General features: G+C 37.4%; 14 protein-coding genes and 1 pseudogene across 40 annotated transcripts; 9 read left to right on the top strand and 6 right to left on the bottom strand.

The window, feature by feature from the left end:
* Positions 1–1,095: 1,095 nt before the first annotated feature.
* Positions 1,096–3,212, bottom strand: LOC103927327 (protein NONRESPONDING TO OXYLIPINS 2, mitochondrial). 16 transcript variants are annotated; one of them, XR_664182.3, is made up of 5 exons: positions 3,040–3,212; positions 2,763–2,935; positions 2,233–2,290; positions 1,692–1,733; positions 1,096–1,338 (listed from the first exon to the last, which is right to left on the bottom strand). XR_664182.3 is itself a non-coding variant. In XM_009336239.3 (4 exons), the coding sequence occupies exons 1-3, from the start codon at positions 3,195–3,197 to the stop codon at positions 1,714–1,716; spliced, it is 297 nt and encodes a 98-aa protein (XP_009334514.1). In that variant the 5' UTR covers positions 3,198–3,212; the 3' UTR covers positions 1,096–1,338; positions 1,692–1,713. The 16 variants fall into 16 exon arrangements, 6 of the variants coding, with proteins under 6 accessions (XP_009334514.1, XP_048435902.1, XP_009334511.1 ...); XR_007256681.1 differs by having other exon boundaries at positions 1,096–1,323; XR_664185.3 differs by having other exon boundaries at positions 2,817–2,935.
* A 2,362-nt stretch (positions 3,213–5,574) lies between these two features.
* On the top strand, positions 5,575–5,973 carry LOC125475319 (loricrin-like). The gene is made up of 2 exons (XM_048580037.1): positions 5,575–5,599; positions 5,687–5,973. Exons 1-2 carry the CDS (start codon positions 5,575–5,577, stop codon positions 5,971–5,973), a joined length of 312 nt encoding a protein of 103 aa, XP_048435994.1.
* Positions 5,974–7,099: 1,126 nt separating this feature from the next.
* Positions 7,100–8,970, bottom strand: LOC103927354 (metalloendoproteinase 1-MMP). The gene is given in 2 exon segments (XM_009336273.3): positions 7,100–8,314; positions 8,317–8,970. Coding segments are annotated over 2 exon segments (1,089 nt in total). The 5' UTR covers positions 8,339–8,970; the 3' UTR covers positions 7,100–7,247.
* Positions 8,971–20,525: 11,555 nt separating this feature from the next.
* LOC125475272 (O-fucosyltransferase 29) lies at positions 20,526–25,564 on the top strand. Its single transcript, XM_048579944.1, is given in 10 exon segments — positions 20,526–21,224; positions 21,343–21,433; positions 21,527–21,603; positions 21,683–21,771; positions 21,919–22,108; positions 22,249–22,430; positions 23,011–23,113; positions 23,347–23,675; positions 24,743–24,947; positions 24,949–25,564. Coding segments are annotated over 10 exon segments (1,800 nt in total). The 5' UTR covers positions 20,526–20,867; the 3' UTR covers positions 25,126–25,564.
* A 1,011-nt stretch (positions 25,565–26,575) lies between these two features.
* Positions 26,576–39,868, bottom strand: LOC103927328. Its single transcript, XM_048580036.1, has 17 exons — positions 39,706–39,868; positions 39,527–39,593; positions 35,479–37,562; positions 34,877–35,398; positions 34,428–34,577; positions 33,540–33,925; positions 32,784–33,193; positions 32,541–32,593; positions 32,350–32,457; positions 30,493–32,267; positions 30,178–30,286; positions 29,788–29,962; positions 29,051–29,118; positions 28,799–28,911; positions 27,839–28,696; positions 27,058–27,154; positions 26,576–26,951 (listed from the first exon to the last, which is right to left on the bottom strand). The coding sequence occupies exons 3-17, from the start codon at positions 37,550–37,552 to the stop codon at positions 26,935–26,937; spliced, it is 6,915 nt and encodes a 2,304-aa protein (XP_048435993.1). The 5' UTR covers positions 37,553–37,562; positions 39,527–39,593; positions 39,706–39,868; the 3' UTR covers positions 26,576–26,934.
* An 8,375-nt stretch (positions 39,869–48,243) lies between these two features.
* LOC103927352 (methyltransferase-like protein 2) lies at positions 48,244–51,807 on the bottom strand. Of its 3 annotated transcripts, none has more exons than XM_048579943.1 (9): positions 51,195–51,807; positions 50,830–51,043; positions 50,208–50,347; positions 50,072–50,105; positions 49,677–49,752; positions 49,075–49,252; positions 48,884–48,973; positions 48,686–48,779; positions 48,244–48,465 (listed from the first exon to the last, which is right to left on the bottom strand). In XM_048579943.1, the coding sequence occupies exons 1-9, from the start codon at positions 51,468–51,470 to the stop codon at positions 48,440–48,442; spliced, it is 1,128 nt and encodes a 375-aa protein (XP_048435900.1). In that variant the 5' UTR covers positions 51,471–51,807; the 3' UTR covers positions 48,244–48,439. The 3 variants fall into 3 exon arrangements, with proteins under 3 accessions (XP_048435900.1, XP_048435899.1, XP_009334546.2); XM_048579942.1 differs by having other exon boundaries at positions 48,244–48,476; positions 51,195–51,799; XM_009336271.3 differs by having other exon boundaries at positions 48,244–48,476; positions 49,677–49,749; positions 51,195–51,795.
* Positions 51,808–52,966: 1,159 nt separating this feature from the next.
* On the top strand, positions 52,967–57,608 carry LOC103927351 (UMP-CMP kinase 3-like). Of its 2 annotated transcripts, none has more exons than XM_009336270.3 (10): positions 52,967–53,071; positions 54,258–54,319; positions 54,570–54,621; positions 55,062–55,179; positions 55,731–55,887; positions 56,008–56,088; positions 56,214–56,321; positions 56,402–56,473; positions 56,797–56,849; positions 57,427–57,608. In XM_009336270.3, exons 2-9 carry the CDS (start codon positions 54,290–54,292, stop codon positions 56,803–56,805), a joined length of 627 nt encoding a protein of 208 aa, XP_009334545.2. In that variant the 5' UTR covers positions 52,967–53,071; positions 54,258–54,289; the 3' UTR covers positions 56,806–56,849; positions 57,427–57,608. The 2 variants fall into 2 exon arrangements, with proteins under 2 accessions (XP_009334545.2, XP_018498104.2); XM_018642588.2 differs by having other exon boundaries at positions 52,974–53,071; positions 54,262–54,319.
* A 13,251-nt stretch (positions 57,609–70,859) lies between these two features.
* Positions 70,860–71,707, top strand: LOC103927332. Of its 2 annotated transcripts, none has more exons than XM_048579941.1 (3): positions 70,860–71,093; positions 71,197–71,349; positions 71,500–71,707. In XM_048579941.1, exons 1-2 carry the CDS (start codon positions 71,088–71,090, stop codon positions 71,347–71,349), a joined length of 159 nt encoding a protein of 52 aa, XP_048435898.1. In that variant the 5' UTR covers positions 70,860–71,087; the 3' UTR covers positions 71,500–71,707. The 2 variants fall into 2 exon arrangements, with proteins under 2 accessions (XP_048435898.1, XP_048435897.1); XM_048579940.1 differs by having other exon boundaries at positions 70,861–71,093; positions 71,197–71,345.
* Positions 71,708–76,232: 4,525 nt separating this feature from the next.
* On the top strand, positions 76,233–81,202 carry LOC103927349 (inositol 2-dehydrogenase 2). Its single transcript, XM_009336267.3, has 7 exons — positions 76,233–76,491; positions 76,911–77,081; positions 77,794–77,958; positions 78,054–78,218; positions 78,636–78,770; positions 80,623–80,720; positions 80,856–81,202. The coding sequence occupies exons 1-7, from the start codon at positions 76,300–76,302 to the stop codon at positions 81,040–81,042; spliced, it is 1,113 nt and encodes a 370-aa protein (XP_009334542.1). The 5' UTR covers positions 76,233–76,299; the 3' UTR covers positions 81,043–81,202.
* A 428-nt stretch (positions 81,203–81,630) lies between these two features.
* Positions 81,631–91,230, top strand: LOC103927347 (DNA mismatch repair protein MSH4). Of its 7 annotated transcripts, none has more exons than XM_048579934.1 (24): positions 81,648–81,913; positions 82,571–82,774; positions 82,927–82,962; positions 83,057–83,169; positions 83,511–83,556; positions 83,817–83,863; positions 84,051–84,200; positions 84,296–84,371; positions 84,706–84,778; positions 84,878–85,023; positions 85,140–85,225; positions 86,165–86,304; positions 86,430–86,569; positions 86,655–86,705; positions 87,447–87,510; positions 88,304–88,447; positions 88,533–88,600; positions 88,741–88,799; positions 89,154–89,310; positions 89,435–89,487; positions 89,554–89,652; positions 90,291–90,351; positions 90,483–90,605; positions 90,826–91,230. In XM_048579934.1, the coding sequence occupies exons 1-24, from the start codon at positions 81,848–81,850 to the stop codon at positions 90,988–90,990; spliced, it is 2,367 nt and encodes a 788-aa protein (XP_048435891.1). In that variant the 5' UTR covers positions 81,648–81,847; the 3' UTR covers positions 90,991–91,230. The 7 variants fall into 7 exon arrangements, with proteins under 7 accessions (XP_048435893.1, XP_048435891.1, XP_048435892.1 ...); XM_048579932.1 differs by having other exon boundaries at positions 81,654–81,913; positions 90,291–90,405; XM_009336265.2 differs by having other exon boundaries at positions 81,657–81,913; positions 84,051–84,158; positions 90,291–90,405.
* Positions 91,231–91,951: 721 nt separating this feature from the next.
* On the top strand, positions 91,952–92,976 carry LOC103927335 (3-isopropylmalate dehydratase small subunit 1). Its single transcript, XM_009336251.3, is given in 2 exon segments — positions 91,952–92,355; positions 92,357–92,976. Coding segments are annotated over 2 exon segments (771 nt in total). The 5' UTR covers positions 91,952–92,004; the 3' UTR covers positions 92,777–92,976.
* Positions 92,977–93,746: 770 nt separating this feature from the next.
* LOC103927356 (60S ribosomal protein L15-1) lies at positions 93,747–95,829 on the bottom strand. The gene is given in 5 exon segments (XM_048579938.1): positions 93,747–94,153; positions 94,249–94,446; positions 95,054–95,220; positions 95,620–95,796; positions 95,799–95,829. Coding segments are annotated over 5 exon segments (819 nt in total). The 3' UTR covers positions 93,747–93,907.
* Positions 95,830–97,547: 1,718 nt separating this feature from the next.
* Positions 97,548–104,199, bottom strand: LOC103934110 (E3 ubiquitin ligase PARAQUAT TOLERANCE 3). Of its 2 annotated transcripts, XM_048579931.1 has the most exons (16): positions 103,912–104,199; positions 103,330–103,426; positions 103,002–103,083; positions 102,731–102,897; positions 102,567–102,640; positions 102,375–102,446; positions 102,119–102,275; positions 101,884–102,032; positions 101,503–101,670; positions 101,121–101,420; positions 100,860–100,901; positions 100,476–100,722; positions 100,157–100,221; positions 100,024–100,111; positions 99,336–99,423; positions 97,548–98,579 (listed from the first exon to the last, which is right to left on the bottom strand). In XM_048579931.1, exons 1-16 carry the CDS (start codon positions 104,075–104,077, stop codon positions 97,812–97,814), a joined length of 2,730 nt encoding a protein of 909 aa, XP_048435888.1. In that variant the 5' UTR covers positions 104,078–104,199; the 3' UTR covers positions 97,548–97,811. The 2 variants fall into 2 exon arrangements, with proteins under 2 accessions (XP_048435888.1, XP_009342086.2); XM_009343811.3 differs by having other exon boundaries at positions 100,024–100,221.
* A 1,186-nt stretch (positions 104,200–105,385) lies between these two features.
* LOC103927346 (cyclin-dependent kinase F-4-like) lies at positions 105,386–106,721 on the top strand. The gene has a single exon (XM_009336264.3). The coding sequence runs from the start codon at positions 105,617–105,619 to the stop codon at positions 106,553–106,555; it is 939 nt and encodes a 312-aa protein (XP_009334539.2). The 5' UTR covers positions 105,386–105,616; the 3' UTR covers positions 106,556–106,721.
* Positions 106,722–109,544: 2,823 nt separating this feature from the next.
* LOC103934120 lies at positions 109,545–110,940 on the top strand (annotated as a pseudogene).
* The last annotated feature ends 9,268 nt before the right edge of the window (positions 110,941–120,208 follow it).

Here is a 120,208-nt window from a genome sequence, read left to right as displayed (position 1 = left end):
GACAAAAGTAATAAGTAATTGGGCAACTCTCATATTGTCGATTGGTTTTTATGGTACGAGTTCAATTTTTTTCAAAAAGGAATATGTACATAGATCTCATTTGGTATAGAGGATTGAATTGGACTGGATAAGTCACTATTTCAAAGTATACTGAAAGAAGAAATAAAAAGGTTGTGACGAACTTGGAAGTAGGAGATACATTACTCAAGAAAAAAAAAATCAGAAGGATTGAAATGGACAAGTTTTTTTTCATGTCTAATCCCCTCAAAACGACAAAGCATTCTCCCTCCATAGAATGAACATGTAAGGAGTAACGTTTTCTTGTCACACATTACAAATGCTTATATCATATTGTGAATTCGAATTATCGATCGTGTTATCCCTTCATGTATCTGTTTCTTTTTTCCTTGGGGGTTTCCTAAATTACAGCAATTTTTCGTGTTGCATTTGTTTGTTTGTTAAGCAATGCGATGTCTCTTGCTGTGACCTGCAGCTTCATAGCTATATTTTTCTGTCAGGTTTTTGCTCCACTAGGAGGATTGACCCTTCCATTTTGTTTTTGCTTAAGAAAAAAAATTAAATTTGAACACAAAACTCCGCCTACACTCCCAACCAAAATGATCAAATCACAACTCCAAAAATTGGTCAACATAAGGAGAAATTATTAGGTCCGAAACTGAAGAAATATTTCGAGTGATCATGCTCACAAACTCAGGAAATATTGCGAGTGACCAAGAGAGGTCAAAGCTTCCCTGTGAAATTTGTCTCTCTAAAAACATGACTGAAGGAGATAACGTCGAACAATTTAGCAAGACAGTGAATGTTAAGAATGCAATAAGCTAAAAATTTCCTTTAACAGCAACCTTCAAATAGCTTATTCAAAGTACAAACCGCTCTTGGATGCATTCTCGGCAGGGTGTGTGTCTGTTCAGTAGGATAGGTCTAAAATCCCCTGAGATTCTTACCGCGGTGAATTCAAAACTTACAATCGAAAAAAAATCCACCGAAAATCACAAAATGCAACCTTAGATTGCATAAATTTTGACCAAATATCAAAGGGATGGGCATCAAGCATGGTAAACTAGACTTAAGAAGGAAGGCAAGGAACACGGATTAACATTCGAAATCAAAGATTCATAAATACATAGTGAACAAGCAAACTGAATTATTATGTAACAAGTGCTGGCATCCTATCTTTAGGAAAAATCAATTTTAGCTTCAAGAAGGGTTTTGAATAAATAAAACTACAAACTGTTTGCTTTTCCATTCTTGTGAAGGGTAACTTCTTGTAACTGTGACAGCCTGCTACGAATCACCTCGGACCTGACAGACCAAGCTCTGGATCATCAAACAATACAAAGGCTTAAATTAGGAAACAAAACGAAACCCTCTATAAGAGGATAATAATGCAGAGACTGTTGCACTCCCAGTTTCTTTAACTAAGGAACCCAATCAGAACGACTCCACAACAACGTTAAAGAAATGCGATCATGGGGACGTTACAGAGATGTTCTACAACAAAAATAAACTACAAAAAAAGTAAACTCAAATATGCAACATCCACTAAAACTTGCTCTCATAATACATATGGGTAGGAACATTGTCCAATAATCACCGATCAACATGTACGTATATCTAGTTTTCGTCAATGTTTTAAGTCAGACACAATGAGAATAAATGGCAGGGCCCACCTCCATATACAGCATACATGTCTCACGTACCATCAATTCCATCTGGGACAAGGAGCAGCTATGTTATCAAAGCATTTTATTATTTTAGACATGGTATACGAATATAAGTTCAACAAACTTAAGCCAAAGTGTTTGTACTTTTAAGTTTTCTTTTGTTATCTCCATACAATCATATCTTCTTGCCATATTACCATTACACTTGCATTAGCTACGGTTTTCAAGACATTAACCCAATACGCTCACTTTCAAACTCAAAATATATTGTCGTAATATGGCCAAAATATGATCAATTAAGTGTACTACAGCCCAGTGGAAAACATTTCATCATAATAGTAACCCATATGAATCGTTGGACATTCCTAATCTACAGATTATCAAACTAAACCAGCAAAACAGATTGTGGACACAGAAAACAAAATGTGGTAAGTGCCGGTACAATCATAAAAACTGACCAAATCAAACGAAAGACTGAAATACAAGCCTCCAAACTAACATAGTTAAGCATTTTTAAGGTTTTTGAGGAAAATTCATAGTTTCGTACTTGGTAATGACGCAGCAAGCCTTAACTAGCAGGTTCAAGCATAATGGACATTATGTGCCTGCAGGAACCAAATATTCCAGTCAGATAACATCCCTATCAAAAGCACATCCACCCTCGTTTTCATTCCTTAAATTTTCTTATTATCAAAACTACGGCCTCATTGAACATCCAGGAACCTCTAAAGGAAACCTGATGTGCCAATCTTACACAGAGAGTGCTCATTTCAACGACGCAACAATTTTGGGTTACCCAAAATTGTGTAACTCCTATCTAGACCGTAATTATCTCCGAAAATGTCCAAGGGGCATTCTATAAGTTAAATTTCCTATTCGGGTTCCACTGGACACAAAAATGCATTACAAAAGGGGAATTACTAATCAATCAAGCCTGTTCAGATGCAACACTCAACAGAAACAACAATGCAAAGCTCAAGTTTTGAGGAGAACCCAAGTGAGCAAACACGAAAACAAAGACATGGAATGGAAATAAATACAATTATTACAAATGTGATAAAAGCAAAAGTGACTCACAGAAAAGAAAGCAAAATTTTTATTAGAGGCCGGGAGAGGTGCAGCAGAGAGTACCCTGTGAGAGCGCTCGGCAGCTCCTCGATGTAGTGCTCAGCGACGACGTCAACCTCGCCGCCGCCACCGCGCTGTGGAGTGGAAGTAGTGACTGAACGCATCCCAACGCACCCGGAGGCCTGCCCCAAATAAAACGCGCAGCAACAATCCAAACTCAATGGTTAAAAACCACAAATTATGAATTTAAAAAGCATTAAAATGAAAACCCAGATAAAACGCAAACCTGGAGAGCGAGAAACGTCGAAGAGGGGCGGAGGAGGGAGAGGAGGCGGTGGGGAGAGGGAAGCGTGAAGCGGAAGATTTTGGGACGCTGGATCTGACGGCGGATCGGATGGACGATAGGGAAGCTCTGTTGGCGAATTGCCTGCAGGCTGAAGCCATTGCAGGGGCTTGCGGTGATGATGTGAATAAGCAGATGAGATCTGATCTGAAAAATGATGTCAAAAGGGTTTAGGGTTTTAGCAGCACAAGCTCCGTGAGAGTGAATAGATGTGCTTCTTGATGCCTATTGGTCTGGGCTTTTGGCAAATATTTGTTGGGCTCGGTTTCTTTTGTCTTGGTTGGGTTTACGATAAATCAATGGGAAATAGAGAAAGTCTGTTTATTTTCAATTTCGGTTTCTGTTTATATGTAAAATTACCACATATGAGCCACTTAGTACTACAGTCTTGTGATATTTCTATTCACTTATAAGTAAGAATTTTTTCAGGTTCAACTCTCGCAAAAGACGAATTTGAAACACATTATTATGGCTAGCTCAGTGTGAGCTGTAAGGCTTAACCCACTCCTCCACCCCCAATCTCTTAGTGTAAGTAATATCGTTGGTTAAAAATTTAAAAAAAAAAAATTACCACGTAGGATTTAAGATCTTTAGAAAGCAAATATAAAAATCTTTATTTGCAGACACCGACAAGTTTTGTAGTTCGGTATAATTTACATTAAGGGATAGAGGAATGCGTTAAATCTCATAATGGGCTAGCCATAATAATTTGGTTTGAAATCGCTTTTTGCAAGAAACAAACCCAAAACCTCTCACTTACTAGCAAAGAAGTACCACTACACTGCAGTACTAAGTGATAAGGAACCCACAAGGGTTTGAAACAATATAACATTGTCACCAACTTCTAACAACTTCTATTAACTCTTTCTCAGACTCTTTAACTTTATTTCCACATAATCAACATGAAATAGTGCAACAAAGGAAGAACAAAACTTGACTGTTGAAGATTTAGCAACAGTTCCTGCTAAAAAATCAAGATAACTGCTCCAAGGTTTGACACTTGTCCAAAATGAGGCCATGACCTAAAAGGCCAGCACTTGAGCATGCAGCTCATGCTACAACCACACAACCAAGCTCCCTAAGCCAAGTCGAAAAATTTAGAAAATCCTAGGATTGAACAATGTCGTTTGGCGTCGTCCCTGATTTAAGATTAGTGTTTAGATGACATTATTGTTCTCGAACACGAGTGTACTAATGCAAGTTAAAACATGTGACAAATTGAATTAACTCATGCTTAGGTATGTTTTGTGGGGAAGTTACTTGTCTAGTATCATATGCTACCTTTATACCTAATCACCCATATGACAACCCTTTCAGACATATCCAACCTGATGTTGGACATGGCATTGCCCATATAATGTTGTCCATTATACCTGGAAACGTACCTTGCCTAACATGCTCACCGACTTTCACTAGGCAAATTATATAGCTCAGCTACTAAGATCATTAATAGGCAAGCCAATTACTAAGATCCTTACAACACTTGAGGATCATTAATAGGCAAAGTATATAGCCAATTACTCACCAACATTCCCACATGGCCCCTCACATGTGGCAAATTTTCCAGCCTAATACGTGGGTGACATGAAGCGTGTATGGTTGTTGGGCTGCACATGAAGGGCAACCTGCTTTAATACAATGAAGAAAGTTGAGGTTCCACCATAAAATTAATTGACAATACGAGGAGAAGTCTAACCTCTTACAAACCCTTGCATGGTTTAGTCCCTCACCTATGTGGGATTTTGTCCTCACATTCTCACATAAGGGAGTGTATTCAAACAATAGTAATATACCCTCTTTTTCTAGAATATGATAAGTGATCAATCTACCGTTACTAGTTTTTGGTCCAAATCAGTCATTGAACTTATTCTAAACTATATTTAGAGCAGGGTACGCGAGGATAGAGCTACTTTGGCCCCCTTAGTTTGTTTTTATTCTGTTTATTTTTATTTTATTGTAAACGTACATGTTTGTGACATTAGTAAGGTGTGTTGCTAGTTTACTTGCTTTTGACATTAATATTAACTATTCTAGTTGCTACTGCCAATGTTGAAAAAGCATTTCGGTCATGAAATTTCTAAAGAATCGATTGAGAAATCGGATCGGATATCAATGAATAAATGATAACATGGTTATGTTTATAGAAAGAGATATTTGATGGTACTGATATGAAGTTGTCATGCACGCTTTCTAAGTATGAAAACGAGTCAAGGGAAATTGTAATATGTTGTTGTATGCAAAATCTTATGGATTAATAAATAAGTATTTTTTTTAGTAAATTATTTAGATTTTTAGTTTGTGACTTTGTTGTTTTAGAATGTCCCTATTCATACAAATCTCTGCCTTTGGGTTAGTTTGGGATTGTTATGCTTTTTTTTAAAAAAAAAAAAACTACTCCTACTGTGCTTTAAGAATAATCAGCTGCAAAATAAAGTAGTTGACCATTTGATAAACTGTATTTTTAAAAGTGTTGTGAGTATGAAAAGCACTGTAAAAGCGTTAGGTAAATTTTAATAAAAAAGAATACAATTGTATATAATGAGAAAATAGACTTGATAGTATGGGTGATGATAATGATATGGTGACGAAGGCAATGGTTGTGATGATGGTCATGGTGGTGCCAATAAAGAGGTGTGGTGGTTGGGCTACAGAGGTAGCAATGGTGATAGGGGAGGCGACAATATCGGTGATGATGGTGGCAGTTGTGGCTGTGGTGGTAGTGGTGTTTATAGTGGTGGTGGCAGCAGCAGTGGCTGCAACGATGGTAGTGGCAGTTGTGGTTATGGTGGTATTGTGGCAGGTATAGTTGTGGTGGTGGTTGTAGTTGTGGTGGCGGTGGCAACATTAGTGGTGGCACTGGCAATAGGTGGTGCATAAAAGATTAGGGTTTGTAGTGGTATATGGAGGGTGTGATGTCTTTGTTTTCCAAAGATAAAATGTGTCTAGAAAGATAAATAATGTTATTTTTAAAAATAATGAGCGTATTACAATAATTAAAAATATTTATTAAAGGCTTAACTTCGCTTTTTATTAAAGCAGCTTTAAAAAGTATCCTACATGTTGCTTTTAAAAGTTATTGTTTGGAGGCTATTGCTTTTAAAATAAGTAAGATATTTATTTTTAGCAAACATTTTTTTACTACTTAACCTTAAAGTGAAGTAGATTTTGGTGAAAAAAAGCAATATCAAAATGGGTCTTCGTCCTAAGTGTACATATTGGGTGTTAGGTAGACTTTTTATTTTGACCAAATGATATTATCTATACTAATGGGAGGGAGTGGGCTTAACTTCATAATGGGCTAGCAATAATGCAGTTCAAATTCTCCTTTGGTGAGAATCGACTTAAGATCTCTCACTTACAAGTGAAAGTCCAGTTTGACATTGTTTTTTTTTTTTTTTTTTTTTTTTTTAATCTTTTTATATGTGAGTGAACTGAATTGATTTTATTTATTTATTTATTTTATCGACCAAGCTTATATATCCTCCCATGCACGTTAGATGTTCCGTCTGACTTGCTCTGCGAGAGACTGGTACAATTACCTATCTTGCGATGTAAGTGATACCTGTAATTCCTCCCCTTTTATAGGTCAAGCATATTCTTTGCAGTGCCCGGAAATTGCATGCATCACAGAAGTTGGGTTGGTAGCATCGGATTTCCATCTCACAAAACATTCCCGCTAGCTAGGATTGATCAGCCCTCAGCTTAATTAGACACAACCTTTGACTTCTCATTGTCATTATCCTTTTGGGGTTTTCCCTTCTGCCTTCTTTTATAGACAAAAAGCCTACATATAAAAAGCTTAGGAAATGATTCCCATACCAATCTTTTTTGCTTATACATACCCATTTTAATTATGTCTCTTGATTTTCTTTTGATTCATTCAACCTAAACAGTCATAAATAAATAAGAGTTTACAAAAAGAAAAAAGTAAAAAGTGTGTTTTACCGTTTCCGCCGAAATAAAATCCATACGTCACCATATTCCCAAACCAAACACATAAGGATGATATAGAAAGAATTCTTTTTAACTTTCTATTAGTATTTTGTCCCTACAATTTCACTACAAAGAATACAAGTATAAAAATTTTCAACCAATTTAAAAATTAAAAAAAAAAAAGGTTAAAAAAAGAAATTGGAGGCTACCAATCATTCTCAGATGGCCAAATAAAGGCGTAAGAGCAATACCAAAGTGGTGGTGAGTGTTAAAAAAATGGACCACTTAGAGGAAGACCTTGACTCCAAAGAAACCGCATGATTGTAAGAATTTTCACTCTGCAATGAGCTAAACTTGAAATTAGGGTTTGACCCATACAAAGCTTGGACACCTTCCACGTCATCAATCTTGAGGTCCACCTTCTTGGTCCGAGGACTCAGGCTCGGGTACATAACGGCCTCCTTGACCGAGGTGTGAGCCAGCCCGAGTACATGCCCTATCTCATGAGTCGCCACCGATTCCAAATCAATCGCCACCTTTGACTTATCCGTTTTGAAATCAACGGCCCACGATTCCGCCGCGTCCAGGTGGAACCTCCCGTTCTCGGGCGAAAAAGCATGCCCCAGCACCCCCAACACCCCGTCGAACGGCTCCCCGTCACCGTGGTCGCCGCGGTAAAACCCTATTTTGATATCCGCGGAAGCGTAGTCGTCGGTCTCAGTGAAGTTCACAGGGATCACCGCCGACCACCGCGAAAAAGCGCGGTGAAAAATGTCACGAACATCTGATGGGTTCAGATAACTGACCATGTGATTGGGGGAGAAAGCGTATGTGAGCGATACGGGGGAAGGGCGCGCCCACCTCGGCTTGCCGTAGAAGTAGGCGAAGTGACGCGTCGCATGTAGGGCCGTATGTTGCGATGTGTCACTGACACCACACCTCGGTGAAATGATCGCCGAGATGGTGTCCGTGTCCAGCTTGCCTGTGATGGGCAGGCTCAGCTTGGACTGGTATAGCGTCAAGGCGGACTCAAATTCTATGTCAAAAAAATCAGTGAAGTTGGAATTGGGTAAGTAGCCAAAACGGTGGAAGTAGTTCTTAAGCTCGGACATGCCACTGACTAGGCTTCCTTTCCCGGCGTCTAGAAACCTTGAGAAGTCGTGCCATGTGGCGTTGTGGACGTCGGATGCGGCGGTTAATACAGTTACTGATTCCGGTAAAATTCTGGCGGGAAAGGAAGGGCGGGAAAAACAGAGGAAGCAGAGGCATATGAAGAAGAAGAAGAGTTGTACCTGAAATATGGGAACATGGTTTGGTTTTTCAGTTGTGTTAGTTATCCTGGGATTGCAGAAGAGGGAAGAGAACGCATAGGCTAATTTATTGATCGATGGAAAGGATTTGGATAAAGAAATGAATTATATAAAACACACAAAAAAATTGATCGATGAATATTTTAATTTGAATATATAGAAATCGTCGAAAGTTTGGGGGCTTATAGGTAGGATCGATGGGAAAAGAGCACTCGAAATTCAAATGATGGTGGAAAGATAAGTTAACAAGATTCTTCCTTGCTTGTATTTGAGTTGGAGATTCTGACTTTCGAGAGTAAATGATGGGTAATCCACTAGGTCTGTTTTCTGTTAACCAATAATTACTTTGACTAATCCTTTTTTTCTTTATTTTTTTTTCAAAATCATTGCTTGATTAAAAATGGGCATCTTTTGTCTGGGTTGGTAATGATTTGTGGGTTCTGGGTTTTGTTTATCTGGGGGAAATTAAGAAAATAGGATATGCTTTAGAAACTTGAAGTGTAGGTCAGGTTAGTTGATCAGTTTAAAGTACTCTATTTGTTGACCAAATTTGGTGATTTGAAGTAAAATGATTGAGTATGAGTGTAGAGAAATCATTTTCTAGTGAGCGTTTGGTTTGGGTTTAACTTGTTATACTTAAACTATGACAATGTCTTCATCTTAGGACAGATCATTCAGCAATTGTATGAACTGATCATGCAGAAAGTTTTTTCCAAGTAAATTCAAACGAGAGAAAAGGACTGGTGGTCAAAACTAATGTTCAACAGTCAAGAAATACCTCATGGTTTTAATATTTGTTTGGGGTCCAACCTCATGAGCCATGACATATATGTTGATGAATAGAGTCTCATATTGAAAATATAACAAATAATGTACAACTTATATGTGAGATTTCACTTCTAATATTATTGAAGCTTTGGCAATAAATTCCAACATTCAATATTAATTGATTAAGTTAGAACAATATTGGTGATATATTCTAAACTGACTTACGCCAACAATACGTTCATGATTCATGAGTGATTAAAATATATGGTTTTCTTTTATTCAAAAATGAGTAATGCTAGAGAGATTAAATATGCAAACTAAATGATATGTCACCAATAAAAATAAGCACATTTATCGGCATTTAAGTAATAAACCAATCAACTTTCATGTCCTTTAGTTTTCAAAACTTTATCCTCAAATTTAGTCTCTCTAGCATTACCCTTCAAAAATTAATTCCTTATTTTCTAGCTTCTGCTTCAAAGCCCTCGATATCAGAGCATTTGGTACAGTAACACTCAATCTTCATTTTGCAACAATGGTAGACTCAAGATTTTATCTGCTTAGGACATAAGAATTTGTTTTCATAATCATTTTCTGAAAGTTTACCAAATCCCTTGCCAATCGGCTCCATTCTTAAGTTAATTAAATCTTTTTTATTGTAAATAAGTATACGATATATGCATTATTTTGGAGGCTTGGTTCTAACCAATGTTCTAACAAAAGTTAGGTGCTAGTCGGACGGCGAGCTAGCGCCTAAGCGGATTTAGGTAAATTTCTAAATAAGTGCATATTGATACTTAAAAAAAAATTATACTTGTATGAAATCTATGGATAAGATAATAAAAAAATGATAAAATGCAAAAAGAGTATCCAACAAGTCCAAAATTTAAAAACACATTAAGCATATATGTCATATAACCATAGTGAGGAGTATTGTAGGATGACACATGTACAATAAGTTCACAATTTAAAACCACATAAAATACAAAATAGGAGGAAAATAAGGGAATATAGTAATGTAGATAGGATTTACATACAAAAAAAAATAAAAAATCCGCCTAGCCGCCTAGCACCGCCTAGCTTGCCTAGGCGCCGCCTAAGGCCGTCTAGAGCCTAGCCGATTTTTCCAACCGATTTGCAAGAAAACACCTCAGGTCGCCACCGCCTAGCGCCTAGGCCCTTTTTTACAACACTGGTTTTAACGGGCCGATTGGAAGTGAATGATTAATTAGAGATTAGCACGGTTACTAGATCACTGATTTTATTGTTAAAAAAAGAGTTGGGAAAGTTCTCCATGTTGAGCTTTGGGTTTTGTTTTATGGGTTGAAGATAGCTTAAGCTAAAAATTTCTCTCATCTTATTATGAAGGTTGATTCTACTTTGGTGGTCTCTCTTTTTCATGGTTCGCCTAACCTTAATAATCATTCTCTCTATGATCTTGTCTCAGGGTGCAAAAGTTTGATCATAGAGAACTGAAATTATAATGTGTAGTATGTTCATAGAGAGCATCATCTTGCAACTAACTGGTTAGCCAAATTAAATTTAAATAGCAAAATGAAGTTTCAAAAGCTTACGGAACCTCAAAATGAAAATCTTAGGTAAGCAAGACTCATGCTTGAAGATTGAGTGTGCATACATAAGAATGATTTAATTAATTAAGGGATATCTATTTGTTTTGTTTTCTTGGTGGCCTGAAGGTCTCCCTTCGTTTTCTTTAGTTTCGCTTTCGGAAGACAATATTTCAAGTTCATTATATATGAGGGATGACGCGAGTACACTTAAATAACCCACTTTGAATCATTTGTATTGGTCATTATTGCTATCAAACATGATCCCAAAGTCGGCATCGTTTTCATTTGTCTGGTGCTTTTTTTTCTTTCGTTATTATTAGTCCTAGCCTAAGCCTCATGCCGTTTTGATATTTTCAATTGATTTTATGGTTAAGTTTTAATTTTCTTCGGAGGTGTAAAACACAAATCTATATATATCTTTCAATATGATTTTTTGGAAAATAATATTTGCACACTTTTGTTTGATCTGGTTGTACTCATGTTTATTTTTGTCACTTGACTTTTTTTTAAACTATTCAATTCAAATGTTGTAAATAAACAAGGATGTGTAAGAAGAGAAACATTGAGTGTCGAAATCACTTTTTTTTCTTTCTTTGTTGACATAGTGCTTGTGTCAACTCACATTTTATGTATGAGTTGCGCATAAAATCTAAAAACGCTTATAGTTCGAGTGGTTAAGAGCGTAGACGTCTATTATTAATTAATTAACAATGAAAAAGAGTGAAAAGAAAACTAAGGGGAGATACTTACTCCAGTAAGCTTTTCCAAGAAGGGGACTTGAGTGTCTTAAGCGAACCATCCATAAAGACTAGTCATGCATGACAAAGACAATTTTGGTTGGCACGAAAAATATCAAATACCAACTTGGTGGTTCACCAAGATTAATTGGATTGAAGGTTTAATTTCGTTTTTCAAGGTTTAAGACTCAACTTCTTGGTCTCAAATACGCATATAAAACTTGCCTAAACAAAAGTAAATTGAATTATCAAAGTGAAACACGGATATAAGTTTAAGAATTACTATCATTATTAACCATTTTTTGTTTGCTCGGCATAATTTTGGGGAAGTGATTTCAATACTCTTTTACTCTTCCTCTACACATTCTTGTTTATTTTTTGCTATTAGTTTGAATAATTCAAAGAAAATCAAGAGACAGATAAAATAAAGTGTGTGAAAAGCGTTTCCCTAATTCAAACATATATTTAACTATGTTGGCTACAACAGTGTGTTCCACCTTTTGCATCCAAGTACGAATCTTCCCTCTCCGTAATTTGAACGAGTTTAGCAAAACTATCTCATCATTTTGTATATATAAAAAAGGCTCCATATTACGCTGATTGAATGTGTTGTTCAGCTGAGAAAGGCCTATAAAATTAGTCAAAATTTTTTCGCTTCGCCATCCTACAAAAAACCGAAAGCAATAATCACTTGATCTTCAGCTCCATCAAAGAAGTGCACAATAGAAACACCTTTTTACCATGATTGGGCCTCAGAGGCTTAAGAGCCCATGCACTTGTCACAAAGTTATTCAGCCCATACATTCACATCAGGCCAACCATTTGGTTTGGAAGTTCCATATTTTTGGCTGTGGTGGTGCTATCCACATGCCCATTATATCTCACACACCATTTTTAATTTGTCGTTATCGAATCGAATGATTTAAAGAAGATCAATGCATGAAAATTGACAAGGGTGTGTCATAGCACTACCCTCTGGCTGTATGGAGTGTTTATCTAAACTACAAATTAATGAAACTCTCTTTGTCAACTAACAGATGATGAAAAGATATTTTTGCCTTCTATCACAAAATATAATTATGGACAATAAAGTTTTTTATTTTTTTTTTAACAAACGATATTATCTACACTAAGGAAGGGGTGGGCCATTTATATTATTTATAAACCATTTAGCCATTCATATTTGTCGAACAAATCAACGTTTGTCACAACAAGTAATCATCATGATTAATTGTCAGCTTACTTATTCATATGAATGACTAAATAGTCTTTAAAATAAAGGTATTTTTCCAGATCTTTATATGACAATAAAGAGAACCAACAGTTCAAATTATGACATTCATACTAGTAAAATAATGTCACATTGTCATATAAAAAAGAATGAATCCATACCTATATTGAAAACAAGATAGGGGAATGAGTAGAGAGATTGCGATGGTCAATTTACAGAGCAATTTTTAACCCACCATGTCCACTGTTTACTCACTCTTGCTCTCTGCAGAAGCAACCTAACTCTCAGCGCTGAGTTAGCTGGCTGCTATTGAAGAAGCTTTAAATGGAACAGTACATGTATGAACAGAGATGCATAAATGTTAAATGATGATTCAGAGCTGGGGCCGGCAATTCCATATAGGGTTAGGATGAACGGGCAAATGATGTGGATTATAATTCATAATAAAATAATAATCTAAATTAATAAGAAACACGTCACAAAATAAATTTAAACTAGAAGAAAAAAAAAACTAATTTAACGTGAAATTCGAGGATGGGAGACTCCTCAAGAACGTGAGAGAGAGTCATAAATACATTGCTTGTCACACAATTCACTATTTTGTTGCTCTGATTCGATTGATACGTAATTTAACGCACATAAAAACAAATTAAGTTATCGATCTCTTGAATCTTCACGAGATAAACAAATATTTGTACTAAAATTAGGGGTTAACTTTAGAACTTGTAACATCCAAGAGTTCTAATTAAGGGTGACATTACAAGTTCTAAAGGCTAGAAATAAGTAAAAGAAATTGTCAAAAAGTTTATCCCTTGATCCTAATCCTTGTATATATATATATATAATATGGACACCATTTTTGTGATATATGTTATAGCTGTGTTGTGTCCTTATAGCCAACCATTAAAAACCTTTTGCTTGATTTGAAAGTCAACTATGAATAAGACAATCAGAATGCAAAAACTCGTAACCGTCTTGTAAAAGTTGGTTGACTTGAAGGTGCGGCCTCCCAGATTAGCAAATCTGCCTCATGTACAATATATATAGGTAAACTATATACATTAGATCAGATATAATTAGGTATCAAATTTGTTATTTATGAAATTAAACTCGAGATTTCTTGTTTATAATTTACAAATAAATAAGAATATCACTAGATCCAAATAGTGCCTTCTAAAAGGATTATGATGATATATACTTGCAAATGATTTAACTTTATCTTATCCACTATGAAATGCTTTGGCTTATCTAAAGTTGTTTTTAGCCATTCTAAGATATAAATGGCCTTAATTTATGTATCACAAACAATTTCAACAAATATGCTACAAATTTGTATAGTAAGGATTGTCAATCGTGCACGAATATTTGGACCGGTAACAGAGAATAATTTTTCTACTAATTTGATTAAAAATATGAATAGATATATGTAATTTGCATTTTAAATAATGTTCAATCATTATTTTTTTTTTTTTTTCTAAAAACCCATCTAAGCTAAAACCCACCTTTCACCAAAAGACATTTTTATTTGCTACTTTAGATAAAGGAATCAATTTCTTCTCCTATTATTTTCCGACCATGCAATGTCCTAATATTATGTTTAGAGGAGGAATTTTGAAGTACCAAAAAAATTTAGACTATTGGTAAAAAGTTATACCAATAACCATTTTTTAGTCCACTAGTTTTTAGGGCGGGTTATTGATACTCCAAAAAGTCGTTATGCACTCCTTCTAAATTTATTTTGTTTTTTTTATTATTTATTTTTATATGTTTAGAGTGTAAAATAACTTTTCAGAGTACCCAAAATATCTTCATATTTTTATAATGCATATGCATTGTATGAAATCCTAAAGTTAGTCGTCTAAAAGCACTAAAAGTAAAAATAATAATAAATAAATAAATAAAATCTCAAAACCAATTGGTGCCTATATATGTGTGGCTCAACTTTGGTGCTTGGAGGAAAAATCTAGAACCCTTCTATCATTGCAAAAACGATAGTGCATATCCACATATCAAGATACAAACAATGTAAACCCTTCATTCTTAAGTGCAAGTGATTTTCTTTAGTTTGCTGGGTTCCACGTTTATTGTCATGCATATATGTACATAAAATATACATAGTGACTTCAAGTGGTAAAAATTAACGAAAGTGATAGATTTCATCAGTTAAAACAATCTAGGTGGTAAAAAATTGAATTAAAAGTTCAGGGTGGTATTATCACACATGCTAACGAATTCAAATGATACTAAAATAAATAAAATATAAAAAATAAAATATAAAAAAAATCTTTTGATTATAGGCCTATGTCTTGGTCAATTCATAAAATTCATTTGATGACAACCCAACATGGATTTGCAGGTATTAATTATGGTATTCCTATTTTACCCAATACCCCAACTCTACCTTTCAGTAATCCATAACGGAACCTTTCGGAAACCCAAAACGGAGTTACCATTGCCTTTGCCGTTCCGACAAGGATCCTCTTTGTGGAGGATTCGGTTGATCAATCAATCGTGTCCGTTTATCGTACATCGTGCGACCAATTTTTGTTAGGTATTATTTATATTTAGTTTTAAATTAAAAATTAAAAATAATTTCTAATCGTATGATATACGATAAACAAACACAATTTATTGATCTTCCAGATCATGAGAGGATCCTATTCCTTGCCGTTCACCTTGTTAATGTTATTCTCTGACAAGGATCCACTCCGTAAAGGCCGCAACAACCATCTTTTCTTTCCTACAAAAAGTCATCAAAACACGTACTCTTTGTTAGCCCGATACCAAGGTGTGAGGTGTTGGTCTCAAGGAATACTAGAGTGGAGTCGTGAATTTGTCCAAGTTCCGGAACTTGGGATTTCGATTTCCTAAGGCCTTTTTATCGGTGGAGGATCAATCTGCAATCTCTGAGACCTCTACTAGGGATAATTAAAAAAATGATTGACTTGTTTGGCCTTTCGATAAGCGTGGGCGGTATTCGGTTAAGTCCAGATATCACTAGGCTCACTCGAGGTCAATTAACCCAACGGGCCTACGACCTCCCTCATCCCATATGGTTCCTGATCAGGTTTGGAAGTGCATTTGAGGCTACATGTTCCCCCTAAAATTCAAAATTTCATATGGAAATATGTCCATAGGGCACTCCTTTCCATGGCTGACCTGTTCAAGAGGAAGTCTTCCCCCTCCCTAATATGCCCCATCTGCAACAACTCTGAGGAATCTGTGGAACATATTTTTCTTTTATGACCATGGGTGGCTACAATTTGGTTTGGTGGGCAGTTAAACTACAGAGTTGACAGGAATTGGAACTTCATTTGGGTTCAATGGATTCTTTCCCTCTTAGTATCTTATTCGAGGTCTCATCTTGATAAGGGATGGTTGCTCTCCTATGCCGCATTCACGTGCTGGCACATTTGGAAAGCTAGGTGTAATCGCATTTTCAATCAAGTGGATATCAATCCTACTCAAGTTCTATTTGCCATCTCTATGTCGACAAGTGCTTTATTTGATGCCACATGTTGTCCTTCAAATCCTCAGTCTTCCTTCTCTGTGGTTACTGATCAGCTGACAACATGGACTCCCCCCCTCCCCGTACATTAAAATTAATGTTGATGCAAGTTGGAGTGCTTCAAATGGCGATGGGTATACATGGGTGGTGATGCAGGATGCTGAGAGGGGGTTTCTAGCGGCAGCCAGGTTCACCATTAAGGCTGGTTATGTTGCACAAGCAGAAGCGTTGGCCCTTCTTCATGGTTGTCAGTTAGGTCTCTCTCTGGGATATTTGGGTCATATTAGAATCTGATTCGTTTGAATCTATTTCATGCTTGAGAGATTCTTTGGAAAATGGTAGCTGGGAAGCCTACCCAACTTTGGCGAAAGTCAAACATCTTGAGGATGCTTTCCAGGACTGTCGCTGGTCTTGGGTTGCGTCGGCGAGATTCCCGGAGATGTGCGATGTTTCATGGGTCAATCGACCTTCATCTTCGTTGGTTCATATCCTGAACAAAGATGGCTTGCCATGTCTACCTTAATTTTGTTTCCGCATTGTAGGATGCGACGTTTGCATTAAATGCATCGTCTGTCTTCCATGTACCCTCCTACATTGCTAGTTCTGTTATGTGTTTCGGTGTTTGTTGCTTCCCTCGGTGTAGGCTTTGTTTGTAATCTTGGCATCCTTGCCTTGGAAATGATATTCCCAATTTACCAAAAATAATATATAATCTACACTAAATTTATCAAATTATGTAAGAATAATGATTATGTCTCTCAAATGAGAGGACTTGCCTGTTAGGGGTGGGTTCAAAAAATCGAAAACCGAATACTAAACCGAGGCCGAAAAAACCGAACCGAAAGTGTATAACCAGACCAAACCGAATCTGGTTCAATTTGGTTCGGTTTCTAGAGTTCGGAAATCAGACAGAACCGAACCGAACCGAAGTAAGGCAAAACGACATCGTTTCATATTTAATTATAAATAAATATTTTTTTTCCCTTTATAAATAAATATTTTTTTTCCCTTGAACGGTGTCGTTCAGTCCAATTTATCGCGGCACCTGGTGCCTACCTTTCTCTTCAGTCTCTGAACTTTGAAGCCCTAAACACTAAACAGAACCGAACCCATTCCTTTTCTCTTATCCCTCTCCTATGTACGTACTCTCTCACTCTGGACATCTCATTCCTAGCTAAGTTTTGCCGCTCTTCCACTTTGTCTTCTTCCTTCTTCCTTCCCAGCAACCTGTGACCTGTCTCACATATCGCCGTCGTTGTCTTACTCTCAGTCTCTCACCCCCGTGACTAATGACCTGCGACCCACGACTTCCTCTCGCCGTTTGGAGTCTCGAGTCTCGACCCACAAATTCCCTCCTTTGCAAGGTTAGTCTCTCACCCCCTGATGTGTTTTGCAGATTTTTTTTTTTTTTTAATTTCGTTGGTTTTGATGAATCTGATCTGTAGCTTTTCAATTTCATGGTTTTACAATTTGTTTTGGGTATGCTGGATTTGGTTAAGTAACTTCATTTATGAACACTATTAGACTATTAGTTAAGGTATGATGAATTTGTGAGAGTACATAGGGTTTGATTAATTAATTTATTTTGGGTATGTTGTTGGAGCCTGGATTTGGTTCTGCAGGTGCAGCTTTCAGTTAAGCAATATGATAATAAACTAATTTTAAGGGGGAAGAGTAGCTTCCTCAATTATATTAGGGTTCTCCTCATTCTCAGTTAAGCAACATGTAATTAAGTAACCAGATTGCATCTTTATGACTTATGAGTTGCATAATGCAGATTACTTGTTTGTTGTGTCTGAGAGTGTAAATAACTAGTTTAATCCATCTTATATGTTTTGTATCTTTTGATGATTATAGTCATAGACCTTGCACAAGATATGGTTATTTATTTTAGTTTTATTGGTGTAAACACTGTTTATGAACCCTCAAGATATGATTATAGTCATAGACCTTGTTTTTATGAACCCACAAGATAGTCATAATTTTCTATAAATATGCTTGTTGTTTAGTCATAGACCTTGCACAAGATATGTAACCCTAGAACTTATAATTTACTATGTTATGCACAAGATATGGTTACTTATTTTACCATTTCCAAAGCAATCTAGATTCTAGGAGACCATAGTAAGTGGTTTGTATCTTATCTTTGCTTCTTAATCAATGATGTACCCGTAACTTTTCCAAAGCAATCCATATCTTACCTTTGATTCTTAATTAGATGAAGTCAAGTGCATCAAAGGCCACCTTCGACTTATGATTGGAGTGAGGCGAGAATATTTGCATCCTTTTTGAGACCTTTCTATGAAGTCACTTTAAAAGTGTGTTGTTCTAATACTCCAACAATTCATACTACTTTTGATGATTTGTTTAAGATCAAAAGTCTCATCCTTGAAAACAAAGATAATGAATTCTTGTCTATGATCTCCATGTTGATGCGAGAAAAATATGACAAATATTGGGGTTCAATTGAGGATATGAATCAATATGTTTTTGTTGCACTTGTGCTTGAACCTTGCCATAAATTGGAGAAGGTGGTTGATTATTATGAGATACTATATGGCGAGGACAAGAAAAAAGTTGAAATTGCAACCAACGCCGTGAAAGATTTGTTGTTTGATCTTTACAAGATTCATGAAGAATTATCTTTTGATACACAACAAAGCACAAGTAGTAGTGGTATTTCTCAATCGGCAACTACAAGTGGAGATCCTTATCAAGCATGACAGAGATTGAAAGAAGGTTGAAAGAGAAAAGTGAAATGAGAAAAGCAAAGAGAGTTTGTATTGTACACAATGATTTGGATAGGTATCTTTCGGACCCTAATGAAGGGGAAGAAGAGACAAACTTTGATATCTTGAATTGGTGGAGGGTGAATGGGCTTTCTAAGAATCTTATTTTGGCATGAGTTGCAAAAGAGATTTTAGCTATTCTCGTATCAACCATTGCTCCGGAATCCTCCTTTAGCACAAGTGGACAAATAATTGATCCATATCGTAGTTCTTTGAGTCCAAAAATGGTGGAGGCTTTGATATGTACACAAAATTGGCTTAGGTCAATTCTTGTAGCATTACATCATGAGCCAACCATTGAGGAGATTGAGTTTTGTGAAGAAGTTGAGAAAGGTAATTTTACTTATTGCATTTGGTTTTGTTAGACTATTTTAATTAGATGCTATGTTGCATGCTTACTTTACATCATGTTCCTTTTTTTTTTTTTTTATTTTATTTTTTATTTGTATGTAGAAATGGCAAGTGGAAGCTCAAGGAAATGTGCTATGTTGCCTCCTAAGCCGCCTAAGCGTTGAGCTTGAGCTTGAGGACTTGGAAGATTTTATTTGTGCAAGACATGAAGTGATGAAACCTTGAAGGTTTATTTGACTTTGTGATGTTTAAATTTGGACTTTTTGAAGGCTTAAACTTGATTGATGATTCTAGTTGGGCTTTAAATGTTTATTTTCATTGTCTTTGATTCTATTCTAGTTGGAATTCTTATGTTATGATTGTTGGAGATGTTAAAATTTCATATTTCAAAATTTTTCATTTTTGGAGACTTTTATGAGACTTTATGTTTTTAGATTAATTAGTAACTTCCCTCATGAATATTGAAAAACCGTGAGCCCATCCCTGGAGGGATGGAAACATGTCATATCTTATGGTTGTTTTGCATTTTTTGGAAGAAGAAGAAGATGAAGAAGAAGAAGAAAAAAAAAACCGAAACCGAACCAAAAAAAAAAAAAAAAACCGAAAAAAATTGAACCAAACCGAAATTTCGGTTCAGTTTCGGTTTTGGCCAAAAACTGAACCAATAAGAACCGAACCTAAGCCCTATTGCTTGTCCCCCCCCCACTACTAAGCTTAACCAACCTTTATTGTCCGAACATTATAATTGGTACTGTTCATTTTCTTTGTCCTCATCTAAATATCATATATACTAAAAATTATTCAATTTAGAGATCTTTTAATCATTTATATGCATAAAACAAATAAATAGTTCATTATTGGGAAGACAAACTTGAAGACATAACACTTTTGTCAACCATTTTTAGAGAATGCCACGTATACCTTTTTCTTCTAAAATGTACAATATTAAGATGAAAAAATATACAACCAAAATAATATATGTCACAAGTAGTGTCGTTAAAATCTTGCTTGGACTTTCAACCTAGTAAATTATGGGTCCCCGTATACATAATGATAACAGAGTGATAAGCTGGTCTAATTTAAAGGGAGCGTATGAGTAGATTAGGGTGCAATGAATAGCCCATTTTCTTATTAATAATTTCCAAAAATGGAAGACAAATCTAAGTTAAATATTATTGAGTAATAAATAAACTATAGACTAAAATAAATAATAAAGGGAAAAATTACAAGCTTCCTTCATCAAAGGCAGTTTCACGCTTCCTCTCTCTCTCTCTCTCTCTTTTCTTGTTTGTCTCTCTAAAGGTCTCCAGTGTCTTCCAACACATCTCAAAAGCTGCACAGTGACTGTTGCCTGAAACCCCGCACTCTACAGGTTTAGGGTTTGCGCTCCAAATTGAACCAATATTCGATTTCGAACCCCCGCATTCCCATTATTTACGCCACCTTCCCTTCCTCTTTTTCCAGCCTCCTCTCCCCGAACAGCACTCTGCCGCGCGCGCTTCCGCAATCCGATCGCGGAGGGCGAATGGCATTTCCAGTAAATAAGCTGGAAGAGTGAGGGCGGTTGTTCTGGATGGGCATGGTGAAGGCGTGGCGGTTCAGCTGGACTCCGGCGACAGCGAAGCTGGCTCTGTTACAGCAGCACCACCAGAACGGCTTCAACAATGGCGGCGAGAAGAAGCACGTGCTGAGCTTGAGATCACCCGCCCCGGCCCCCGCCATCGCCATCGCCACCAAAATGACGCCGTCGCTGTCGCAGAAGGAGAGGAAGCAGACGGTGATGTCGTGGTCGTGGTCGCTGGTGTGTGGGCTGATGCTGTTTGGGCTGGGCCTGATTTCGCTCTTCACCGGTCACGTGGCATCTGATCTCGAGTGGTACTCCCAGCGCTTGGTCATGAACACTTCATTAAGTTCATTCTACACAAAGCGGGTACTGCACCGCTGCTCCTCCTCTTTCCTGTTTTATCTTTCAATATTTAAAAATTCTTCAAAGTTTTGATTTTTAATTCAAATGAGTTGAAAAAGAATTGTGGGTTTTTGAATTTCAGAATGGAAATGGTCGTGAGGCAATTGATGTTTGGAAGTCCAGCTACTCGAAATTCTACTCCGGGTGCAGTCAAAGAGGGCCTCGCTATGCTCGTGAGTTCGATTTCCATATTTCATGTTTGCATTGTCAATTTTCCCTTGTTATGTTCGTGTTTTCAACTTGAAGTAATTATCTTTCGAATTCAGCGGCTGTGAAAGAGCGATCGTCAAATGGGTATTTGCTGATTGCAACAAGTGGGGGGTTGAACCAACAAAGAACAGGAGTAAGTCACATTGTTGTTTTACTTGAGTAATTATTTGTCTTGTCAATGCTGAAAATAGTAACTTATTTCCTGCAATCAGATAACAGATGCAGTCGTGGTTGCCCGGATTCTTAACGCTACCTTAGTTGTACCCGAGCTGGATCATCATTCCTATTGGAAGGATGACAGGTAATGTGGTTCTAACAAGGTTTTAGCTCCGTCAATTAACTTTTCTGTATTACTTTCTGTTTCTCTTTAAAAGAATATCATTCTAGTGTTGGTAGAAAATTGGCTTTTGAATTATCATCCCATTAAATACACTAATGTTGTATGCAGTGACTTTATCCACATTTTTGATGTCGATTGGTTCATGTCTTATCTTGCAAAAGATGTGACGATTGTCCGGAGAGTTCCTGAGAAAGTCATGCGGAGCATGGAAAAGCCTCCATATACCATGCGTGTGCCAAGGAAATCTGAACCTGAATATTATATTGAACAAGTTTTGCCTATACTCTTGAGGAGACGTGTAAGACCCCGTTGCTATTATCTGATGGTTATCTTATTCAGTGGTGTACAAGATATCCTAAATCCATTGTCTCCATCTGTCTTAGTAAAAACACTGTAGTCTGTTTCAGAATGGCAGTTAATACTTTCGCAATTTGGCAGGTTTTGCAATTGACAAAGTTTGATTATAGACTTTCAAGTAACCTTGACGATGAGCTGCAAAAGTTGCGTTGCCGTGTTAATTATCATGCACTTAAATTTACAAAATCTATACATGAACTCGGTCAGAAACTTGTTATGAGAATGCGAAAGATGGCAAAACGTTTCATTGCTGTTCACTTGAGGTTTGTCTCTATTGCCTATTAATTTACAAGGGAGCTGATATTTTTAAATTTCAACTTGAATCTAATGTTCATGGAGGATAGGAGTGTGTAAAGGCCATCTCTGCCTACAGGATCATAGGTAGTGTCTGTTTCACAGAATGGAATTCTAGTAATCGCCACCATAGTTTACTATATAGTTGAACTGGAGATTGGGAATGGGAAAGCCACCTCTTCCTTTCAGGGTGGAAAACCTTTTTTCTTTTTTGTGGGTTTGTGATACCCATGGAAAGACCATGTCATTCTCATCTGCATTTACCAGTCATGGGGAATGCATGTCAAACCCTTCCAATGCGCACCAAAGCGCGGAAACTAACACTACCTTAGAATACACCTTGTATAATAACCAGAATTATGAGTTTTCACATTTAGAATTTTGTAGCTTGTCTTGTTATTTTCCCTTTCTGGTTATATCCATTTATTGTACCAATATGATCTTCACAATCAGTTGTTTTCTTCTTAAAGAACTGCTATCCTTTCATGATGCGTATGATTGAAGTTCTGTTGTTGTTTTTGGATTTCGGATGACACTCATTAATGACAGGTTTGAACCTGATATGCTAGCATTTTCTGGGTGTTATTATGGCGGGGGTGATAAAGAGAGAGATGAGTTTGCTGAAATAAGGAAACGATGGGCGACATTACCTGTGAGATTGCTGTTGTTTTATAATTCTGATTCATACTAATCTCAACGAGAATTATGATAGATATTATATTCTCTTGTGTCTTATGTGTCATATGTGCTTTTGTATTTATATGAAGCTCATGTGACATTGCATTGTAATTGCCATTATATAGTGTGCAATGCTGGTGATGTTGGCACAATTGGCTCCACACTGTAATTTGAATACCGGTGTAATTTTTCTTATTATTCATTTAGGATTTAAGCGCCGAGGAAGAGCGAAAGCGAGGAAAATGTCCACTGACTCCGTATGAAGTGGGTTTGATGCTGCGTGCACTTGGTTTTGCAAATGACACGTATCTCTACATTGCTTCTGGAGAAATATATGGTGGGGAAGAGACTTTGAGACCACTAAGAGAGCTCTTCCCAAATTTTTACACAAAGGAGATGCTTGCTAGTGAGGAGCTGAAACCTTTTCTTCCATTCTCCTCCCGTCTTGCTGCAATTGACTACATTGTCTCTGACGAAAGTGATGTATTTGTCACTAATAATAACGGGAATATGGCCAAGATTCTCGCAGGTCGAAGGTTAGAAATTTATTTCACTATTACATCAGCCTTTCTGGGAATTGAACTAATGCATGAAAAAAAAAAATATATATATATATATATATATATATTTTCCAAAATGATACTAGGGATCAGTAAATTATGTATAAATTTGATCTTGGAGAATGCTGGTGCAGTAATTACTGCTCTATCACGGTAAACTTAAAAAAGCATGACAGTGTTCAACCACATTTGAAAATTTTGAGCAAGCCTAAGCTGTAACATTTGACAGAACTAATTAACAAATGTACTGTCGTCTTTTTAACTTGAAGTTATTTTGTTTTGAAGTTTCAAGTATTTTTGTCCTTTATTTTCTTTCTTATGTTTGCTTATCCTTTGTTCCTTTTACTAAATGTTTAAAAGAGGATTTCTGCTAGGTGCTAGACAGACAGCAAAACATCTTATCTTCTCTCCATCAACTGTTCCATATTTCATTGTGCATTTTGATGTCTATGTAACTCCTAATTGCTTGTGCTAGAAAATTCATTGTCTTTCCAGTTCAAACTAGTTTCTGTGGGATTTAACTCCTTTGAATGCAGGTATACGTGACATTGGGGATACTAATTGCTCCCGTAACTTGTTCCCCAAATTTAGACTTTGGCTAGATTTGCGGAAATTTGATAATTTTCTATCCTTCAATTGAGTACTGGTATACTAAAAAACTTTCAACAGTGAAATCATTCCAATTGCAGTAAGTTTGCATCTTAAAATGGTTAATAAATCTTATAGATTAAGATCTTGCTATCCTCAAGTAAACACTGTGATATTGTCTAGTAGTCTAGTGTATATTCGTTTAGTTGACTTCCCAGCTGAATAACCTTGCGTTGACATCCATCGGTGACGAGGAGAGATTTATTTCAACTGAAACCCTAGTATAAAGATCTCAGAAATTTTTTGTGTAGTTTGATATCATGGTCATTGTCAAATTAGATTTGTAATTTGTGCAACTATTTCTACTTGTTATTTTGTTTCTTATTAAATTTAATCCTTTTCATTTTGAGAGATTTCTTAACCATGTGTTACATTTTTTGTTTTATCGTTTATAGGAGGTATATGGGTCACAAGCGGACCATCAGGCCAAATGCTAAGAGGCTTAGTGCTTTGTTCATGGCTAGGCATCAGATGAATTGGGAAACATTTTCAAAAAAAGTAAAGTCATGCCAAAAAGGATTCATGGGTGACCCTGACGAGGTGAAACCTGGTCGGGGTGAATTCCATGAATTTCCACAGGCTTGCATCTGCCAGAAACCAGTTCAAAGATATTGAAAAGAGCAACGACAGAGATCATCACGCGGCAGGAAAAACGAAAAGTACATATAATGTAGAGAAACCAGGTGAGAAGGCTTTACAAATTTCAATCAAGAGGAACATGGGAAAAGAGCGCTTATCTTTAGGAGATGACGAAAAGGATGAAGTTTTCCCAGACTAAAGGGACGAAGAAAGGAAGCAGGCTAAAAGGAGACCAACTAGGTGGTGGTTGGACGGATCTCTCATCTAAACTGATCGGCTATGGTGGTGACTTGCCTCTTACTATGGCAATTTTTTCATCTTGCCAGCCCCAAATTTCATGCACGGGGTGACGCCATTACACAGGTTATATCTGGTTGCTGTTCTATCTCCGTCGTGAATGAATGTATTCAATCCATGTACAGGAGAGAGTTTCACCGAGCTGCAATTGTTTATAAATTAGTTTTGCTAGTAAATAACTCTAGCCGGGGCAGAAACCCATCGCTTGCCAGGTTCTGTTGCATTAACAAAGTTCCCCGAATGTTTTCTTCTCTTTTATTCCCCCACTTTCTGGGTTCCAAGTTTCGGTAACGAGTGTAAACAGGTTGATTTATAGCTTCAATATCCTCTAGTTTCTTTCATTTTCTTCGTCTATTTTTTTTTTTTTTTTTTTTTTATATCAACAATTGTCGTTCATGTGATTTAACATCGGGACTTTCCCAACATAGTGAAAATCGGTTGCAACTAGAACAAGTGTTTATGATCGGCGTCTTGAACTTTATTTACATGTCATAGCCGCAAAGCTAACACTCTAGGGATAGGTTGTGTCTAGTTCCTAACTAATCTCTTCTTTAAAGTTACGATAACTTGCAGGAATTCCTGTCATTCTCATTTATGTCATATCGTGCATTTATTTCCAAGTAATGAAAGTTCGTCTCACATTGATTTAGAGTATGACATACCTGGAAAATCATTTATGGAATAACGAGAGCTTGTTTACCTCGTATATCCTTGTGACATTCATTCTCATACTGGTTCGTAGTTCTTCAACTTTTCAGTAAACATGTCATCGATTCTCAATGAGATATTTAGGCTACCAAAAGAACTTGAGTAGCATCTTGCAGTTCTATTGTCTAAGAACATATACCCGTACACCCAAAGTTGCAATTCAACGGCCTGCCTTTTGCTCAAATGACGAGTAAGAACAGGGTAATGGAAGGTTCAGAGTCCTATTCTCTCCAATGTAACAAGAGAAAGTAAGTTCAATACCATATCTCTTGCCAATCTGCCAAGTGATGTACGTTTACAAAAAATATTCTCTCGGTCACCTGATGACCAAAGAACGTATGGTTACTTTAATCTTGGATTTGATACCAAGAATAAAAACAAAAGATTGAAACAGTTGCATGTATAAACTAAAAACAAAAGAATATTATAAGATCTAGCTCCCTCTTTGCGCATGCAACTGCTTCTCTTGATGAAGTCTGAAGGAGCATTACTCAGACTGCTGTATGAATTCAACCTGGACTAGAAAAATAGAGCTCAAACATCGAAACTTCGACAGAGAAATCGGATTTTTCTTCAATACTACGTAGCATTGAATGGTTGGAACAATAAATATTTTAGCCAGATTATAACCATGCTATGCATAATGTCGACGAATGAGATGACATAATATTAAATATCCAAATGGACAAAACAGTAACAGGTTATATGATTAATCATCTGAAATCCTTCCTTGCATTACAAGCCAAACTAAATGGATAATTTTCCATATACAACCTATCTGGGCGAAAGACCACCTACGGAAACCATAATTTGTAAACTAAAATGGCTATAAACATCTACCGACTACATTTTATGACTGACCAAAATCAAGGAAGCAAGAATTTCCATCCCTACGCTTATCCTCCTCTATGATCAATATACACAACTACGCACGAACATGTTGGCCTGGTCATCCAATAATTGACGATCCTCAGACTGGAATCCATCATTTGCAGAGCTGCTCCTAACCATTGTTATTCCCTGTCACAATCAAAGAGTCAGAAAACACAATCACATTCACAAAAACAAGAACATATGTGCTGCAAATTATCCGCAGAGAAAAAAACCCCGGGGGATAAAATTTAACCTTTAGAGGCATTCCGGTTCTGACTTCTGTGGCCCTTGTCATGTGAAACAGAAGGAATCTTTGAGATGATCAACGAGCTTTGCAGTCCTTCTAGTAGCTGTGGCCAACAATGTGATCATCTCAGATTTACAGTTTTGAATATAAAATAAGAGAATGTTCACATAGATACCAACGAGTGAACAAGCAACAAAACTAGCATAAATGTTGTACATGGATACCAACGAGTGAAGGAAAATGTTTTAATATGAACAATAAAAGTAACTACAATTTTCTTAAATCAGAGAGATGTTGGAAGAAAATTTAGGGGCATTTTACATGCAAGCCCTTGATAACATAGCACTTTCGAAAGCACTTCAAACTCAATACTTGAGGGAAACAACCCAGCTTACTTTGTAACAAGAGAAGGGCACCAAAAGAATTTCACAGCAATCAATCAATTAGCGCATGACAAGTTGATGGATGGGGTTTTTTTTTTTTAAATTTGACCGCTTAAGTGTTTTTGTATAAAACTTAATAGTTGTAGAAATGATTTTTCCAATTTACTAATAATTTTACAAACCTACACTACAATTAGCAATTCAACTTCCAATAACATCCTGTACAAGTTCTGCTGTAACATCACCAACTTTAAATCAAAGTAGCAGATAACCAAGGGAACCATCCTCAGATTGAGATATAATCAGACTAAAGACTTGATAAACCATTTACCACGATGTTTATCGTAACAAACGAAAAAGCATCTAGATGCAAAACAGAGACCAAAATATATCTAAATGCTTACTCTTGATGTAGGTTGAATTCTGCGATTTGATCTACGAGGCTCAACAACTTCAGCAGTCGACTTTGCCGGATTTCCGCTAAACACTTTGCCCTCCTCAATTTTACCCAACCTTCCAAAAGCAGGTGCAAGTTTTCCTTTGTTTGCCCGAGATTTAGCAGTTAAAGTGGAGACTTTCTTAAATGAAGAATCAGATGATGGAGCTAGTGAAGAAAATTCAATTTGGCCCTGTGTTGTTTGTGATAGGGTATGCTTTCCAGATAAACCCTCGGCACGGTTTACAGAATCTTTGATCTTTCCTGTATTGTCCATTTCACTTGAACCATCAGAGGCACTGCGTGCATCTGTTAAGAGGTTGTCCTTCTGTGCGGCAGATTTACCTGACAAACTTTGCAGCTTTCCAGATCTCAGACCCTTTAGCTTGGATTCTGCCACTTGTTTTTCCCTCTTGTCAATTTTAGATGTATTTTTCAATCCACGGGATCCTTGAGGCATCAAGTATTTCGGAAATTTCACCGAATCACTAGTTTCATTAGTCTTGTTACTCTCATTTTCCACATAATGTTTGCTAACTTCCATGAATTTTCTCTTCTTTCCAGGCTTGGGAATACCAAAAACAACCCCCCTTGATCCTTCCTTCTGCAACCCTGTTCGAATTGTTCTGGTTGCATCAAGCTTATTCTCAGTTCTCGTATTCGTACCCATATTAAATACTGTTTCATTTGCAGATAAATTCAGTAACCTTGGGTCTACAGGTTTCCCTGAGTCAACAACATCAATGCCTTTTGATGTGCTATCCTTCCCTTTGCCTTCCACTGCAGGACTGCCCAATTTGGGTCGCTTTTCCTGAGGCATATCACCCTGAACATCAAATTGCACATCAGTAAAATAGAAATAAAATTGACTTGAGAAGTTTTCAACAATCATATGATATTAAAGCATGAAGCTATATAAACATAGTACCTCAAGGAAGGAGGTGTCATTTCGCACACTAAACCATTCAACCCATTTGCCATCCTTCCAAATGAGAGAAGGCCGAAGATGCCAAGCTTTAACAACTGACTTTTCCCCTTGAGCTGTAAGAATTCATAACAGGAGAGTATCCAATCAACTAACAGTAAGTTTCAAATAGTACAGTAGGAAGCATTTAGATGAAGTGACTTAATGAAAGCAACCCCACCCAAGAAAATAACAGTAATAACAATTCATACACACCTGGAAAGTGGACAGTTAATATAGTTTCATCTTTCTTGTTTTTCTCAGTGACAACTCCTTCCCACCAGCTGAAAAAATAAGTAAATACACGTAATGTGTTGCAAATGGGATAATATCAACTGAAAAGTCCAAAAAATAGATGTGGAAAATGGAAAAACAGAATCAAAATCACAGTTAGTGCAAGAAAAATAGTAAGACTGAATGCGAGTTTGCAACCACCAAATGCACTAATATCTAATATATCAACACTACCAAGTTGCTCTGAAACCCAAGACTAGGCATGCTTAAGATAGTGAAGAAAGATGTAGGGAATGTATATCCAAATAAAGGAGAGTTGCAAAGCAAAATTCATCTAGTAATGGAAAAAGCAACTCACAAAATATAAGGGCTCATTTGGAAGTACTTTTAAAATGACTGAAAGTGCATTTAGAGAAAATGTTTTTAGATTTTAAAAGCGCTTCCTGCAAGAAGCACCGGTTATGTGCTTATTTAGGAAGCACTTCAAGCACTTTTTCATGATTAACTGGCATTTTCACTAAAGATTGATTCCAAAAACATTTTCACATAAAGCGCTTTAAGCCATTTTAAAAGCAGTTCCAAACAAGCCCTAAATCTTTTTGTGCATGCTAAAGGAAATTGCAGGCAGTACAATTATATTAATCTTCATATAAAAATTTCTCTAGCAAGATTATCTGCAAGAGCAATCAATTTTTTTGAATTTTATAACTTGCGCTTACCTCTCCTGTATCCATGCATCAACTTTATCTCCAACAGACCAAGTATAATCCGCCATCGCTGCTCTGCGCCTTTTCCTTGTTCCGTCGTGTCCCAAAGCAGTAACAGGGCGGGCAATTCGTATCTTTGGTGGCTTATCTTCTTCACCTTCAAGTGCCACCCATTCCTGCAGTTTCCCTGAACCAAGTAGATGAGAAACCAAGTGTGTAAGTGACCGTGCACAAGCAATAGGCATAACATCTTAATAACAAAGAGTTCTATTTATGAAATATATGATTAACAAAATGCATCCAACCAAACAAACTCCTAATGATAAACGGTCAACATGAAATTATCACTTAAAAGAAAACCAGTAACACCAACATGAGGCAAGGCATGTTGAGGTGGTATACCTTCATCTGACTGAAGCTCAGTGTAACACACACAGGCTTTTCCATCCTGCAAACACAATACCTTAGCAGTAAACCAGGCTTCTCCAAATCCAGCCCCATCTTTGAGAACCTAAAAGAAAACAAGTCAATTTTATGCTACGGCCATAAAGCACATTGAAATGCCAAGCTTCACAAGAAAGATGGCACATGAACATATAAACTGCTGTAAACAGTCCAGTGAACGGAAAAAAGCTAATCTCTATTTTTTTGAGGGGAAAAAAAAAAAAAAAAAAAAAAAAACTCCAAACCATATCAGATCACACCTCAGCTTCATACCTCTACTAGAGAACCCTCCTTGATGCTGCTTTCTTCAGATGCTTCTGCTTCCTTTTCAAAATCATTCTCGACAGTAATCAAAGCAGAGCTTGATATGATCTCAGAAACATTGCGGCCTTTTGGTCCTATTGACCCCTTTTCAATGACTGTATCAAACCCCGTGGTTCCTACACCCCGCCTCAATTGATCATCCATTGATTCCTTATTTACCTCTCTCAGAATAGGTGACTTCTCATGTGCAGTCGACTGTGCTTCATGCTTATCTGATTGTCTATCTTTAGAACCCCTAGTAGAAGTATCAGCATCTTCTCCAACAGTACCTAAATTTGACTGTTCTCTTGACATGCCACTGGATTTCATAACCAGTCCTGAAGAAAATTGAGGTACTTTCCAATAACCCTCTGGACCAGCTTCTACTAACTGACTCAATGGCAAAGGATCACCCATAGCAACAATTATTCCAGCTTGTGATACAGCTTCTGCTGCCAGCTCAGCAGCTTTTACAATAGCATCCATATTTTCAGCTCGCTTTGAGGCTGCAGATGCAACTTCAACTCTCCTTCTAACAGCCTCCCTAGCAGCAACAAGGATCGAAGTTGAACTATTTGTTCCATCTTCACCCCTTAAAATGGGCACTGGAGTAGCCATTCTTATACTTTGGCTTGCATTACCATCATTATATGAAACCAAGGCTTCTTCAGCCATCAATTTTGCTTGTAATGCAGCATTTGATGCAACATTGGCAGCTGCAGCTGCTGCCTTCGCTACAGCAGCCGCAGCAGCTACAGCTGCAGCAGCAGATGCCAACTTAGCTTCGACGTCTAATATCAATCTGGAATTTTTTTGCTTATCCGACTGATCCCATATTTCTTGGCTGTGACTAACAGCTGCAGCAGCGTAAGCAGCAGCTTCTTCTGCCTGTTGCCTGGCCTCCTTAACTTTACTAAGAGTCTCCTCTGATAAAGTTGCCCTCTGCTCCAAATCCTGATCTGCTTTTTTGAGGTGGCCAGTGGAAGGCATCGGAAACACAGACATAATCAATTTTTCTGGCATGGTCTTAGACACAATGGTACTTGGGGTTGAGATGGCAACAGATGTAGACAGACTACTACTACCAGCAAGTGTTAAAGCTGACTCGGGTTGAGATTGTGCTTGCATAGTAACTGACTCGGGTTGAGATCGAGCTTGCATAGTAACCTGAACATGATCCTTGGAAGTTGAAGTCTTTTTTCTTTTTCTAGGCTTAGGGTCAGCAGAATGCTCGCCCTGTGATGCTAACACCTTTTTTGGGTCAAACACTGGAGACGCCCCTGCAAAAGTACTAGTTGGGCCCCCAGTCTGGGCAGAAGGACCAGAGGAAACATGCTTCATACTAGGCAATTGTGGCAGAGATGTTTCTTTTACAGGAGTCAACTGCACTGCTTCTGTACTAGGAAATGCTGAAAAAAGGGTACTGGCTTGAGCCGCAGAAGACTGTGAAGAAGCAAGCCAGGGACCCCGAAAGGAGGCCTGAGGAATCCACGTAGTATTATGGCCCCCAAATATGTTCCCTATTGGTGGTGTTTGGAAAGGATGCAATGGATTGAGTGCCTGCTGATAATTATATTGCAGGCCCTCACAAACAGGGGTAGAAATACTCCAAAGCGGTGATGAAATAGGTATCATTGGGCTACCCATTGGTGGAGTGCCCTTCGTGCTGGGTCGACCAAGAGGTGAGGGAATACCTTTACTCTGGAATGCACCTTGTTTAATTACTTGGTCAGGAGCCCTAGAACCTGTAAACGTCAGGTCTGAAGTACAGTTAGACACTAGATCAAATCAACAGAGAATCAAACAGCTTAAAATGATAGAAAGTACCAGAACGTGATTGCAAAGGTGTTTCTGGATTAACCGGAGTAGACTTTTGACTGTGTAGCCTCTCTATGGACACCCGCCAGGCATTCTCCCACATGCCCCCTCCACCATCTAATAAAAGAACATAATTTCAGAGTTACTAAACATTTGTAGCAATAGTGAAACGATAGGATATAGAGAACAAATTAACTTACCATGTCCCCCAAATGCTGACACCATATAAGCTTCTTCAGGTGCTAATCCTTGACTGAAGAGAAAATTAAAAGAGATACATGTTTTATTTACCGTCTCGAAATGAAATTTCTCTGAACTTCTGAGTAAAATAGACGGTGACTAATGCATTCAACATTTGGTAATATATGTAATTCCAATTTATGATAAAAGCCCCAAAAAATAAACATTGGTACAAGAAATATACATTAAGCAACAAGACTCACATTAAAGCACCATAAACAAAGATCTGAGCACGTAATTGCACTTGCTGCAAGTCAGTGAACGGCTGTTGAAATATTACAGATGGTGGAGCAGAAGTATTTAGATCTGGCAAACTAGATGTGGGAGTAGTAAGAACAGAAAAGGGTTTAACAGAACCATCCACATGCCCATAGGCCTTTGTCTCACTAGGTGGCACAAGCTGGAAAATTCCAGATTGGTTTTGGGACACACTGCTCGATCTGTCCCCTCTTGCTTGCACACTTCCCTTCTTAGCACTCTGTTTACCTGTTGCCTTGCTAGATGCTCGCCTTGTTTTCCGTTCAGGGGTACCCTTGGAAGCACCCCGTGCAGCTTGTGAGATTTTTGCATCCAGCTGGCCTGAACCAGAATTTTGAATAGACACCTCTGCTAACTTCAAAAAGTATTTCTAAATCAGAAAATTGAAAATCGGTGTAAAGACATATCAATAACTATACATGTATATATCTATAGCTAGCATGCCCCAATCCCCTAAAACAAATACATCTATTAACAAATATAAACTATCAAAGACATGAGATCTGCAAAATAACTCTAAATCGGAATATTGAAATGTTGAAATCAGAGCACATTTATAACTATAAATGTACATACTTATGGCCAGAAATAAGCGTATATATTTATCCCCAAAAGTAATGTATATGTCAAGAGATAAAATGATCAAAGACACAAGTATTATTTAGTATAAACATAAACAACAATAAGGTTATAAATAATACTCTGGGAGGTATAATAGCAGGAACGGGCTGCAAGTTGTTGGCAGCTTCCCCTTTCAGCAAATCTGTAAATAAACTCACATCCGAAGTGCCATTTCTCAAATCCTTAGAGGCATCATTTCCTTTTGGATTCCAGGAATTAGGAGAATGATTGTCACCATCCCTAACACTGTCCGAAACTGGGGCACTCAGATTTTTCGGCCCCTTGATATCACCTGATTCATGTTTAGTCTCAGAAAGCTCAATTGTTTCAACAACCTTCGTCGGACCACAATCAGTTTTGTTTGGACCAACAGAACTTAAATCACTTTCTGGCGCAACAAACCTAGCATGAGATTCAGGCAAAGAAGCAGAACAAATAGAAGCTTCACAAATCATAGAAGTGTCACCTGCAAAACAAAATATAACAATCAGAAAAGAAAAACAAAAAGAAAAAGCCAAAATGAATTGGAAGTAACAACAGTGGGTGTAAAAAAGAACTATTTTTCCAGTGTTGCATATCACTCCTGCTACAATCTTATTAAATCCCAAGCATTTCATTTATATGTTCTCTTCTATCTGATCCAAACAGGCAATTTGAAACCAACCCTCAAAACTAAAGTCTTCAACTTGCAAAAAGTTCAAATTAAAAAAATCTAATACATCTTATCCAACATTAGCATCTCTTCCCATAAACACTCAAAGCCAAAAAATCATGAGTTGGAGCCACCAATAGAAACAGAATGAAAAATGACTTACAACTACCAATGTGCCTCAAAGCCATTCTATCTGCAATAGCCTCGTTACAGTATCACAAAGAATCAAAATGTGAAGGTTCACTACATTCACTTAAGGTTTATCTTTTTTGTTATTTGACAACTCATTCAAGATTAATCAAATTAAATTACTCACAATTAATGCTGGGCATAATAGCCTCTGCAGAAGTCTTATCCTGAGATACTTCAGAAGTGTCGGTGTCTTTCATTACATTTTTAGCAGTACCACCACACACTTCTACCAATGTTGAAGGCCCAGTCAGCGTGTCAGAATCCATAATTGGTTCTGCATAATAGAAAAAATCATTCTTAAACGTCAATACACAAATGGAGAGAAAGAGCAAGGACAAAACTTTTATTTCATGAAACACAAACAATAGCAAGAGCAAAAGAAGGGACGCCTGTAAGTTAGACATTGCAGTTATATCCAGGAAGTCTGAGGTTCAAGCCACACTATTAGCATTCCTAACTTGTGAAAAAAGATCAGGCCCCAGGAAGACAAGTTGAATGCACATAACTTAAAGCGGCAAGAGATGATACGTAAAAAGGAAAAAGGATGATGACCAGTGAACATAAAACTCTCACCTGTTACATTTGCAGATGCCATTTCAGAACTCTCTTTTATGGTTGAGCCATCCTGTTTTCCAAAGACAATAGCTTCAGCACCACCACCCTCTTTTGCAGAAGATTCACACTGATCTGAAGCAACTTCCCTCTCATTTGTGTTTCTCTTGCTAACTTCATTAGCAACTGCATTTTGTGGTTCGTTTTGGCACTCTGTACTGCAACTGTCTGTAACAGGCAGAGACTGATCAACTGTTTTGCACGACGACTGTCCAGAAACACCTTTTTCTGCTTCGGAAACAGAAACTAGCCCAGTTTCTACAGAAGGAGGTGGCACTACACATGAAAAACTTGCATCTTTAGTCATTTCATTGGCAGTTTCTTCTTTTTTGTCACAGTGTGATCCCGCAGCAGAAGAAGGTGCTGCTTGAACCTCTGAGTGGCTAACAATATCGCTGGCTACACCATTTCCTGAAGACAAGGGAGCAGCATTCGTGGTGCCACAAGAAGCCAAATTCGAATCTTCCAGGGAAAGGTTGGCCGCTGCAAGAGAAAGAATCCAAGTTAGTATATTTAATGGATTTGAATTTATTTCCATTCAAAGTTTCAACTTCATAACATACCTGGTTCATTACCATCAGTTTCATGTGTTAGGATTGGAACAATCAGCTCTTTATCTGTGCTACCTTCACACAACGGCGAGGATCCAGATCCCTTAACAACAGATCCATCAAACTTCAAATCTTTACTATTCGACTCATTGAGCAATTGTCTACTATCCATTTCACCGGAAGGGAGATCCAGGTTACCATCAGGTCCATCACCAACATCGCCTTCTCCGTAAACTTTATTATCATCACACATTTGAGTTGACTCCTCAAGAATAGAAAGTGATACATGTTCATGCGCATTCAATTTCTCTCCAGAAATTCCAAAAGCATCATGAGGACTTTTAGAAGATCCAGTTACATGTGCTTCACTAAATACTTCAACTGAAGAAGATGTTGCAGTCAAGTTACAATGAACTTCCCTATTTTCATTACTTCCATCCTTAGAGACATCATTTTCCTCAATCGAAGCCTCGGATGTTCTGACCAAAGTCCCACTATCTGGTTGGAAACCACTTTCTAACGCATTCATCTTGGAGCTACTCCATCCAGAATCCACCTTCAGTTTAGGATCTAGAGTTGAAGAAATACCAGCATTGCTGTTGGTGACCTCAACTGCATACCTATCATCGCCTATGTTAACCATTGGTGATACATCATGCGTGTTCAATTTAAAATGATCACCACCAGTACCCATATCTTTAAGCAAGACTGCATCTTCACATTTGTTGGTCTCAGCAGGAACCTCAGAGCACTCCCTGTCACTGAATCCATCCGGTATATGTAAGTCAGAATCCCCTTTCAGCACAGGATCTAGACTTGAAGAAATTTCAGCATTTTTGTTGCTAGTCTCAACTGCACAGCTAGTCTTATTTTCATAGGCCCTAGGTGATAAGCTCTGTGTGTTTGGTTCTGATTGATCACCACCAGTATCTATGCCTTTAAACAAGACCACATTTTCACAGTTTTTGGTGTCAGCATCAACTCCAGAGATTTCCCTGTCACTGCATTCACCCAGGGCATGTAAGTCAGAATCCTCTTGCAGTATCATATCCAACGGTTCCTCCACACTAATAACATTTTCTTGATTAGCAATTCCTCCTTCCACAGACTCCACCTCAAACGATGAACAATGAGGGTTTTCCAAATAACAGGTAGCCTTTTCAACTATTTTTTCATTCACATGTTGAGCCTCTATGCTCAACACATGACCGACTGGATCCTCTTCAGTGATATCTTTTAAATTATCTTGGACATCTTTGTTACTCAACTCATCACTTGTATTAATAATTTCCACAGATATCATATTATCAACTTGCATTCCTGAAGCAGAGGAATCTACTTTTTTATCTGGAGGTTCATCAACCACATATTCCAATTCCATCTGATTTACACCTTTGCATTTCCCATCAGCAAAAGGACTCCCTTCACTTACATGCATGGTGTCCTTTCCACTAAGATCATTTGTTTCCAAGTTATTTGAATTTCCATCAACTAATAATTTACCTTCACGGGTTTGTGAATCATCAACACGAAGCTGATCTACTCCTACATCCTTTAAGCTAGAAAGGTTTTCAGACGTCTCCTCCTGCTGTAATGTAGGCCGTAGAACTGTAACATTCCCCGTTTGGGAAAGAATCTTATGATCATTATCCAAGTTAGGCTCCATCTGCTCAGTTAAGTAATTCAGTTCCTTACAGGCATCTGATTCCTCAAAAATTGTCTCAGAGGGAACAATTTCTTCCTGCCCAACAGATTTTAATAGCATTTCAACAGATTCTGAGGAAGTGGCCTCAGACCAAACATTGTTGCGCCTTGATATAGAGCAAGATTCTACTGCAGTGGAACTAAACTCTATCCCACTACTCCCACGAGAGAAATCCTCAATCCAGTGGTTAGGTTCGTTACTCTCAATGCCCAGAAAAACCTCGGTTTCAACCAAACTATCAAACCTCAAATGCCCTTGAAGGCTATCATCAAAATCAAACTTGGGAAGAGCATATGGCTGTAAAACTGGAGGACAATTAGTACTCCCTTCACCAGCTAAATGAACATTGTGGCTTTGAAAATCATTGTCATCATAATCCATGGGTGTATCCCTAAAATAGAACAGCAATCAGGGGGAGAGAGTACAAAGAAAACAAATAGCTAAATCGAGATAGACAACAATATGTGCAAGTATATAGACCAAATATTCAAGCTTTGCAACCACCATCTTGCAGAATAAGTAAATAGCAAGTACAATCATTAAAAAGTAATCACTACCAGGGAAAAGAATCTCAATCCCTACATCCCTTTGCTCATCAAACAGATAATCATCGCAAAGCAAGTCATAGCCCATTAACCATTTATCATCAATTGTGTTCAAAGTCATAATTTTTTTTTTAAATTAAGTCAGACAGTTTGCAAACTGTATCCATGACACTCACAACCTGAATTTCAACAATTTATAAACTTTAAAATTGAGAAAAATAAAAAATAAAAAAACACTATGAACATTATTTTGTGAATTATACAAAAATGAAATGATATACAAGAGATAATGCAAACATACAACAACCACACAAAACCAACAAAAACCTCAATCAATTCAAACAATGATGTGAGATATCAATAAAAAAATGAAACATAAAAGTTTTGTACAGTAAACAAGATTGTCATATCATGCTTTGCACAAGAACAATAGAAAGTTATTTATAAAGCGAGAAGGCAAAAAGGGTAAAGCTTACATAATACCAGGTAATACCCTTGCTTAAATAAATCAACGCTACAATTTAATATTATAGGGGTAAAGTAGTAGAAAGATAATCTTTTAAAAAAAAAATTAAAATTCGACATTCAGTAATGGACAGTTACCTAATGCTCCATTTTTTTTTAAATCAGCTTTTCTAAAAAATTTAATAAATTATAGTATAATAAGGCCAGTATAAATGTACTCATGACATATATACATTTTAATAGCGATATAAATTCCATGCCAATAAATTTTAAGCCAGTGGAACTCTTAATATGTTAAGAACCCTTCATTGGTAGACCAAATGAAGTTCCACTTGACCAGATTCTTAAGTGCAGTTTTTAAGAAATTCCTATAAAATTAAAAACATATAATACAAAAAAAAAAAAAAAAAAGACAAATAAAAATGGAGGTCAAGGCACTTTTCATAAAATGGGATATCTCATCAACTACAACCAAAAACTTAAGAAAATAATTGCACATCATATGTAACTGATCTATACAGAAAATCACATTAAAACCACAAAGACATCAATCCTAGCATACTATTTTGAGTGATGATTTCCCAAGATTCTAATTTGGAGAGCAAGTAGAATTATAGATTAAATGGCTCATCTGTAAGAGGGAAAGATAAAGAATCTATCCATCACTCCCTCCATAAACGCAAAAAGTAATATTCAATTTGTACAAGAATAAATGTTCACATTCTCTTACTATTTTATAAGTCAGGAGGGAATTATGTACTTGTAATGAAAAAAAATTAATGAAAAGTTTATAAAGGAACAACTGAAGATATGCAATGGTCACTGACCTTGAGAAATCCTGTAAATAAAAGGTAAAGGTATGGCAGAACACAAAATCTACATTCAAGAATAGGTTTCCATATGTCGAACAGTTATTGATTACTAAGAAGAGCCAGTTGCGGTAATTCTTAAAAATGTGTACTAAACTCACAACCATGCATTCAGCTGTTTTCAATTTCCGAAACATGCATGTTCCTTGGCAAAATCCAGCTTTGTGTACAAAAAGCAAGAATAAGCTGAATGATACCTTAAAAGATTGTACAAAAGTAATAAATAAATTACACACAATTAATGATAAACTAATAAAGAAATTTCAAAGATTAAACCTTCAGCATTTCTGATTAGCTCCAAGTACGAATACAAAAACGAAGAAAAAAAGCACGAATTTTTTAATTAAAACTCACCATTTCGAAGCATACCAAGGAACTACTTTGGCCTAATTTTACACAGATAGCCTAGCTGTTTACAGAACCAAAAAAGAGGAAATGAACAGTACCAGAAGAAGTAAGAAGTCTAGAGACGCTACCTCCCTCCATCCGGTGAAGAAATCCAGCCCCTTTGATCTCTCAACTGTTCCCCAATTGTACGGTCATCTGCAAGCCAAAACCCTAAGCGTTAGTCTCTCAATCACACTCACTCCTCACCCGTCAGCAAGGAAAATTGAAACCCTAACAAACGAAATGGAAAACCCGTCGGAGTTGATACCGGAGTCTTCGAGTTCCCGGCGGATAGAATTAGGGTTCCGGCGAAATCGACGAAGCTACAGGAGAAGAGTGAGAAAGACTTGCACGAAGAGAGAGAAGATGCACAAAGAGTGTGTGAGAGAGAGAGAGAGAGAGAGAGTGTTGGCTGACCGAATTTGCAAAATTCAAAATAAAAAACGGAAAAATGGTTTAACCGAGGGCATTTTCGTACATTAGCTGAAATCTGACAGGTATGGCAGTATGGAATTGACACGTGGCTTCTCATGACTTGATTTGACGAATGATTCTAGGGTTAGACTCAGATTACCAGCCGGGTATGTGTAATTGGCTCACAGGCAATTGGGTTATCCTAATCGGACGGTGATGATGGGATTTGGAGGGGCGTTGTGTGACATATGGGTCGAGTTGCAAAATTCAAAAGATCTTGACACGTGTCTGGAGTTGGTTGATGCAAAAGGCTATATAAGTAAAATTATCTCCTTCTACCTATCTACATGATGAATTTATCCTTTTATCTAGTACTACACTATATATTTATTCAGATAATTCTTAGTGTGATAAAAGAATGAAAACGAATCCATGGTAAAATTCTAGATTTAAGATATATTTAAAAGAAAATTAATAAAAATGGTTTGAAAATTTTGAATTGTAACGATAAGGATAAAATAAAGGGTAAAGTGAATAGTATCATGATTAGCTTTTTATAGTAAAAATGTGATTTTTTGTTAAAATAAACAGTAACGGGAGCTTTTTATTAAAGTTCCCTATATTTAATGGTAATATTCTACTATACTATAATGAAAATAGAAGGTGCAGTAGTTACTTTTTATAACTTCAAAAAGAGTCGTACACAACACGTTGTTATACAAAAATAACGTGTTCAATTTAAAAAGCATCAGGTCATTGAAAACGAATAGATTGGGTTGTGTCGTTCAACATTAGATGCTACATTTGTTTTACCCCTTTGAGATTTTAATTTTTATTAATTTTGTAGTGTGTAATGTACTAATGTTATAAATTTTTTTGTAATTTAAGTTTGGGTGAGAGATTAAAAGGGTTGGTTGGATTAAGCGGTGGGTTTTGGAAATCTCAAATCTTATCTAATTTTTTATTTTTTTTTATAATTTTAAGGAGGGATTAATAAAACATAAGTTTGAAAAAACTCAAAAACAATATAAGACGTCGACAAAATTCAGCTTTGTAGGTAGGTTTTCACAATCCCACCTCACTTCTGTCTCTCTCGGCCATCATCTCTCTCCCCCATCTCTTGTCTGCACAAGTCACAGTGATTTTATCATTGAGTCAACTCGGCACTTCCTATTTGGAGCTGAATCGCTAGATCCAAAAGCAATTCTGATTGTTTCATTTGAATTTATCGTATTTTTATTAATAAATTCGAATTTTAATCGTATTTAAAAATAATAAAAAATTTGTCGAATTTGTCTTTGTCTTTGTCTTTTCTAAAATTTGACAAATATATACTTTATAGCTAAGTAAAGATACATTATCCCCTTTATCTAAACAAGAAACTCTAAACTCCCTTATGAAGGAAATTTTTTTCTAAATGAAGATCATTTGAGTAACACGTGCATCTTGCAATTCGATTGAATGCAAAATCTAGTTGACGTAAACTTAAAATCCAATATTTTACCCACAACTTTCAAAGCCTAGTAGACGGTGAACCAAAACTCAATTCAAAATTGAATAAGAAAAATGGAAGATTGCTCTTCATACCTTTGAGGAACCTCTTTACATTTGCAAAGGCTAATCACCCAAAATGAGGGTCTTCATTTCTTTGCTTTCCTTGCATCTTGTTGGTTGATTTGAATTGGATCTCCAGGTCCCAAAAGAATGGGAACTCTAAGTCTCCACAACAAGGAGTGATGCTTCTCCTTGCTAGCAACACCCACCCTATGTGGCTGCCCTTGTAGAGAGTGATGCTTCTTTAACTTCTCAAAACAATAACCCTAATGAGGCCTAGGCTATAACTCCCTTTATATAGTCATTTCCTTTGAGTGAGTAAAGAGAAAACCCTAGCTAGCCCTCCATATGGCCGCCTCACTAAGGTTAGTGGGCCTTTTGGGCTTTTAGTTTTAAGTTGTTAAACCATTTAACTTGTTAGGCTTGATAGTTCAAGGCCCATTGAGCCATGAAACCCAATACTAACTTAAGCCATCTTTGAACTTTTGTTTGACTACATAACATTTTAATTAATTCTAGTCATAACAATTAAACTATTTAATTGACTTACTCATCTACTTTGTATTTATTCAATATCTACTTTACATAGTGTACGCTTCATTAAGTTTTAATTAGCGAGAAGATAGTAAATTAGAACTACCTTTCAACTCTCCTTTTAATGAAAATTAGGTATTGCTAATCCTCAGGGCTTCCAGATGCTATGATTAACACCTAGTAGTGTGTGATAGCTACTGAAGCTAACTAGAAGATGTGAAGAACCTATTCAATTGAAATTACAATACAATATAGTCATTCTCTAAATCAATACTCTTGATTACATTGTTTGGTTGATAGTTTATTCATGTCCACTATCCAATGTGATTCTCTTTATTTGATTTAGTGAATTCTTTTCTGAATTTTGGACCAACAAAGTATATGCATTGAGGAAAAGAATAATGAACTCCAAAACCCGGAAACAATGAATTTTTAAAACTTGTATAGTTGATCAAACTGTTGGACGTATGCCCTAAAAGTCAATGATAAGATGAAATCCCTTAGGATAATACACTACAATTAGTCAACTTTGACTAGTCATGGGGCATGATCACTGACTAAGACTATCTCATCAATTGTTTTATGTGTAAGCAGTGCGTCCATGGATAATGTATAAAGGAAGAGGTAATCTAAAGAAGTTGGATTGTTGAGATCTTCTTTCAGCTTTTTATCTTATCCTAAATTGTTCCTAGTTATAGGATTATCAAATGGACATCGATAATCTGAAAGCATCGGCACATACTATGTCTACTTAATTGGGAGGATGACTAATTTCAAGTCGAGTGTGCGATCAAAAAAGAGTGAGGCACTGAATGCGATCAAATAAGAGTACTTGAGTGGAGTTATATATACATGTCAAGCAATCAACTTTAAAAGTTGCAATAATACAAGTAATCCTCTGACCTAATTAGACACCATGACTACCTTATGGATAAGCCACTCGGCGTTTGATGATGCAACATGACCTTGCCTTATCTTGGGTGTGTTCTATATATCGTTAGGGCTCTTGAGTTATTCACATAGGCATAAGAGTGTACAACAGGGTTCTCTAGCCTTTAGTAATAGAAGGAGAATATTTTACCATATGATTTGGGAATCTTTGGTCAAAGTATCGAGTGCGATTAAGGAAGGCATTCCTTATACATCTCAATTGAATCATATAACATAAGAAATCGTATTAGGGGTTTGACATAAAGTAATCATACCGATGTGATTAAGAGTATCTAATTAAAAAAATGATCAAATTGCATTGTAATTTCAACCAAATAGGTTCCCAAACTATTCTACTTTGGATTGGATGGTCATGACACATGGCTAGATGTAACTCATGACCTGTGGCCCCGCTTGATGACTAACCATATAGTCGTCAATGATTGGAAGAATTAAAATTATGTTTTAGTTTGCTAAGTGATTATATTAGTACTAATCACCTCACTGCCTCGCTAATGAGAAGGATACCGATACACTAGTTCATTGAGGTAAGTATATAATGATGAGACAAATTAATTATAGGGTAAATTACACAAACCTACCTCAACTATGAGTCGCACCATAATTTCATACCTCATGTTTTAAACATTGCAATGTCATACCTTAATTTATGAATTCGTTGCAATGTCATACCTCCGTTAGTGATTATATCAAATTGGCCATTAAGTGATGATTTGGCAAATGGAGGGCCCATATATTTGCTGACATGGCAGTTTACTTGTGCCAGGCATTAATTTTTTTATTATAAAATATAGGGTAAAGTACAAAAAACTATCTCAATTATTGGTGTCACGACACTTTCATACCTCATCTTTTAAAATTGATAATGTCATACCTCATCTTTAGAATCTGGTCCAATGTTATACCTTCCATTACTTGGCCGTTTACTTTTCCGTTAAATGATAACGTGGCTTGATCCGGATCCCACTTTCTATTACAAAATTAATAAAATATTATTAAAAACTAAAAAATAATAATAATTTTTAAATATTAAAAGAAAAGTAAAAAAAAAAAAAAAAAAATCCCACTTTCTTCCTCCTTCTCCTTCTTCTTTTGCAGATTCAGGTTTTTTTTTTTCTTCTTCTTCTTCTTCCTCCTCCTCCTCCTCCTTCTTCCTCCTCCTCATCCTTTTGCAGATTCGAGTTTTTTTTTTTCTTCTTCTTTTTCTTCCTCCTCCTTCTTCTTTTGCAAATTTGGGTTTTTTTTAATTTTCTTCTTCTTCCTCCTCCTTCTTCTTCTTCCTCCTTTTTCTTTTGCAAATTCGGGTTTTTTTTTTCTTCTTCTTCCTCCTCCTCCTCTTTCCTTCTTCTTCTTCTGGGTTGCAGATTCAAGTTTTAATTTTTTTTTTTTCGGTTTTTTTCTTTTGTTTCTTCTTCTTCTTCCTCCTTCTTTTCTTCTTCTTCTTCTTCTTCTTCTTCTTCTTCTTCTTCTTCTTCTTCTTCGTTGCAAATTTGGGTTTTTTTCTTCTTCTTCTTCTTCCTCCTTCTTTTTTGCTGGGAGGAAGGGGGCTAGAAGGGAGAAGAAGATGAAGATGGGGGAGAAGAAAGAGAAGAGGAAGGGGGGGGGAGGGTACGAACATAAGGTTTTTTTTTTTTTTTTATAACTTTTCTTTATTATTTTAATATTTAAAAATTATTAAATGATTTTTTTTTTAGTTTTTAATAATATTTAATAATTTTTTAATAGAAAATGTGATCCGGATCATATCACGTCAACATTTAACTGAAAAGTAAACGGCCAAGTAATGGAAGGTATAACATTGGACCAAATTCTAAAGATGAGGTATGACATTGTCAATTTTAAAAGATGATGCATGAAAGTGTCGTGACACCAATAGTTAAGGTAGTTTTTTGTACTTTACCCTAAAATATATCATTTAAAATAGGGTAAATTACACATAACTACCTCAACTATGAGTCGCACCACAATCTCATACCTCATGTTTTAAAAATTGCAACGTCATACCTCAACTTATGAATTTGTAGCAATGTTAGACATTCGTTAGTGATTCTGTTAAATTGGTTGTTAAGTGATGATTTGACAAATAGAGGGCCCATATTTTTGCTGATGTGGCAATCAATGTGCCATTAAAAAATAAATAAATCATTTAAAAAAATAAAATTTTATGTCAAGACTTAAATAAAAAAAAAGTGGACCCTACTCCTTTTAAATCACAAAATCCATTGTCTTCTCCGACTACACTCCGCCCTCGCCGATCTCCCTTCTCAGTCTCCGACCTCCCCAAAACCCCACTGCAGATATCAACCTGTCTTACACTAAATCTATCATTTACAAAAGAGTGGAACCATCTAAACAAAACCTTAACCATAAAAAAAACCATTTGCATAATTTAATTTCTTCAAATTCACCCAAATTCTCAAGCTTTCTCCACCGACCACCATCAAGTTTTTGAAATTTTTTCTTCTTTTTTACCTGCTTTCCTTCGGGTTTTCTCAGGAGACCTTGAACTCCCACCTCCTGTCGCGATCGTTGATCTCGAATACCCAGAAAACACCGATACCTACTTCAAGGAATCGAAGATGATATAAGTTTTCGGATTCAGAGTGGCGCAGAGGGGTTTGAGGAAGAGTTTGGGATTGGATTGGTGTTGGATTTGGGATTGAATCTAGTGGAGTGGGGGAGAAGAACGGTTTCAATTAAAGGTTTGGTTTCAGGTTTGAATGTAGGGTTTTGCTTGAACAAATGCGTGGGAGAGAATGGTGGAGGAGTGCAAGGATTTGGAGAGTAATGCGGGAGAAGAAGCTGGCTCCGAGCTTGCCGTACATGAAGACAAGTGAGAGGGGAGATCGGCTAAGGCAAAGTGCAGTCGGAGAAGACAATGGATTTTGAGATTTAGAGAGAGTGGAGCCCACTCTTTTTATTTAATTTTTGACATATAATCTTAGTTATTTAAATGATTTATTTATTTATTTTCTAATGGCACAAGTTGACTGCCACGTCAGTAAATATATGGGCCCTCCATTTGCCAAATCATTACTTAACGTCCAATTTAACGGAATCACTAACGGAGGTCTAACATTGTAACAAATTCATAAGTTGAGGTATGACATTGCAATGTTTAAAACATGAGGTATGAGATTGTGGTGCGACCTATAATTGAGGTAGTTATGTGTAATTTATCCTTTAAAATAATAAAATTTAAATGATAAAATTTTATGTCAAGAATTAAATTAAAAAAAGTGGGCTCCACCCCTTCAAATAACCAAAACCACCATCTTCTCTAACCTGCCCTCCATTCTCGCCGAACTCATCTCTTAGTTTGAAACTAGACCTTGAAACCATTCTCTCCCATGCCTCTATTCAAACCATACTCTAGAGTCTTCCTGGTCTTCTCTGCCATCTTCCTACTTTCCCAACGTACAAAACGTCATTCTCTTGACTCAGCTCTACAGCCTGAATTCAAGTACTCAATCACCGAATCAACCTGGGCTTTCCGATTCATCGACAGCTTGATCAACGCCCTCTTGACGAGCGCATTGCCACAATCTTCTTTGGTTAGGCTCTTGCGGCAGAGAGGGGACAATGCAACGTCAATGGCATCGAGGGTTGAGGTCTTGAATCCCTAAGCGTCGAGGGCAAGGGCTTTAAGGATGTGGGTGGCAGCGTCTTTGGGGTCCAGGACGATGGCCTTCTCGACCTCATCGAGGGCCTGTTAGGAGAATGAGATGGAAGAAGAGCGGGAATCGGCGAATCGGGACTGGGCGAGGAACTGGGCGCCTATGACGCTTGGCTTGAGAGACAGGTTTGTTGCAGAAACGATAACGAAGGTTGGCCATGAACTTTTGGGGGATGTTGTGAATGGAGAGGAAGACGGCGACGACGAGGATTAGGCCAGTTCGGAGGAGAATGTCTTTCGCGATTCAGGACTATTCGATCGGTGCAGATTCATCTGTTTGGGAATTGATGCATAGGAATTGGGATTGAAGGAATCCATGAGTGGGTGTTTGGGAATTGAGTTGAGGGAGGATTGGGAGATATGGGAATTGGTTTCAGAGTTTGAATTCATATTGAGAAGGAGGTTGGCGAGGGATGAGGAAGGTAGGAGAAGAAGGTGGATTTGGTGATTTAAAGGGGGGTGGGCCCACTTTTTTTAAATTTAATTTTTGACAATTTTTATTTTATTTTTTTTAATGATATTTTATATATAATTTCTTCATGGCACAAGTGAATTGGCACGTCAGTGAATATATGGACCCTCCATTTGCCAAATCATCACTTAACAACCAATTTAACAAAATCACTAACGGAGGTATGACATTGCAATGTTTAAAACATAAGGTATGAAATTGTGGTGCGACATATAGTTGAGGTAGGTTTGTGTAATTTACCCTATAATTAATTTGTCTCATCATTTGTGGTTGACAAAGAAAAATGATATTGGACTCATGGACCCAGCCCCGTTTCGGCCTGTTTCAAACGAGTTGGGTTAGGTCCGGTTCCAAATTCTGAAATCCCATTACCAGACTCGACTCGCCCCATCACTATTTACATAGGTCCAGTTCTGCTAAATTTGAGCCTGGCCTGACCCGTGCCCGCCCCTAAGTAGGAGCATGACATGAGCGTTACACGTTTAAATAAGATACAGCACGGTATAATTTGTCAAAAAATGGGCGGGTCGCGCCCAAAAATCAAGTCCAATGTGCCGGGCCACGCCTAGACAAGTTCTGGCCTAAGCGCACATGGCCCAACCCACTTAATACCCATTTATGGTATGTATGATGTAAACAACTCACCTAACATGACAAAACCCTACTCGCTAGAATTGACAATTTTGAGGCAAACAAGAGGACTGGAGTTTGGAAGAGGGGAAAATCTCTTCAACTTCTTCTTTGATTAGCTAGTTGTTTCCCATTGGCATCTCTTCCAAGGTTTAATTAATTCAAATTATCAACCCTTTTTAGGCTATGTTTCCTTCCAATCTCCCCCGAATTTCACCTTCACCTTCACCTTTTAAAATATTCGCAGGGATTGATAGAACTGAGCACAATGGAAAAATTATTTAGATCTCGAATTTTAAAAAAGGTTCGGATCTTAAATTTAGTGAGTGAAATAGTTAGTTGTTAAGGAAGCGAGAAATCTGCATAATTGTTAATTTGATGTAATGCTGCAAAAGCTTGTGGAAGTTTCAAATGATTGTTTTAAAAAGTTCTCATTTGGGGAAACTCTTGTTCTTCTCCTTTCACGTTAGTTTGAGAAGAGTACATTTCATCTAAGGGGTGTGATATCCACACACTCTTCTAATTTTTAGCCGTCCGATCAGATGAATTGAAGAAGATCAAAGAACAAAAATTAATAAAGGTGTGAGAAGTAAAAAGATAATAAAAGAATCGTTACAAAGATAAACAACACAACGTCGTTTAACGTATGGGATGCAAATTACAAGCAGCTACCCCCTCGTAAAATTTCCTGACTCCTGAAAATGAAGGGGTTCATTCCCCCAAGAAACACATCCGGCAGTCATTTCTCTGGCGAATAGTTCAACACACCGACTACGTTGGAGTCCCGGAGAATACTCCTGTAAAAATCCTAATAAAAGGTACAAGAGAACGTATATCAGTAAATACTGTATTGCCTAATTGACAACCGGACGCCTGAGTATCAAACATGTGATCAGTTCCTCCACACAAAAAATTAAAGAAGGATAAAATGATTCCAATGAATGGGAAAGTAGCGAGTACATAAACACTACTAATAAAAGGGTTATAGTATAGCGTCGGTTACAAGACTAAACTTACTTGCTACCGGGGGCTTCCTTGAGTAGTCTCCTGGTATGCTTAACATGATTTGATTATCTGGTATAGGTTTGGATCTTGAATTGTCATCCGTAGCCTATACAGTATCAACGTCACACGCAGAAGAAGATTACTAATGCTAAAATCTAAACCATAAGGCATAAGCAAAAGAACAGGCTGCTGCATATGGTGAAAACTAACCTTCCCTGGACAAAGGCCCAATAGAAGGCACTCATATGGCCTGTGATGAAAGAGGTCCAAATCGCCTATCAAAGAACCATCTGCTTTGACCTTCGACAGTCAATAGAACCAGACCTTGTCAAAGTGAATTCACTAAACTATAGCCAAGTTTATTCACTATGAAAACAAAAACACACACCCAAACTGAGAACCTTCAACCAGTAACAAGTAGCTGCATATTCGACTCCCCATGCAGGAAAAAGTTCCTTCTCGACAAAGCCACGCAACTTCTCCCTGTTGGTCACCCATAAAGCAACAAGTGCTCCATTTGTGTGACACAATTGCTTGATGGGAAGGGATAAGAAATATCGGTTGGGCAAAGTTGAGTACCTATAATAACAGTGACAACCACATAGTTAGTGAAAAAAATGACAAGTTCCTAGCAGCTTGTAGCCCATATTAACGCTAGTTCATGCTACATATCAAATCTGCATCAGCCACTCATCTACAACTCCAAAATGTTTCAACGAACTTAACTACCAAAATTAATAACATAAATTAAGAAAATTTTCCATGGTTGATCGGTTGATCTGTTAATTAAGACAATAGGACAAATTTTACAATAGTCACTTGGATTAACATCCCTTTAATGTCACTTTTTACTCTTTAACAACAGTAAGCGGCACACTCTTACAGGGTGAGTATGCTTTCAATTCCATTAAAAAGTTCAAAATACAGGAGATGCCTGGGTAGGTTATTAGAAAAGGCTTGCAGGTTCTTTAGGCGAGAAAGCATAATAAGGTAGAATGCCTACCTCAGCTTTTGACGTGCACTTCCATTTTCCCATGGCGGATCAACAACAATAAGATTGAAGCCACAATCAGACTCTGCTGCACAAAAAGTACAAAATTTAAGCTACAATAACAACTATAGAGTGAACTTGCAAAATGATTCTACCTAAACGAATACTTTGCCTTGCAAAAATTCATGAAATTAGCTCTAGACATCATCATGCTAGTAAATGTACATCACATTTCTTCCAATTTACAGTACAAAACAATACAAAAAAAATAAAAAAAAAAAAAACATAGCAAGAGACTTTAAGCATGAAGCATCTAGTTTGTGCAATTTACTCCTACAGAACTTAAGTTGTTTACACATTCAGAAACAGGTTTTGCAGATAATACGGGTTTGAAATGCAGGAATTACCAGGAATTAGATTGTGAATCTGCCCCAGATCAGACTTCCACATGATAGAAAACAAAACATGTAAGAAACATTGTAAACTACCTAACGGAGTTCATCTGTGCGTTTAAAAGAAAAAAAGTCAGTAATGTCAGCGTACCATGTAGAAGGAACTCTCCGGAGGTAAGATATATCGACTGCCCAAAAGTTCAGCCTCCACATCTTCACTGGTCTCATTAATGACTAAGTTGTTAAACACAGGGACTGCTCGTTGTTTACAGTATTCCATGACAGGGGAACCTGAGAAAACAGAGTACAGTTCACTGGGATTAGTAGATACAATTCTCTGTCGAAAAAATACAAAGACATTTCACATTCCAGAAATATGCAAACCACGCAACATGATAGCATCATCATGTTTATATAGTCTACTGGAACAAACTCACAACTCAATTGGATAACATTTTTTTATAGCAATTAGAACTCGAATTGAAGAGTTGAGATAGCTAACAGAAGAAAGGACAGATGATGAGCATCCATATGAGCCGAGCATTTCCAAGATCTAACTCAAGTTTTTTCTTCTGTAGTGGAATGGTTTGGCGAGCAAAACTTTAAATAATATTTACAATTACATTAGAATTTATTTCAATTATCAAGCAATCCAGCACCAGCTGACAAGCAGCTAATAATAATCTTGATAAAATAAAAAAAGGCGACATTTCAACTTTTATCCAAAAAACAAAAAGAATCAAAGGCAAAAAATTTCGAATAACAAAACCGACCTCCATCTTCGCTTGCATTGTCATGTGATTGCGAATTTAAAGTTATCTCATACAGCGGCGCCTGCCAGACCCGCCCGAGTTCAACCAGCGACTGCGTAGTGCTGGGAGACGAAGCTGAATTATCGAAATCATCCCTCAAATTGCTCACAACCTCTAAAAGCTCAGTTGATCTAAGTAGAGATTTATGCGCCTTCAGCAAAAAAGGTCTTGCTTCCTGCAACAAAAAAACCATACAAACACTAGTCTCCGTCTGAATTTCAATCACAAATCACAAAACTCTTTCCAACATTTTCTCAGTAACCAATAAGCCTTGCAACATTTTCTAGTCAACCAAACAGGCATTGAGCCAGCGAGAGAGCGATTACCTGATGGCGTTGATCGGCGGCGCGTTCTCTGTCATTGAGAGTCTGAGGCTTCTTCTCCTTCCGCATCCGCTTTCTGGAATTCGAACACACCCTAGGCTCTTGAATTTTGGATTTGAATGAGCGGGAGTAGTAGGCGGAAGGGGACACCCTGAACCGGGTGTAGGAGCGGTTGAGGACGCGAACCGGGTCGATGAAAACGGCGGTCGAGTCTTCGAACCGGTACACGCCGGAGTCCAAAAACGTCGATAGCTTGCCGGCTGGTTTCGAGTCCTCCATTATCGCCGTGTAGGTTTCGGCGTTCAGTTCGGCTGTTAGAAATCCTTAGGGTGTACTCTTATTTGAATTTTAAAAGAATTTAGAATCTAGTAGATAATTAGGATTTTAAAAGAATTTAAGAGAATTCATTTAAATACAAGGTGGTTAATTAAAGGATTTTAGAATTTTGGTATAATCAACTAAGATTTTAAAAGATTTTTATAGATTTTAAAGGATTTCATTGAATAAGTGATTTTGGAGGATTTGAGAAGAGTTGATAAGCTTAAAAAGATTAAAAAGAATCCTACCTCTACCCTAGGATTTCTTTCTAACCCCCTTTGATTTCTTTCTCTCTCTTTCTGTCCACTCTGCAACCGAGCTTTCTTTCTTTCTCTCTTCCCATTTCATTATTCTTGTTAGATTGCTTTTGGAGGTGTACAACATGCAAGGGCAAATCAAGCTAATTATCCACTGCATCACTCCTTGACAAGGTAATATGCGCATTCATTGCTAATACTGAGATTGTTTTCCTATTTACATAGGAGTGAACCTATTTATAGTGTTGTCACAATACATAGTTAGAGATAGGGTTAATTCAAGTTTTGGTTAAGTATATTGTATATATTCATTTGTAAAACACATGGATGTTTTTGGAGGAAGCTGACTTGGTAAATGAACTTTCATCGTGGTATGCTTGTTCTTTGTGAAATTTCGTAAATACCAATGTGATTGGTACTAGTTGATCATTGAATCCCTTTAATTGCTATTGTTTGTGTCTCTTCATAGTTGAACAATATATTTTCCTTAATGCATCAACAATGCTTTGATGCCAGTTGCTTGTGAGAAGTCTTTCGTTGCTCTTGTAAGGCTGATGTAATGCTGAAGCAATTCTTCCATTTTATGATTTTGAGGTCCTCTGCAACGAGGAATAAAATGGTAGTGGCACGAAATGGCATGTGCTATGTCCAATTATTGGATTCACTTCGTATGTAGCCTTCATCTACATGTCTTTTGGTAACTTGGGTCGAATTTTCGTGACAAGATGAAGTTGAGTTTTGTGGGGAGGAATGGCACACGGTTCATCTTGGATGGCAAGGCATTTTAAATTAATGGGTGAAATTCATTAGGGAGAACTGGGCATCGGGAAAACATGGAGGATTGGGAGAACTAGATAAAGTTCTTAGATTTTTTTTTCAAGTTTTTTTCTTTTTAAATTTTCTATTTAAAAAATAATTCTTTAAATGATGAGAAATCTCTCAAAATCCATTCAAATCTTTAATCCAACTTAATAAGAATCCTTGAAAATCAATTTAAAAGTTGTAAGGATTTTACAATTTTTTGAAATCCATCACTCAAAAAAATATTTTAAAATCATATGAAATGCGAATTGACCAAATCGGTAGGCAGGCTTTAGCCGTTGCACGTACGCAAAATTTTTCCCACTCCGCGAAATTCCCATTTTACCCTTACCGACGAAAACGCGCAAAGGGTCATTGCCTTTCTTCCATTCAAAACAAAGTCCTCCCCCCTCCCTCTCTTTCTTCTATTTAAGAAAAACCAGAGCCACCACAGCTCCCAGAACGCAGCGCAGCTCAGATCTTCGTACCAAAATTCGCACACAGGTATGGCTTCTTCTCAATTCGCGCTTTCGATTAGCATTTGATGCAATGGAATTAGGTTTTGATCTGCGTTTCTGCGATCGAATTCTTTTGCTCCGCATCGTGTTTGTTAATGCTTGATTTGACTAGTAAACGTCGTCGGATTGTTTAATTTCGATTGGATTTTGTGTTTTTGGTGATTTTTGAGCTCGCATTTGATCGGATTTTGAACTTTTTGATTTTGATTTTTGATTTTTTTTTTGCGTGGATCTGATCGATGCGGTTTTGATCCGTGTCTATTTGGTTTGGTTTCGTGGAAGGGAGTGGAAAGTCTCAAGATTTTTCTTTTTATGTTTATTCATTTGACATTTTTGACAGTGTTTATGTAGATTTCATCTTGCGTACTCGGTTTAGTGCTCGATCTGAGTCTCCATGATGCTTTGACATCTATTCACGTTGCATGATTTGATGAATTTCGGCATTTCTAGTCTCTGATAGCATAAATTTTTGTTAGATCTCGACGTAGTTCTAATTGGTGTTAAATTGATCTAGGAGGAAAAAGGGAGGGAAAGATTGAGAGTAAAATTTTGAATTTTTTTATATGCTGATTTTACTTGCAATGAGAAATGGTGGAGCTTCTGCATTAAATTGAAACAGAATTTTTTTTTGTCTCCTTGCATGCCTGCTTTTTTGCATCCGAATTAATCTCACTGTTTGTCTGTGTTGGATCTTTGAATAATTGAATGATTTTAAAATTATAGATGGGAAAAGTCCAATCTCTGAGATATTTTCTACATTTTTTTTGAAGTTTTCTGATCACTTTAATCAAATCTATGCTTTTTGTTGAATTTTTGTATTTCACTTTGGAGAAGTAAACTTTACAACACTGGGACTAAAATTTGATTCTGATATATATGGCCCCCTGCTTTTATATATCACACAGTTTAGAAGACTTGTTAAAAGACACTTTATGAAGGGTAGTTTGGACTATAATGGGAGTTTTATGGTTCAATTGTGATGCACAAGACACTGGCTATTCAGACCGCTGTGGTGGAAAATTAATATATTTATATGTGTAAATGGAAGCATATATGTGCCATGCGTACAAGACAGTTTCTTAGCTTATCAACTATTTTTGCACATTCAAGCATAAACATGGTTTTTTTGGTCCAAGTAAAATTTTGTAATGGCAATGTTCTGGTTTGTGTAGATAGGATATTCAGAGACGAGTAGTTGGTGCTCATGGGTGAAGTTGTTGATGCCGGAAAGAAGGTATATCTCGGGTTTTTTTTAATTTATTTTTTATTGAGGTTTCTAAAATTATGCACGGTTTCTTCTGGAAACTTTGTCACTTAAGTTGATATTGCTAAATTTACTGAGAAATGAAATGCTTTTATTTAGTCTTCTCCAGACTCCCGGAGGACATTATTCTTTTTTCTGATTTCAATATGTGTACCTATAATATTTGTTGTTTCATTTCATACTACTTTAAGCTTAAATTGAGAAATTCATCCTATTGCAGGAGGCTAATGGAAGCTTAGCTGATCTGAACCCTACAGTTGTTTTTGTCTTGGGTAAGAAAATTATGGAACTAGGACTAGTTGTATTCTAATCATCCTTGTTTTTCTGAGATGCTAGCAACCTGGGATAAGAACCACTAATCTTGGCTCATGATTTTAATATCCATCTTTTCTTTTGGCTTAAGAGTTTAATGAAAACAAGTGCATGATTTAAGAGTCCTGTATGTCAAAGAGATGATGTTTAAGTATGATAGATAGGCTATCTAAGTTTTCATTTCAGTTTACTCATGACATTGGAGTACTAATTATTGATATGATCCTTAGGTTTGTTTAGATTCCTCTCATTTGTTGTCGTAGCTGTATTTTAATTGTACATTTTCTGTTTAGTTTTTTTGTTTTTTCCTTAATTCCAGTAGCTACACTAAAGCTGCCAGTCTCCTTTCTTGTGAGGTACCTATGGATGCTCTTATCAGTTGTTTCTTTTAATTTTATAGGTGGCCCAGGCAGCGGAAAGGGTACTCAATGTGCAAACATTGTTCAGCACTTTGGGTTTACCCATCTCAGTGCTGGCGATCTTCTTAGAGCAGAAATCAAGTCTGGCTCTGAAAATGGGTATGGCATATCGTCTTTTAATCTGTACAATGTTCATTTTCAAAACTACAATCCTTTTAGGTTGAAGCATTGACTGAAAACCAACTCTTTCTGTAAAAGTATTTGGCTTGGGACACACACATAAGCGTTGATTTCCTGTGTGCTGTTCTGTGTCATCATCTGGTGATCTTATTGTTTACTTTTTAGTTTGGATCTGTTTGCATGGTATTTATCTTTCCAATGTTTCAATGGTTGTGTAATCTACTTTTGGCGTTTTATAGTAAAGGGATACATGATGAGGGTAGCATTCTGCTTCTTGAGTATGCTAAAAGTCATCTCCAGTTACCATGATTCCGTCACCCAACAGTTTCTCTTTCATAAGATGTCGTGTAGCGTTACTTGAGGGGCAAGGTTGATGATACGGTTGAGGATGCTTGCCTGTGTTGTGTCTTGTTTTAAGTCGTCTTAAATGAAAAATGATTGCAAAGTTAGTCTTTACTCTGGACTTTGTATGCCCATCATAATTATTTTACATTTCTCATTTAACAACACTTTTTTTTAATGGTTGACAGGACCATGATTTCGAACATGATTAAAGAAGGAAAGATTGTTCCTTCTGAAGTAACAATTAAACTTCTTGAACGAGCAATGCTGGAAAATGGTAATGACAAGTTTCTCATTGATGGGTTTCCTCGTAATGAGGAAAATCGTGCTGCATTTGAGGCTGTGGTGAGCCCTCTGGATAACCTTTCCTCATGACTTAATTACAGTTTTCGGTGATTGACTAGTTTTCATAGGGGTTTATTTACATGTTGAAGCCAATGGCAAACCGTGTTAATGATTTTGCAGACTAAAATCGAGCCTTCATTTGTCTTGTTTTTTGACTGTTCTGAGGAAGAGATGGAGAGGCGGCTTTTGGGTAGGAACCAGGTAAAATATGTGATTTTTTCTTGTAGAGGAATATGTATATTGTCTTGGTATAATGATTTCATCTCTTTTTTGTTTCCGACCTAATTATGGTGATGCTTTGTGTTTCCTTTGTTGGGCCAATGAAGGGAAGAGAGGATGATAACATAGAAACAATAAGGAAGCGGTTTAAGGTTTTCCAAGATTCTAGTCTCCCTGTGATAGAGTACTACAACTCCAAGGGGAAAGTTCGGAAGGTAATTCTTCAATTGGTTTTACTTTTTTTAACAATATAATCTTGCATGTTTGTTGGAATCATTGTTGTTTTCACTCTCAGATTGATGCTGGAAGGCCTGTTGAAGAGGTTTTTGAGTCCGTTAAAGCTATTTTTGAACCAAAAAATGAGAAGGTAAATGGCCATAGCCATGCTTAATCTTGTTGCGGATATAATGGTGTAAGATTTGATTAGGAAGTGAGTTCATGGGGGTATATTTTCTTACTAGCTCTATTAGAATCGATGAATTTGTGTGACCTCAGTTTGCCGCAAATGTGATTACATTTTGCGTGTCATTGACATTAACTTTAACTACATTTAATAAGAATATCGTGTTGTTCCCACACGACCGACAACATCACCCCCCCGGGGGGGGGGGGGCGCGGGGGCAGAATCTAGCATTCATTTGAATATGTGCATATTTTCCGTGTCATTGACGTCCCTTTTTGCTGTTACAGGCTGATTAATTGCTGCGATTGTAACCAAGATTTCAGATCCTATGACTATTGAGGTAGAAACCTTAATCTTGAACGACAAGAATAACAGTTGACACATGCTTTGATATTACCTCGTTTCGCTTTCATTTTGCACTAAAGCACACATTCTCCTTTTTCGCTTTCCATTTAAGACCAGGAATCTAAGAACTCTAAATAGAAATAGAATAAGAATGGAATATGAGAACCCAATTGACAGACCGACATGCGGATGGAATAAAGGCAAACAATAACAATGATGCTGGTGACAGTAGGTTTTCCATCTTCGACCAGGAATCCGAACTGTTATTGTCACTTTTTAGGGTTGACAAAGTATGATGTTGTCAAAGAGTCATAAATTTGTTACATGCATTGTTTAAATTTGGTTTGTGATCATCGGCCGAAAAACAGACTTTCCAAATCAACTGCTTTGCAAATGGGATTCTTAACAGTTAAATGTAAGTAAACAATGCCATTGAACATATTCGAATGCCCATAGCCCATGTTCCGTTCGACTGCCACACCCCCGTCCCGACATACATGCACAGAAGCACTCTCACTTTTTACCCAATGCCAATATTAACCATTTCGTTTTCAATGGTATCTTTCTTTCAGGTGATGCAATTGCGAGCTGCATATAGTGTATTCTTTGGCAGGTTTTATTCCTATTGCTTACTTATTATTCAAGGTTGTATTATTTTACGCAATTGAGGTGTATCCCTCTAGCCTTACATTATGATTGTATTCTAAATTTAAGATTTATAGTAATAATTATTGGAATAATGTTCCGATTTCGAGTTTGATGTGATCCATTTTTGGTTATTTTGGAAAAATAGTTCGAATTACACGAAATATTGAAAGATATATAAAAAAAAAGTACAGAAAATTGTTGCAAGAGTGATTCGCTTGCAAAGATTCTTGATACAAAAATAGAACAGACCGACCATGCACAAAATCGAAATTACTAAAATACCCACATATAAATACTAAAAATCATCAGCCCATTGCATCACTGTTCTTATTTGGAGCAGAGGGATGTTGAGAGAGCTCTGTGAGCTCTAGGTTTATGGGTTGAGTTTAGATCTCAGAGCTTCGATTTCGAAGAGAGGGAAGTCTAAAGAGAGGCGAGAAGAGTGAGTTGGGTTTTGGGTTGACCTTATACCTTTGATTTCGAGCAAATGGATGCAAGAGAGAGGTGAGAAGAGTGAGTTGGGTTTTGTATCATATTTTCTATTTTGGCCAGAAAGTTCCATTTTTTTCGGCGACTAAAGCTTCAGGCAGACATGGTAAGGTAGGGTGTTTATTTCCAATTTCCTTCATCAATGATTTATGGAATAATGAGTTGTTTGTAAGACGAATTAATACTTAGAAGTTAAATTAAGGTTTGTGTTTCATGTTGGGGCGTATGGGTTGTGGAATAAATTTCAAGTTTTGACGTGCTACAAACTGGGATGGAACAATTTCTGGTTCAAGTGTCCAATTGTAGAAATTTGTGAAAATTTTCCCGTACTGTGTCTGTGGTGTGCATATGATGTGCATGGCTACATCTTAATATAAGAAGCGAGAATGTTCACTAGTTATGATGCACGTATGTTGTGGCCCGGAATTTAGTGAGTATGATGACCACAACCTAGTTGGCCTCCGCAAATAACAAAATTAAGAAAACGCGTAGAGGATGTTAAGCGTCATGCGTGTCCATGAAATAACGACAACCAGTATCATGTTTTCCACGTGCACAGTTAAGCGATGATTGATGTACGTAACAAGACTTTTCAAACTGTCATTGTAACCTTATATACGTAACAATTATGTTTTAATTGTATTCACTATACCAATACTTTGCTGGTAAAGTTTCTCTCGTTCTGTGCATATCATGTGTATGTACTGTACATATTATGTGCATGTGCTGTGCATATAGTGTATATGGTGCCTATTTACATCTTTGATACTTTTCGCATTAACGTAGTTTACTACTTTTTCCTTTGATTTAGAGACAGGTCTTGCAAACACTAAAAAAGCGAACGAGTTCGTGAAACAATTTCCTTTGATCAGTTGGGTTCTTTTGTGCCCATCAAACTACAATTTTCAAATCCTTGAAATATTTGAACCCAATTAAACTTGATACCAAATTCAAATTAACGAATCTTCAATTCTTCATATAAAGTTTAGGGTCATTTATCTGATTGCGTCATTTTTCTAATTTCAAAGAGAGAGTTGTGAGCTATGAGTTTTTGGGTTGAGCTCAGATCTGTGAGCATAACATGTGCATGTTGTGTACATGCAGTGTATGAGCGAGCTTAATACAAAGAGAGCAAACGAGTACACGAAACAATTTCGTCCATATCATTTTCTCTTCCTTCTTTCCACACTAATTTCTCTCTTTTTCCTCAAAATTATCTCTTCTCCAAAAGGCAACTGACCTTTAATACGTTTTTTCATTTAACTGCAGCCAAAACAAATCCTATTTTAGTGCCTGTAAATTTGGATCGAGAGAAGGAGCAGAGGAAGGAGAAGACAGAAGAAATGAAAATCCACATATAAATCAGAGAAATGATAAAACAAAATAAAAAAAAATAAAAAAAAAACCAGAATTGAAGGATTTGGGTCTCCTCCAAGAAACACCAAACCAATCACTTCAACTCCAAAAATTTATCAATAAAAAAGCAAAATTAAGCAAATTTAGTTCACAAATGAAAAGGTAAAAATCGAAGAAGATGGGTGGGTTAGAGAGAGAGCTTTGTGCATATTCGAAATGTAGAGAGAGAGGAGAAAGAGAGAGAAAAAGAAAGAGAGAGAGCTTGGATAAAGAAGTTGGGTAGATTAGAGAGAGAGTTCTTGGATGAAGAAGACAGATGGGCTGAATTGGGCGAGCGAGATTTTCTCTCTCTCCTATCTGTTTCTCTCTCTACAAAATGAGAAATGAGGATTGGAATTTTTTTAGTAACCCATTTGTATACAAGGACAATTTGGTCATTTTAAGGTGTAGGAAAATCCTATTTCTGTGAAATGCCATCCCCGGATTTCACTATTTAAAATTATGCATTCCGTATTTTGTATTCGTATTCGTAGTTTCAACGCTTATATATTTGCGGCTTATAAATTTTTTGATAAGTAAAGGGACGAAAATGCCCTTAGTGAATTAAGTGGATTTTCAAGGATGTATTTAATTCCTATATGTTTTGTGACTTTTATTTACATATTTGGATAATAGTCGTCGATATGAACATATGGGCGCAAACGGAATGTAATTTGGAATTATAACGAAAGAGTTATAAATGAATGAAGTTGAGGGCAAAATGGTCATTTGACCATAAATTTAGAAAGCTCAGCAAATTTGATGTGCCACGTGTGTGGCTGTGTTGGAAAGGAAAGGAGAGAAAATGGAGGGAAATGGACCAATCGGGGGAGGAAGAAAGAAGGGAAATGAGGGAAGAGAAAAAGAGGGAAACCTGGACCCCCTTTTGACTCACGACCCGACCCGACGACATCCATGTTTTCTGATGCTTTTCACGGTGGTTTTCCAGTGAATTGAAGCCACTCACCACCTGGAAAACATTTCTCATCGTTCCCTCTACTAATTCCACCCCAAAATGGGTGAAATTTGGCCCGATTTCATGAGGAACAACACCAGTAGGTGTAGTGGTTCCATGGTGGCGATCCGTTAATCTCGAAGCTGACCCTGTCAACCACCATCACCAATAGACTCCCCTTAACCTCAGGAACAAAGCCCATGCATTGGTTGGAGTGTCGAAGATGTTTTGGAGTCGAATCAAGAACACCTATTTCAAGGGTTTCCCGTGGGTCGAGGCAGTTTTCAGGTGTTTCCCGGCTGAATTGAACTTCGTACTAGGTATGAAAGTTGTTCCTCTTAATGAGATATACTTTCTTGTAAAATTTGGTAATTTTTAGAGTTAGTCGGAAAATCGGGTTTCCGTTCATCGAAAACCGCCACCTACGGCAGCGCGTGCGCTGGCGTGTGGCTAATGGGCCGCTGATGCTTTTTTAAGATAAATTGATGTCCTGATCTTAGATTTGATATCCGTATGACATGGTTTGATTGTTTGAACCTAGTTTCATTACAATACATCACTTGATCGTTGTACGAATCGACGATCCGACCGTAGGTTCGTCACCAAACTTTAATGCGTTATACAACGTAATATTTGAGGATGTTAGGAATTGATAGATCAAGAATCCAACATATAGATCTTCCTGAATTGAATTCTAAGTTTGTAAAACTAATTGTTAACAGCCACCTAATTTTAGTAATTGGCGGAGATCCGACTGTCGGATCGCGATGGGATTTTAGTATGTTGTTATATGAGCATAATGAGGACCTTAGAAAGTTATGGATCTGAAAAATGATGTGCAGATCTTTTGGATTGAATTACTAGGGTTGTGGACCCCACCGTTGATTGAGAGTTGACTTTTGGTTAGCATGTCTCGGATCGTTTGAAATACTAAAATTAGTATCACTAGAGACTCAGTGAGGCTTTGCGGGCTTATCTCGGTGAGTGACTTTAATATATGTGTGATATTGTTATTACCCTGAAACCCTTATGTGCTAGTATACTTTGTGGATACAGCGTGGATTTCTAAATTATGTTTTATGTTGAATAATTGTTTTTATAAAGTTTGCTATCGATCTATTTTATGAAATGTTATGTGACTTGCATATTTTAAATGTTTATGAAATGTGTTTTGAAATATATATATATTTTTGAAATGTTTGTTAAACGTGAGGGTTAGTAGAGAACCGTCACCCTAGTGTCACGAGGTGACACCGAGTCTGCACCATGTAGTATTGGTACATGGATGGTCCTGCTTGGTTAATCCATGATGGGCGATCACTGCCTAACAGTTTCGTGGGTGTGACTTTGCTTGGTTAATCCACGATGGGGGTCACTACCTACTTGGTTATCTTTTCAAAGGTGGTCTTACTTGGTTAATCCACGATAAGGGACCATGGTCCTGCTTGGTTAATCCGTGATAGGGGACCATACTATTTATGGATCGTGCTTGGTTAATCCTTGATGGGCGATCCTTATGGCCATACATACTTAGGGGTGATCATGCTTGGTTGATCTGCGATGGGTGATCATTGCCTAACAGTTTCGTAGGTGTGACTTTGCTTAGTTAATCCGCGATGGGGGATCACTACCTACTTGGTTACCTTCTCAGGGGTGGCTTTGCTTGGTTAATCCGCTATGGGGGGCCACTTCCTATTTGGTTACTTATGTAGGCTTCGACCGAACTGCGTCCCTCTAGCCCTAGTTTTTAATGTATTTATGAATGATAGTTTTTTGAGAATCTTTGTGGTTTGAATTAGAAAAACCGTTGGATGTCTCGGTGACTCATTCAGAGTTTTTAGTGATTTGGCTATGATTTCATAAGTATGAATTTCTCTGTAAGATCCCACATCGCCCGGGGGAGGGGAGGGGAAGTGATGTGCCTTATATGTACATGTCCACCTCCCTATATTAAGACACATTTTCGGTGGAAGCCTAAGAACAAAACCGTGAGGGCGTAGCCCAAAACGGAGAATATCTTACTATGCGGACTGCGATGTGACAATTTTGTATCAAAGCCATTCCCTGGCTGAAAGTGTGCCGACGAGGGCGTCGAGCCCTTAAAAGAGGTGGATTGTAAGATCCCACATCGCCCAGGGGAGGGGAGGTGATGTACCTTATATGTACATGCCCACCTCCCTATAGTAAGACGCGTTTTGGGTGGAAACCCAAAAACAAAATCTTGAGGGTGTGGCCCAAAGCGGACAATATTTTACTATGCAAACTGGGATGTGACATGCTAATTGAGATTTATAAACTCTGATTGATGGTCTTTTTATTATTATCATATACATTGTATTATTGTCACTTACTTGAACCTCGCAACTTATCCGAGTTCTTGTTGGACGGTGCACCATTTCTCTGGTGTAGGCACTGATTGTACAAGTGATAGGTCTGAGTAGATTATGAGAGGTCGCTTGGTAATTTAGTTCCGTTGAGTGGTCCGAAATCCTTGCTATTGCTCATTTTCATAAGTTAGTCCAGAACCCCAAATTCGGGTGAATGGGAATTACCCACAATAGACCTTGTGAATATAAATTAAATTTACCATGTTATTACTCATAATCCAAGTAGGGAATTATGTAGAGTTCTTTAATTAAATTCGTGAAATGATATGTTATCTTATTGATTGATTAACGTAGTTAACTATTAAATTATGCATCTTTGATTCATGGAATTGATTAATTGACGTGATTGTGGAATGACGTTGGATATGATTGTTATTATTATGACTATATGAGTTGATCAATGTGGCTTGAGAATAATTTTGTGCTTCGTTGGTTATTTAATATGTTACATTCTGTGGATGAAGGTATCATGTTGAAAACATAGTATTTATATGATGGATGAAATGGAAATCTTGAATGTCATGTAGGTTTGTTAGGTAGCCCTGAACCTAGTAATTTCATGCTTGTTAAGTTCTAATAATTGATTGAGGAATGTTATGCTTTTCGGCTTGAACGTATTGTGATAAACATCGGAGTGTAGTGAATGATGAACTACAAATGACTTGATCCCTTTTTACTCTTTTTGGGCTCAAACGACATTGCAAATACATCAGTATTCTTGAACCTCTCTCCAATCAGGTTTCCTTCAACACGACATACTTCGTCGTCGGTGAGCGATGGCAACAAATACCTCAAATCCCTGGAGTTTGTGCTGGTCACAGATATCATTTTGCTGGTACCCCTTTGCATCACTTTGGCATGGATGAATTGTTTTGAAAAGAAAACAGCCAGTAAAAGTGGCCTCATGTACATATATGTCATTTGACTCCTTGATTTCTTATTAGGTCTATTTGCAAGCCTCGCCTCGAGATCTCTGTGTCCATGCAACTCGAATGAAGGAATCCTGAAAAACAAGCAAAAGAAACCTGAAACCTCTTTATCCATTTCAGTGGTTAAAATTTGAAAGTTAACTAAGGAATCATTTAACCTAACAAATTAATCACGACTGACTTTTAAAACTTGAACTAACCGAGGCCATAGTGACTACCCTTTGTACTCTGAGCCTCTGTCATATAGTTGCATTTTCTAACCAGAGCATTCATAGGTCTTCATTTTACATGTTCTAACCACCTTAACCATTTTCTCTCACTTATCTCCAATTGGGGTCACACCGACCTTACCTCGAATAGGATCATTTTTGCTCACCACCATAACTATGATGTATGCTCATCATACACCTAATATATTGACATGTGTCCTTTCATCTAGCTTTAGTTAACTTTCATATTAAATGTTACTTTTTCAATTTTGAAAAAAATTAACCACAGTTAAGAGAAAGAACATGTGTCAATTGATTAAGTGTATGGTGAATATACAACATAGTTTATAGTGGTGAGCAAAAGTGCTCCCTACCTCGAATATCCTCGTTCATAATTTTGTCATTTCTCATGTCCGCACACATCCAATGAAGCATTCTTATCTCCGCTATACTCATTGTTTTCACGTGTTAATGCTTGACCGCCCAAACTTTGCAAGGGAAAAATAATGTAGGTGTGTTGAGAACGTCAATGATTCCCATATGATATTTTCCTTTGTTAGCCTTCAATCAATGTTGATAAGGGAGAATATCATGGGTTGATTACTTACTTTGTACCAATTAGCTATGTAGTAGGAATCAATCCTTGTAATTATAAATAATTACACCTATATTCTTTTATAATTAAGGTTATTGCATTTGAATTAAATTTCAGAAGTTCCAATAAGCTAAATTCAAGATGGTATCAGAGCCCTTCCTGGGCTCTTGATCCTCTACGTTTTTTTCCTTCTTTTTCTTCCCAAAAGTTGGACATTTCCTTTTCAACCAAGGGAGACACAAGTTCAGATGCTAAGGGTAATTCCAAAGATTCCTCTAGCCTTCTTTTCATCCATCATTCCGATCACACTAGAATGATGCTTGTTTCTAAGCCCTTTACGGGTGATAACTATGCCACTTGGTGCCGCTCCATGATGATTGTGCTTAGTGCGAAAAATAAGTTAAGGTTCGTAGATGGTATTGTCGAAAAGCCAAATGCAAAGAAGACCACTGAACTTGCTTTTTGGCAATGATGTAACAACATGGTACTTATGTGGATTGTCAATGTCTTCGCATCGGACATATCATCCAGTGTTGTGTATTTAAGGATTGCTAAGGATGTTTGGGATGATCTCAAAGAGAAATTTTTGGAACAAAACATCTCTCAACTTTTCAAAATTCAACGTGAAATTTCACGTACCACTCAAAACTAACAGCCAATCAATGTTTAGTTCACTAAATTGAGGAGTTTATGGGATGAGATGGAGGTGTGTCAAACGGTGGAAGCTTGTTCTTATGGTGCTACCAAATCCCACAGTGAACTAGCAAAAACTACAAAAGCTGCTACAGTTTCTCATAGGCCAAATAAGTCGTACGGAGCGGTTCACGGTCAATGCAGCCCTTTCCATCCATCCGCAAGATCTATTCCTCATTGAATCAGGAGGAGAAACAACGAGGTATAGCCACTAGACAAGCCTTGATTGAACCCATAACCATGGCGGTGCAATAGTGACGCAACAATGGCAAGGGACGATCAACGGAGCGCAAACCTCTCCATTGTTCATACTGTGACCATGACCATCACACCTCTGACACCTGTTGGAAACTTCATGGTTATTCACAGGGTTATCGTCTTCATGGCAAATTTTCAGAAACCGATGATGGTGATCACAAAAAGAAAACTAAAGGTAGCAGTTCCAACAGCGGAGGGGGTCCATTACCCAATAATATTCCTCCTACAAGGTGTACCGACGTGATGCCCAGCCTTAGTCAAGAACAGTTCCAACAACCTTTATCAATGATGAGCCAAAAACTAGGCCTGGAAAGCAAAGCCAACGCAGTCACTGCCATAGGTAGGATTTTTGACGAATGGATACTATATAGTGGTGCAACAAACCACATTTATGGCCTTCCATTGGCTCAAGCAACTTTAAAGCCATCCTTGCCTCCCATGGGCGTACCTGATGGAACCAAAGTCCTTATTAATTCCGTTGGCTTAACTACATAATGTTCTTGGAATTGCTTCATTCTTGGTTAATTTGATTTCAGTGAGCTATCTCACTCGATCATTTCACTACTCAATAACTTTTTATCCCGATTTTTGTATCTTACAGGACCTGGAGACGAGGTCACAAGGACAATGATTGGTTAGGGGCAATAATGTAATGGGTTGTACTAACTGGTGGATCCAAAAAGACGCTTACCTCCACCACTTCTGGTGTCCAAGGTGTTCTTAGTTATTTGGCATCGTCGTCTTGGCCATCCCTCAGCATTACAGCTTCACTTATTAGCTAAGACTTTTCCAAAAATTTCCCTTTCTTCCATTAAACCTTGTGAAGTTTGCCCATTGGCAAAACAAACTCGAATGTCTTGGATTAAGATCTATTAATACTAAGCATGTTTTTGAACTATTATGATATTTAGGGGCCTCATAAATTAACATCTCACTCTAGGGCTCATTATTTTCTTACAATCATTGATGATTATTCTCATTGTACATGAGTTTATTTGATGCTGAATAAGTCTAATACTCAAAATTTGATTAAGTCTTTTTTTTTTTTTTTTTTTTTTTGGCATATGCTGAAACACAATTCCATCCTAAAATCAAAACTATATGCACAAATAATGGGGGCGAGTTTGTTTCTTTGTCTGATTTTTTTCGTACTTAGGGGGTGGTTTTTCAAAGATCATGTGTTTATACACCACAACAAAGTGGGGTTGTGGAACGCAAACATAGACATATCCCTCAAATAGCTCGAGCTTTATAATTTTAATCAAATTTACATCTACGTTTTTAGACGAGTGCATTCTAACTGCGGTTTACCTAATTAATCACATCCCTACACCTCTCTTGTCCGGCCTCACAACCTTATGAAAAATTATTTGGCCATTCACCCTCTTAAACACATCTCCGTACTTTGGTTGTTTGGCTTATGCCATAAACATTAATCTCAAACATAAATTTGATGTTAGAGCTAAAAAGTGCAATTTTATTGGGTACCCTTTTGGACGAAAAGCATACAAATTATATGATCTTTAATCCAAAAATATTTTTACGATTCAAGATGTTGTTTTCCACGAGGATGTATTTCCTTACCATGGCCAAAAGGAATTAAATACTCATACAACAACCACCATACACTTGTGTTTAGTGCATGCATTGAACCTTCATCACCATTCTATAAACCACCTGACACCAATAATGCCCCACAAATAGCCGAGACACCTCATGCTCCTAATGGTCATCCTTCTGATGATAATCAGCTTTCTACACAGCCACCTAATAAGCAGCATGTTGTTATAATGTAGCCACCTATTGAGCAGTCTGCTCCTATCACACAGCCTGCTCTTGCTTCCGCTGCTGTCCCTTTACGGCAATCTGGTCGCCTTATAGCTCCACTTTGCGAAGCTCAACGACTATGTTTGTCATTCTCTTACATCACCTTCCGCCATGCCCTCGTTTGCCACTTTGAGTACCAGGTATCCATTTTCAAATTTTTTATCCTATCAAGGATTGTCGCCACTCTATTTTGCCTTTCTTGCTAGTGCTCTTACCATTTTGGAGCCAACCACTTACACAGAGGCGTGCAACAATCCTAAATGGCGTCAAGCCATGGATGACTAAATCCAAGCTCTCGAGGCTAACAACACTAGAAATATTCCTACTTTGCCCCATGGTAAGATACTCATTGGTTGTAAATGGGTTTACAAAGTCAAGTACAAATCTAATAGCAGTATTGAGTGTTACAAAGCTCATTTGGTTGTTAAGGGGTACACTCAGCTAGAAGGTATTGATTACCATAATACCTTTCCTTTCACTACCCAATTGGTCACATTCCATTACCTTCTTGCTTTTGTTGCCAACTTTTCTTGGTCCTTACATTAGTTGGATGTTCATAATACCATTCTTCATAGTGATCTTATGGAGGAAATATACATGGTCTCACCTCCTAATCTTCGTTGACACGGGGATAATTTGGTATGTCGCCTTAATAAATCGCTTTATGGTTTGAAGCAAGCCTACCAACAATGGTTTTTCAAGTTTTCGCAAGCCATTTGGTCTGCTAGTTATGTTCAATCAAAAGTAGATTATTCAATTTTCACTAAATGTGAAGGCAAGTCATTTACTGCACTTCTTATTTACATTGACGACATTTTGATTACAGGAAATGATTCAACTGCAATTAATACCTAAAACGTTTTTTAAATATCAAGCTCCGTATCAAAGATCTTGGTAATTTAAAATACTTTTTTGGGCATTAAAGTGGCACTTTCAAAGAAAGAAATTTTTATTTCACAAAGGAAATACTTGTTGGATATTCTCGATGATGTGGGTTTTCTGGGATCACGACCTAGCACCTTCCCTATGGAGCAAAATCTCAAATTGCTTCTTAATGAGGGCAAAATTCTCAATGATTTTGCTAAATATAGGATATTGATTGGTTGTCTAATTTATCTCAATATTACCTGGCCAGATATCACGTACTCGGTCCACTTGTTGAGTAGATTCATGCTAGCACCTCGGAAGCCACACTATGAGGCTGCATTGCGCATTTTGAGGTACTTAAAAGGGACACCCGGACAAGGTATAATGTTTTCTTTAGAAAATAATTTGAAGTTGAAAGCATATTGTGACTTGGATTAGGCGGGTCCCCCAACCACTGGTTATTGTGTTTTCCTTGGAGATTCTCTTATTTCATGGAAAAGCAAACGTCAAAAGACACTCTCTTTGTACTCTGCCGAAGCAAAATATTGATCCATGGCAGCAACATGTTACAAGTTGGCTTGGCTACAAAATCTATTTCATGATCCATGGCAGCAGCATGTTACTAAACATATTGAGATTGATTGTCATTTTGTCCGGGTTAAAATCATGGAAGGAAAAGTCATCACATGTTTTTTTCCATCCATGTCGCAGCTTGCTGATATTTTTACCAAAGCTTTGGGGAATGAACGCTTTAATTCTCTATTAGGCAAGTTAGGCATTTTTAATATTCACTTTCCAACTTGAGGGGGAGTGTTGAGAAAGTCAATGATTCATTTATGATACTTTCCCTCGTTAGCCTTCAATCAATGCTGATAAGGGAGAATATCATGGGTTGATTACTTACTTACTTTGTACCAATTAGCTATGTAGTAGGGATCCTTGTAATTGTATATACCTACATTCTTGTACAGTCAAGGTTAATGCATTGAAGTAAATTTCAGAACTTCCAATAAGTGAAATTTAAGAAGGTGAACTTTGTCGACAGCAAATACCATTCTTTAACCCCTAAAACAGTTCTAATTTGTGTACGAACAACTAAACATATGGATGATGCCGAACATCTTTCTAAGCATCAATTAGTTTCTATTTTCTTCTTCTAATATTTCTGTTGAGACATCAGAGTGTCGAACTTTCATAAGCCAAATAGTCGAGTTCCACCATAGCTCATTGTCCAATATATTAAAGCTCAAATGTGCCAAAATCAACAAATTCTTCTTAGCTACACAACGCAATTGCAATTTCCACATATAAAATTGGTTCATAACCATAACCAACGTAATTCAATTATTCAATTACCAATCACCTAATATCGTCATACAAACCACTCACTTATTGTCCTACCATGGCCAACAATCTCCTTTATGGTTCACATTTTGTACACACAGATTCTTTTCTTGCACAACAAACTCAAGATGTATAATTTCCAAACAACTTCCATTGTCCTAGTAATTTCATAATCCGGGTCAGATTCCCTGTGAAAGTACTTGAATCTGGGTTGAGAAAATTTCTCAGGCTAAGGTGCAGATTCAATTATCAAAGAAAGATGGCTTTTATCCATGAACACTCTGCCACATCATATTTTTGGCACAATATTTTATAATAGAGGAAATTGTAGCAATGGTCTCTCAACCCAATTGGAGTAATGGTCCCTTAACTAAAAATCCATGGCCAATAGTCCCTTAACTCCTTAAAACGTGCAGCTATGGTCATTTTCGTCAACTCCGTCATAACTTTCGTCGTGTTGGAATAACTATTGCTACAATTAGGTTAAAGTTGAGGCACCATCGCTCCAATTGGGTTAAAGTTCAGGGACCGTTGCTCCAATTCGGTTAAAATCGAGGGACCATTTCTCTAATTGGGTTAAAGTTGAGGAAGCATTTCTACAATTTTTTCATTTAGTTTCCACATTTTCCTTTGATTCTAACCTCACGTGCATGGCACGTAATTCATTTTGATGGAAGTTTTAATGGAGTTGACAAAAAAGACTATAGCTACATGTTTTGATGAGTTAAGGGACCAATGGTCATGAATTTTTAGTTGAATGACCATTGCTCCAATTGGGTTAAAGTTGAGGGACTATTGTTACAATTTTCTCTTTATAATGTTGGCACGAGAACTAACGTTAAATTATGATGTGATAGAGAATCTATGGAGAGTCTCACTTTGAGAGTCTCTTTAGTATTTCTCTTGGTTACAATGAAACTTTGTGCCTAGGGGGGTTGGGAGGTTCTAGGGGCGTTGTGAAACTCTTTTGTGTGTTTGAAAGATGTTAAGCGGCAAGACCCTTCATTTTAGAGGTGCTTCTTGGTCAATGCATCTTGAGACTTCGCACTCTCGCATGGTTTTTAGCTTAGTTGATCACAAATATAGTTACTTTTAATTAATACACAACTACAACATTAGTGGATCAAAATGATGAAGAGGGAATTCATTGTGGTAATTTAGTCGTTCAATCTTGATCATTAAATTCTTGAAATATACTAGTTAATAGAACACTCCAAGACATACTAAAAAATCCAAAGTCATAAATGTTCGGAGTTTTCTTATTTTTTTTTGATAAGATTCTCACTTACAAGAAAAAATGAATGCCATAGTATTAGGTGACCATCAATAAAATCTGTACTTATGACCTCTAAAAATAAAACGTCGATGGTCACGAGATTGTCCATGGAAATAACTAACTTGGGCTGTTATTGGGCCACTTAGCTAAAGGTTTAATCGAAACGCTCCCCAAAACAAAGACGACAACATTGCGACGTCGCGACTTGAGTTAACAACTTTGTGATGAGCCATTGACTCCCGACCCAAGGGCTCAACGCCGACTCTTTTCCTCCCTCCGTCGTCAAACTAAACGATCCCCCGCCGCCTTCTCCGTCACCTCCGGACGGCCTCTCGCTCTCTCAACCTTCAGAGCCCCAACAATGCCTGTAACTCTCTCTCTCTGTCTCTCTCCATAGTTATGGATCCAGATCTGTATCTATTTGTTTATGAAAATTGTGAATAATGGGGGTTTAATCGTGTGCGGTGCAGTTCAGGGGATTGATAGAGGTGGAACCGCCGAGCCCGCTGAGATACGTAATCGGAGCGGCGATCATGATGATCGGAGTAGTCTTACCCGTCGGTTACATGATGTTCCGTAACAAGCGCGTCCCCACTTCCTCTTCGTACTCTAAACAGACGTAGGTGTGCCTTTTTCATATTTTTCGATTTCATCATTCCCACCACCTTAATTTTCCAAATTTGTAAAATTGCCCCAGTTTCTTAAGTTTTTGCATAGTTCAAGTTAAAGAATTGTTTCTGAATCTGATTTGGGAATATCTGTTGGTATTTCAGGAACAAAGTTTTGATATAGAGAGAGACTATTGAAATTACAAGGATTTCGGATTCGATTTTTCGTGTTCAGAAATTGAAAAGCTGAGAGGCATTGATGGATCCGTCATTTACAAATGTACATTCATTCAAACTTCAAATCTGTTATATGGGTTCTTTGAACTAGATTTTGTACAATGATATATGCATGTGATTCGATTCTGTTTTTGTACCTCTTGATTTCATTATTCCGCTAGAATTGATGCTTGTCAATTATAATATAGTTGCCCATGTTCGTGATTCCTTTGAGTAATTAGCCAATATTATAAGGTTGTATAGAAAATTTATCGGTTATGTTTTTGTTTTGAGCTGCATAGTTAGATCTGAATTTGTTCCAGTATGTGAAATGCAATTTACAATCGGAAATTTGTTTTCCATGTGTACGATTGTATAAGGCAGGCCATGCTTTTGGAGTTTCTAATTGTATTCTGGTATGTATTATTTTGGAGGTTCTTATTGTATTCCAGTTTGTAGTGCTCAATGTTTAAGTGACTTTTTGTTAAGTAGTGTGATTTATGAGGAATGAGGATAACTGAGGTAAAGTGGGTACACGAGAAAGGGTAGAATTAAGAACGACGATATCTGAGATAAAAGGAGTGGCCGCAATTGAAGATAAGATGAAGGAAAATTGGTTAGGATGGTTTGGACAAGTGAACCGAAGACCTGCAGATGCTTCAGTTAGAAGATGTGACTATGAGACGAAGGCTCAGGGCGAAATGGGTAGAGGAAGACCTCCTAGACTTTGAAAGAGACTAAGAAAAGACATGGCGTACTTGGAGCTAACAGAGATATACATTTGCTTGTTGATGACCCCGATTTGGAGCTTAGCATGAATTGCTAGTTGAGTTGAGCATAAAGACGGCGAGTGTGGTACTATGCTTACGCACTACACTTGCTTGTGGTAATGTTCTTTGGTTTCGGTTTAATCCTTTGGTGTACTGATTGAGTATGCTATTTGTACTAGTACCTAGTTGTATCGACTTATTGAGATGAAATTTTCATAGTGGTAGTCGCATCCAGCAATTCTGGTCTAGTTCTCGATTCGCTTTCATGTTCTTGGTTTTGGTCCAAGTGGTTGAAGTGTTTATTTGAACAAGTTAGAAATTAGAATGGTCCTTGTGCAAAGCATGCATACTATGGTTGTCGAAATTGTCTATTTTGTTGTGTTTTTATTCATTTTTGCTGTAAGACGTGTGCTTATATGAATTGACAGTTTAATTAGTCTTGGGTAGCAAATTGCAATGTGTTGATATTTCTTTACATGCTACGTTTATGCAGTTCTAATTGGTCTGATATAATTTTTCAACTATTACGGTTTATGTAGTTCTAATTTTGGAAATCAGGGTGTTTTAACTGATATAAATTCGAAACCGATAGTGCCAATCACCACGCACAACGATGAGCAACTAATTCAAGAAATCCCAATTCTTTACGTTCTATTTGTATGCTAGCATACAAGGAAAAACAGATTGGAAGGGTTAACTTAATTCCGCCATATTTAAGGTTTCAGACTTTCTTTTTGCTCGATTTATTTTCTCAGTAACCGAACAGGGTGAAATGCTGGAAGTGAAACACTGACCTTTACAACGGCCGCCTCCGCCGTTAGAACCGTGCGAGCTTTTTGAGTGGTTTTATGGAGTTTCTTGAGAAGGGAACCGAGGCAGCGACGCTGGTTGTGGAGGTACCTGAGGTATGAGGAGTGAGAGAACATAGGGATTCCATGTGAAACCCTAAATTTCATCTCTGTAAAATTAGAATCAGATAGAGGCCTAAACCTCAGAAGCTCAGAGCTCCAGGGAAGGTAACGGTGGCAGGGGTTTAGGGGTTTGCCTGCGATTCTATAACCGAGATGGATTCCATTTGCACCCAAGGCTCCGTTTGTTACACCCATAGGACAAGACTAAGTGACTCGTTTAGAAGTGCTTTTATCATGGTTGAAAGTGTCTTCGGTGAAAATGTCTTTGATATCAATTCTTAATAAAAATGCAAGCGAGTTCAGGAAAAACACTTTCAAGAGTTTTATGCAAGAAACACATAATTGGTGCTTTTTGTAGAAAGCATTTCAAGTGTTTTTGAAATCTAATAACATTTTCTCTAAAAGCATTTTCAGTCATTTAAAAATACTTTCAAACAAACCCTAATATGTTCGGTATAGCTAGCACTTGCAAGACTTCGAGAAAGAATTACATGAAATGGGCCACATGGTTTCCGTTGCCCAGTAATGCATTATCGTGCGCATACTTTTCTCGACATAACAATGTACTATTGACGTGGCGTCGAATCCGCATTTGAGTTGCTCTCATAGACTTAACGCCTCTTAAGTGTTGTTATCTAATCCCAAACCTTCACTCGGTGTTAGCTGATTATGGTCGCTCCCCTCGTCTTCCCCAAATTCATCTCAACATACTAGCAGTCATCACAGCAACCATTCTACAGTGACCCAAGTCCCAATAATTTTCTATTTACATGTGTATCCGTCGACAGATGATTTGGCCCTTTTGGGGAAAGCAGCTTCTATAGTATCAGTACAACATTACTATGATGTCTCATATCAATAATAGAATGTTATGTTTGATGTTTACGTTTGGAAGAAAAACCTAAGTGTTAATGGGTGGTGGAAGCACTTTTGGGAAAAATCACCTTCTTTAGGGAGACTTCCAATTATTCTCCCAAGAACACTTGGATTTTCAATTAAACTGACATGTTTATAGTAAAAGCATTTCTAAATTCTAAGAAAGGTGGTTACGAGTAGAAGTCCTTTGTATACAAGCAAATGCCTTATAGTGTTGGTAAATAAAATTTTCTTACAGAACTAAAAGTGATGTTTGTTATTAAAGAAATCCAGGACGGTATCGCTACATTGACCAACCAGCCTAATTTATATTTACACAGAGCGAAAGTAACGTTAAAAATAGACAATAAGATGGTGATGCTACCCAACTAATTTTTAGTCTTGCCAGAAATTTTTTAGTGCAATAAATCATTTGCAACATGGTATTAATATTTTACGTGCTATAATGTGGCGTTACGAATCCACCTATTTTGTAGTATCAATGTCCTCCTCGAAGTTTGTCAATTATTTTGTTAATTGAGGGTATTTTCGTCCATTTTGTAGACTATAACCTTTGAATTTGTTGTTGACTTATCATATAGGGCCTTAAAGTTGGTATGTGCATTGCACGTGATGAATTTAGCGGAATATTGCAAGTTCGGTAGATATTGGCACAGATTAAAAGTTTATAGGGACTTAAATTGAAAATTTAAGGAGTGAAGTGGAACAAAATCCAAAGTTCATGAAGCGAACCTGTTTTTCTCTTTACTTTCTTATTTCATTTTAATTTTAAAATATATAAAAGCGAAAATCTCTTTGGTATCTTATATCAATTGGGGACTTCTAACATACGTGTATGTTAATGTGGCATCTCTCGTGAGTCATGCAAATATCACAACGTGAAAATTAAGTTTTTCTTCACATGTTTTTATATTATTAAACAAGAGATCTCGATGACGTTATAACTTATTCATGTCCTAAATTATCAGAAAATTCCCCTACCAATCATTACATTGATCTCCATGAACCCCTCCACTCCCAATATGTCCAAAAGTCATTATTCTTGAACCATTAACATTAAGCTTGCGTCATCCACTCTTAGAAGGCTTCACCCATTCAAAAGCAACCCTTACCATAATAACCTTAGGATCCCATAGCCTAACAAAATTTGTCAATTTCTCCATCTCCAAATATACCAACAAATAAAGTGGAATAAAATGCACCAATGACTGATTGATCACCTTATTATGAACCTTCAGATTAGCAAGCAATCAAACTTGAATGTTAAAGTAAAACAAGTTTCTGACATGACAAGGCATACCCAAAAACTTCCGAATACATTTAGCCTTGTGACAAGTATATTAGTCGCAAAATATAAAAAAAAAAAAAAAAAAAATTTCATGGCTGCAAAAAATTTTGAATTCAAATCTTTCATCCCTATTCTCTGGATCCAAAGCACTTCTCCTCATACAGACTTAATAGTAGACACAAAATAAAATCAACTGATATAATTTTAGGGAGTTTTAATGAAAAGCTCTTGGTACTGTTCATTTTTTATGCTAAAGATATTTTTACTCTAAAAAGTCACTTTTGTACCATTCACTTTCAACACTATTTTGTCATTTTGGTTAAAACTCAAAGTTTTTCAGCCATTTTCATTAGTTTTCCTTATAATTTTTTGTGAGTAATGTTAAGCAGATCCTCTATTTAGCTTATAATTTGTAAATCAAAAGAGGATTCTTTACTCTTCTCATCTCTCTCCCATTTTCCTCCTCTCTTATTTGAACGGTTATGATTAAGTAACGTTAACATTTTATATTGATTTTTTTTTATAAAAATAATAAGATAAAAAGCAAATGTGAGAGTAGGAGAGGAAAAATGATGATAATAGAAGGAAAGAGAATTTTATTCTCTGTAAATCATACAAAGTGATGATTGATAATTGAATCATTAATTAAATATTAATTAATATGTTTATTTACTATTAATAATGTATTTAACAAATTTAGGCTAAGTCACGTAATAAAGCCCAAATTTGTAATAAACTCTCTATTTATGAAAGTTAAATCATCTTCATTTACAGGTGAAAAAATAAATTGCAATGCTATTGGACTCCAATATTTACTTGAGTTTTTTTTTTTTTTTTTTTTTCATTTCATCAGAGTATGTTGTGTTATATCTCCCGGTGAGTGAGAGGCTGCAAAGCTCCAAAAATGTTAGTGATGGCTGCTTCGAATACAGTCAAGTATGGGATTGTAGGGGTGGGCATGATGGGCAGAGAGCACCTCATCAATTTGTACCACCTTCGCTCCGAAGGCGTGGCCGTGGTCGCCATAGCCGACCCCCATCTTCCTTCCCAGAAGCTTGCCCTTGACTTGGCACACTCTTTTAATTGGCCCATCAAGGTATATGCTTTATTTCACCTCCACAAACATTACTGCAATTGAACTCTGTGATGCTTTATTTCTTAAGAGTTTGGAAGTTATGAATTAATGAATAATGGGTTTGGAGCAAGACCAAGTTTTTTTTAGTATAAATTATGTTTTAACTTAAGGCTATGCAAGATTTTTTAGTTTAACTATTTAAATGATGTTTTCCCAGCATATAATTTTTCATCTTACTGCTAATCACGTACAGTTTTAGAATGTTTAAGTTCCGATGGGCAAGGAAATGTGGGTTCGGCCAGTTGGCAGCCACGGCAGTGTGGCCCTTGCACCCAAGTTCGAATCCCCCTCCGGCAATAGTTTAGAACGTCGGATTATGAAAAAAGTTGTGATATATTTGATCAAGTAGTATCTCAGAAAAAAGGTTTGGTGTTTTGAAGGTTTTTTCAGGACACAGGGAGCTATTGGACAGCTTGCTCTGTGATGTGGTGGTTGTGTCAACTCCAAACATGACCCATTATCAAATTTTGATGGATATCATCAACCACCGTAAACCCCATCATGTATTAGTGGAGAAGCCATTGTGTACCACGGTTGCTCACTGCAAAGAGGTCGGTTGATCAGAAGTTTTGTTAATTATGCTTGCATTTCATTATCACTTGATTTCAAATAACGCTTTGAACATGATCATTTTAATGATATTCTTTGATAAATTGAATTGGTTGGAATAAAATATTTTGGTATTGTCTTTGTTTCTTTTTGTTTCCGGACTAAATTGTGGTACAGTGAACTTTTGAGTTTGGCTTGGTTAACTAAAGGGTTATAGTGCAGGGAATGAATGTGGTAAAGTTGTACTGAAACACAAATCAGCTGAGAACGTTTGCAGGGATTCCTAGCGTTCCACATTCTTGCAGATCTCTAGTTCCGTAGTGGTATAGACATCTCAAGATAATGTATACAGAAATGGATTGCTTTTTGTTTTTTTGTTTTTTTTTTTTTGCTGTGAGTTGGTGTCCAACCTGATGCAAGCATCCCTTGAAGTATGAACATTGTATCGTTTGTTTTCATTTTAACATTCAGCACAAATGACACTCAGACAGACATATTTGTAAATTTACACAGATGTTACGTTAATGCCTTATCACACAGGTGCACAGAATATGTTACTAAAGTTTTATCTTTATGTGGTCCTTCTACAGCACATTCGTTCATGTTGTATTCGTCAACATCTTTGGCTTTTTCTTTTTTTTGAAGGGGAAGTTATTTATTTATTTTTCCAAATAAGCGATTGATCTGAATCATATAGTGTATCTGGAACTATAGGTCGTGAATGCTGCTAGAAAGAGGCAGGATATGCTGGTACAAGTTGGACTGGAGTATAGATACATGCCACCTGTTGCTAAACTGATAGAAATAGTAAAGGGTGGAAGTCTTGGACAGGTCAAAATGGTGGCAATCCGCGAACACCGGTTTCCTTTCTTGGTTAAGGTATGTTCTGCAACTGAAGTTCCATTATATCTTTCTTAAAAAGCTTCATTATTTATGTTGTTGTAGTTGATCTTATTGAATCATGCCTGTAATAGGTCAACAATTGGAACCGGTTCAACATTAACTCTGGGGGGACTTTGGTAGAGAAGTGCTGCCACTTCTTTGATCTGATGAGGCTGTTTGCTGGTGCCAATCCAGTTCGTGTCATGGCTTCTGGAGCCATTGATGTTAACCACAAAGATGAAATATACGATGGAAAGGTAATTTCACTTTGACCGAGATTTCAAATTTGTTGCTGACTTTAAGGCCAAACACAATTTCAACCATTAGTTTCTGTTTTGAGAGTTAGAATCTTTGCAGATTTAAAAAGATGTACAAAGAAAATCAAAGCAAGTATGCTTTTAGTCATCCAAAACTCATTCAGTATTGCTAAAAAGTAAAAACTAATGACAAAACTTTTCATATGCACTGGAAATAATAAATTACTAGTTAGGGTATAGAATTTCAACCCAGTCTCATGCTGAAAGACCACTGTCATGCCTGCGCTTGTCAAATTTATATATTCCAAGAAGAGGACTATATGAAAGTTACGAAACAGAAACACTTGCATTCTTATACACTATGGGTCACTACTCGCGATATTATTCCTTACACACTTTGTCTCTTTTATTGTTTAGGTCCCAGACATAATTGACAACGCATATGTTATTGTTGAATTTGACAATGGTTCTCGCGGGATGCTTGACCTTTGTATGTTTGCTGAAGGAACTAAAAATGAGCAAGAAATATCTGTTGTTGGTGAGATAGGAAAGGTAAATCTCTCTCTCTCTCTCTTTCTTCCCCCCTCATGAGACACAGACATACAAAATATGATCTTTTACTAGATTAAGGTCTTTGCTGCCTCGTTACTTGTAGTGACCATTTTCTTTTACTTGAATTTGAGGTGGGTGGGATATGAATGCGATAACACCAATGTCTTATATCCCACCTGTTGTGTTTTGACGAGCCAAAACAAAACAATGTCTACCTTGGTGGGTCAAAACTAAGAAATGACTGTTGCGCCCCAGAATATATTCGAACCTCTTGAAGAAACTCTGGAAAACTTCAAGAAATTTCAACTTGTCCCGTTGTTTTGACCAGAACATACCTGAATATTCTTGAAAACAACCTTACTAAGCATCCAAGAACTCTACTTTGGTGAATAATCCTTCGCCTGAACACACCTTGGGTGGAAGGTGCTCCACCTCAATCTTTAGCATAAAAAAGATTTGAGCTGGCTCAAACAATGTTTGAATTCCTCAGCTGTGACAGGCTTGGTTAAGCTATCTGAAGCATTCTTATCGTATGGACCTTCTCTACTTCAATGACTCCAACATTTCACCAATATCGAATTCGATGATATCTCTCTTCTATGTGTTTAGTCCTCCCATGAAAGACTTGATTGCTGACCAAACATATAATACTTTGGCTATCACTCTTCACCATAACCGAACCTTGATTAATCCTGAAGTCCCATGTTAACCCGCCAAGCCAAACAGTTTCTTAAGAAGCTTCTGCCAATGCCATATACTCCGCTTCAGTAGTAGACAACACAGTAACCGATTGTAGCACTGCTCTCCAACTAATCGGACCTCCACCACAAACAAAGACATAGTCAGTGGTGGACCTTCTCTTATCTAAGTCTCCCGCATAATCAGACTCCGCATTACCCGAGGCACTTGAATTGCCTTGTTATCTTTCAAGCAAAATCCCAAAGTGCCTTAAGATATTAGTGCCTTTCAAATATCTGAATCCTCTTCATTGCAGACCAATGAAGCTTTTCTGGATTTGCCATTTACCTTGAAACAACACTAACCGCTTGAGCCAAGTCGGGCCTTGTACACACCATAGCATACATGAGACACCCTGCTGCAGTTGCATATGGAACGCTTTTCATGACTTCCTTCTCCTTGTCACTAGAAGGACAATCCCCGCATTTAACTTAAGATACGATGCCAAGGAAGTAAACATGGGCTTTGCATAATACATGTTAAACTCAAGCATTTTGCAAAAAGTATATACCTTGTGATAGCCATAACTTTTCCCACTTTCTTGTCCCTCCTTATCTCCATGCATACCAAGGACCCAAGATCCTTCATGTTGATTTCTTTGCACAGTTCTTGTTTTGATTTCACTCGCACGCTTAGAGTCCTCCCAATGTTTGTATTGGTATAGTATAAGAATTAGGGTTACATAGGATCCAACCAGGAGACGAGAAAACCAGCCCAAATAGGACAAAACTAGCCTAAATAGGGCTTTTAAACGAAACAGTAAATGTGGGCTGACCGGTCAGGTAGCTAGGTCCGATTAGTCGCCCTGACTCTTGCACGAAACCAGTAACCTTTTGCCTCATCCTACTGGTCGACGGAACCTGCTGACCGTTCACCGCTGCTAGAGTCCTTTGTTACTGTTCCACTGCTTCTCCTGATCGATTGTTCCACCAATCACTGCTTCCAGATTCCTATCCTGACACTAACTTGCAAACCAATTCACAACTCCACCATTGGCTCTTGGTGGTAGAATCATTAGTTCAATTTCTCGACTTTCTTGTACGCAGCTGTCTTTAGTTCATGCTTGCATGTGGCGTTTTCTTTCATTTTGATTCATCTCACAAATTTTTGACAGGGGGAGGCCTTTGTTCCTGAGAGCATTGTACGTTTTGGTACTCGAGTCGATGGGAGAAATGGTGTCCAGACTTTAAAAGCTGAGAATGATCAAATAAAGTGAGTTTTCTTTTTCCTCCTGGTTTTAACTGTTCATGTTCTGAACCCCCCATTCAGCGCTGTTCAAGTCTATGTGGGGAAGTTTTCAGAAATGCGTACCCCTTTTATTTGATTTGAAACCAATTTATGTTTCAGATATGATGGACTGCATCATGGATCTAGCTATTTGGAACACCTGCACTTCTTATCTGCAATTAGGGCCAAAGCTAAAGCTCCAGCTGTAGATTTGCACGACGGATTAGTTTCAGTTGCCATCGGAGTTGCAGCACAACTTTCAATAGAGAAGGGCCGATTTGTGACGATTGAAGAAGTCATGAATTAATGCAATTGTAAAGATTCTGTATAGGTCTTGAACCCTTCATGTTGCTGGTGTGGGTTGGGAAGAAAATGCTGTTAAAATTTCTTCTTCCCTATATGAAGTACGTACAAACTAATGTTTGCTCACCTATTAATAATAAACCCAGCTTTACTGATTTTCTTTATATTTACCAGCAACTTACTTCATCATGCTTATAACTCAGCCACGTATCTTTTTTTCCTTAAAACCAATGAAACAAGAAAACGTGTACAAAATAATAAATTTGTATTAATTAAGTGAATAGGGTTGCGATTTCTCGAGTAAACTCTTTACAAGAATTAATTCTCCGATGCGAACTCCAAAAGTATCCAAAAAGACCAAGATTTGATTGTTTGATCTAAGGTCGTAGAAGCTTGATCTTGATCAAACGGATGTCGCAGGAACGTTTCTTTGTCTTATATGGTGTTTGATTTTGGTAATAAGGAATTAGCTCATTTGAGTGTTGCTTGATAATTCTTCACAAGTATGATGAAGAATATATAAAGAGTTTTGTGAATTTGTGGCATTGGAATATGTTGAAGAAGCTGAATTTGAAAAATGCACTGCAATTTGGCAGAAATGCGTTCCTTTGATCAAAACTATGAACGACACTTCGCAGAAACTGTGAGCGAGTGTCGTTTTTTACTTCACTCACTGCGCACGCGACACCTGTCCCGAGCAACAGTCGTGTATATGAGTAGCACCCTCGCCCGGAACAGAAGCTGGCGGGCAATACAAACTCGTTGAAGCGAAAGAGAGGAGAGAGAGAGAGAGAGAGTGTAGGAAGAAAATGGAAGACGACGGAGGAGAGAGGTCGAGCATCGTCGTCGGTCTCATCGAGAACAGAGCCAAGGAGGTAAAGCTCGCTCGCTCGCTCGCTCGCTCTTCCATCTCTCAATATTTCCCGCTCATTTTCTTCGATTTGTTTGTTTCCCGAGAAAACGCTGGAAAATGAAAGAGAATGGAGATTCAAAATTCAAAAAAAGTAGCATTTGTACTTGTGTTAATTGTCTGCTCCCTTTGAATTACTTGGTTACGAAACCGATTTCACAGCATTTTCCAACTTTTCGGATGAGTTCGAATTATCACGTTGCTAGCATTGTGTATGAATTGCATTATACATTCTTCAATTTGTAGGGGAAAATTGGTCCTTAAGTTTTCAATTTCAAGGTTATATTTTAGCTTACATGCAATAGTCTTGCAATGTCTGGTGAAATCAGGCTAAGAGTATAGGAAAATTGTATTATAATTAGTTCATTACTCTAAATTTTTTGCAAATAAAGAGGAAAAAGAATCCTGTTGCTAAACCAAATATGGCCTATTGTTCTCACATATTTTCTTGATTTTTACTGGTTCGCGATATTGTAATTAAAATCGAAGAAGTTTCTTACTTTTGATTATGGTTCCTTCCAGCTGATTAGCTGAAGGTTATGCTAGAGCTGTATTAAAATTGTTTTGGTGCATAGAGATCAACGAATTCAGGATACGTAGCTGACACTAAATGTTGTGACAGGTTGGAGTGGCAGCTTTTGATTTAAGATTAGCTTCTCTGCATCTTTCTCAATATATTGAAACTAGCAGTTCATATCAGAATACGAAAACCTTGCTGCAATTCTATGATCCTATGGTGATTATTGTTTCACCGAACAAGCTGGCACCTGATGGTATGGTTGGAGTTTCAGAGTTGGTGGACAGATTTTATGCTACAGTCAAGAAGGTTGTGTTCCTTAATCATTAACATTGCTAGCTATCTCTCCCTCTCTCTCTCTCTCACGCTTGTTTTTGGTGTACATGAATACTGGATGCCTATGAGGTTACCTCTCTTTTGATTACTTGTTTAATCCACTAAACAAGTGTGCTGTTCTGCAGGTTGTAATGGCCCGTGGTTGCTTCGACGACACTAAGGTTATGTTACAGATTCCTTATCCTCTAATGTTTGCATCAAAATAGGTGTTCACTCTTGAAGCTCACAGCTTAGCGTGCCATTGTTGGGTTCTAGGGTGCCGTACTGATTAAAAATCTAGCAGCCAAGGAACCATCAGCACTAGGATTGGATACTTATTACAAGCAGTATTACCTCTGCTTAGCTGCTGCTGCAGCTACAATTAAGTGGTACTTTCAGATCTTGAGCTTTCTAACATTATGGTGTTCCAAATTTTAGGCATTTGTTTTATTATGATGTAGGAAGTTCACCATATTCATATTTTGGCGTTTAAGAGTTTCTTTAAGGAATAATTCAAGGAACATTAGATATTTTAACATTTTTTCCCCTGATGCTATTCTAGCTCTATTTACTAGAAAGAGCGTGTCATGTTGAATGTGTATTTTTTTTTTTTTCCGTACCTTTTCAGTTGCCTTATGTTGAACTTGTTAGCAATGTGCACGTTTTATTGTTATAGAACCTGTTACCCTTGCCTTTTCTGTTGGTAATGCATCAAGTGCCTGATGAACAGGATAGAAGCAGAGAAAGGAGTCATTGTCACAAACCACTCACTTGTGGTATGAGTTAATGCACGTTCTTTCGTGACCTGTAAAATAATATCAGAAGAAAGTTATCATTTGTATATCAATAATATCCCTCTCTTAAAGAACATATAAATCAGCTATCTGCACGCAGAGCAGATCAATAACAATATTTTTCTGTATTTTTATCTTCTCTTCTGGCTAAGAACTCCCATCAGTCTGCACTGCCATCCAACCCTCTTTTTGTCTTTGTGATGAATTAAACATTTACTTCATTGCACATATCCCTTCTCCAGGTCACTTTTAATGGATCATTTGCTCATATGAATATTGATGCGACTAGGTACTCTCCCTTCCCTTCTTTGAATTTATCTAGGGCTGAGCTCCGTTTTTATTCTTTAAACAGACGATTTTTTTTTGTGATATTAGGACGTTTTTCTAAATTATTTCAGATAAATCTACAATGGGTCAACATATATTTTATTAGTAATCTCTTGGTAATGACCTTTACAATTGAAATTTGTTTACAGTGTCCAAAACTTGGAAATCATTGAGCCACTTCATTCGACACTTTGGGGCACCAGCAACAAGAAAAGAAGTTTATTAAACATGTTTAAGACAACAAAAACAGTTGGAGGGTATGAGGGGCTGGTTCACTGTAGTATTATCCAGGATTTCATGTATATTTTTTATAGCTACAATTCTCTGGTGGTAGATCTCTCCTTTCCAATTTCTTGTTTATATAAATCTAATGTGGAGCAATGTATGACTGCAGGTCCAGACTTCTTCGTGCCAATCTTTTGCAGCCTTTAAAAGATATTGAAACTATAAATGCTCGTCTAGATTGCCTGGTCAGTGTTATTTGCTCTCAACCATCTCTTGTGGATCTATGTATTATTTTATCCATTTAAGATCCTTTTCAATTTGTTAACCTTTATTTCTCTATCTAATTTTAAGAAGAATGAAAAAGGATCATGTTATTTGAATTGCAAAGTTGGTTGGGCAGACTTTGTGTTTATTTTTTGGGCATGGTTATACATGAAAAAGCAAGAATACAATGATAATGTCTACTTTGTATCCTCTGAAAATACATATAAAGTTCTGAATCTTAAAGCTCCTGTGATGGATATTTTATTTTGCAGCAATAGTTTTACGATCCTAAGTCTCCTTAATATTTGATTTTAGGATGAGCTCATGAGCAACGAACAGCTGTTCTTTGGACTAGCTCAGGTTCTGCGTAAATTTCCAAAAGAGAGTGGTAAGAGGGTAGAAGAAAGCAGAGGAAAGTTTTGCCTTAATACGGTAAATCTATCTATTCATATCGTGAACGAGTGGAGTTGTGTATGTGTTCATGCAGATAGGGTACTTTGTCACTTTTGCTTCAAGCCAAAGAAAATTACAAACAAAGTTGTGGGTGTTGATTGTGCTAGAAAAAGCCAAGTGTTGGTTTCAAGTATCATTCTTCTGAAAACTGCTCTGGATGCCTTGCCTTTACTCTCAAAGGTAAAAATTACTTTACACAAATGTCGATGTCAAGCATTATTTTCTTTCCAACACATAGACAAATTTTACAGTGCTCAAAACATGATCCAAAGTATCAATGTTTCGTAAAATCTCAGGTTCTTAAAGATGCAAAGTGTTTTCTTCTTGCAAATGTTTACCAGTCTGTATGTGAAAATGAGAAGTATGCTGCCATTAGAAAGAGGTTTGCTTCCAAGCTTCTATAGTCCTGGTGGATCATTTGTAAATTTGTTTTTCTGACATCCCTAACTCATTTGAATTTGGCACTGGAATATGTTGTTGAGAATGAGTCCCACATTGATGGGAGGAGGGATCTTGCATGGGCTTATAGTAAGATGGGCTATTCCCCATATTGCCAATTGGTTTTATGGTGGAACCTCAACTTTCTTCATATGTTTTGTTCAATAAATTCTAATATCCAAATAGATCAAATTAAGTGGCCAAATTAGTCCAGGCATCCTCTGGGAAATGACCACAACCAAAATATATCCAGTATGTTCTAAAACATTCACCTTTGTCCCCTCTTTTTGCAATATGAAAGTACATCAGTTCTACCCTTATAAAAAGATCCCTTCATAGTTCACCAAAAAAAATCCTTAACTAGAGTTACTAATTAAAACAATTGCCTCCTTTAACAATCTTTTTCTTATTGTTTGATTTAACCTTTTCCTTGTACATAACAGGCATATTCCAATTCCAAATATGCTTTTTGTACCATGAGTATGGTCTTGCGACTCGTGCCTACAACCTAAAACACTCCATGTTACAGAGGCATGCACTCAACCTCAGGTGTTAGTGTCCAACTTACCTGATCAAGTGGATCATACAGTTTAAGAGATTCAACCCAAGCACTAAAGTAGTTAGCATATTTCCATTAAATTGGATAGGGATGGTCAAACCCAAGTGCTAGGGTCCAACTTCTGATGAAGTTGATGATAAATTCTGCATGGATTGCTACATAAAATAACTTTATTTGATTGATAATCATATAAAGGTGGAGAAATTCAACTACGAGTACTAAAGTAGTTATCATACTTCCATGAATGTACATGTTTGAAGTTTCTTGCTTGTTGTGTGATGTATATACATTGTTTGGCAAATCAAGAAGCTGCATTTGTTTCAGGATTGGAGAGGTTATTGATGAGGATGTGCTTCATGCACGGGTTTCATTTGTAGCCCGCACACAGCAGTGTTTTGCTGTCAAAGCTGGAATCGATGGACTCTTGGATATTGCACGGAGATCATTTTGTGATACTAGTGAAGGTGTTTTCTTTTTACATATGCAATTAAAATTCTGTCCATTTCCCTTCATGTTCAATTTGTCTTTTGGTTTCTTATATTTGAGATAAAGTAATAAGGCCAATGTTTTGTCAATGTTGAATTAGCAGCTATACATAATCTTGCTAACAAGTATCGTGAAGATTTCAAGTTGCCCAATCTGAAACTCCCGTTTAACAATAGGCAAGGGTTCTACTTTAGCATTCCACATAAGGACATTCAAGGGAAACTTCCTAGCCAGTTCATTCAGGTTTAGCCTTTAGGACAAGCTTTCTCTAAATTACTAACATCTCTTTACTAGTTATTTCTGAGTTCTATATGATATTCTGACATAGGTATTGAAACATGGGAATAATATACACTGCTCAACCTTGGAGCTTGCTTCTGTGAGTACTATGACTCAATCTTTAATTGAATTAAATTCAATTTACCCACTCTAAATAATGATTGTTGTATTATTCAAGCCATCTTGTCCATTCAAAATATAACTGTCACTTCCAAGGTTCTATCTGTACAGCCTTAATTGTCTGTGAACGTTGGCATTTCCTTGATTGGTTATAACTTACAACTTATAATGGTGCCTTTGCAACTATAATAAGTTCAATCTATGATCTTTGGAATGATATATTTTGCTTGAGTTTGCTAAGAACTTCATTTGTGGAGCGGATTGAACTCCCATCTTTAATTTTGATTAGAACATTAGGTTAAGCAGGTTCATAGAGACCATTTTCAAATACAACCTTGATTTTAGGAGGTGTAAATTAAGGGGATCATTTGTACTAGACCAACTCGTACAGAAATCTTAGATATAGGTTTAATCATCATATAGGATGATGTTGGTGCCTTTATTTCTTAAATTTTTATGACTTTTATGTGTTTTATCTCAAGCGTTTCTTTTTAACAAAAATCAGGGCCATCAACGTAAATAAGAGTAAAAGAAGCATCGCACCTCTTTATGATTTTTGCAATATATTTGACTTGAGCCTTCTTTTTTTCAGATGAATAAATTCAAGTTTCAATATAAATTGTGCATGTGTGTCTATGGTATTTTCAAGTGTCAATATCTTTATAACTTAAATGAATACTAAAATTTATATTTATGTTTCTCCATTGCATGAAATTTACAGCTAAACGTTAGAAATAAGTCTGCAGCTGCAGAATGCTACGTACGTACAGAAGTTTGCCTAGAAGGTTATGCTAAACATACATCTTTTGTATCATAAGCTTCTTTTGGTCTATTTCTGTATCATAAGCTTCAAGTGTTTGCTTTTGTTTACATTTCAGAATGGTAGTGTCAGTAAATGAGTGAATCTTAATTAAACAAGTAATTTACTATTTTGAAGCAGTGCTTATTATTGGTTGAACAACACGTGGGAAAACCTTCCTTTTCATCATGTTCAAGTTTCTTGATTTGGGAAGGAGAAGGTTAAATATTAGTGTCCAAGTGAATATCAGTTATCAGGTCCTGAAACCATCACTGTCAATGGGCTTTATCTACTCAGAACATGAATATTTTCTTGTGATTGGACTCCGAAACAATTTCAGTGCATCATTTTATGGGATTGAACCATGAATTGAAGCTTATTAACGCTAACTTGATTCATCATAAACAACTTGTAAATGATGTTTTTCTCAGACAGGACAATTCTTCTTTTTCCATTTTTTGTGTATTTGAAATGTAGCATGTTCTTTTTGGATTGTCCAAGTGGTAACATTCAATATTGTCTTTACCGTTGTTATGTGGACCATTGAACATCTTGTATATGCATTGCTGATAATACTAGCTTAGTGCGGTTATAGGAAATGCATGGATCTTGTTGAACTTTTTTATCTTATTGTTTTATCGGTTTTAATGCCTTCTATAAGCTTGAGTATTTGGTAAATGATGATGTTTAGACATATGTACTGACCTTTTGGTATCTAGCTTATATCTTCTTATATCTTATGCAAATATAGATTACTGATGTCTCTATATTACATGCAGAATTAGTAGATGCCATACGAGAGGATGTTTCTGTACTCACACTGCTGGCAGAGGTCTTATGCCTTTTGGATATGATTGTTAATTCATTTGCACATGCCATTTCCACAAAGCCTGCTGATCGTTATACTAGACCCGAATTCACAGGCAAGTTTCTATCCTCTGGCATTAAAACTCATGACTTTGGATGTTCAATACAAGATATCCTTGATACTGTTACTTTTACTTATAGATAATGGCCCAATAGCAATTGATGCTGGAAGACACCCTATCCTAGAGACTATACACAATGACTTTGTTGTACGTAACTCTTATTTTCTATAATTCGATTACTTGTACAAGATTAGACATCTAAACCTTTTGTTATACTTTCTTCTCATCGATATGCTTGAAATTCTGTCCACTAGAGCTATTTTTTCATCTGTCTTTTTTCCTTGCAGCCCAACAATATCTTTTTATCAGAGGCATCAAACATGGTGCTCATCATGGGCCCAAACATGTAAGAATTTCTGTTCAAGCATTACATTCAATATTATGTGTTGTCTCTATTTGTGACCATAAACTAATTCTTCTAATTATAACAAAGGCAAATTAGAGTACAATTGGAGGGAAAAAATTGCTGGCTTCATCCAGTTATTAGTTTAGAGAACAGGTTAAATAGTGAAGAAGAAAACCATGTTTTTACCAGCAAACAGTGAGAATATGCATGTGATAAGCTTTACAGGTTTGGACTGAAATGGAGATGGATGAGTGTACAAATACATGTATGATTTTTTTTTTTTTTTTTTTTTTGAAAAATGTGATCAATTAGGTTACTGTTTGCTCGAGTTTAACTGTAGGATATTTCTGTCAGGAGTGGAAAGAGCACTTATCTTCAACAAGTGTGTCTTATAGTTATTCTTGCTCAGATGGGTTGCTATGTACCTGCTCGCTTTGCAACTCTAAGGGTTGTTGATCGTTTATTTACAAGGATGGGTGCAGTAGATAATCTTGAATCGAACTCTAGTACAGTAAATTTTCGAACTTCACTATCAGAAATATGGAGTCATGATATGTTTTAACTTTTAACAATGCAGCTTCTCTCTATTAAATATGGAATACTTAGAAACAAATCCTTCTTGTTACCTGTAACAGTTCATGACAGAAATGAAAGAAACAGCTTTTATCATGCAAAATGTCTCCCAGAGGTAGTTAGTACACTACAAAAATTATTTAGCCTTTTGAATATGTAAATAATATCATTTTCGACGCAGGAGTTTGGTTATCATGGATGAACTTGGGAGGGCCACATCTTCCTCTGATGGATTTGCAATTGCTTGGAGCTGCTGCGAACATTTATTATCACTGAAAGCGTAACCTCCTTTTCAATTACCATATACTAAGATTCCTAGTTGGTTAGTAACATGAAAGCTTATGAGTTTTGAACATAGAAACGTTAGAATGTGTCCTTTTAACCATTGATATACAGAGTTTATATATCACATGAATTGAAGCGTAATGCTTCCAATCATGCTATCATTTAAAAATTTGCTCGCATAGTTTTGAACTTCTCAATCGTAAGATACTGCAGAAAAGAAGCAACTCAAATTATCTACATACTAGAATACATAGATAACTAGTCTAGACAAATAGGCATACTACAACATATTTTTCAATACTTCAGAGGTGTAATGTAAAATTTGTTAGTGTCTTGCAAAATTCTGGAATTTTTAAGTGCTTGTGCTCTCTGTGACAGGCATTTAACCGGGATCTTTATATCATCATATAAGAGATTGAAGAAAAGAAAAATTATATGTTGGAGTTTCGCCATTACTAAAACCGTAAAGAAGTTAGACACAAAAATATCATTCTTTAGTTCTATCTAGTTATTTTGTTCCTGTTGTCACTATTCATTGTATGATTGCTTTGTTGACATTTTCAAGGTGAGCAAAGCCTATTAACCAAATTTTACTTGCAGTAGATAACTTACCTTCTTCTCAATCTTTCTCAGGTACACAATATTTGCTACTCATATGGAGAACCTATCTGAACTAGTAACCATCTACCCAAATGTGAAGATACTTCACTTTGACGTTGATATTAAAAATAATCGTTTAGAGTTCAAGGTGGTTTTTCCGTTATTCTTTCATTCGATGCATTTTATTCGAGTTTATTTTGCTGAAAGTCTTGTCTTTTCCCCTAGTTTCAACTGAAGGATGGGCCGAGACATGTTCCACACTATGGTCTTTTGTTAGCAGAAGTGGCAGGATTACCAAGCTCTGTGATGGAAACAGCCAGAAACATCACATCCAGGATGACAGAGAAGGTAATCTCTTTCTGAGTACCAATAACTTAAAGTTAATCCCAACTTAAATTTGGCTGACAAGTAGTAGGGCATTGACATGGGTTTTAAACGCCATCCTGCCTTGATTTTGCCTTGTTTTTCACTGGATCTGGATTAGTTGAAAGAGTAACTTTAGTTTTCTGTACGGAAGTCCATTTCTCGTGAACCGTTGACTCAGCAAATTTGAAATTTCAATGTATAGGAAGTGAAGAGGATGGAAGTAAACTGCCTGCAATACCATCCAGTCCAGATGGCTTACCACGTTGCACAGCGGCTGATATGTTTGAAGTACTCGAGCCAAGATGAGGATTCGATCAGAGAAGCACTACATAATTTGAAAGAGAGCTACATTCATGGAATGCTGTAGACCGCAGAAACCCACATTACTGTAAATATACCGTGCCGAAAGAAGTTGTATTCAAAAATCCATGAACCTGCCGAGGGCTGAGGTTATATTCTTCCTCTTTTCTGTTATATGCTCGTAAGTTACTTTGGAGGTTTTTTTCACACTGTACTCGTAAGCTGCGGGTTCAACTAATATCCCACAAAGAAAGTGTTCTCGATGACTCAGATATTGATTTGTGTACATACACGCAATTTTGGAGCACGGTTAGACTACCAAATGCATTCACAAATTGATCTACAATTCAGGCCTTTCAGATCCTTCCTAACTTGTTTTCTTATTAGAAAGTGATTTTCACACCTCTTTTCTCCCATTACACCCATGACATTTGGATTGAATAATCTAAATATGTGTGACAAGAGTAGAAAAAAGGTGTTCAAAAACAAATATAAGATACCTTTTGCACAATTTTATTTATTTTTATTTCTTGATTTTCCCAATTCATAGGTTAGAAATCAATGGTAAAATAAGTGCACAGTAATCACATTCCAATGAATAAAAAGTAAGTTCTTGAACACTCCATTGTTAAATGATCCTAGTTAAGGATCAAATTCCAACTTTTTTCTATTTGGCCTTGTGAAATACACAAGAAGACATGAAGGCAGGAATGCGAGTTCAAAAAGAGTGAGAAGTTCAGCCACTCAGTATTACGATCTGGTGGTAATCTTCTTTACTTGAAAGTAAGAGGTATTAAGTTTGAATTTTGTGAATGACGAATTCAATACCAAATTATATTGCCCATTGTGTGGTTTAGCCGAACTTCCCATCTTCTTAGAGTAAAAATATCAATGTATTAAAAAAAAAATTAAAAAAAAAAAAAAAGTGAGGAGTTCAACTCCAAATTTGCCTTTTCCCCACATAAGACGACAACATCTTTAGTGTCGTTCAGCCACCTTTCACTACTTAAATACTCCAATCCCTACTTAAAAGTTCGAACACACATAACCGCTTCATTTCCTTGTTTTCTCCAACCCCACAATGGCCGGCGCCGCCTCTCTCGCCCTCTCTCCAAACCCTAGCTTCACCACCACCACCACCTCCTCCCACAGATCCTCTCTCTCTACCCCCAACTTTCTCAAATTCCCTACCCTATCCCCCACCCCCATCAAACCCCTAACCCACGCCCCACAAACCCAAACCCAAACCCCAATCTCACGCGCCACCTTCTCCACACGCGCAGGCGCCTCCACGACTCCATCCACCACATTCCACGGTCTCTGCTACGTCGTCGGCGACAACATCGACACCGACCAGATCATCCCCGCCGAGTACCTAACCCTGGTCCCCTCCAACCCCTCCGAGTACGAGAAGCTCGGGTCCTACGCGCTCTGCTGGCCTCCCCGCCTCATACTCCACGCGCTTCGTGGACCCGGGAGAGACCAAGTCGAAGTACTCGATCGTAATCGGGGGCGCCAACTTCGGGTGCGGGTCGTCGCGGGAGCACGCGCCGGTGGCGCTGGGAGCGTCGGGAGTGGCGGCGGTGGTAGCGGAGTCGTACGCTCGGATATTTTTCAGGAACTCGGTGGCGACGGGGGAGGTGTACCCGCTGGAATCGGAGAGTAGGGTTTGCGAGGAGTGCAAGACGGGGGATGTGGTGAGCATTGAGTTGAGCGAGAGCCGTCTGATCAATCACACGACGGGGAAGGAGTACACGTTGAAGCCGATTGGGGACGCGGGCCCTGTTATTAGAGCTGGCGGGATCTTTGCTTATGCTAGGGAGGCTGGGATGATTCCTACTTTGAGTGTTTGACTCTGGTTTAGGGTTTTGATTTGTAATTTGGGTTTTGTTTTTGTGATTTTGTATGGTGATTAAGCTTAATGCTGGCTTGGCTGCCGTATTAAGAATTTAGGAGTTACCGGGCGGTTTAATAACCATTTCATTTTCAGTTATCAGTTTCGGTTTTTATAAATAAAATGGTTAGCGAATGGCCGCCAAACAAGTTCAAAGTATTACTCATAAAATCATGTTCCAAAGTATCAAAGTATCAGCGGTCAAGCTTGTGATCGCAGGTTAACTCTGGGACAAACGTCTGTGTCACGGTCGAATTTGGAGGGAAGCACCATCCCGGTTCTTTTCTTTTGGTCCAGATTTGGGTATTTTTGGTTGTGTAAATCTCAGAAGCTGGTGTAGCTAGGTGTTTCAAAATTTGGCTAGTTTGAAACGAACAAGATTCTGACACTAATTGCTGGATAAGTTGATCAATCTAGAATACAAGGCATCGTACCTTTGAATTTGAAGCATTTACATGGAACAAGTTCACCGACACTACCGTCCTCCTGATCCTCTATACGCCTATGATGAAAAACTTAAGACATCATTGTGTTATTTGAACAGGACAGGACGCCATGGTAATGGTGAACTCAATTCATGTAAATTGTACTCATGAATCCGAATCTGTTGCAACAAGAAAAAAGATTCTGAACAATAATGCCAGTGTAGATTGGAATGTTAAAACTATCAACACGATGGGTGCTCTAACATAACTGGACTCATCCAATTTCAAACCATGTTTGTGTTTTCATATCCTCCCTTCGGGTTCAAGAACAAAATAATAGAAATCAAAGCTTGTACTGTAAAGTCAGCGAAAATCTTGACAGGAATTTTCTTTTAACTCGTTTGACCAAGCTTTCACTGAATGAAGCATGGTAGATATCACAAGATGTGAAAACATTACCAAAACAATGACTACCTTGAAAAATATCAAAAGAATCAGGAAGAGTAAAAAAAGGTAATACGTCCCAAAAGACTTTCAAATAAGACCGTAAATCATTCAAATAAAACACGATTTAAGTTTTTATCTGCCAAAATTTCAAATCCATAACAGACTCTTCCTGAAAGTACGCAGAAATAACGCCACAACATAAGGTAACACAACTGAAATCAACGGTAACGGCGGAGTGAAAGGGTGGTATTTCTCTTCCATGTTGCCCTGCGAGAAGGTCGGTTCTTGTGGTACAGATGACCCTTTCCGCGCAGACCCCTGTATTTCTTTCCAGCAGAAGTAAGACCACGAAGCTCTCTGTGCTTGTGAACAGGGTTGCAGAGCCAGTTGATTCTTGGGTCGTTCCTGATGGCATTGTGAGCAACATCAACCATGATGACCTCAAAGTACTTGTAGGTCGAATCCTGCATCACAAAAAATTGTAAGCAAGACTTCGGAAAATCAAACTAACACCAAGCCCAAATCCAACCAACTCAAAAGTTGAAAGTGAGTCACAAACCTCATTGAGCCAGTATGAGTTGAGAACCCTGAGGCCTCCCAACTTGCGCCCAGCACGCTCCTCAGCAACAGACCTCTTGCTACGCTGGAACTTGAGTTGTGTCACACCCTGGTTTGTGGGCTTTCCATATACAATACCCTTGGAAACAGGCCTCTTGCGCCCACCACGCCTCACACGGACACGGTAAACAACGTAACCCTGAAACAAATTTTACAAGAAACATCAGCTAAATCACCAAATTACTTCAAACATGACTGGGGACCAGCAAACGACGGGAGCATTCAAACAGTAACAAATTAGATGTTTATAAATTAAAACACAAGAAAAAAAATCCAGGACACCGACTAGAATAGTTCACTATCAAATTGAGGCAAAAGCAAGAACTATACATAGGACTCGCTCGGTAGAAGATCGATTATTTGATTTAGTATAGCCAGTCTCAGGAAGCATTTGATGATTATAAAACAAGGCATTTATAGGCACAATGGTTAGGCATCAAAGTGCTGCTTAACCAGTGCATACTCTGGATTAGATTAACTGATGCACAACATAAGCAAAGCAATGTATTAGAGACAGTATGCATGCTCACCAAAACACTGACACGAATCAATCAAACGTGTCCGTTCATCATAAGTCAGTTTTGTTAGATGCTATTTATATTCAATTTATGACCGCATGATGAATGGACATGATTGATTAGATCCCCACAAAGAGGATCCGGAAAGGATCCTTGTTCCGGATAAGACAGTAATCCTATCACATACCATCATAATCATTAATTTATGGTTGATGAAATTATCAGTACCTGCTTGGCCTTGTAACCCAAACGACGTGCCTTATCAGGGCGTGTGGGTCTTGTGACTCGGACAATCGAAGGATGCTGGCGATACTCCCAGCAGCGGACCCTCTGGAGGAACCTCATCACATCAGACTGCTTCTTCCTCCATATCTCGGATACGTACTTGTAAGCCCCTAAAATGTCCCCAAAAACAAAACAAAACATGTTATACAACTGAATTTTATAAAAATCATTTAACCCAATACCATCATGTAATCAAAATTAAACCAATCAGAGAAGCGGTTTTAAAACCTTGAAATGTAGTGTATTTCATAGAATTTTTTTACAGAATTCATGATCCCCAACATTAATTATGTACAAAATCAAACTTAAACAAATAAGAAAAAACCAATTAAACCACGGAAATGCGATCTATTTCCTAGAAAAAAAAATGCAGGTTAACAAGAGAAAGATGAACTTGTCAGCTAAGCATCAAGCAAAAACCAAACCCAGTTAACAATAACTTTATACAGTTAACCAATCATGAATCTAGAGAGAGCGAGAGAGAGAGAGAGAGAGAGAGAGAGGAGTACCCATGGCCGGATCAGAAATGAGCTGCGACGCACAGGGTTGGGCAGTCGGGGCTAGGGTTTTCAAAGCACAGAGTGAGGGTTTGTGGCGAAAACTGGACATTATATAGTGCTCGAAAGGATCAGGGATTTCGAATCTGGGCCGTCCATTGTTTCTTAGAAACCCTAAAATGTCTTCAGAAGTACGACGTGTCGTATATTTCTAAACTACATCACGTTTCTCGGCTTTTAACGGGATTTTAGTTTAATGTGGCCGAGTAAATTGAAATGCCCTAATCAAGAGCTTTCCTTTAGACTTACTTCAACCTTAGAGTAAAATTTAAATTTTAGATTTTAAATTTACCTAAACTTACTATAACTCTTGCTGCAAATATGAATTAAAACTCAAAACTTAATTATGGATCAAATTTAGCTCATGATTTCTGCCTAGGTTAGTGGGGCTGACCCACCATATATGTATATATATTTTTTTTAGTTTTATATTTATAAATTCATTAAATCCAACGGTTAAGATCTAATTTGATGAAATTTAATAGTAAAAAAAAAAAATATCTAGCGGTCCAAATTTAAATCCAATAGCTAAAGTAAATTAAAAAAAAAAATCTTTTATGTGTTTTATATTCTTTCATAGTGTCGGTTAGTGATTTTTCAATATTTATCGGAATCTAAATATTTGTAGGTTAACATGTTCATAAAATTAAATTAGGATAGTCTACATAATTTTTTTCTTTTAAAAAAGTTACTTTAAGAAAAAAATTAGCCTAAATTTATTTTTTAATAATCTGGGGCTAAAATTTTAACTCATAAGGGTTGGAACAAAAAAAGATGTTTCTAGGTTAAAACCTACATTTTCGGGGCTAAAAAATTTAGGTTTTAACCCAATGGTTTGAGATGGTCTTATGATCTATCAAAACTGGCCCTAAATCCCATTGTTTTGTGTTGTTACACTATGTTTGGATGAGAAAAATAAATTTGAAATTTGGATAAAAGTCAGAATTTGTAAATTGACATGCACCAATTCCCTTATTTTAATTCATAAACATAGAAATTTAGAATTTTCGAGTGAAAAAAAAACTTGGAATTTGGACCTCCAATTCTCAAGTTTAAAGTCCATGTAAATAGGTGTCATTCCTAATTTCTATGATTAAGAGCTTAAAAATAACAAATTCCGTATTCATTCCATTATTCTTTTAGATTAACCAAACAAAAAATTAACAAATTCTAGAAAATAAAATCTCGTCAATTCAATTTCCGTCATTTTAAACTTCGTTAGTAATCTTAAATTTCTTCATTCAAATAGTGTTAAGAAAAATAACAATTTCATAACATAAACTTAAACAACACATCTAAGACATGGACAAAGATATCCAAAACACCAAGCACAAAAAGGTAACAAAACAAACGCATCTAAAAAGGCAAACCGAGAGTGAAAACTGCACAAACGATAATGTTACAGGCAACAACAAAATTATTCCTCAAATGTTACTTCGAAACTTGGCGTTACTGGTTATTAAAAAAAAAAAGAAAAAAAAAAGAGAGGTTTGAAGGCTCATAATTGAATAAATGAAATGCTGAAGTGCACTCATTGAATGTGTTTGTAAGATTTAGATTTTTAAGATTTCATCTCATTATGGTTCGAATCGATATCATTTGTAGTTACTTGAAGTTTAGGTAGGGCTAGACATGGTTCGATCAAGCTAATTATTTGATTGGAATAATCAGCTTGATCACCAAGCCCAAATTATTTGATGTTTAGGGTCATTGATTAGGAGGGAGCGGGAGGCTTCATTTCTAAACCAAGAAGCTAAACATTTTTTATGCTTGATAAAATATTAGGTTTCTCTAGCTTTGAATGTTAAACAAACACATCAATTAGTGGCAAAAATTAAAACATTCTCAGTAAATAAAATATTAATACTCAATAGGAATCATGATCTTGAAAGAGACTCCTTATTCATATTTGTAATTTTAGGGTTTTCAGATACGCAAAAAACATGCGATACGAAATTTCAAGCATAAACCAAAAAAAGCCCAAAAACATTCATTGGGCCCCCGCAACACCTCCGACTGGGCTTCTTTACATATACAGTACCACACCCAGCCACCTCAAAAGGCCCAAAACCCAAAACATAGAGTGAGGGGAGGAACGATGTCGTTCTGGATAAAACCAATACGGGCATTTCCCTAAAACCTATCTATCTCTGCCTGCGTTCCCGATCCTTGCCGCCTCTCGAGTGCCTGGAGGGCTCTTCCTGCTCCGCTGCCTTCGGCGGCGACTCCTCGTACCTCGACGGCTTCCTCTTGAAGTGCCGATCGTCGTCGCTCGACTCATACTCCATGGAAGCAGCTCTGACCATAGTCTTTCTGCTTCCAGCTCCGCTGCTCGCAGCCTTGGCCGCCGTAGACGACGACTTATACTCCTCGTATAACCCATTCGCCAAGGACGACGACGACTCCTTGTGATGGTAATGCGCCGACCTGTTATCCTCCTCCGCCGGAGAAGGAGCGGCGGCAGAAGCAGTGGAGGAAGAAGAGGCCTTCCGCTTCTTGCTCACTTCTCCCTCAGGAAAGCTTATGCGAGAGAAGACGCTTGCCTTGTGCTTCCGCTCCGCCGCCGCTTCTGCCGCAGCTAATGCTATAGAGGAGGTAGATTTCGCCGATGTTGTCGTTAGACCGGAAGGCTTTCCCAACGACGACTCAGAACGGTGGCGTTTATGGCGTGGATGACCATCCTCGTGGTCGTGGTCCCTCTCGCGTTCTCGATCTCGGTCGCGCTCGCGTTCTCTGTCGTGGTGGTGGTGGTGCTGCTGCTGCTCGGAGTTTCTCTTTGGAGGACGCGGAGGCGGCTGTGGCTCCAGGTCACGCGGGTCACGCGAGGGTCTTCGTTCTGGAGACGGCCTCTCGCGTCTGTGACTGCGGTGATGAGTAGTATAATCTGGGCTTGGTGATCGGGCCATTGACTTCTGCACCAACAACAAATAAGTCAAAGAAACATTCCATGCCAGCAAAAATTACCATGACAAAATTATTGACTTTTCACTGTCACTCAAATGGTGCCCATTTACTATCTTTTCCTTTTATTTTTCAAAATCAGGTTCCGGTGTGCTCGCAAACATTTTTCTTTTAATATTTCAGGTCCATCAAATTCCATGACAAGATTAAAATTAGGATGATTTGTTTATTTTATTTTTTCAGTTTTCAAACAAGAAGGCATTTAATATAACAAGTTTCGGTGGAGGGGGAAGAGGTGTTTTTGGAGCCCATTACTTAATTTTTCCAAGAATTTAAACCAACAATTTCCAGAAACAATTTTGTACTCGGAATAAATTGGGTAGTAATGGGATCCAGCCCAAAATTGACCTCAACTCCTGCCTAGTTTAGCCATTTATCCAACGGTTTAAGTCACCGCGACAAAGGCCAAACTAGGATATCTTCTCTCCAATGGAGCATGAATTACCAAGAGAATAAATACGATATAATTTAAAACTAAAAACCAAACAAGAATAATAAAGTCAAAGTGATAGGAAAACGGGACTAATACTGTTTGATCCTAGCTGCTGCTGCAGCAGTGCAATCTCTCTAGGCGTTATTTGGCCAAGTTGGCTTTCTATTGCCAACTTGGTGTTGCCTTGCAAAAATGCTGATAAATACCATAAGCAGCTGCTGCAGCATACAAACAAGGATAACAAGATAGGGAAATTGGCACAATAGAGACGTACAGATTTTGGTTTCATTGGAGGAACATCGCTGCCGCCGCCGCCGCCACTGCTCACTTCCCTTCCATACTCCCCATCTTTGGACAACTCCCTGCCGTCAAAAACAGAACAATGAAAATAATTTAATATTCAACCAGGCTAAAATAGTCTAAACAAATAGTTGCGGCATTAGGGGACATAAGATGTCTCAACAAGTAATATCGTTATTAGACTATAATGATGCAATGCCCATATATGTAAAAGATAAATTCCAGACACAAGCGCAAACAGCTAACTCATAACGCCAATTCTTAAGGATTTATCTATCAAATGTCTGTCTTGCAACAAGGAAAATAAATAAGCATTATACTTTTTTGATTCTCAGACAAAACTCCTAGGATCAAAAGTAAGACGATTATTCCAGTACAGGGAGAAACAACATGTGTTACATGTGACTAAGCTTGCATCAGTGTATTATCGACTCTTATTATCAACAACCAACATGCCAAATAGGAATTTCACAACTCAATTAAGTCACTGATATCACAAACCATTAAGACTTCACATACAGTGTCCAAAATTTACAATGACTACCAAGGAGGCGAAACACTTTGGTAGACCAACTCACAGAGTATGGCCATCTATCTAATATACGTGTAAGTTATAATATATGCATCACAAATCCAACAAGAAATAATGAGTTCAATCTTACCTTTGACCCCGTCTTTCATTTTCACGCTTCCTTCTCAAATCAGCTTTCCGAGCCTCAAATTCTTCTCTGCTCATGATGGGGGGTCCATGCATGCCATTCATCCCATGCATGCCATTCATCCCATTCATGCCATTCATCCCATTCATCCCATTCATGCCATTCATCCCATTCATGCCCATACCAAAGTCCGCAAGATCCCTGTATGAAGTTCAAAATTTAAAACGAAATAAGGCTTTAGGATCGAAAGGAAGAAAAAAATTACTAAATTGCAACTTGAAACCATATAATGATATGCTTAGGGCAATGGTACCACCTACAAACCTACAGGGTCGTGTAATGGTTCAAAGGAAAATAACATTAACTTGCATACCTAATTTGAATAACAGTATTCATAACACAAACCCACCAACATCACACCCATTCACTAAGAAATTCATGAGTTGAATGCATACCTCTGAGGCGGAACCATGGGCATCATATAGCCTTGAGAACCAAATGGGTCCTGTGGACCAAGACCCCCAAATGGCATGTCCATCGGACCATAACCCATATACGGCATCGGACCACCATATGGTGTCATATATCCTTCCATGCCCATGCTAGGTTGCATGCCATTCCAGTATGGATTATAAGCAGCAGGGCCCATAGGCATCATATAGTTTTCAGCTGCAAGATCTTGAGGGTTTCTCCATTGCATGTCTGCGTAGGATGTAATCATGTTATATACATATTAAAGCACAAGGATTAGAGTATATCAATCAAATATATAATTTACTGCAGAGAACTTGAACAGAGACATCTATGTTTACAAAAACAAAATAAGAGAAAAGGCATACCATTCGCTGGCACTCGAATTTTCTTCTTTTTCCTTTTCTTTCCTGTAGCGAATATACAATCAAAACCCAATAAGAGATCACTACAAACTTCTTTTCAATTTTCAAGGAAAAAATAATTTTACTCAACACATCTATCCTACTAATACATGTCAAATAAAACAAAAGACAACACAGAACTTGATACGCTCCTGAAAAAAGTTCTAAAATAGAATAGTAGGCCAACAGAATAAAAAAACAATAATACCCAGACCAATACATTACCTGCCTCCCCAGAAGCCATCCTTTGCTGCACTTCTTCCTCAACCAGTGGAGCACTCCCTTGTGATGCCGGTTCCTTCACACTCATTGACTCATGTGTGGCTTCAGACACATCAACTACTTTCGTAGTTCTCACTCTGTCTAAAATCTGCTGCTGGGGAAGAACAGGCTTTATCTCATCTTCAGTTTCCTGGATCTTTGGAGGTTCTTCATTCAAAGGTAAATGTTTTTCTTCTCCTTTTGATGCAGCAGATACAGTGGGGGAAGGAATCTTGGGTTGTGGACAGGGAGCAGACTCCATATCTAAATATTACAAATCATGATCTAATAACAACAATGTTCAAGTCTAAACAGAAATAGAAGGCACGTCCCTGAAAAAACAAACCTTGAACATGGAATGTACTCCCAGCATTGTCAGCACTACTGTTACCACCAGATTCCAAGATGCGATTGATTGTATCTCTGAGTGTCTTATTTGGCAGTAGATCGTCTGCCAGCGTATTTGTAGCCCCACAGACACACACTGACCTGGACATAATGTAGTTCCGGATACCTGATTAACATATGATCCAGTGTAAGCACAAAGAAAGTTGATATGATAGACAATACGGATACGAGAGTTCAGGATATACAGTTAAGTAATAAGATGTCGAAGGGGCTCGTGATCCAGATGAGGGTAAACCAAAAATATCACAAGAGAGAAAAATTGAATTTCTTCCCTTAGATGTTGCAAAATTTAGACAATTAAATTTACATCATAACTTACACTTATCACAAAAGCTTTTAAAGCAACACTTGCTCGTTAGCACAGCATCTTTCATCACTTCTTTGCACAATGGGCAGTGTAGCTCAGGCGGTAGATCACCAACAGAACGTGTAGATGGTAAACCTTCAATCTCTTTCTCAAAAGCAGCCCTGTTTCCATATCAATTATAAAAAGTTTCTTTTATAAAAAAACTGGAAACTAAGCCTATAAAATATACAAAATCAAATTAGCTTACTCGTTTGGCCTCAATACAGCTTTATCACCACTTGGCAATTTATATGAGCCATCTGGGTTTGCCATCAGCATGGACTTAGGAATTCCAGTGGGTGGCTTAACTCTTTTAATGTCGAAATTTGGATCACCATTCGTAGGGCAGTGCTGAATATAATGCCCTGGACACACATACAAATGTCAAATATTACAACATTCCTCATCTAAGCACTTATCACAAAACATCCATTATCTTCCAAAAAGAAGGAAAATGATCATACCAGGCACCTTACACCTATGACAAATATATCCGTGTGGAGGTGTTTTCCTCTCAAAACCGCCTCCTCCACGACCTCAATTAAAGAAAATAGATATCAGTTTCAGTATGTAAAATTGATAGAGAAAGAGACACAGATTCGATGAGCATTGATATGTACTGTAAAACAAAAATAATGTAATCTAAAGAGACTCACCAATACCACGTCCATTCATCATTCTTCCACCCCTGCCAAAACCTCTACCAGGACCAAAGCCGTCGGGACCTTGGCTGCAAAAACACAAAGATCATCCAACATTAGTGACCAGAAACCTATCATTATCATATCGCAGTGCACTAATAAAACTGAAAGCATCTTACTGTTGCCATTCCAAGGCTGAAGTGTCGATCAAAGCCTTAATCTTGCTATCTTCATCAGCTTTATCAGTTGGCAGCGCATCCGGAGCCTGATAGCTTGTCTGCACAGCCAGCACTTCAGGAATTTCATACAAATCATCCCCATAATCATCCCAATCTGGATCACCAGGCTGCAAAGCCATAATAAACACAAGATCAACAAAAGGTATGGCACCAAGCAAAGCATGACCACACCACTTAAAACCAAAGAGGACTAGCGGATATTAAAACTTACATATTTCGTGGCAGATGATTCAGCTGCCAGAAAGCTAGTCCTTTCTGGTTCAGTGTCCTCCACCTTATCTTCTACCTTTTGCCTGCAACAAAAGAAATAAAAATTGCCTAACTAAACAAACCCTTGAAATCTGCCCTAAGGGTCATAAGAAACACAATTACCCTATCGAAGTACATGGCACTAATGCCAACGAAGATACAATAACAGGGACTACCATGTCACAGATTAATTAAACACAAGAACAAAGTAATACTGACAACTCAAAATTGATCATGGATTTTGCGAGAACATAACTAAAGACAAGAAGTTAAAGGATCTGAGATAGTACTCTGAATCAGTAACAATGGGCATCGGAGGCCTTCCAGGTACGCGGCGTATCAAAACTGACGTATTTTTTGGAATCAACATCCCTTCATCAAGATACTCTGAAATTACAAAACACCGAACATAAAGACTATAAAACATTGCAACGATATTAATCCATGAAAGCAAGGATAAAAGCTACCAAAATGTGATTCCCCACATCGTAACCCATAGTTCCTAGAAAGCTCTGGTCAGATTAACCATTCCTAAAGAACCCAGATTTCAACCTCACATAGCCCGTCCCCACTCAGGTCGAGTCAATTCAACATAGAGAATGTGGTGGTCAAAATTCTCTTTCAATGACAAAAGTAAACCACCATACACAATCACTATCTTGAATTTCAAGGCACACTGGCAACTAGAGACCCCAATGTTAATTAAATCAAGAAAAACCCTAAAACAAAATTTTAGAAATCCCCAAAACCCCAGACGACGATCCTACCACTCGACTCTGACACACAAAAACTCTCGTATCACCTGTGAGGACTCATATCTGTGATTAATTAGAACATGTTCAGAAGGGAATAATAACTAAATCAGAACCAACCTTCATTGGTCTGGGCATTGGTGACGACGAGGTCGTAATCAGTACCCCGCCCTAAGTGCTTGGATTCATATATTTTTTCTTTCAAAATACCAACTGCGATGAACGGGCCGTCCATAGGAATAGAATCATAGTCTTTTGCACTCTTAAATTTATAATACACCGCCATGGTAAATTTTTTTTTCTTTTTTTTTTTCCAAAATATGAAATATGTATAACACCACAAACAAGAACAAACAAATAATCGAAGGCCAAAAAAATTATACGGCCTTATATTCAACTCCAAGAAAAAAAGCTGCTATATTCAAACAGTACAAAAAATTCAAGCTCCTTTTTTTCTTCGATTATTCTATTGAGATGGAACAACCAAACCACCGCAAGGGGGGAGACAGATTGACAGCTCTTCCAAAGCTTCTTCGCCGCCGTCAACAGCACCAATCTCCGCTCTTTTGGTTCGATTCGAATCCTTCAGAAACCGATCGTCGAACAGATGGCGATGCTCGGAATTAAATAAGGTTTCTACACCCTCCGTCCGCCGCCGATCCAATCCTCCTCCGCCGATCGCCGCAATCGGAATCGAATTTCACAGATCTCCGTGAAATCAGAAAAAGCCCTCTGCCTACGCTTATCGATACGAAGCGTTCGCACCGATCCTCAACGAAGAGTCTGAGAGAATCAGAAAACCCTAGGTTGAAGAATCGATATCGGTTGAATTAATTTGCCGATTGATTGATTGATTGACCGGATCGTCGCTTCGAAATCGCCGATTGATTGGGTTGCACGAACTCCGAGAAAGCTTCCGACACGCCAAAATCGAGAAAATCAGAATCCGTCTGAGAGAATCCCCGTGCAATTTGTGAAAGCAGCAACGATTTACAAGCCGTAGGGCGAGTTTTATAGGTCGATAATCATGACGAACCGCCAGGCTGCTAGGGTTTGCTTTTGGGAAGTTTCAGAGCGCCCCCAGAGAGAGAGAGAGCGAGAGAGCGAGATAGAGCAGTTCTGAGGGGGGTTGGGTTTTGTTATGTTCCGTCTCTCCTTTTCCGTTGCGGATAATCCTTGTGGGTCCAGCCCATCTACGGCTCACGAAAATTTAAACCGTTTTCATTTTTTACACCATGGTTTCATACGGCCAATGTTTTATAATATCCGTTGACAGCTATTGATCCATGTAAAAAACGAGTTTTAGAAAATCCTGACCGTTAGAAAATCCTATACTTGTGCCCAAAGAAAAACCAATTTACGAAAAAGCCCTTTCCTTTTCCGCAGAGGAGTGAAGTAGCAACTAGCTACTGGGAGAGTGAGGTTGCTTGCGTTACACGAATCGAATTACCAATACAATTAAGCCACGTGAGTTGCAATCCAATTAAACCGAGTGAGTTGCTTGCCCCTCGTTCAATCGGGAGATAATGGAATGAATGAAGCTACAAATTGGAACCCTAATTTCCACACTTTCCATAATTTCCCGAATCTCAAACACAATTACCAACTTGCTTCTCTCTCTCTCTCTCTCTCTCTCTCGCTATTTCACAAGCTCTCAACTTTCAAGTCTTCTGTTCTCAGAGATCCGGAACCCTAATCAGTGTTCATACGTTCTAGGGTTTTTCCCCAGAGATCGCAACTAGTTCTTTGGCGTTGAGGGGTTGGGTTTAGTCCTACATTAACTGTTGGAGGGTTGGTTCGGTTCCTTACGAGTTACGATCGGATCATGGACAAGTTTTGGATTACTAAGCAACTAGGCGGTGGTTCTTTCGGAACAGTATTTGAGGCGCAGCACCAACCGACGGGTGAAGTCGTTGCAGTCAAGTATCTGAGGGAGACATTCAGTTCCTTTGAGCAGTGCCTAAGCCTACCGGAAGTTCAGTCCCTTTCCAAGCTTAGGCACCCCAACATTGTCCAGTTGAAGGATGTCATCTTCGAAAACGATTCTGCATTCCTTGTCTTTGAGTATATGCAGAGCAGTCTGCTTGATCTTATGATGAAAAGGCGAACCAAATTCACCGAGGAAGAAGTTAGAAGCATCTGCTTTCAGATGTTTCAGGGCCTGGCTTATATGCACAGAAACGGCTATTTCCACCGTGATTTGAAGCCCGCTAATGTGTTGGTTAAGGATGGTGCGCATGTAGTCAAGATTGCAGATTTGGGTTCGGCTAAGCAGATTGATTCACCTCCTCCCTATACAGACTATGTCACCACTCGTCCGTATCGTGCTCCTGAGGTGTTGCTTCGGTCAGGCTTGTATGGTCCTAAGGTCGATATGTGGGCAATGGGCGCCATCATAGCAGAGCTGTTTTCATTCCGGCCTCTATTTCCCGGCGAAAGTGCTGATGATCAGATGTTCAAGATTTGCAGTGTTATAGGCAGTCCCACCTGGGAGTCATGGCCAGAGGGACAGCTTCTTGCCCAAAACTTGAACTATCAGTTTCCAAAAATTGGCGGGGTTGGTCTATCTGCGATGATTCCTTCTGCAAGCAGATCTGCCATCCAGCTGATTTCTTCCCTTTGTTCTTGGGACCCTTCCGCGAGGCCTACTGCTGCTGAGGCACTTCGGCATCCTTTCTTCGTTGGCAACTACAAGATTCCAAGAGCCATCCCTTTGAGACAGAGCAACATTCTGCCTGCATCGAATTCTCTTATTTTCGCGTAGATTTGACACGAGTAATGTGGGTAGTTAACTGTATTTGATTCATTAGCTTTCAAAAGCAACAGATTTTATTTTAGCGAGCGTAGTTTATTTGATTAAAGTGGCAGCAAGCCAACTACAAATAACGTATGTCTGATACAATTTTTGTAAGCTCTCATTAATGTGCAATATATACCTACACATTGTTTTTATTTGGTTCAAATTTCATTGTTCGAAACAAATGACAAATCAGACATTGACGACTAGTAAGTTGTTCTATGAAAAGTCCTGGCAAACTATAGCTTGAGAGATAAAACCACACACTTTAAAATTACATCTTTTACTGATAAACTCTTGATATCCCAAGATGATGGTTGCCGGATAAAATTCGAACTGTGATGAAAGGCCCCTCGTAATCTCTTGCACTCATAAGTATACAAACTTGTATGTACAACAAGGTATATATTTTCTTCTTCCAAAATAAGAAATACGCACAAGAACAAACAAACGCCCTATACAAAATGATAAGCAAATGCCAATAAAAATACTCGCGAAAAAAAAGTCAAACAGTACAAAAAGTTCAAGCTCTTTTCTTAACAATTAAGGCACTAGGGAGTGAGACAGGGAGCTCTTCAGAAGCTTTCTTCCAACACGATCACACAAATCTCCTTTCTCGATTCAATTCGTTCAGAAGAATTTTTACTGGAATCTGTGTTTCTTAATTCTAAAACTCTAATTAATTTATCTTGTGAGACGCCTGTTGGCATTCCAGCCTTCCTTTCTCTTTCAAGACCTATCTAAAAGTGAATCCATTACATTTTGGTTGTGAATATCTGAATAGAATGAACCGTCCTGTGGATATCTTTGCTTCGGAACAAAACAATTAGAATTAGTCGGTCAACTGGAATGTGTATTATCCAAATAGGGTTTCTTCTTCTGAAATTTTTAATTGTTTTATTGTTTTCTTGACAATACAATCATTAGCATAATGGCCGAACTTGTGATACTTCCAACACTGTCTCTTAATTTTATCACTGGAATTGCTATAAAATTTCTTTGGTTTCTTGGACTAATATTTCTTTGGTTTTGTGTTATAAAATTCATTATTATTTTTGAAAGAATTTTCTTTTACTTTGGTAACGTCTGGATTTACTTGTTTGTCTTTCGTAATTCTTTTGTTTATTCCGTCTAGATGGGGGAATTGAAGTTAGACGTACACAAAAGTTTCCTAATTCGTACTGACTGACTTTCTATCGATTGCATTGTTTACCTATTTCTTCATGTCAATACACATTTTCATACCCTCTTGGTTAATTGCATCAAATTAAGGAGTTCAAATACAAATTTGGCACATTATCCTATGTTTGTACCGCTCTTCTATTTGGTTTAATAAATATCGATCCTTTTTCAAAAAAAATACAAAATACAAAATACAAAATACAAATTTGGCTTATTTTCAGCTACGCTTCTAAAACTCCGTTTTGATCTCACTTTGCCTATTGTAACTCAAAAGTTACTACTTTATTTCCTGAAACTCAAAATTCATTCCACTTTGACTTGTGGACTCTCTCTTTTCCCTGGAACTTATAGGTCGCCTACTGAAACATATGTTGGACCTAATACCCAATAAGACTATGTCATGTGTGCAGTAAATTTGATTATAAATCTTCATTATGTTTTTACAAAAAAAAAAAAAAACAAAAAAAATCCATTATGCGTTAACATTTAACAATCAGTGAATATTAATTTTAAAGGAAAAATTAAGAAAGGAAGAAAAATAAAAATAAAAAAGAAATTGATTACTTGGCACACCTAAATCAAACTCATATAAGAAATTAATAGATATAAGGCAATGTGGAGCTAATTTTGAGTTTTACATAGACGACTTTAAAGTTTTAGGTAAGGGTGGGCACGGTTTGGTTTGGTGCGGTTTTGAGTGAAACCAAAACTGAAACCGAAATTTTTTGCAGTTCGGTTCAGTGCGGTTTTGAAGCCAAAACCGAAATGAAATCAAACCATTTGGTTCGGTTCGGTGCGGTTTCAAACGGTTTCGGTTTGGTTTTTAAGAAAAAATGTACAATTTGCAATTTAACATATTAATAAGCATTTCCCAATAGCAATAGGAAAAAGACATTTGTTATGTAAACAATTAGCATGTTGCATGCATTTGTGATGTTAAAACATGTTTGTGCAACAAAAGGGTGTCCCTTACATTATTTATCATAAAACAAGATGAATAAATTTGAATTCATTAAACGTGAGCGAAACTTTCATACTAGAATATGTGATATCATGCTTCAAATGAGTGGACTTTATTAGATCATTGTTTGATTCTTGATAACAAGATTAGTCCACCCTTGTACATATATGTGTGTGTGTGATGGTATAAAATAACAAAGGTCCTTCAAGTTAATGAACGAAAGAAAGCGAGGAATGATGATATTCTAGTGTGGTTGAGTCCATACTAAGTGTATAGATTCTAACAAACAACCAATTAAAACATGAAATCTAATATGGACATTTAATTAAATATTTATTAATATTTGCAGTGCGGTTTGGTTTCGGTGCGTTTTCAAAAGCCAAAACCAAAACCAAATCGTTTTCTATGTTGCGTTTCGGTTTCAAAACCGCAAAACCAAACCATCCGATGTGGTTCGATTTGGTTCGTGTTTCGGTTTCAGTTTTCGGTTCTAAGTGCCCATCCCTAGTTTTAGGGGGCAAAATGGGATCAAAATCGAGTTCCGAGGGCAAAATGGAGCAAACTTTGAGTTTCAGGAAGTAAAGTAACAACTTTTGAATTAGAAAGAGCAAAGTAGATTAATAGGGAGTTCGGGGAGCATAGCTAAAAATAAGCTTTTACTTTAAGGAAAATGATCATCGCCGGATCCTTTTCCTAGGGATCCCGTGATCGTGACCATTCATCGTACATTATGCGGTCAGTTTTCGTTAGGTACCATTTATATTTAATTTTAAATTTTCAATTTTAAAATGATTTTTGATCGTACGATATACGATGAACGGTCACGATCACAGGATCCTAGGATGCCTAGAAAAAGGACCCGGCGAGGATCCTTTTCCTTACTTTAATTGCCAACACGTGAAATCACAAGACTACCAAAAGCTATTGACAATTGACCCCAAGTAAATAACACATTTTAAAAAAGATCAGGAAATCAGACTTTTGCAATTGTGATGTTACTTGGATTGCACGAATCCAAGTACCAATCCAATTAGACTAGTGAGTTGCTTACCCCTTTTCCTCATTCGATCAGGATCCAGGAACTTATAAATTTCAACCCTCCACACATTTAGAAGTTTAGCAACTTGCCTATTTCTCTCTCTCTCTCCCCAATCGAAACGTTCCAAGTTTGTCAAAACTGGTGTTTTTTCCTGAACTTTGTCACATATTTCTTAGGCGTTGAGGGGTTTAGTTTACTTCTTCAAGTACTCATAATTCCATCAATTCCTAGAGATCGATCGTGGAAAAGTTCGAGATGATTAAGAAACTAGGTGGTGATGCTTACGGGACGGTGTTTGATGCGCTCTACAAACAGACGGGTGAACTCGTTGCAATCAAGAAACTGAACCAAAGGTGCAATTCGTTGTAGCAGTGTCTTAGCCTACCAGAAGTTCAGTCCCTTTCCAAACTCAACCATCCCAACATTGTCCAGTTGAAGGAAGTCATTACCCAATACAGTTCTGCTTACTTTGTGTTTGAGTATATGCAGAGCAGTTTGGATGATCTTATTGAGACAAAAAGGCAAACCGGATTCACAGAGGACAAAATTAGAAACATCTGCTATCAGATGTTTCAGGGCCTTGCCTACATGCACAAAACTAGCTATTTTCACCGTGATATGAAGCCGGAGAACGTGTTGGTTAAGGAAGGTGTTGTCAAGATTGGGGATTTAGGTTCTGCTAAGGAGATTGATTCACCTCCTCCTTATACAGACTACGTCACCACTCTCTGGTATCGAGCTCCTGAGGTAATGCTTCGGTCAGACCGTTATTGTCCTAAGGTCGATATGTGGGCAATGGGTGCTATCATGGCAGAGCTTTTCTCGCTTCAGCCTCTATTTCCTGATCGAAGTGATGCTGAATCAAATATTCAAGATTTGCAGCATGATTGGTAGGCCAACTTTGGGGTCTTGGCGCAACGGGCTGCTTCTTGCACACAAGATGAACTATCAGTTTCCACAAACTGACGAGTTTGGTCTATCAGCGATGATTCCTTCCGCAAGTGAATTAGCCATTAAGCTAATTTCTTCCCTTTGTTCTTGGGACCCTTCAGCGAGGCCTACTGCTGCTGATGCAGCCAAGCATCCCTTCTTCGTTGGCAACTACCACGTGCCATCCCTTGGAGACAAAATAATATCTTGCCTGCATCAAATTCTATTATTTCCATGTAGCTGTGACACGAGTGATTTGGTAGTTAATTGCTTTTGATTCATTAGCTTTCAAAAACTACGTACAAATTTTGTTTTAACGATTGTAGTTTATTTGAATGCTCCGAGTAGAATGGTAGCAAGCCAACAACAACTAATGTATGATAGGATTTTTGTAAGCTTTTTAATCTGCAATAAATAAATACAAATTTCATTTTAATGAGTCACATTGTTTTGTTTGGTTTAAATTTCATTATCTGAAACATATACCAAATCAGACGTCGACAACTAGTAAACTTTTAATATCCGAAGATGTCGGTTACTAGAGGATGCAAAAACACTTCTTGTTTCAAAATACTAACTGGGATGAAAGCCCAGTTGGCAATAGGAGGAGAATCATAATATCTTGAACTCTTGAATTTAAAATACACCGCCATGGTGAATGTTTTTTCTATCCCAAAATAAGAAACATGTATGTAGAATACCATAACAAACACTATTAAGAGAGTGTTTGAACATGAGCAAAAACAAGTGGAGATAGTTGAACTTGAGCTATTGGCGGTCTCCGCAACTTATCAACTGCAACATTCAGATTCTGGATCTAGTGCTTTGGCTAGAGATGATAATGTGGAGGGTCGGATTTTTTCTGTATAGAAATGTAAGCTGTTACCATTGTAATAATGTACTTAAGCTGCAACGTTTCTGCAGATCGAATGTTTGTGCAACAATTTTGTCATTTCCTGCGCCCAGTTAATCAAACTATTGCCTATGATTTTTGCTACATCTAGTAATTAGTATAACAAAACTGAAGAAACTTCCTTCAAAAGTAACTTTCCGAATTTGTATAGCTTCAATTTTTGCCAAGTTCCCGTTAACAGGATAGAAATTCAATGTGGCATTACATGGTTGGCTCATCACGCATCCGTCACATCTAATTTCTGTCTTGAACATTAACAGGTGTTAGCGATTTTAAACTTTAGTACGAGGTAACAATGAATTTCTCTCCATGCAACCAATTACTTTAATCCTCAGATTGATTACAACATACAAACAATGTGGTGTTTGGCAATCTGCCTGCCTCATCTCTTTTTGCTACATTGAAATTGTGATCCTCTTCCCAATCTCGTCATAGAATTCCTCTTAGCTTCCGACTTCACTTACTTTCCAATTATTTCTTTCAAATTACTATCAGCCCAGACCAAGATTGTGACCAAATTTGCACGGTTTGAAGTCGATTGCAGCCTAGAGAAGCAAAATAAACCAAAACTTTCAAGGGGCGAACAAGTTAAAAGGATCAGTACATAATACGAACAAGGAAAAACTCGAAAAATGTAGCAGTTAAGGTGTAATGAGGAGAGCAATTGAGAAACTGTAGGGATACAAATGCTGAGTGCTGTATCATAAAAATCTTTCCAAATATGTATCTTGTTTTTCCAAATACGTATCATAAAAATCGAAAATGAGAGGGACTTTCAGTTGGGTTTTGTTGTATGTATGTCTTTTTTTTTATGCCATTATGTTTCCCCCCAGGTGTATTTGTTTCTTTATTTTTTGGGTTTTGTTGTATGTATGTCGTTTTTTTTTATGCCATTATGTTTCCCCCCAGGTGTTTTTGTTTCTTTATTTTATTAAGTCTTCCTCGTATGATCGAGGTAACAGAAAAAATGAATTAGTTTACAGGCGAAGTCAGGAACTTTTGGGGAGGGACAAAATTTAAAAAAGTAAAGGGTTTGAAAAAAATGTAGACAACCAATTACACTAACTGGAGTGGTGATTGGTGGTAGCTGGCTGGTTCTACACTCAGGTAGTAGTGACAATCTTGGCAACCTCACTAATTAGCACTTGGTGTTACATCTTTCTTTTCTTAACCTAATGTATGCGGACATCTATCCCTCTATTCTTTGTTTTCTTGTCTTCTCTTCTTGGGGCGACGTGCCAATACGCTACCCTAGTCATCTGCATAGCCCACATATGCGTCCAAAGTTACTGTCATTTTCGTTTCCAAGCACAGGTAGATATGATCGCCAAGTGGTGGAGCAAGGTGAACAATGGTGTTGAAGACACTTTTGGTTTTGGGAAGAGCCAATGATCTTTGTTTTTCAACATCAAATGTGCAAAATGGAAGTTCTCCCTATGTCTTTCTCCATGCATTCACAATGTTTGTAAATCTATCTTAATTTTAAGAAATATAACTACAAGATGTTATATCCAGACGAATATCAATTTATGATTTCGATTGAATAAAAGATGCGAGCTACCTTCATAACAAAGTTTCAGTTTGATTGTGCACTATAAAAATTCACATAGATATACATGATGAGCTTTTCTATGGAGCTGGCATTATCGGAAGCCTTTCCTCCGAAACCTCATTTCTGCTAGAGGTTGGCTGCCCTCGCCTCTGATGCTGCAAGTTGCTACCATTAGCCAAGCTGTCAAACTCCACAGCTTTTGAAGGCATGGCTAGGTAGCGTCGTTGGCAAAAGTTCATCAATCTCTTGATTGATTGCAAGCATTTTCGAGTTGTCTCCTCACTCATGATATAAGCCACAATGTTGGTGCAAATCTTCTCACGAGCAGAACATTCGTGGATACCAACCCTAATGACACCAATTGGCCACGGGGCATTCCCAATAGTCGTTGATGTACTGGTCCATTTCAGTTGCAGCTAGGTAGTCTCGCTTCATGCAGCACCGAACCACCACTATCAACGCTATGCAAATCTCAACTTGAAAGATCTGCAAATCGTATACAACAATTGAATGATCCATATCAAAAAATCAAATAACTAAAACTATACGATCCAAAGAGAACTACAACAATAAGAAAGCACTGGATTTTACATTCTATTGGAAAATTTAATAATATTATTATTATATTAAATTTAGGGTAAATATCAGTTTACTACCCCTCAAGTTTCATGGTTTTCAACATTTGGTACATAAAGTTTTTTTCGTCCAGAGTCATACCTAAAATGTTAATTTTGGGACAGTCTCATACATCCGTTAGTCAAACTGTTAACTCTGCCGTTAACTGATGATGTGGCGCCTATGTGGACAATGATTGGACGTCACATGTCATTAAGGGATCCATGTGGAAATTAAAAATTCAAAAAAATATTTATTTAAAGAAAAGTTTAAAAAAAATAATAAAAAAAAGAGCAAAACCCATATCGTTTTCCCCAAATCCCCCTGTGCTCACCCTCCCACACCCATCAACGGCAACCACTTCCTTCCCTATTCCAGCCCATTTAATTCCAAATGAAAAAAGGAGCCAAATGGAAGAGTTCAGAACGCGCGAGAAAGAGAAATGGAGGAATCGATTCGGAGCTTATGCAAGGGCGTATCGTCCTTCTGCAACCACCTCCACAGCAGCTGCGACGCCTTCAAAACTTCGGTCGAACGCCACCCCATCCCTCTCGATACGGTATCGTCCACCTTCCTCTAATCCCTCAACCGCCGCCTCCGCTGCCAACACCTAACTCAACCTCCTTGAAACGATGTTGTTCGGCACCGTCTTTTCGAGGAGCTCTTGGGACACTGCTCTGAGGTCTACAAGGACAACCAAACCCGCCTCCTCCACCTCCAACATTGTCTCTCCCCCTTCTCCGTCACTGGTACTACTTTTCTTGCCAGCCAAACACACCCTTAAAAATAATAATTCGTAATAAATAATAATTATGGTATTTTCTGCAGAACTTCAGATTGACAAGGACGACTTTGACAGGACGTCGGTTGTTTAAGAGGATGGATTCTATGCACCTCTCATTGATGAAGAACAAGATTTGTATCCTTAATTAGGAATTTATAATTGAAATTTAAAAATTGGGAATTGGAGTTTCAATTTGTGTTTTCTTAGTGGTGTTTTGATCAAACCCACATCCAAAAAAAAAAAAAAAAAAAAAGGCAATCAAACTATTCGCAGAAATCACAATTGCGTACTCACCTGTTTGGTGCTTAGAAGGTGGAGGTTCTTCTGCAGTTTGAGCGCAGAACCGCCGATGTCGAGGCTGGCGAGCTTTTCGATGGCAGAATCGAGCGCTGAGGCCATTGTTGCTGTGGCAGAGAGTGGAGATATGATGCGGCGGTGGAAGGCCGCTGTGTGTTCGACGAAAGTTTGCAGGAAGGTAGAGGTTTTTCTCTAGATTTGCGGTCGATTTCTCAAGATTTGCCGTCAAATCTGTAGTTGGGGCACGCTCCTTCGAGTTCACAGGGCAGTCAAAGAGGATGAGGGTTGAGTGGGTGGAGCCGAAGAGGGAAAGGGAAGGATGGATGTGCAGAGGAGAGAAGGGAGGGGGTCGAGGGTTTGAGGATGAAGTTTTTTTTTTTTTTTTTGTAATTTTTTAATGTTTAATTTTTAATTTTATTTATTTTTAATATCCACATGTGATCCTTATTGACACATGGCGCCCAGTCATTGTCCACGTGGGCGCCACGTCATAAGTTAACGTGAGACTTAACAGCTAGACTAAGGGATGTATGAGACTGTCCCAAAATTAATACTTTAGGTATGACTTTGGGATGAAAAAAATTCATGTACTAAATGTTGAAAACCATGAAACTTGAGGGTAATAAATAGATATTAACCCTTAAATTTATTAATCGAATGAAAATTAGAAGTTGAGCCTTTTGGTAGAAAGTTATGTCTACTTAAATGTAGTATTGCAACTTTTGACTCTTCATGAATAGTCACATGTTTTCCAAAGAGGTATCTTACATTCTTTAAATAGGAAGCCCCCTATAATCATTTAATTACTTTTCATCATACATACATATAGTGCATTAAATATTAGAGAGTCTCATTGAGTCCATATGAGAGAGTTTTCAACACAATCGTGATTCATGTGGCCTTGTGATTTGGAGTGCTACTATTATAAGGACGTGGTCGTTGTATATTGGGAGACATGCGTCGATCAACCATGAGCACTGTAGTGGGGCGTAAACTTGTCTTAAGGACAAAGTGTCCAACACTTGCCTCGACCGTATTTTCTAGGTTTTTCTAATCCATTATGTCATGTTCATTTAACATTGGTTACTCATGTGCATGCATTATTGTGATATATAATTGCATGAATTATTTCTTGATTTTTTATGTGATTTAATATAACAAGTAGACCACCGAAGGTTGATCAAATAAAGTTTGCTTGTGAGAAAATCATGTACGGACAAAAAATATGGTATTCGATTACATGGATTTTGTCATTTTGGTACGTTGTTCATTTGTCATTGAAATTATGAATAGTATATGATTATATGAGAGCAAATGCATGATTAATATATGGTATGCATGTTTATTACAAAGCAGGATTCAATGTATCAAATTTTGGTTTACGGTTGGATACTATGTATATACTTGAAAGACTTACTTACACTTGTTGACTTTTTAAGTTTGCAGTTTTTCTTTTCTTTTAAGTCTAGGAGATTTAAACAGACTTCCATAAATTCTTGGTTGGTTTCGACTAACCAATTGGAAGTCTTAAAGTGCCTTTTGAAACTAATGCAACCCTTTTAAAGGTTACATCGTTGATCAAAGGACACGATTAATGTCTTGGGTATTGTACAAAACTGGTACATGAAAGACATGAGAGAAATTACCAAATTTGGTATGTAATATTCTCAGTGTGGTGTTAGGTTGCATCCCTTACCGTTGCATATTCTTGTTCAACAGACATGAATAAAACTTACAGTGGTATATATCATGACTATGATCATATTCCTAATAAGAATTTAACGAAAAGGCATGATCATTCAGTATGGGTCATTTGGTTCTTTCCAAATGAATTAGCTGGTTTCAGAAGTTATGACTTTCTTTTCATTAATATGGATATATGTGTAATTGTATGTCTGAATTACTTATAAACTACTTGGAGATGTCACCCACCAAACTGGTACTTTTGTTTATTACTTGCATGTTCTGCTTATTGCAAAACTGGTAGCTGGTTCTAGCAGTGAAGTTAAATCAGTTAGCAATAGATGCATATAGGAATTTTTCGGTGAAATGTACTTGCATAAGTTTGTTTACTGAGAAGTACGTCAGTCAACATGAAGGGTATAAACCAACCACAATATTGACTGGTGAATTTTATTGGGGTTTTTAAATCGAACAAATGCATCACTTGTCATTGTTCCATTAAAAGGGATTAATATGGCTTCAATGGTCTGTGTGCAAGGAATTCATCATTTCAGAAATGAAAGTGGCCTAATTAATGATATACATACATATATATATATATATATATTATGTATCATGTACTGTGTAGATGCAAAATTAATTTCAAGAAATAGAAACAGAACTCAATAGTCTGTTCTTAATTAAGTATTCTGTTTGCTTGATGAGTATATAAAACGTTGCAAATATATGTGACGGCAAAAGAAGTATTCCCGCAAAGGGAAGAAATTTTAGATCATGTTTGGTCTGATAATTAGAAGCCTAATTAAGGAGACAAGTTCATAGGGCTAAGGGCAAATAAGTAGCCAACAAGTGCATCTCCTTAGAAGGACTAGTGAGGCTTAAGGGCCTACAAAGATGGATGAGAGAAATTTATCTACATAAGTTTTCTATTTCTTTTAAGTATGATGAATGAATTATTGATGGCAAAGAAAAGCAACCATAATGTTACGGAATTGTGGGGATGGCTTAGCTATTTTTGAGAAATGGAATATACTTAAAAATAATGTAAAAGTAATTTGCTTCTAGAAAGAGATAACGATTATCTCTTATAATTGAAGTTTTAAGGTATTGAAAGGTTAGAGATCTTCTAGCAAATACCTTAAATGTAGGGGAATTTACTCAAGTGTTAGTAAATTACTTATCAAGTCCGAACACATGTTTGTAGGAATTACGTTGGAACAATTACTCTCAAATGAAATATATTTTCATAAATGGAAGTGCACACCATAAGAGATAGTCATCAACCTAGTGGATCCAATTAATGGCAACCCAACCTAGCTGACTGGAGATCCCAAGATCTAGGTTCAAAAGGACAACCGAATTGTGGATGATTCAATGGGAGCGCTGCGGAGATAATCTCCTGCACATGTCCTATGATGAAACAGTGTTATCTACAGCGTATTTAGGATAAGCTTTGCTTTTAATGATTCCTATACTTGGAAATAACAAGTGGGGTATTGTAGGATACTCTTAATGGGAAGTCACCTATCTTGAGTGAGGAATGGGACCGTTCCTGTGAGAATTTTTTTAAGGGCTTAGTTGTCTAAAAGCACTCATGAGAAACCAAGAATTATTAGGGTCAAAATGAACACAACTGAGCAACCACAGGGTGTCTGGAAGGGTATTGTGTGATTACTATTGTCTTTGATTTACACAAACGGCTAAGTAGTTCAAGACATCGTGTTCACTAATTAACCAAGTAAATCCAATAGTAATTCACTATGGAAGGTTTAAAGCCAAAAGCCACCTATCCCGATGCGGTTTTTTTTCCTACTGAATTCTCTCTCTAGTGTTTGCATAGTCATTTGCATAGTGTTGAGTCAATTTTCGTTCATGTAGGGGATTGTTGGAAAATTTAATAATTATATAATTATATTAAATTTATTAATTGAATGGAAATTAGAAGTGGAGCCTTTTGGTAGAAAGATATGTCTACTTAAATAAAGTGTTGCAACTTTTGACTCTTTATGAATAGTCACATGCTTTCCAAAGAAATATCTAACATTCTTTAAATAGGAAGCCCCCTATAATCATTTAACTACTTTTCATCATACATACATATAATGCATTAAATATTAGAGAGTCTCATTGAGTCCATATGAGAGAGTTTTTAACACAATCGTGGTTTATGGAGCCTTGTGATTTGGAGTGCTACTATTACAAGGACGTCGTCATTGTATCTTGGGAGACATGCGCCGATCAATCATGAGCACCGTAGTGGGGTGTAAACTTGTCTTAAGGGCAAAGTGTCCAACACTTGCCTCGACCGTATTTTCTAGGTTTTTCTAATCCATTATGTCATGTTCATTTAACATTGATTACTCATGTGCATGCATTACTGTGATATATAATTGCATGAATTATTTCTTGATTTTATATGTGATTTAATATAGCAAGTAGACCCTAATTCTTCCAACACACTCTAAGTTCGATTGTGTGAAAAATATACACCGTGGACTAACAGGGTTTGCTGGCTTGAATTAATCATCCTCCTATACTTCTTAACTACTACTTTCACACTATTTATCTAGGAGAGAGGCACATTGATATTCCCAAGTGATCACGAAATCACATCTTACATGGACAATATAACTTACGAGTAGCACTAGTTTTAGAAATTATACTTGCTTTACGGCTAGGGTTTACAACTTTTATGAAAACAACGATTTTACAAGACTTTGTTTTTGTAACGACCCAAAAATTCTTATTTGGAAGCTGATATTTGGTGATAGGCTAAAATTAAAATCATGGTTAATCTCTATGCTATAACCATAATAAATCTCTTTCCTTAAAGAAATCAAGTACAATATTAAATTTGAGTTGTTTTATGGTTGCATCTAACCGTCTCGTTAGACTGTCTACTTACCCTACAAAAGGATCAAGCCATTCGTAGTTCACATTATGCTTCTAGATCAACATTCTAAGGTTTCATTACGATCAAACGGTTGAATCTCCACCAATCATGAAATCGAGTTGCGGTCGACGTTTTATTTTACGAACTTACAAATCCAATTCGAGAATATCCATATGTCAGATTCCTAATCCGTAAGTTCCCAAGGTCCTCAAATATGATGTATTATAATGTCTCAAAGTTTGGTGACGATCCAACGGTCGGATCGTCGATTCCTAAATTAACCAAGTAACGTATCGTAATGAATTTAGGTTCAAATGATCGACCTACATCATACAAATACCAAATATGAATTCAAGACATCTAATTTAGCTTAAATTGGCATCGATGGCCCTCAGCCCACACGCCGCCGTGAGTGGCAGTCAGCCGCCCTGCTTCGCCGGAAAATTCAACCATTTCTAAAAATTTTGAAAATTTACAGAAATGAAGATCTCAATGAATAGAGAAATTGTTATACCTATGGTCAAGTCCAATTTGGCTGGGAAAAGCTCCAATTTGGTCTGCCACATTCGGTGCTCCATCGCCCTAACCAAGGCCTGAGACATGTTCATGGGTTCACAAGGAGTCGACCCATAGTGGTGGCTGATGGTGTGGCTTCAAAATCGAGTAGATCGCCGCTATGGGTGTCTTCGGACTCACCGGAGAAGACAACGAGAGTTTGTCTTAAAACCTCAACCACAACCGTCCAACTTGGGTGGGAATGGAAGCTGGGAC

The sequence above is a fragment of a genome, unplaced genomic scaffold (genome assembly GCF_019419815.1).
Source record: "Pyrus x bretschneideri cultivar Hongxiangsu unplaced genomic scaffold, Pyrus_bretschneideri_v1 Contig14, whole genome shotgun sequence".
Taxonomy (NCBI): Eukaryota; Viridiplantae; Streptophyta; class Magnoliopsida; order Rosales; family Rosaceae; genus Pyrus; species Pyrus x bretschneideri.
The sequence above is the reverse complement of the archived record's forward strand: the minus strand, read 5'-3'. Positions and strand labels throughout refer to the sequence as shown.

What these genes read in the sequence shown, in the direction of transcription:
- LOC103927327 (XM_009336236.3), bottom strand. Translation starts at nt 3,197, where the DNA reads ATGGCTTCAGCCTGCAGGCAATTCGCCAACAGAGCTTCCCTATCGTCC. An exon ending in CGACGTTTCTCGCTCTCCAG is followed by an intron (nt 2,936 to 3,039) that starts GTTTGCGTTTTA and finishes TATTTGGGGCAG; the next exon opens with GCCTCCGGGTGCGTTGGGAT.
- LOC103927328 (XM_048580036.1), bottom strand. Translation starts at nt 37,552, where the DNA reads ATGGATTATGATGACAATGATTTTCAAAGCCACAATGTTCATTTAGCT. An exon ending in ATTAACTGTCCACTTTCCAG is followed by an intron (nt 28,912 to 29,050) that starts GTGTGTATGAAT and finishes GAATTCTTACAG; the next exon opens with CTCAAGGGGAAAAGTCAGTT. An exon ending in GAATTCAACCTACATCAAGA is followed by an intron (nt 27,155 to 27,838) that starts GTAAGCATTTAG and finishes TGTTGGCCACAG; the next exon opens with CTACTAGAAGGACTGCAAAG.
- LOC103934110 (XM_009343811.3), bottom strand. Translation starts at nt 104,077, where the DNA reads ATGGCGGTGTATTATAAATTTAAGAGTGCAAAAGACTATGATTCTATT. An exon ending in TCAGCCTTGGAATGGCAACA is followed by an intron (nt 102,641 to 102,730) that starts GTAAGATGCTTT and finishes GTGTTTTTGCAG; the next exon opens with CCAAGGTCCCGACGGCTTTG. An exon ending in GCTGTATTGAGGCCAAACGA is followed by an intron (nt 102,033 to 102,118) that starts GTAAGCTAATTT and finishes ATATGGAAACAG; the next exon opens with GGCTGCTTTTGAGAAAGAGA.
- LOC103927346 (XM_009336264.3), top strand. Translation starts at nt 105,617, where the DNA reads ATGGACAAGTTTTGGATTACTAAGCAACTAGGCGGTGGTTCTTTCGGA.
- LOC103927352 (XM_048579942.1), bottom strand. Translation starts at nt 51,470, where the DNA reads ATGGAGGACTCGAAACCAGCCGGCAAGCTATCGACGTTTTTGGACTCC. An exon ending in TGGGCCTTTGTCCAGGGAAG is followed by an intron (nt 48,780 to 48,883) that starts GTTAGTTTTCAC and finishes GATACTGTATAG; the next exon opens with GCTACGGATGACAATTCAAG. An exon ending in AAGGAAGCCCCCGGTAGCAA is followed by an intron (nt 48,477 to 48,685) that starts GTAAGTTTAGTC and finishes ACCTTTTATTAG; the next exon opens with GATTTTTACAGGAGTATTCT.
- LOC103927347 (XM_048579932.1), top strand. Translation starts at nt 81,848, where the DNA reads ATGGAAGACGACGGAGGAGAGAGGTCGAGCATCGTCGTCGGTCTCATC. An exon ending in TCGAGAACAGAGCCAAGGAG is followed by an intron (nt 81,914 to 82,570) that starts GTAAAGCTCGCT and finishes ATGTTGTGACAG; the next exon opens with GTTGGAGTGGCAGCTTTTGA. An exon ending in TAAATTTCCAAAAGAGAGTG is followed by an intron (nt 84,779 to 84,877) that starts GTAAGAGGGTAG and finishes GTGTTCATGCAG; the next exon opens with ATAGGGTACTTTGTCACTTT.
- LOC103927349 (XM_009336267.3), top strand. Translation starts at nt 76,300, where the DNA reads ATGTTAGTGATGGCTGCTTCGAATACAGTCAAGTATGGGATTGTAGGG. An exon ending in CGGTTGCTCACTGCAAAGAG is followed by an intron (nt 77,082 to 77,793) that starts GTCGGTTGATCA and finishes CTGGAACTATAG; the next exon opens with GTCGTGAATGCTGCTAGAAA. An exon ending in TTGTTGGTGAGATAGGAAAG is followed by an intron (nt 78,771 to 80,622) that starts GTAAATCTCTCT and finishes AATTTTTGACAG; the next exon opens with GGGGAGGCCTTTGTTCCTGA.
- LOC125475319 (XM_048580037.1), top strand. Translation starts at nt 5,575, where the DNA reads ATGAAAAGCACTGTAAAAGCGTTAG. An exon ending in AAGCACTGTAAAAGCGTTAG is followed by an intron (nt 5,600 to 5,686) that starts GTAAATTTTAAT and finishes ATGGTGACGAAG; the next exon opens with GCAATGGTTGTGATGATGGT.
- LOC103927351 (XM_009336270.3), top strand. Translation starts at nt 54,290, where the DNA reads ATGGGTGAAGTTGTTGATGCCGGAAAGAAG. An exon ending in TACAGTTGTTTTTGTCTTGG is followed by an intron (nt 54,622 to 55,061) that starts GTAAGAAAATTA and finishes TTAATTTTATAG; the next exon opens with GTGGCCCAGGCAGCGGAAAG. An exon ending in GTGCTGCATTTGAGGCTGTG is followed by an intron (nt 55,888 to 56,007) that starts GTGAGCCCTCTG and finishes ATGATTTTGCAG; the next exon opens with ACTAAAATCGAGCCTTCATT.